This window comes from Centroberyx gerrardi, chromosome 11 (assembly GCF_048128805.1).
Source record: "Centroberyx gerrardi isolate f3 chromosome 11, fCenGer3.hap1.cur.20231027, whole genome shotgun sequence".
Taxonomy (NCBI): domain Eukaryota; kingdom Metazoa; phylum Chordata; class Actinopteri; order Beryciformes; family Berycidae; genus Centroberyx; species Centroberyx gerrardi.
Window position 1 is genome coordinate 9,378,144 of NC_136007.1, and position 121,896 is coordinate 9,500,039.

Here is a 121,896-nt window from a genome sequence, read left to right on the forward strand (position 1 = left end):
TGACACTCTGCTGGACAGACCTATATCACACAAACACATTTGAACACACAACAAGGTCTTCTCGCTATGAGCAAGATGGCAGGAAAACACACTGTGCGTATGCATGTCCACACATTTGCATATGTGTGTGTGTGTGTGTTTTCCTTTTATCTGGAGCACAACTGGGCACAGGCGCTCGTGACGCAGAATGCTATTTGGGTTTCCAGCAGCGATTGCAAATCAAAGAGAACGGGGCACAAAAACTTATCAAGATACAGATGATTCATAGTTGCAGGTGTGTGTGTGTGTGTGTGTGGCTGTATTTACGTCAGTGTGCCTGTAAGGGATGGTCAACAGAGCAGAAGCTAATTGAGCAGTGGTCACAGCTTGCCGTGAGTGCGTGTGTGTGTGTGTGTGTGTGTGACTTTGTGTGCATTTGGGTGTGTTTGTGTGTATCTAACAGCCTCCCAGTCAAATGTGGATCAGCATGCTGAGATCGTACTGAACATGCCACAGAGAAAATTGCCCAGGAACACATGCAAGCACACACACACAGACACACACACACAAGCAAACAAGACTGAGAAAGTTAATACAGTGGCCACCAGAGTGAGGCAAGGCACAGAGAGATGAGGGTAGCAGTGAAAACAGAGAAATAGAAAAAGCTACAGTCTACATACAAATAAAAACAAAATGTGTGGACTGCTGGAGTCAATCAGACTGAACAGAGCAAAGCTGAGATCTGCTCAGCTAATAGTTACAAATCATCAGTGTTGGGAGTAACGCGTTAGTACTCACATTACTTTTTTGTGGTAACGAGTAGTTAACAGTTATTTTTAAATTTATGTAATGAGTTATTAGTTACTTAAATCAAATGTGCATTACTTTTATTTTCCTTTCAAATGATTTAATTTTTAGTTAGTGCAGAGTAGAAAGCAAAACAAAAAATGTAAAGTAATCTTACTACTGTACTTACTAGCCATGTTTTCTTTAGATAACAGTAGATTGTTATAGTGATGATTTCTACACAATAAGAGTGATAACATCACCACAAGACAGATTTTATAGGCATGTTTTTAAGTGGGTAACTTGAAAGTAGTAATGAGTTACTTTTAATAAAGACTAACTTGTGTGAAGTAACTAGTTGCTATTTAGGGCAAGTAACAAAGTAAAGTAACTAGTTAGTTTCAAAACTAGTTAGTTTCAAAAGTAACTTTCCCCAATGCTGCAAATCACAGACTGGTTAGAAAGCAGGAGTGATTTAGCTGCTATGCATGATGTAAATGAGGTGCTGAGAATTTCGCAGTCAAAATGCTTGATGTGAAGGTTGTAAATTGCCCGAGGCAAAGCTACTTTTACAGCACTATAAAGCCCGGCATTTTGGCTTTTGTGAAAGTGCTTCGCTTCTCAGCCAGTCAGACTCAAGCGCTCAGCAGAACCGTTGTTTATTGCAGGCTAATTACAAACAAGGAGATGTATCTGTCATGTAAGGAGAAATAAGGGAATCTAAGAAGGATGTTAAGTGGCAGTGAACATTACACAAGGGTGTGTGTTGCAGAAATCCCCGCTCCCTGCATCTGTCGCGCAGCACCGCTGAAAGCATGCACTGTAAAAAGTGAGACTTCCATGATGGCTACATCTGTACGAGCGCAATCAAGAGCTGCTCAAGTGACAGAGCCAACGCTACGCACAGCAGGTATATCTTTGACACTTTCCCAAGGCAAGGCAAGGCAAACTTTATCACATTTCATACACAAGGCAAATACAATGTGCTTCACATAAAACAGAAAAAATACATAAAATGACATTAAAAATGAAAGAAAGAAAGATATTGAGCAGTCACTCTCACACTGGTGACACCTCTCGTCAGCCAGTATAACTTGAAGGATTCTTCGAAGGAGCCTAGAGTCTTTCCGGTGGTCTTACCCCACCCTGTAGGCAGGCCCCACAGCCCCTATAGGACTTGTAAATGTCCCTTTAGAACAATACACAGATCATCTAAACAATTACAATTATAAACTTCAAGAAATTTATAATTATTAATTATTATAATTATAAACTTCAAGAAATTTATAATTGTAATTGTTTAGATGATCTGTGTATTGTTCTAAAGGGACATTTACAAGTCCTATAGGGGCTGTGGGGCCTGCCTACAGGGTGGGGTAAGACCACCGGAAAGACTCTAGGCTGCAAGACTTCAAGAAATCCTTCAATTCTCAATACAGGTTTGAGGATCCTGTCAGAGCGGATAAACTACTCACCAGAGTTCCTCTAGACTCCTGTTGGGATCCTGTTTGTGAATTGATTAATAATTTTGTATAAAATAGATAAAACATAAGTAAAAGAAATAAAAGAAATAAATAAAGATAACACCTGTTACATCTACATACAGATGATTTAGCAGAAGGCCACAGAGAAAAGGAATGTTTTGAGCCGACTTTTAAAAGAGCTGACAGTGAGGAGCACATCTCAGTGCTTCTGGAAGTTTATTCCAGTAATCGGGAGCATAATTACTAAAAGCAGCTTCACCTGATTTAGTTTTCACCCTGGGAACAACTAACAGACCGGTCCCGGATGACCTCAGAGGTCTGGGTGGCTCGGAGAGAAGACCATTGCAGTAGTGTAACCTGCTGGTAATGAATGCATGTATCAGCTTTTCTAAATCTGGTTTTGACATAAGACCCCGTACTTTGGTTATATTTTTAAGATGATAAAAGGCTGATCTTGTAATGGTATTGATATGTTCATTAAAATTGAGATCAGCATCCATAATAACACCAAGATTCCTAGCTTGGTCTTTACTCAGGGAGTCAAGGTGAGCCCTAATTGTCTGCCTCTTTTCCTTAGTGCCAAAGATAATTACCTCAGTTTTGTCTTTATTTAGCTGAAAGAAAGTTTTGGCACATCCAGTCATTAATTTCCTCAATACACTGAATCAGAGAATCTACAGGACCAAAGTCATGTGAAGAAAGAGATATATAGAGCTGAAATTCAACACCCTTCTCTGTTTTTAACTCCATTCAGCCGTGCCCATGCTTGTGAGTCTGATTCCTTACATAACTTTAATTTGCTGTTCACTCACCTCGCTCGCTAGCTCTGCTCACTTCATTTTCATACCAAAGCGGAATTTGTTCACACTCGCTGACCCGAAATGAAAGCTGACTACCCGGATAAATCGAATTGTTTTGTCAAATTTCATTCTCACTGACTCACCCAACTGAATGAGTAATGACGAATGCGTCAAATGATGTATAAAAAAGAAAAAAAAAACGTCTAATGTGGACGCCTCTGACCCCTATCTCAAACACAACAAACACCGGCTCGTCTATTCTTTTTGATGTGGCAGCCAAGAAAATCGCAGTGCATGCTGTCACGAAGATGACTGAGATGCTTTCTATGCCAAATAAGACACTCTCAAGGATGAAAGTAGCCTCACAGGTAGGAGCGCAACCCCCGTGACAAGAATACACACACGCACACACTTTCTCTCTCATGTAGACACCCTCTCTCTCTGTCTCACACACACACACACACACACACACGCAGACAGAGGAGGGATTTGCCCAAACGAGCCGCATGTGAAAGATGAGTGTTGAGTGTAATCCCTGCAGAGGGTAAATAGACTGGGGAGGTTTTATATAGAAGCCAGGGAGCAGAGCGGAGAGTGCCACCTCCCGCTGTGGCTTTGAAGACCGGGGCTGGAGAGCAGAGAGCCAGATAGGACAGGGAGAACAGGGAGCGAGCGCCGGGTCTTGGCTCGCTCTGTCAGGCTTTTTTATCTGTCTCTGTGTCTGTCTGCCTCCTTTTTCTCTCTGTCTTATTTCCTCTGTCTCTTTGTCTGCACTGTTCTCTGTCTGACTGTCTGTCTTCTTCTCTGGGATGAATATTTAATGATCCCCGCGTGGAAACTGGGTCATTGCAGAAGCAAAAGTCATAGGATACAGCAGGGGGAAAAATAGAGTAGAAACATGAAATTTGAATATAAACAATTGGGGTTATATAAACAGATGGGCGCTGTCGGGCGAAAACCTTGCATTTCCATAATGTCAACTTTCCACAAACTAAGAAAAGCAGCTATGTTTTTAGCTTGATGACAATCCATTTTTGGATCCAGTAGGTTTTGAAAGGGTTTCATAAGCCCAAGTTGTTGTAAAATTGTCTCAAACTTTAGAGGATCATGTAATCATTCAATCAAAGAGAAATAAAATGAAAATCACCTAAATTAGTTACAAGGCTTTCATGTTACAACAGCGATATGGAACAATTCAGTATTTGTTAAAGCTGCACTAGGCAACTTAGGACGTTGGTGGCTTCAAATGGTAGCAAGACATAACTGTTTAAAAGCTGAACTTCAATTCCCAGAAATCATGTCAATCATGTCAAATCAACCCAGCCGGTCTGTGATCGCTTTAAACCAAAGGGATGAGAGAGGCAAAAGATCTAACATTAGTCAGTCCAGTTTTCTCTGGACGGAGCGCTCACTCTCTGCTGTTTGGGAGACAGTTTGTCTTTCGCTCTCAAGTTTTGATTCATCACTTCCTGTGGGCGGAGATGATTTCCTGCCAGTGACCACACCCGACACCGGCATTTAATTTGGGAAAACAGGTTGAAATATACGGTGTGGGGATGGGATGCGGGATGGGATTCCCTATTGCAGCTGCACTTCATGATACGACGGGTGTATTTTTACATAAAAATCTTGCCTAGTGCAACTTTAAGTGGACTGTATTTGAGGGAACTATGAGAGAGCGTATGGATTACTTATACTTACATACAGGGTAGTTATGTTACTGCAGTTGTTGCTGCCTCTCTCCATCTCTGTCTGTCTCTCTGTCAATCTCTCACTCCCATTCTCTCTCATTCTTTCTCTCTCTCATCTCTGTATCTGCAATGCAACACTTTCTCCCTCCCTCCACCTCTTGCAGTCTGTCTCTTCTCCCTTTCCCCCTCATCTCCCTTCATATCTACCGCCTCCTGCCCCCCCTCTCCCCCTCCCCCTCTTTTACCCCCCCCCCCACATCCCTCCCTTCATCTCTCACTTTTCTTTCTTCCCCCCCTCTCTCACTCTGTCAGCAGCGAGATCAAAGCATCAGACACGCGGTATTTAACCCATCATTGGCCCCGCTGATCAGCACCTTCTAAAGTCCTGCTGACGGAGGTCGATACTCGTCCACCGCATACAGACACACACACACATAGATTCACACGTATGGACTGGAATAGAGAAGCGGCCACACACACAAATTGATTAACATACAGCGCATGCACACACAAACACTTAAAGGTGCTACATGTAGCATTTTTAGACATCGATAGGTCATAGCATTTTCAAATGCAATTTTCTCGTATTTTTTTCTCTCATTTTACTGAAGAGGATAAACATGTTGGAGGTGTTTTTATCTGTCGTTTTTCTTTTTGTTTTTCACGTTTACTCATTCCTCCGTTTACCGTTGTGAGAAACTCCAATTGCGTTGGAAGGACAGCGCCCTCTTCCTGGTTTGTGCCAGAAATTCCCTTTTGTGCTGTAAAGCAATCCAGCAGATTCCCTGCGAAATCCAACCGGGTGGCACACAATGTGAAGTGCAGTGTAAGAGCTGCAGTGTGTAAAAAGGTCTCGTTTTACTAACATCTCAAAGTTAATGCAGTGATGATTTATTGATGTTAACACGCTACACGTAGAACCTTTAAATGCATACACACATACGTTCACACACAGAGACACATACACACACAGAACACATGGATGGGCTAATCAGGGACATAAACTACAAAGATAGATCAGCACACTGTACATACATGAATATGCGCCTGCACACATAGACACTTCAACACTATCAAGCAGAGGCTACAGTGAGTGTTTGATCTCCATCTCCCTCTCTCTCTCTCTCTCTCTCACACACACACACACACACACAGACCTCGCACAACGAACTCCTGAGAGACAGAGAGAGAAAAAGAGGACAGGTTATTGGCCTTTAAAACGCAGAAAGTGCTGATGCCTGCCATCGATTGATATCTTTCATCTGTTCGATGGGGTGAATGCATGCATAATCACAATTACAGAAGGCTCTGATCTTTAATCTACAGCCGATTCATTTTTGTCGATGCCTTTCATTTATATTCATTAGCTCTTTGAACCTGAAAAGGTAGATTTCCTTTCAGATTGTTGAGGTCGGATGCTGCTTGCTCTTGCATAACTTCTGAACCGTGAAGTTCCCCCATCTCTCTCTCTCTCTCTCTTTATCTATCTATCTCTCTATCTATCTATCTATCCATCTATCTAGCTATCTATCTATCTCTCTATCTCTGAAAAAGCACCCTGTCCTTTGATGGGAGATTAAATGAGTACTGAACATCTGATCTAAACTTTGTGAAAAAATAGCTGCCTCATCTGTTTTTATGAACTATCCAGGCTCAAAGTGCAAATGCTTATGCTAAAATATTACCACAGTTTCAGCGTGGTTTCATCATAAAATGCGAGTCCTTATAATATCTGAAGAGAGTAGAGGGGAGGCTGTAAATTAGCACAATTATTACTCTTTCATCAGAGTTGCCAAAGTAAGGATCTACTGTTTTTAAAGTGAGAAGAAGAAGGGGAGGATGAGGAAGACAAGAGGATTGCGACATTTTCCAAGGGGAGACAAAAGCAGGATGGGAAGCCTGGAGGCCTAACCACTGATTGGCCTGAGCTTCTGCAGAGTTTGGGTAAACATACTTGAGTGTATTTAAAAATAATAATCTTGACACATTATTTTTTTTTTATCTAGCACTTCTCAAAACAGGCAGAAACGAAAAAAAAGCACATGCCCATGTGGTAGCTACATGGTGGAAATATAACAACATGAGATCAAAAGCAATAAAAATACATATTTGTACAGTAGCTGTCCGTCACACATATGCTAATATATGCATATAACAATATGACTTATAATTGCAGCCCTTGGGAACTACTATGTATAGCATGTGACAGATAAAATTAATCAATCCCTCAATATTCTTAAGTGCCCTATATAATACACACACACCTCCTTAAAGAGACTGTACCGGTCTTCAAAACTTGACCAAGCTCTGCAGACCGACGTACTGGCCTCCTCTCTTCCCTCCACTAGTCTTTCCACTCAATCTGCACCGGCTAACCCTCAGACGTGTCATATTTTTAAGTACTGTGATAAAACATGACAGGATAACAAAACGGCTCCATAAAAAAACGCAATTACTGTAATGGCTATAACAGGACACCCAGTTTATGTGTAGACGGGGGACTATTTTCTCTCCTGACCTCCATAACCCCAACTCAAAGCCATCACGGCTAAAGTGCTACCGGCAGCTAATATTGACAGAGCTGTTTGGCAGTGATGATTGAGCTATTGATGAGACGGTATGGCGGGGGAGAGGTATAAGGTGAGAGAAACTCCCCGTGGCTACGAGCAATGAAAATCTGTGAACGGGCCCACTCGCCCCAATTTGACCTGACCTCTTGAGAAGGCACAGCTTTATTACCTTCGAATGGCCGGCTAAGTGTCTGAGAAGATGGAGGAGATTGATGTTTTACATCAAAATATGCCTTTTTGCCAATAGCAATGTCCACTGTTAAAAAAAAAAAAAAGAAAAAAAAAGAACAAACATAAACCTACATCCCAGGCTTGCTTGAGTAAATTGCCCAGTGAGATAACATAAAGTTTTAGATATCTGATAATGTCTACTTACAGCAGAGGCTCATCCACAATATTCTCCCATATGTCTTCTACCATGCAAAACGCATATATATATTTAAATGCATGAGATGTATGAAAGGCAGTTTGAAGCCTCTAGGCATTTCAACATGTCAACCTGGTGATAGGAAAAAAGCTCATGAAGGAGAAGCAATCAAAATGAAGACCTCTCTCTGTCTCTCTTTCTCTGTCTCACTCATGCTCTAAAACATATTTTTCTAACTTTACTGCAGAGAACCATAAGGAAACAGACATCCTCTTTAGATATAAGGATGGAACGATGTTGAAAAAAAACGTCATGAGCTTGACAGCTGGAAAAATCAACAGCGATGGAGCAGCTTTGGGGAAATCACCTGAGACTTTTCTGAGGATTTTCTGCTTCCATTGAGCAGTGCATCATGTAGAGATAAAATGCAGGGATGAAACAGACTGAAGAAAGTACCGACCATTTCCATCTTTTTAAACTAGGCTCGGAGATGTCTATCTTCTCATCTTTTTCCCCCATTCAAAACCGAGTTCTGCCTCAAACACTCTGGAGTCACAGAGGAAGTGAGGAACACAGAGGAGAGCTTGTTAGAAGCAAACAATTTGCTAGTTACAGGTTTGCGGATTGTCAAATCCTTCCTCGTTAACAGAGGCGAAAACAGACTCAGCACATCACCAATTAGACGGCATCAGCAGGGGGGCGGACACAATGTGTGGTGGCAAGTAGAAATTAATTACAACATCTAGCCAAGCTAAACAATAGCCCATAATTTTAATCATCACGGTGTGTCATCATGGTTCATTCACAAGTCATCCATTGTGAATGACTTGTCAGGATCTGCATTATGCAAATCTTGTTCCTGCGACTTGACAACATCGGTGCTCAGATGCACCCTGTGAGGTCTGATTGCAAATATAATTACTGTTTTTCACATTAATTTGTCAGTAAATTAGGCCTGACTATGTGACGCAAAACATTGGCTGATTTTGATCATTTCACAACATTAACCTTTTGGTTGTTAACAACCACGCACCTCAACACGAAACACTCAAACAGACAGGCAGATGTGCAACAAGTGTGCAACAGATTCAGCAGAGCGCACTATGCTAAGAGCTTAGTGAGTTAGCATTTTTTCTCGAGCCCCAAACTCTTAGCAGGGCTTCTGTCTTTTGACTTTGCACATATTCATTGATTTGATTTTTGTTGCTTATGTACTTATGTACTTGGCCAAGTCTCAAAAGTCTTGAAAAGATTTTTTAATCTCAATGAGACTACTTTTCCTTGACCTTTCTCTGACTTGGTTTCCCACCAATTGAAAGAGCAAGAGAGAGAGTGAGAGATAGAGAGAGAAAGAGAGAGGGAGAGGGGGAGAGAGAGAGAGGGAGAGACAGAGAGATAGAATGAGACAGAGTGACTTAAGTTGGTTCAGGGTAAAAGCACTTGAAGTAGCAAGTCGATAGGGTTGCATAACTCAATTTCCTCCAAGTCCAGGAGCATCATGAAGATAATGGATTTCTTGTCAAGGGAATGGGGCTGGTGGTGTGAGATGCCAGAGGCACACACACACACAAACACACACCTACAGTACATACTGTATAACTACACCATGTAGAGAAAGAAGAAAGAGGAGGAGGACAAAATGTTGGAGAGGAAGAGGGAGAGAAACTCTGATTGAAGGAGAGAGAGAAACTGGGGAAGAGAGAGAGGTGACAGACAGAGATAAAAAGAGGTGGAAGGAGGAATGGATAGTTTTGCTGGAGGACAAAGAGGAACCCTGAGGGAAAGACTGAGGGGGAAAGGAAAAGTTGGAAAGGGAGAGAGATCGCTCTCTCTCTCTCCCTTTCCCCCTCAGAGAGAGAGAAAGAGAGCGAGAGAGAGGTAAATTGATTGAAGGAAGCATAGAAATAGGAAAGAGAAAAATACAGAGAGAGAGATAGAGAAGAAAGGGCAAGTAATTTGGCTGGAGGATTAAGAGACACCCTTAGGGAGAGAGTGAGAGGAGGAAAAGTTGGATAAGGAGTGGGAGAGAAACTGATTTAAGGAAAGATAGGGAGAAAAAGAAAGTGACAGAGAAGGAAAAAAGAGAGCAAAACACAGAAATATATTAAAAAAAAACGAAGGTTAGATACTTTTGCTGGAGGATCCAGAGAGAGAGGCACATCAATTGAAACAAAAGGGGGAAAAGAACGGAAGGAGAGAGCAAAATAGAAAGAGAGGGAAGAAAGGAAGGAAGGAAGGAAGGAAAGAGGGAAATAACTATAGATAGTTTCAGTGGAGGATTTTAAGAAGGACCCCGGGGGCCGTCCCAGAGGAAGAGAGGAGGATCAGAGGGAAGGACTGACAGACAAGTTGGAGGTGATTTAAAGTTTTACATGAATTACCAGAGGTTCAAAGTAACAGAGTTGGTTTCTACATGGATATCTGGAGTCCTCTTAGAAAATCCCTGGGTGAAACCACAACATTTATCATCATCCTGTGTGTGTGTGTGTGTGTGTGTGTGTGTGTGTGTGTGTGTGTGTGTGTGTGTGCGTGTGCGCTTAATCCGTTGGCCATAGGCAGCATCCACCATCTACATGCTCTAGTTAAATAAAGGCCTCCAATTAACATCTATTCCTAAACTGGCTTTATGGAATGGTTTTGATCCTGTGAATTTATTAAGTCATTTTTTATGTAATTTGAGTTCATAACATCAAAGTGGCATTGCATTCTGACAAAAATTACCATGCACTTTTCATTACGGACATCATTTTAGATTACTGACATCAATTGACGTCAGCCATTTCCTTCCTGGCATATACATCATTCTATATATTTCACATTTGCATTTTAGGCATTTAGCTGATGCTCCTGTCCAAAGTGATTTACAGTGAGTGCAACAAACAGCAGCAGCAAACAGTAAGGATTGCAATAGTCAAGGGTTACCTTAATGATCTGATGGCACTTTCATGTTGCTCCCATGTAATTTTACTGCTGGATTTCCAATACTGCGACTTGAGAATCATTAGGGCTGCATGTAAACAAAACTAGGAGCTTTAACATACAGTAAATATTTAAAACTCAGCATGTTGTTATGCATCCAACTTGTGAAAACCATTCATGCCTCACTCAGTGTATGGTGTCTAAATTTCAACCCTAACAATCTCTGAAATAATCCAACTAATACACATATTTTATGTTAAATCACGGACTAATTTTCCTGATAATGCCTTCTATAGTTAAGGCCATAATTAGTATTTGTAGTGTTATTGCTGTAGTTACATAAGGGGTTGAAGGGTTTCATATTACCCACGTTTCAGTCATTGTTTTTCATAATTACATTAAGAACGGCATACTGTGTGAATGTAAAAAAGACAGTCATATAGCAGTAAACGGATGGTATCTTTTCCTAGACCTGACAAAAGTGCCTTTTCAATTAGGGCATCTCTTTCTTAAGTGATTGTAAGATAAGTGCTTAATTTGTGTCCAGCAAACTTCCTTAAAGCTGGAGGAGTTGAAGGTTTACCTCTAGACTCTTAAGGGGTTAATCAGGGCTTAGCCAAACTACTATTACTGTAGTGAGGAATCAATTTTCACTTCTCTCTTAGCCCCTCTCTCTCTCCCTCTCAGTAGGTCTGTACTAGCAGGAACGGTGTTCTCACGGTTGTCAAAACACCCCGGGGTGCACATTAGAGAACAGGAGAAAGTTCTTGCACTCTCTCTCTCGCTCTCTCTCTCTCTCTCTCTCTCTCTCTCTCTCTCTCTCTCTCTCTCTCTCTCACACACTCTCACACACACACACACACACACACACACACACACATATTCACACACACGCACACACACACCCACATTCAGTGGTATCGTTTTCCCAACAGTGATTTTCCCACACATATATGACCTCTTGTTCAACAGAGAAAGTGCATTTTCTCCTCTTCCATTTTTTTTATGCCGCGTTCCCTTGTTGCACAACCATTGCTTCTGCCTACAACCTTGCGCACATATTGAGCTACAAACTACAAAATGCAGTACAGTACATCAGCTGTTGTACCATGTGTGTCATCCATATGGGAATAAGCGAGAGTAAGAGAGACAGAGAGGAGAGAGAGAGAGAGAGGGAGGGGGAGAGGGAGAGGGAGAGAGGAGAGAGAGAGAGAGAGAGAGAGAGAGAGAGAGAGAGAGAGAGAGAGAGAGAGAGAGAGAGAGAGAGAGAGAGAGAGAGAGAGAGAGAGAGAGAGAGAGAGAGAGAGAGAGAGAGAGAGAGAGAGAGAGAGAGAGAGAGAGAGAGTTTCTCAGCTGTTTAGCCATGACAGTTGTGGTGGGATTTGTTAGTTGTTGCTCACTGCTGTACTATGATGATTCCTGTTGCAGTTAGCCTTAGGCATGAATCACTCAGAGGGCCAAACACACACACACACACACACACACACACACACACACACACACACACACACACACATGCACATCCACTTTGCACACACATACATATTTGCACATACTGTATAGGCTACAGACACTCACAACCACACTTATTACATATTACGACTGCAAAAACAAAGACACACCATGCTCTAACTGACAAAAAAACAGACACAACCGCAAACACATCAGCATACACTACCAGTCAAAAGTTTGGACACACCACATTTTTCTTTATTTTTACTATTTTTCACATTTTAGTAGGCTATAATAGTAAAGACATCAAAACTATGGGCAAAGGCTTTGGAAAGAATTTCATACATAGGCATCAACTTAAGATAATGAAAAACATAGTGCATTCAATCAGGTGTGTCCAAACTTTTGATTGGTAGTCTATACACACATGCACAGACCCCTACATTAAAGGGGTAATAGTCTGTGGCATTTTCAAATAAATAAATGTGTTTCGCTACTCTCTATCGCCGATTGATATAACACAGTAATGATTCAACCTGTTCCCAGTCCATTTGCTGTTCTACACACCCAGTGTCAAGTAGGTCTTTCCCAGGAAAAATCCAAAAAACAAAAACAAAAACGAGAAACTCAAGGATTACCACTTTAAACCTTAGCTGTATGAGATATTTACATTTTAAATACTGCCCCGGACTATTTTAAATGAGTTAATAAAACTAACTAATTCTCCTTGACTCTCAGTTCCCCATGTTTAAATATCACAGATTGCCGCAGGAGACGTGGTGTAATACTGTTATCATGGCTATGCGAACAGATGAAAACATTCATCTATTCAAATAGATGAATGGAACGTAACATTTTCTTAGTAATAAATCATTTTACAGGCATGCCACTGCATGACTGAAATTAAATGCTCCAACCTCCGCAAGTGTGTTAACTTGGGACAGTGATAGAACATGTTTGCACCCCAAGGTGACCATCTTACAAAAATAATTTCCGGCCACCTTCTTTCTGATCAGAATCAGAGTATTCACACAGGCCTTGGTATGAATGATAAATAACTACAAGCTATGGCTGTTTTTTTTGTCATAAGAATTTGTTCTCTTTTCGTATCTCTCTGACACACACACACACACAGAAATATGTAAATTTCATGCTCATATGCATTCCGGGGTCAATGCAGGACCAACTGTTTATTTATTAATTTGTTAGATCGGTGTTTCTGTTGTTTGTGGTAGCCCTGGAGCATGTACCAGTTCAGCATATTGACAAGAGATGAACACTGACTGATGTGGTGATCAAATCTGTGATCGCCCCGTAGGAGGTTTGTACAGGGTTTTACACAAACCTCTAAATTTTACAGGACTCTAGCAAAACACTTTTTGTGTTTAAAACCACTTTGCATATCCCTCTGAGACACAAAAATGTACACATTTCACCAGAATGATCGAAGTACAGGAATAGCTGGGAGAGGCGGCCGTGGAACAGCTGGGGTTTTAGTGTTTCTTAAAGGTCCCATATTCTACACTTTCCAGTGTTTTATTTTATGTCCTGAGGTCCATTAAAAGCTGTTTGTGTGGTGTCATGTACTAAAAACACTCTCAATCCATTTTTACACGTTCATTTTCCAGCATCTCTCTGAGCCTTACCAAGAACAGGCTGTTTCTGTTGCTGTGTCTTTAAGGCTCATTAATATTAACGACCCCTCTGTTCTGATTGGCTAACCGTTTCAAGAGTGAAACTTGAGACACCGCGGCCCGGCAGCTACAGGTAGGGAAAACTCTGCGGTAGATAAACAATGGCAACTGCTCAACTTCTTTGAAAAAAACACTTTGTTAGCCTATTATTTCTTACAAAAATGATAATGACCGAACCTTTGTGACGCCACAAAGTTACGGAAGTCCAAACGGCTCGTTTAGAGGCTCGGTTTCCTAATATGGATTGTGTGGATTTAGTTGGCTACCGTGCATTTTGATACTTCCACGATGTTTAGATAGCACATCCAACTCCTTTATAATCAAAGAGGCAAGGGAAATCCTGTTTTACATGATATGGGACCTTTAAGGATCAAACGTGTGACCTTCCGGTTACAGCACAGCCTCTCTTTTCACTACACCACCCTATACTTCAAAGGGGCTACAGGGTTTTGGATGAGTTGGAGGGGCTGGATCGAGTGTTTCAGCAGGCCAGCTAGGAGAGAGTTGCAGTAGTCCAGATGGGTAGATGACCAGGGTTTAAACACGGAGCTGGACTCCGTGTTTAAACCCTGGTGAGGAAGGGCTAATTGGACGAGTAAAAAACCTGCAGGATCGGGTTGTGGCTGCAGCATGGGCATGACAGCCTGCTGCCTGGCGTCACACTGAGATTCTTGGCAGTCTTGTCTGGGCAGAGGTCTTATCAGTAGTGATGGAAAGGTCTTGTAGGGAGCAGGATTTTCCAGGGAAAAAAAGCAGCTCAGTCTTGTCCAGATTGAGCTTGAGGTGGTGGGCAGATTTCCAACTGCAGATATCAGCGAGGCAAGCAGAGATGTGTGCTTCAATCTGGGTTTCAGAAGTCAGGAAGGAAAAGTAGAGTTGAGAGTCATGGTCATAGTGGTAGGACTCGTGGGACGTGATGATAGGACCAAGTGATCTAGTGTAGAGAAAGATGAGGAGGGGGGCCCAGGACTGAGCCCTGTGGGACTCCAGTTGAGAGGATGCAGTGTGAAAGTAAGTGCTATCCAACAGAGGGCGGAGGCAAACCGTGAGCAGATCCGGAGATCACCAGGAGCATCTAGTGGTTAACAGTGTCAAAGACCAGGAGGATGAAGACGAGAAGAGAGAAAAGCAGCAAGAGATATTGCGAGAGTTGGTTGGAGGCAGCACATTCATGAGCTTTGAAGAGAAAGGAAAGGAGATTTACTGGTCTGCCATTTTTGACATTGCATGGGTCGAGGGTTGATTTCTTGAGTGACTCTGGCTGATTTGAAGGCAGTATGCAGACGGGAAGGGAATCAGATCAGCAGCAATGATCTGGAGGAGAGAGGAAATTGTCAAAAGATCAAAGGAATAAGGTAAAGAAACAGAAATGGGGATGTTAATGTCGCCTAGAAGAGTAAGGGTGTCCCATCTTCAGACACCTTTTGGTCTGTTTACAATGCAACTGTAATAATTCTCCTGTCAGGGCTGATCTGATGTCAGGGCTATCTCTCCGAAACACTGCCTACTAATCAAAGATTTGTTTTCATTCAAGAAATGCTGTCCTGCAAGCATTACAGCACAGTGCGCTGTAGCTAATTCGGTATCACAAGACAGTCTGTTTATAGAGTCGTGTCTCTGTCATAAGCTGTGAGGATACATCTCGATCCAAGAAAAATATTTTCTGCCTGCCCAGATCAAAACTGCTACAATCGGTTTACAGTGTTCCCCATTTGTTTGCCCATATCCCTCAATCCCACCATCGCTCACATGCAGGCTCATAGTGGCTTAATGCATTTGAAGGCCAATAAGTGTAATATCTATAAATACAGGCTCAATCTGTCTCTCTGTCTCTCTTCCTCCCTCTCTCTTTTCTCTCTTACCATCTCTATTTCTGTTTCTCTCTCCCTCTCCTCTCTCTCTTCTTTGAATTTCTCTCCCTTCTCTCTCAATCCTTCCTCTCTTTTTCTCTCTCTTTGGTTAATCCCATTTCTATTCCTGCGCTACTCTACTTTCCCTTCTGAGCGATTAAGGTTCAACCACACCCATTCTTTGCTCCCCCTGTGTGCCCCTTAAGAAAATCATATTAGTGACATTACAGGGCTACAGGGGGATGGAGATGGGGATGTGGAGTGGGCTTGGAATGGAGTATGTACATTATATACTGTGTGTGTGTGTGTGTGTGTGTGTGTGTGTGTGTGTGTGTCTCTGTCTGTCTGTCTGTATGTATGTTGTACATCCATATCTGTGTGCAAGTCTAACAAGCTGTATTGGCAAGCTCACATTTCGGGTCCCAGTACAGAGTGGCTGTCAAATATAAATTAAAAGGGAATTTTGTGAATTTGACAGGAAACCTGGACTGCAGGCGGGCATGTGACCGAAAGGTGAATGGTTCAAATCCGTCGTCCGACTGGGGAAATCTGTCAAATCTACTGTCAAAGTATCCTTGGGAAAGCTCATTAACCCCAAACTGTTCCATTGGAGCTACACAATGGTCAGCAGTAATGGTGGCTGTACCGGGCAGCTCCCAGGTGCCATTGTGTATAATTGGTGTCATTGTGTATAATTGATGTCATTGTGTGTGTGTGTGTGTGTGTGTGTGTGTGTGTGTGTATACATAAAGCCTGGATTCATAAAGCTCGAAATGAAGATACATTTAAAAAAATAATGAATCTGAGTCTGGAATGTGATATTCGTTACATGGATCAACAAATGAACAAACACAGAGTAAATTGTGTGTTTGATTTACAGGACGGAGTAGACAAATCCTAATTGAGTGTTTAGAGGAACAGTTCAGTCCAAAAATGAAAATTCTGTCATTATCTACTCACACTCATATCAATCAAAACACAGAGCAAGTTAGCCCCTGTAGTTCCATCTCAGCCTTGTCCCAGAATATTGAAGTTAACGGGGGACATGTTTTTACAGCCCTAAAAAGCATAAAATCACAAAACACTTCGTAATAGTGTTTTGTGGCCAAACAATTGCACTGTTGGTCCAAATGTCCGATATTTACCTCTTTACCTCCTGTATTTTCCTCACTGACAATGATCTGGTTGCATACCCATCAGTAGCAAGCAGAGTCTTCTACCAGGGCATGTAGTGCGTATTGCAATTGTTTGGCTACAAAACACTTGCACCAGCTGTTTGGAGAAATTTGATGGACATTTTATACTTTTTTTGGAGCTGCAAAAAGAGGACAAGGCTGAGATGAAGCTTTGAGTAATGTAAGTTGTATCAATTTGTGTTGCATAAGAGTGTCGACATCAGTATGACCAATATCTGTCTGTGTGCCACAAACTGGAGACATGGATGTATTGAAAACAACTACAGCCGTAATCTATGTGTATGAAACTGTGCTGTGTGTTAAACAAGATCAGCTTCCCCACCCAGCCAAATGTGGACATGGAAGAATTATACGGCCAATAACAGCTTATCATATAGCAGCCATGAAACAAGAAACCATCAATCAAAGCCTGGAGACAGCCTGGTAATTTAAACTGTAGTGTGCTTCAGGCTTGCGTGTGTGTGTGTGTGTGTGCGTGTGCGTGCATGAGTCTGATGAGTGTATGTGAGAGCATGCTCTTCATGTGTGTGTCTCCAATTGTGTGCATCTGCGAGCGTAGGTCTATTGCCACTCAGCCCCACAGCCACTGGCCAGTAATGAGAGCTTTATGTGTTTTCATTACTTTGTGCCAGACAATAGCATCATACTGGGAGCTGCTGGTGTAGATAGGGGCTGTTGGAATACAGTCAAATCAGATTAAGGAGCTGAGATATATGTTACCACAGGCAAGCAGGCAGGCTGACTCGACTAAGAAGCTGGTGCTATGGGAAGGAACAGAAACATACGTTCACATACATGCATCACATACAGTACGAGCACACACCCACACAGCACTCAATGACATGCAAATGGATGTAGAGAATGTATTTTGTGTGTTTGTGCACATGCGTGTGTTAATACAGTACATGCACCCACTAATCCAATCCAAAGATATTAAGAGAATATTTTACTCTTATTGTGAGCTGATGGAGGTCATAATTTCTGGCGAGCTCGAGAGGCAGTAGACAGGGGAAGCTAGTGGGTCAATCTCTCCCTCTCGCCCTCTCTCTCTTTCTCTCTCTGTCTCTCTCTCTCTCTCTCTGGTTGTCTATATGAGTGTGTGTGGACTGGAGGTATCGTTGCAAGCAAAAATTAACACTCAACCTCTCAAATTCAGAACATGTGTCTTTTGGATCCTTAAGTAAGGTGTTACTATTCAGATTATAATTAGTTGGACACACACACACACACAACGTACACACATAAACAAATTCAAAGACACTTACAAGCCTAGCTACCCACACACACACTTACATATACAAACATTAGGAGTCTCTACCATGTAGGCAGGATGAGTCAGAATGCAAGCGCAGTTTGATAGAATGTCTTCGGACATCTGACAGAAAGAGATACGTTGAAAGAAAATTAAGAAAAAGAAGAATGGAGAGCAGGGAAAGAAGGGGTTTTGAAGGGCCGACAGAGAGCAGGAAGGCAAAATGGATATAGGTAGGAAGGGTGATTTGGAGAGGGAATGGAAGCTAAGTGCCCAGAGACAGTGTAATATTTAATGCCGCTGCCTCTGGAGTCACATATATCCCTGATGAGTTTGGATTGAATCCCACCAGAACCTCCTCCCCCACTCTCTCTCTCTCCTTTTTTGCTGCAGTCTCAGTGAAGAGGGAAATATCAAAGCAGTGGACTCCCCACTCTCCTTTGAAAAAGGAATATAAGTAAAAAGCAGGGTCAGAGAAATGGAGTATAGTCAGAGGCACATGGAGAAGTAAATTACAGATGGGAGACTAGATTAGATACTGGAAAAGAGACACTTTGAAGGAAACAGGGGAGCAGCGAGTGGAATTGATGTAGGATTGATGTAGCAATGGCGGGCAGACAGACGAGTTTTGGTGTTGTGAGAAATGAAAAGAATTCAGCTACTTTTAGAGAAGAACTGACAAAGCTTTAATCTTAAAAACCTAAATGTTTTGGCTGCAATAGCCTTCATCAGGGTCAACAATACATATATTCAGTGACATCCAAAATGGCACAGCCCCCATAGACCAATCAGATGCCAGTATTTAAACCCTAACACAGCGGCCATTTTGAACACTTGGGGTGGGAAACTCTACCCAGAAGATTGGCATATACACATATATATATATATATACATCTGTACTGTAGTACAGATATGTAGTGAAGCACACTACAGTTTAAATTACCAGGCTGTCTCCAGGCTTTGATGAAATTGCAAATGTTTGTATGATGTATCTTGGTTCACAACAGGACAGAGCGATCTGGACTTGCTCTTCCAGGTAGAGTTTCCCACCCTAAGTATTCAAAATGTCCGACCTGTGAATAAGGTCAATTATCTGGTGTAGGAGGCACCAAATTGTTCCAAACTCTTAAGGACAAACAATCCCATCTCACAGTCAAGAACATTATAGCATATTAAAACATCTAAAGGAAACGATTTTACAATTAAATTCCTCACTCATTCCAAAACTTGTAATATCCAAAAATCCAAAAGGCCTTGCTTCATTTTCTCAGTAAATTTAAATCGCCTCCTCTTGAGCCGAGACAGACCTTCTCCATACTTACAAAAGAAGAAGCAGACACAGGATGCTTAGCTTCTTTAAAGTGGCGTGCAACAGGATTTTTTGACTTCCTCTCTCTTAATGGAACTGCTCAGTCATTCGGTCTTTTAAAGGAGCCATCACATTGTTTGTTTTATTTGTGTTTGGTTCTTTTTGATTCACGCACCTTGGAGGAGGTTTTGATTTTATTTTTTTTGCCCTTTGGTGTCGTCGTTAAACAAGGAATGAGAAGAATGATAAGAAGTAAAAGTACAATAATGTACGTGCAATTTCAGAAAAAGTATTCTCATATCGTGACATCCTTTATCTCGGTCTCTTTCCGGCTCTCTCTCTCTCTGTCTGTCTCTCCTTCTCAACAATCAGGTCAGTCACGGTGGCTCGCCAGCGCGCATGTGCTCCCGCAAATCCTGCTCTCACACGACTTGCAACCTGACTACGCAGGAAAAGCAGCATGGGACTTGAGGGAGAGAGAGACGGCGAGGAGAAAGGGGGAATAGAGAGAAGAAGGGGGGGGGGGAAATACATAGCGACTTGTCGTCTTCAAGGAGGGAACGAGGCACAGGCACGTTGCATAGGAGGAGAGAGACAGAAGGAGAGAGAGAGAGAGAGAATGAGGAACATAAGTAAACGGAGAAGGGCTTGTTGGCGTCGCTGCATCCTCCAGAGACTGTGTCATCTATTTTTCACTCCCTGACAAGCATGTTCTTTCACAGCGTCATGCGTCAGGCAGGGGGAGACACGAAGTGAATACACAGTGAATCAGCGCCATCTCTCTCTCTCTCTCTCTCTCCCTAAATCTCTCTCTCTCTCTCTCTCTCTGTTTCCCTATCTCGCTCCCTCTTTCTCTCACATACACATTCATCTCCCCATGGGTGCCATGTCACTGACTTCAAGAGAGGAGCATTTGCATTTTTCTTCCCCCTTGTGTCTCCTAACTCACATGCCGGTTCACGTGATTGTGTCACGAGTGTGTGTGTCTGTCTGTGTGAGTGCATCTGTGCATATTTGCCTGTGTGTGTGTCTGTGTGACTGTGAGCGTGTGCCACTCTGTGCGTGTGCGTGTCTATGTATGTGTGAATACGGTACATACAGTACACGTACCTGCTTCTGAGCATTTGTGCGCATGTGCACGTGCCAGTTTTATGCTTTTATCTCCCCCTTGCACAACCACTGGGTGCATGTGTGAGTGTGTTTGTATTTTGACACGTGTTGTATATCGTCTGGAAGGGAAGCTCTTTAGCCAAACATCTTTGCGCTGTTAGACATGGAGCTTACAGCAGGCAGAAGCAGCGTGGGGATCTTGTCAAAAGGGTGGATTCCAGTGGAGAGCCTCAAGGCAGAGGAGAACACACAGAAAATATGAAAATCAGCACAGCGGGGCACATCGCTCCACCATGTCACGTAATTATCTCAGGGGTGGCAGCAGCCTAGAGGTTCCAGGGTTGCCAGTTCAAATCCCTGGGAAAATTGAATGGGAAACCTTCACCCGTCACTCAACGCCTACTGTTGAGGTGCCCTTGGGCAAAGGCATTTAACCCGCAATTACTACAGTGAAGCTGCCCAGTGACCAACAGAGGAAGACTGGGCAGCTCCCAGGTGCGACCGAGTGTAATTCTGTGAATGTGAAGCAGGGCTGCAGGAAAGGAGCAAGCATGTTGACTTTCCCTGGATAAATAAAGGTTAAAATCAATTAAATCTCCCATTCAGAGAGCTACCATGCTTGCATACTACTTAGGGTAATTTGCTTTGCGGGGATTCAGTCATTATGTCCTCGAACTCAGCACATTTACAATCAATAGAGTTAACCTCACCCCCAAAAACATGCCAAAAATTAGCCAAAAATGATCAGAAAAGAGCAGACGCAAAAGGAGTAAATAAGAAGTAAGAAGTAAATAAAATCAACATTGCAGGAAAAAATAACTGAAACTCATCAGAGGAGACCAAAAGCAAGAGTGAAGTAAGCAAAAAAAAAAAAACACCCCTTTGATAAATGGTGACAAAATTAAGTGAAAATCATCATGAAAGAGCAAAAAGCAGGAGGGAAGTAAATAAAATCAACACCCCATAAAAAAATACAGTGACAAAATTAAAAGAGTATCATCATGAAAAAGCAAAAGCAGAAGGACTGAGGTAAACAACCAAGAAGGGCGCCATGGCAACCACAGAGCTAACATGCTCAGAAGTATGGAAGGACTCAATGGGAGCGTTTACATGAACACTAATAAACCGATGATAGTCCGACTAAGGCAATTCCCTGATTATTCAAGTGGTCATGTAAACAGCATAGTGCGATTTCCTTAATCGGATAAAAGCCGTTATCGCATTATGAGAAACCTTAACCCTAACACAGCTAGGTTTTTGCACAATCTTTCGAATTATTCGGCAACAACCGGCAGAAAGTTAGTGAGTTTTATGTCACTGCCTTAAGGAGAGAAATCCATCTATGATTAAATCATGTAAACCAGGGTTGTCCACGTTTTCACATTACTAGAGTGTAAACATGTCAATCCAATTACTGGCATAACCTGATTATTCCCAGTTACCGGATTATTAATGTGCATGTAAACATGCTCAGTATGAAAGACAGCTACAGTCGCAAACATGACAAACAGACGAACTTAAACAATCTGGAAGAGGCAAAGGACCAAAGGATTTATGTAATGTGTGAACACTGAATCTTTTTTACCACGTTTATATGAATACTGCTAATCATATGGAAAAAAGAGAGATCCAAGGCACTCCAAGAATCTGTTAAAAAGCCATTTTTTTTCTATTTGGCTATACCTTATCATATCCAAGGCTACATACCCTGAAGAGGTTTATGGGGCCGAAACGCATTAGGTGCCGTTTTTAACTTACATTTTTGACTAGCCAAATGGAATAAAGGCTTTCTAACAGATTTTTGGAGTGCCTTGGATCTCTCTTTTGTTCTACATGATGACCAGCAGACCCATTTTAATCCAAAGAGCACCCAACCCCAAAATCTTTAACATTGAAGGTAAGAAGCATTCCAGCCTCCTATCTTTTTTCCTATCTGAATACTGGCTTCCTTGTAGTTATTTTTTCCTTACTCATCTTGTTACATCCAGTGTAATTAAGAATTTCTCACATATCCCTGTAAGACACACATACTATATACGTTTGCATTTTACCGGAGGGGGGTCAGAGTGCAGAGTCAGCCAATTGCTGAGCTCCTGCAGCAGGTAGGAGTTCAGTGTCTTTCTTATTGACACAGTGACAAGGATCGAACTTGTGACCTTGCGGTTACGAGTTAGAGAGGAGTTTGAGAAGTTCATTAGTTTGAAACGGTGACCAGGCAGTTAAAAAAAAAAAGAGACAAACTGAGAGAGAGGCAGAGAGAGAAAGCCAGGGAATTTGGCGAAGCATCTTATCTCATCCACCTCTCTCTTTCTCTCTCTCTCCCCCTCTCTCTCTCCTCTGTTTCTGCCCGTGGAGCTGAAGTCTGTTCATTAAACTCATTATCCTGAGGGAGAGGGCAGAGTTAAGTAGAAGAAGGGAGGGAACAGGACAGCAGAAGTGAGCAGGGGGCCAGGAGGGGAGAGGGGTGATGTGGGCGTGGGAGGCAGGATCTGAGAGCAAAGACGGGAGGTTCAAATTTGAAGATGCAGGTGCGGAGCTTAAAGGCCTTCTCCAGTGACCGCTTCACCCCAATTCAAATTTCTAAGCTTCTCTGAAAACAGTCGTCCTCTAAAAGTGATGTATGATTATCTCGGCTAAAAATCTGAGTCAAAAGCCTTTGACTTTTTGTGTTGTTCTTGATCACTTTGAGATGCATGTAAGTTTCTAACCTGTTTTAATATTGTCAAGTAAGCTCAACTAAACTAAATACTTGGGTGGGGGGTGGGAGAGGGGGGTAAAATCCCAAGGAAAGAAGAAAGTTTGTCCTATAGGAGAAAGGAGAGTTGATTTATATTACACCTGCACGGAGCAAAAAAGAAGCTTGTCTCACACTTCCATGATGAGAAAGTGAGATTTGAGCCCCATGAATGCTATAATGGTGGACGACCAATATCATTTTTATAGCAAAGGGGTAGTGAGACACCTGATTTGTTTACATTTTCATTTACATTACATCTTACCCTGAGTGCAATAGTAGAAATTCCAAGATCATTAATATCGTCCCTTGAGACATGCATGTGATAAAGGGCTATACAAATAAAGAAACGTGAACTTCATTACAAGCAACCAATACTAAGGAGTGCAAGGTCAGTGTCAAAGCCACGACAGGTGTAAGAAATATATAAACTCACACTACATCCTCTCAGAAAGCGGATGTACCAGCAAGTAAAATAACATTTCCAAGAGTTGACTTTCTCTCCTTTTTCAGCAAACAAGTCCCTGTCAAACGCATCAAGGCAGCAGAGGCAGATAAAGGATGGAGCTCTCTTCACTCTCCTTCATGCTTCACCCAAGCAGAGTTTCATCAGGTTTACAGGATATGACATTCAAGGTATACGTGTACACCCATCCTTGAGGAAGATCCAGTGGGGGTCGAAGTCAGCTGGTTGGAGAGACCGTCCCGTGACTGGAAGGTCACAGGTTCAATATCCACAACAACCAGTGTGTCAATCAAAAGCCGTATGTCCGGTTAAAGTGTCCTTGAACAAAACACTAAACCTGCTCACTCATTTTTAGTTGCTCTTTAGTGTCAGCTGAATGCCGAAAATAAAGTAGTGTTGCATTTCATCACCTCTCAGACACTTTCTCGAAAAGAGTCACTTTGTTCATTAAAGTGATGTTGAACTTTGGTATCACCTTCTTTATGTTATTAAACCGACAAGCGTAACATCAAAATCGGGTCGGAAGAATTTCAGTGTTACACTTAAATTAATAACATAAAGAAAGCGATTCACTTAAAAAAAATCAGCAGAATGACTAGTTTTTTATATATTGTCAGAATCTGCTTTGTTTGCATTCATTTACGTGCTAGAAGTGTGATTTTCAGACCTGTTTCGCCATATAATGGCAGTGAATGGAGAGAGAGAAAAAACACAATTCTCCAATCGTCTCTACTGGAGCAACAGATAAGAGAGAATCTCAGATTTTATTGTTAGATCTTGTCCAGGAAGCAACACAAGGTACTTCCAAAGTTCAACATCACTTTAAGCACAAGCAGCCTTTTTTGTTTGTATGGGACGATACATTTTAATACCTCTGCGCTACTTCTTAGAGTGTGAGCGTTTCAAGGTTTCATTTTGATTTGGATTCATGCTGTCAATGGTCCCAAGTGGTGAGAACTCAATGGTAAGTCACAGGAAGGTTATAAACAGGCTATGTATCTATAATAACTTTGTCCCTGTTTTCCATCCTTTCTCCCTATCACGCTTCTACCATCTTAACGACTCTGTGCCTTTAAGCATTCATCAAAGCTACAGCCAATAAATCAACCATATCACAACACGTCAGCTCCCGGTGAATGATAATTTGTGATTCTCAACACATGGATGCACGGACACACACGCGCGCACACACACACACACATACAAATGTCCTCCCTAACCTACCTCAAAAGAGAAAACTTCAGCGGTTGCCAAACTTAGTTGTTGGCATTGTGACAAGTAGACAAAAAAGAACAGAAAACAAATGACCTGCTGCAACTATAATATATCCATAGTTATAGCATGTATGATTGAGAAACGTATAGTTATTATGCTACATGTGAGGGTAGCTGAATAGAATAGAATAGAATAGAATAGAATAGCAACTTTATTGTCCCCATAGCGAAATTTGGGTTGCAGTGTAACACATTTGAGGTGTACTTACTTAAGGTAAGTAATATGAACTTTCCTACCTTTTTTTCTCTCTCTACCTTTGTCTTGTTCTCTCTCTCTCTCTCTCTCTCTCTCTCTCTCTCTCTCTCTCTCTCTCTCTCTCTCTCTCTCTCTCTCTCTCTCTCTCTCTCTCTCTCTCTCTCTCTCTCTCTCTCTCTCTCTCTCTCTCTCTCTCTCTCTCTCTCTCATGTATAGTATGGCTCTACAGCACAAAGATGTATATCAGCTTAAAAAGGTGGGTGAGCTCTGTTCTGAATGCTGTCCCGATCATTTTAGCACTTGCACTACTACAAACATACAACACAAATAAGTAAATGTTTACACGCACGTGCACACACACACACACACACACACACACACACATGTACAGACAACTAGCATAAGCTACAGACACTCACAACCGCACTTACAGTACACTGAATGGATAAAACATTAGGGATATTTGCTCTTTAAATGAAGTACACTGATGAGGTGAATCTAGGTAAAAGCCATTATCCCTCACTGATTTCCCTCATTAAATCAATACCAATCACAAAGGAGGAGATGTAGATAAAGAGAAGTAGAGTAAAGTTAGAGAAGGATTTGGATGTGGACTGTGCAAAAGGGGCTGCAACTCAATATCAGGAAGATTTCCTTTATATTTTGTAGATTCAGTATAACGAATGCACACACAAACACGCAGCACACACACACACATACACCAGTAGTACTAATGGACAAACAACAGCCATGCACGGCCACAATCACACGCCATTGTATCACACACACGTGAAAACATGAAATAGCAGCATTTGATTAAACTGTCACACACGCTGCAGCTCCCCCACACTGAGGCAGAAGTCCGGGCCAATCCCGCTCTGTCTGCAGTCTAATGGCCATTAGAAGCAGCAGTAACGGAGGGTTGTAGACTGAGCAATACTGATGTACCGTTAATGGAGATTTCATTGTCACTACTGGGAACGTCGTTGGGGTCTGCTAGCCTCACATAGCAGTGACATCTAACCAATTACAGTGTTTATGAGTCCAATTAATTAAGAGGGAGACCATCTGACTTTGGGTGTGTGTGTGTGGCATTTTTGGATTGCTGGGAGGAAATGGATAGTGCTAGCAGAGGGAAATTATTACTGCTGGGGGGAAAAAAAAATCGTGTTTACCTACCATCTGTGTGTTCTGAAAGAATTATGGATGTTTTACGATGACACTTTGTGTGTAAGGGTGTGTGTGTGTGTGTGTGTGTGTGTGTGTGTGTGTGTGTGTGTGTGTGTGTGTGTGTGTGTGTGTGTGTGTGTGTGTGTGTGCGGTTAGAGAAGGTTAAAGGAAATAATGGAAGGGGTGAGTTGGAGCTCTCTATGGGGGGGGTAGGTGTAAAAAATAAGCAAACAACATGCTAAAATCACACACAATCCACACACAGACAAGAATAATAGATTGTTGGTCACTAAGTTTGCAGGTTAGATCTTTGGGAAATAAATACAGTATTACCCTGATTGGATAATGTTTGCCAACTAGCCACTCAACTGCCTAACAGAGCATGCAATGTGGCTCTCACATTGTCAAATGCTATGTAATTTATGCCAAGAATAAAATTGGTGCCATACTGTATTATTGTTACAGCGCTTTTGTTTTTGTGAAGCTGCCTTTTAATGAGTGTGTCAAGAAAAAAATCCACTAATTTAGTTTAATTTAGTGCCATTCCAAAAAGTTTGAATCCATTTTAAATGAAAGATTGTGTTGTTGTGTTTATTTCTGCAGTGCAAACCACAACATGGAACTATTCTACAAGTCCAGGTCTTAAGATAGCCAGTAAGATTCAGTATATTGGGTTTTGCTTTCACGCCAGCACTCACTTTAGAAGAGCAGATGTCCCATTTGTCAAACAGTAAATGTCTCATCTTGGAATGAAACTCTTCATGATACCAAAGTAGATCAGGCAAGTCTTGAGTCCAAACAAGCTGACCTGTGCCTCATTAAAGAGGGATCTTTAGAGAAATCAGAGCTGGGTGATTAAACTGTAGCACAGTTTTAACAGTGATGGAAGTATTTATTGATTGATGGTTGGCCAGAGAGGTGAGGACATCTCAGAGTGTGGTAGGAATGATGACTCAGCAGGAGGGTAAGGTGACTTTCTTGGCCATATCACAGGGACGTTTGCTTTCTCCAAGCAGCTTGGCACCATGCAGTCCCTGGCAATTTTAACTAATCACCACGCGTTTGGCTCTTGTTTCTCCATAAGCCCAACGTCTGCCAGCATATTTCTGACCTGATTCAACTCCAAGACTGTCTTGTACAAACTTAAAAGGCTCCACATCATTCTCAGTTGGGGGCAGCAGGGCGGCGCATTGAGTCGGGAGGCTTTCCTTCAGCCGGAGAGCCTGCAGGGTTCGAGGTCCTGTGACAGCAAATATCCCTCCTGCTGGTCTGCAGCCGAACCTGTGATCTGACCTGCCTGTGGAGGAGGGCGAGAGAAAAGAGAATTTCTCCACAGGGATCAATGAAGTATCACATTTCTCTCTCAGCTTTCTCCAGTCAGTTCCCAGGTCAGGTCACAAGCTTGAGCAATATGACTGTATGGTTGACTTGGATGGTTAATCGTCTCATCATCTTTCTCCTTTAAAAGGCGTCTTTATAAGATTCGTCTTTGTTTAATATTTTTGCTGTGATGTGTTATAGTAAACCGGAATTGGAACATGAATGAAAAAAATCTCTGAAAGGATTTCATGTCCTGGTTTTGGAGTTCACAGCTGATATTTGTGTGTCCTCCAAACTCAAAGACCTTACTGCTCATTCCCACTGCGAGCAACACAATCAACAACTCACTGGAAGTCCATTCATTTCCTATAGAGCCGATGTGTGGACACTCAACAAGCTTATCGGCCGAGAAAAGTTGGCCACGGCTAAACTTTTCACAGTCATCAGCTGTCAACAGCCAATAAGATTTCTGCGCCTCCTTGTTTCCCTACTGATGTGATTCCATTTCACGAACAATAGTTACGCTTGGCAAATGCAAAATGGATAAGAAGCTGGTTCCAGCCATTCAAAGCTTCCCAGCTCTCTACAAGTTTTATCACAATGTAACGTTATGAAAGGCAACACCAAAGTAGCAAAAAAATCATGATTTTCTTGGTCAAAACGTTGTAGCTGCACAAGAACATAGATGCAATCAGAGCCTCTCGCACCACCCACAATTTGTCAGAATAGAGCGACCCGTCAACCAAGTTGCTCGCAGTGTGAACACAGAGTTGACATGTCTTTGCCCAGTCTGCATATTATAATAAGCTATGATGACTCTCATTGCTCTACTGCTATTGCTCTAAGTATATACTGTATGACTGGGGGGGGCAAAACAACTGACTTGGCTCAGTTCCTCTGTCAAGTCAACTGTTAAACCGAAACATGCTAATGACAAATATGCCTTGTGGATCTAGTGGATGGGGAACATCATGCATATTCATTGATGACCTTGCAGATGATAGAATTGGACACATGAAAGTTTTGCACTTCCCCAACTACAAACAGAACTACAGAGTCCCCAAGGCTCAGGATTCCTGTCAGTTCTCTTCCTTATGTACTCCTGTTGACCGGAGGATTGATTGCAGGTTGGCAGGAGATGTGAAAAGAGGTGTGTCTTCAGACGCTGAAGGGAGTGCTGATTCAGCAGAATGGAAAGGTGACTCATTTCAAATGCTGTGAATGAGTGTTTTATTGGTTTGGTTTCATAGACCATAAAATTAATGGACGCTGTGAATTGCACTCCAGTGTACGGATTTCAATGGGTTTTGCTCAGTGGCACAGCGAGCCAAAAGCAGCCAACTTCATATACGCCATTTTGTTTTTCTATGTCCACATGCAGCCACAGCAAGTGTGTGAATAACCATAGAATTTCTAGAATTTTCTCTAGATGGGTCATTTTTTCCATATGACAAAATGTCAAACAACCACTATCTCTGGATTCCATAAAACTCTTTCCGGAATATGGTTTTAATTCACAGGCCATGTAGTGGGGCATTGAAAATGTTAATTTTTTGTATGTTTTTGTTAATTTATTTTGCTTCAACATTAGTTCCTTAGAGTTCTCCATTAAAATAATAATTAGTAAGCTTAAATTAATTAACTTTAGGCCTGTGGGCAAGTCACAGAAAACTAAACCTAGCGCTTTGGTTATATCTGCATCGATTTTAAGACCAGTACTGTCTGTGTCTTGGAAAGCCGGGCTGTGTCGATCTTCTGGCCGAGACTTCATGCATTGGCTCACCATGGCTGGTTGATTTGACAGTAAGTGGACGCTCAGTGCAAAGCAACTATTGAGCTCATTAGAAATAATGTATTAAGAAAGTTTGTATATGTGGTTTGTTATATTCCACCATTGAAATGTCTTCATAATTCAGTGCTAATCACAGTGGAACCGGGCTCTGGAACCAGTATCTGGTTTCATGTTCATCATGTGTTCTTTGCTCTACTTGATTTGTCCAGCCTCCATTTAACTTCTATTTTTATATATGTTCTTCTCTCATTGGTTTTAAAGCATTTCAGTGCACAGTAGACCCAAGTAGGACTAGCCTTGACACAATGGTAAACAGTGATGCTGCTTGGTGCGTTTGTGTCGGCACATTTGTTTAAGGTGCCCTTTGGAATTGGGGTTAATACTGACCATTGTAGCTTTCTTGAAGGACATGAAAAGGCCCGGGTGTGTTGGCCAGCTTGAGTTGTGTCTGCTGCCTGGCTGGGTCAACTTGGGTCCCAGATGCAGAGCTTATTGATCAAGCCGGAGAAAGAGATTGAGAGCTGCCAGTGACACTGTTTCCCACAGTCAGTGGAGTCAGTGTGTCTTCTGCCTGTCTGTTCCTGCTTCGACAATCCATCTGATGAGTCTACAATTAAAGTGAGTGTGTAGTAAGTAAGGGGAAAGACAGATGTGTGTGTGTGTGTGTGTGTGTGTGTGGGGGGGGGGGGGGGGGGGGGGGGGGGGGGACGGCAGACTTAAAAGAGAGTGAGACTCAAAAAGGAGGACAGAATGTGAAAGAGGAGAGTACATAATATTGGAAGTCAGGGAAGGGAGAGGCAGTGGAGAGAGGAGAGAAAAGAAAAGGAGCCCTTTGTGAGGGAGATAAAGGGGAGGAGTGTTAGGAGGAGAGTGGAGAGAGAAAATGGTGTTATAAGCAGGAGGCAGACTTGGCACCGATACAATACAGAATTGAATAGAGACATAATCTTTATGGAGAATGCGTCATTCCAAAATTAAAGTCTTCACTTACTTTTGTACCACGAGACACCTCAAATTAATATATTTCTGAGGGGGAAAATATGCAGAGACATTCTCAAGACCCCCCACTGGCGCCACTGCAATGCAGAATTTAATACTAACATCACTTTCACGGAGAATGCATCTGTCATTCCAAAATTAAAGACTTTATTTATTTTCATTTTTATATTTCCGGGGAAGTTTTGCTGAGCGTGCATGCTATTTTTTCAGCAGTGCCCTGCTTCACATTCATAGTTCATTCACACCTAGAAACTGTCCAGTACAACCACAGTCTTCTGCTGTTGGCTATAATTTGGGGTGCAAAGTTATTTTATCTTGTATCCAGACTTATCAAGCTTATTTTAGGATTTTTTTTTAGTGAAATCATCTTACTGCACTGGCAGATAATTTTACCGGTTTCAACAAATTTGACTTTTTTTTTTCAGGAGAATGTAACTTGTTTCAGGACATTTACTTGGTGAAAGTGAAGATTTTCACCATTGTTTTATGATGATTTCTTGAAATAAGTCATATGTATCAAGTGAAGTGTATTGAAACTAGTAAGATCATCTGCCAGTTCAGTGAGATAATTTGACTAAAAATATCACAAAATAAGCTCGATAGGTCTGGAAACAAATCACATGGACAGCTTGTCATTTTTAGTTTGTTGGTGAGGGAGGGGAGAGCAGAAATCATTCATCTTCCCTGTCCAAATTGCCGCAGTTGTCCCATGGATTCAAACCAGCAACTTTCCACTCCCTAACTTTAGGCTGAACTGTCTCTCTCTCTCTCTCGCTCTCTGGCACAAGAGTAAGACAGACTTTTCTCTCTTTTCTATGTTCTTTGTCTAGCTGCTCCTCTAAGTCTCAGTCCCTCAGTCAAGTTTTCTCACTCTTCATCTCCACTCTTCATTATGTTCCTCTCGCTCACTCTCCTTTTCCTCTATTCCCACAACTCTTTTATATCCAGCCATACATCTCCTCTCTTTCTTTTTTCCATTTCCTCTCCTCTCTTCCCCGCTCTCTTTTCCTTTCTCTGCTGCTCTCGACTCCCACCATCCTTCTTCCTACACTTCTCATAACTTCTATATTCAAACATCTCCCCTCTGCCTCACTCTGTCGCTTTAGACCCCAGTTCCACGTGTCATTTCAATGTGACTTTTCAACAGCTGATCATAAGAAACTGATATTATAACTCCTCATTGCTGTTCATCCACACTTGGCCTGAAAATGTCTGTTACATGTCTCCTGTGGCTGCATTTATTTAAATCACAGATTCAAATTAATTTCTCTCGCTCTTCCTCCCGATTTCTTTAATTCCCTTAAATTGCTCATATGCTCGTTTTTGGCTGGGTTGTGTCGAGAATATGGAGAATTCACACTGCAAGCCGAACAACTCTCAAACCAGGCCTGGATCAAACCATCAGCCATCTGGATGCTTGCGGAGAGTCGACTTGTGATGATATCATTCTCTCGTATTGCCTGTTATTTTTACTGTTCTTAATTTCTGCCATTCTGTTGCCATCACCTACAGTCTGTTGACATCGGACACAGCCAAATACGTTTAAAAATAAGTACGGTTTTTATTGCCCCATAGCACAAAATGAGTGTAATATATCTGCAGGGGGTTAATAGGGTTGTTGATCAATACCAATGACTCAGCGATAACTTTGTGAATTGCAAGATTACAGGTGCTGAGATTTCTGGCTTTCAAATCCCAGTTTACGGCCCATTCTCTCTGTTTTAGAACAAAAAAACCCTCTGCCTAATGGAATTTCAAAATACTCCCAATTTGTGTAGGAGGAGACAACTTCTGCCGATGCTGCAATTTCTACCAGTCCTATAGAGATCATAGATTACTCGAGACCCTTTTAAGTTGAAATGTCTAACGACAAAACAGGCAGAAATACAAATTAAATGTTTACTTTTTGTTCACCACCAATCTAAAAATGCACTGTTTGGATGGGAAGTGTGTGTATGCCGCTAGGATGTTTATTCCTGTTTTGTTTACTTTCTGTTTTTTTTTTTTGCTTAGCCTCACCTCTCCGTGTTTATCTAAAATCTGATTTCTTTGCATCCACACCTGTCACTCAGCGCGTCCCGTCTAGCTCAAACCACAACATTTGCATGCAAGCGGTAACCCAAGGTACTGTATTCTATTTAATCTTCTCTCCCCATTTCTCTTCATATCCTCATGCATTTCCCCCCTCCATTTCCTTTTCATCTATTTTGCCACACTATATCTCTCCCTCTCTGTTTCCATTCCTTCACTCTCTCTACCTTCCATTCTCATCCATTCTCAGTCTTGCACTTTCTCTGAGCCTGACATCTATCTATTGTAGAGACAGTTGAATATAGGGTGATGGTGTCCACCCATGTGCCATATACCCACTGTACATCAAGTTAACTTTTCCAGCAAATCTACATCTTCTTGCCGACTGCGTGATGCAAGAATAATATCCTGCCGGACTGATATATGTTCATCTTTATTCCCTCCCGTCTTCCTCTCTTCCTTTCCAATCTTCTTCATGTCCCTCTTTCACTTTCTCGCTCTTTAATTTGCTCCCTTCCAGCTTGCTCCTGAGTCAGTGTGAACTCATTTTCATTTGTTCCTCTCTCCTCCAATGTTCTTTTCTGCTCTCTTCCGTCGCTCTCTTCCCCTCCTCCTGAGCTGTAGGTGCCATTGTAGCACCTGGAAAGGTCTGCTTGTCGACACACAGTGACTCATCAACTCCAACAAAGAGGAACAATGCGCACACACACTCTCATTTAGACACGTCCCTCTTTGCACTAGACGTCATTTCAACGTCGCATCTATGCTTTAGCTCTCATATAACCCAGGATATTTTTGGCTATGTATAGACCAGGTTTAGACCAAGCAGTAGGCTACAATACATAAACATTGTAATATATCAAAAATATGCACCAGTGAAGTCCATATGTATGTCCAAAGGTGTTGATGTCTATTATCTATTATCTAACTTTCACTTTTAAATCCTATGTAGCCTAATTTTAGCCTAGAAAAACCATTTAGACACCTTTTAAACAGCTAATCAGTGTAAAGTTGCTTAATATTATACATGCTCATGTGCACACACACACACCCTTCAGGGTCCACACATAAACACGCATTCCAGTGTGCAGATATGAATACACATACTGTAGATTCTTAAGTTTTTCTCTTTGTCTCTTGCACATATAAACATACACACACAGGATCAGACAACTAGGCCAGTGTTTGCGTGAAACTATGGCTTACACACAAACACACAACAGCGCACACTCACTCAGTGGATAAATTACCTACAATTGTGCTGGGGCTCGCAGCAAGAGAAGTCTGTAAATGCAAGCTTGCAGTTGCATCATACTTTACTGTAACAGTATGCCTGCTAAAATGAGTCAACTCTCGCTGTGCACGCCGCGCTGTCGTAATCTCAGACATGAGTCATATATCCTACTTAACACATACCGTACAAATACATTAGCCAGAGGTCCCTCTTTTCACGCGTACTGCATGCAACCAAACACTATTGCAGCATGTTACTCTCCACCCCCTGGGGGGAAATTGTTTGAAAAAATCAAAATTTTGCTGCCTTTTCAACATCAGAAGGCATAAGCAATGATCTGGCAACTGCTCATATGAGAGATGTGAGGTTTGTGCTCTAATCTGCCCATTCAGCTCTGCTTAATTTTTGAAAAATAAAAGGCTCCAGAGGCTTGTGCTGTTCCAGTGCAGAGATGTATGACAGAGGGACTTCTATGATGGCTTTCACCGCACTTTCAAGAACCTGACCTTAATTTTCTATCTCTCTAAGCAACTTGAGCATATCCTTCCATTTAAATACACTATCATTTGCTTTCTAAACCCTTGCAAAATCAATGTAAATCTTTGATGCAAAACAGCACCGTTGTCTTTCCAGCAGGCTGTTCTGCCTTGGGGGACTCGATGTACTCTGGGACCTCGCTACGTGTATTGGTTTGCATTAAACCCCACTGTAAATGGAAGGACACAGCTTAGCAAGCTAATTGTTAAAGCAGTGGCTCCTCTCAGGCCTCTCCCCATAGGAATAGACTTGGCAGCAAGTGACTATACTGCAAAGAGAGGCAGAGGAGGACGTCCAGCCATACACTGTGGACCAGAACAGGAAGGAACACTATTCTAAAACTAATTGGAACATTCTGAAAGTTTATTTCTGCCACTTGTTTTAGAGCATGTGTCTTGGCGGACGTTCAAACAGCAGCTGCAGTGGGTCGGTTCGTGAACAGCAAAAATCTTATGGATCATTTAACTCTGTTGGGCAATGTAATATAGGTTGTAATTGTGCTATCACTTTTGCTGTGAAATCCCTCACACTGTACCAGTGCTGGATGTCCACAGTGGAAACTTTTACGCTGCAACAGCATTCAGCGTATAATATATTCATTAAGGGGGCATCTGCATAGCCACATAGGGAGGAAGTGTACCCATTACTGGCCAGACTCACCATAAAATTACAGATCTAAAGAGTGTCTCAAAAAACTAATCAAGTTGCTACTTTGCCCTTTTCGCACTGTTCAATCTATTACAGCTATGGTGGGGACATAAGCAGAACGCTTTAACACCGCTCAGCTCAGCTAATTCAGCTTGATTCATTTCAGCTGCACCCAGCAGTGAGTGAGATCACTCCAACGCTAGCTTATGCCCCCGAGACGAGGACAAATATTATTGTCTAGCTGCTTCAGTGTTTTTTTCCCATTAAAGTTTGGGAGTAAGACCTTAGTAGAGACAAAAAGAAAGTTTAACGAAAGTGCTGTCCTGGATTCTCTATTCACGGATTCCTTATTTGGAGGATTCAGCACCCCGGTGAAATTATATAAGTTGAGTTGAGGGTGATGTTTTTCAATTGAGGCCAGTTTTGTGAAAACATGCTCCAGGGGGAACTTCCATTCCCACGGATGCTGCTGCTGAGGGTTTTTGTCTTCAACTCTTCTGAGGATGTGTCAGTCCTTCTGTGGGAACTTCAGGGTCCACACTCTCCCACAGACATCCATTATACGCTAACCTTGACACTGGATTACACTCACACACACGGACATACTGTACACACACACACACACACACACACACATACATACATGTGCCCGACACATGTGCCTGCCTCCATGGGTACCTTTGCTCCTGCCTCAGATCCTCACCCACCCTGATTAAAATGACTGCTTGCTTTATTGCTCTCCTCCTTTTCTCTATTCTGTCAGCCATTGATTTCCCTGGCCTGATCTAATCCTGTGTTCACATAGCTGAGCATTAATTAGAGAGAGGGAGATGGAGCAGCAGAGAGAACGAGAGTGAGTCAGTATTACACACACTCAAGGCTTTGCATCAGCAGGTTCAAAGTTGCAGGATCAAGGTGCAACATCTTTACTTTCACAGAGAAACAGAGAGAGATGCACAATCCCCGAGTCAACCTTCTGCTTTTATTTCATTTCTCTTTTCCAGACCTCAAGGTCTCTTGAAATGCTTGTAAACTGAACTGGGTGATCAAACCTATATTCTCTCTTTACCCGCACGCTCTCTCTCTCTCACCTTCCTCTCTCCACATCTATTTTTTTTTTTCCTTCCTGCTCTCTCTGTCGGGGTCCAGGTCGTTTGGATCTGAAACCGCGGTATCTGTCACGCTGGAATGAAGCACTCGCACTGCGCCCGCTGTAAGGAGCACTAGATCTCATTCTGCCTTTATGGAAACTTGATTGAAGAGAGTTGAAAGGCCCTGTCTGCCTGCTCGGAGGAAGAGGAGCAGAATAGCTCCTGCCTGCCACTCACCATTTGGAGAAACTGACACCCCGGTATCTGTGTGTCTCTCTGTGTGGCGTTGCTTCCATCTACTGGGTGGAGGGGGAACTGCGGTGGGGAGGAGGGGGGGCATCTATGCGTGTTTATTACAAATCAGTGAAAAGATTGGTAAAAATGAATTACTAACTTCTGACATTTATTGCTGAACTTTTGCACAAAAGCAACCCGTCTCTCTCCTCTCCCTCTTTCTTTCTTTCTTTCTTTCACTCTCATTTTCTCCCTGCTCAGAGATCTTTTCATACAAAATTATCACATTTCTAATGACGCAGGAGCGATGAGTTTGTTGTCTCTCATGCAAAAGGTTTTTCACATATTTTCCTCTCTCTCTACCTCGCTCCTCTCTCTCTCTCTCTCTCTTTTTGGAGCGTACTTGCATACTTGGTTGTTGGGAAAGTGACAAGAGGACAAGAATGGGATTAAAATGGGATTAACTGGATTTGGAGGTTCTTTTAGAGGATAAAGGAAGTCACCTTCAACGATAATGTATGCTATCCATTGTTAGTGTATGCTCAAGAAACTAACTTGCTAACATAATGGAAATTACTCATAACTACAAACTATAAATTCTCTAAGTACTAGCCAGTGTGTCAACTTGGTAACAGTCTCAAGGCTCCTTTAGTAGCAGCGATGGTAATAATTCATAACTACGAAGGGAAAATGATGACTATCACAGAGTTAGCCCTTGTGCTGCTATCTGACTTGTAAATAAAACGCTTATGACGGGAAATGAATTCGCTCCACATTTGCACTGATTACGATAAGGGTAAATTGTGAAGTGTGGCGTGGCTGCCCGCAGGCCGGAGCACGCTGAGCTTTTTCACATGGGTTTTTCTGGTTGGCAGCAGCTGTCTTCTGCCAATTAGAACCATTGTGTATGTGTGTGTGTGTGTGTGTGTGTGCGCATTCATCTCCCAACAAATACGGCCCCGTCCTCCTCACTCCCCGGGCACACGCTGCCTCAGTCTAGGCAGTCTTCCTGCCATTGCTCGTACACAAACACACACACAAATACATGCACACTGCCACACACACACACACACACACAACAGATCCCCTAGTCTCCCGTACCCATGTCCCTGCCCCCACTGGCCCACGAGTTGCTCTAGGGTAGACAAACACACACTTACTCCCTCTGTCATCAATTCAGACCTAATTGCTGTCTAAATATGGAACGAGCCGTGATGAGGAAGAGAGGGAGGAGAAACAGCAAGAAAGACTGTAAAGTTAATGAAAAGGAGGAGGAAAAGATAAGTGTTGAAGTGGCAGTCAAAACAATATTTCACTTCAATGCACTTCAATTTCACTTGTGGTTAGTGTCGGGAGTAACATTTTAGAGTACTCAGATTATGTTTCTGTGGTAACGAGATATTATCCGAGATACTGTTCACTTGTACAGTAGTCTAAATACTGTCCAAGTGAAGTGTGTACTTTTGCTTTAGTTTCAATTATCAGCGCAGCTGTCAATCATGGTGGTAAGTGCAAGAAACATGGTCTAAGACTGGGAATGGGATTCACCTTGAAAGGAAACTGTGGATGTTGAGGCAGACTATTTTGAATTCACTGGAAAAGAAAGTTCAATTTGACAAATTAAATCTTACCTCCCCACCCGTAATTTTCAAAAATTGTGGGATATGGCTGAAGTGGGTTAACAAGGTTACAAGAGCTTTTGGCAAAACACGCTCTTTGATCAACTTCAAGCAATATTCCACTTAGTTTTAACATGGGGGTTATTCGGCTCTTGACTGCCATGACAGCCAGAATATAAACTACTCATCAAGATCGGATGCAGCTGGAAGAGTTTGTAGCGTTTGGATTTTTACTTTCCATTCATTTGAATGAGGACACGAAAATATCCTGAAAACGTACTTTTAACACGTTCGTGAACAGCTAACTGCAGAGTTTCAACTTCCTATTAGCTGACCTTGTTGGAATGCATTTTCTCTGTTATCAAGGGCTGCTATCGGCTCTTATCCTGCTTCTTGCTCTTCAAAACAAACATGACATGACAACAGGGAGCAGCATCCTCTTTTCAACAGGGTTATGGGAAATTCAGTCTTACTTTTGAGAAAACAAAATGCTGCATGGAGCACCGTTATATCTTAAAATCTTAGTATTTTTTGACTGTAAATCTTGATACAGACTCAAACAAATGAATAACTGCAAAGAAGTGAAAGGGCAGTGTCTGGGTGGATATTTTGCCTCTCTCTTGTCTACTGAGACGAAATATTTTTGATGGCACACAGACTTCATTTTTAACCTCAAGAAAGAAATAATGGATGGATGGATAAAAGCTTGAGTGCTCAGATGTCCCCTTGCCAGACTGCCCTCTTACTCCCACAGCACAGGAGTCTGACAAAACACAGTCACACAAGCAAACGTGCACACACTAGTAAGCACTAATAGGAGTTGTGTGCCAGTCTTGACAGCTGTGTTTGTGAAGAACCTCTGGGCCCAGAGAGAGACCTCAGCCAGGCTGCCTGCCCATCCCTGCTGTTGGTCTGGCAAGGGCCGATGGCACACACACACACACACGTATGCTTACATACATACACACACACACACACAGGCAAACAGACCCACAACACACACACACACGCACAGACAGATATACATTCATAAATGGGAAACAAGACACACAATGTGAGTATTTGAAGATTAGGGATACAATTTTTAGGTGACCTCCCATTCCCACCACCCACACACAGACACACAGATACACATCTAAAATTGCAGACATCCATAAAATTATGCATCTGGAACACAGACTGCACTTTGCTCCTACTCAAAAACACCATCTATCCAGCAAAAAAAGAAAAGAGGAGAATGCTACAAACCACCAGCCATCCCCATCTCACAAGACAGAGAGACCTGAAAATGACAGCAGTCTGCTGGAAGGTCACAGCCTGTGCACTACATATCCATTTGGGCTTTTTGGCACGGCGATCTGCTATGATAATGGCTGCCCAGAGGGGGAACTCTCTGGATGGATGGAGTTGTTTTAATCTTGGAGTGGCAGACCTCTGTGACCTTGTCAGTAGGTGTCCTAGGTCCGGGTGAGTGACGAGACTCCCCACAGGCACGGCACAGGGAGCACGACTCGCGTCTGATGTACTGGAGAGCGGTGGGAAGAGAAAGATGAGACAGAGAACGTAGAGCTCACTTCTCTGGCTGGGATATGAGGGAAATATGGAGTGGCTGAAGAGAGAGACAGGATAAGGTGGGGTATAATACTTCGGTTCAGATGTAAGAGATGTAGAAGCGATGTAGACAAAGCAGCCCGGTCTGACGAAATTTTGTGCAATGAGCACGATGTCTTAAATGCAAAATAACTGTTCTGTGCGCGAGACGTGAGAGAGATACAGCTCCCCATAATGAAAGGATTACACGGAGGAGACAAGAGTAGAAACAGGCAGTAGTTTAACATTGAAATCGTATGGACATTGGGTGGTGGATGGGTGTATACATTTGTCTTCAGCTGGGTTAAATTTCCTACTCATGCAAAGACATTTCCTGCTCTGACTGAAGTTTTAATTTTCAGTGAAAGTTTTTCTAATTTAACCCTAACCAATTTGTTTGTGTTGCCTAAACCTAACCTTAACCTTAACCGAAGTTCTTTTACTTGCCTAAACTTAACTGTTAGCTAACCTTTTCATGTGACGAAAACGTGAAAATGGCATGTCCAATTTGTACTATTGTTATATAATCCTTTAGTGGTGGACGAAAGTACTAGTAATCATAATATTTGTGCTTTTCAAAGTTGTGCTCATTTCACAAAGTTTTGTGAGATGTGTTGTGTTGAGATAAAGAGAAGGGTGGGGGGATACAACAGTGGAGAGAAAGATAGAAATGTAGAGCTCTGAATCACCATATTATACATAGTGTAATAAGTAATTGGCTTATTTGCATAGCCGTCAGAGAAACACATACATGCATTTCAGTCAGTCGGTCATTTGCAACAGTCCTGGAGCAGATCGGGGTTCAGTGTCTGGTTCAAGAAAACAATGTGGTTATCAAACCTGTGAGCTTCCAGTTACAGGACAGTAGGCCAATCTCTAACCACCAGACCACAGTACAGTACAGAATAGTGAGGCAAGGATGAAGCAGAGAAGAGAGAGAATCAAGAAAGGAGGTGTAGAGAAGAAATATTTAGCCCTAACTGTCAGTTTGAGAGTTTTTCCACTTGCTTTTTCTCTTACATATTACATATATTTGCGTAGAAAAGTTATGCAGGTCTAAACAGTGGAATCTTGATAATGTAGCAGCTGAAACTACACTGCTTTTATTTGAACCAATCTAAATTTATGGTATTACGTAGATATATGGGCAATGTACCAGTACACACACACACACACACACATACACACATGCACACACACTCACGCACACTCACTTGAGCCGAGTGTGTTTTTTTAATTGACTTTTGGACTTCACTTTCCCCAAAAAAGTTATTTTATTAGCATTCTGTGTCAGACCATATTGTGCACTTGCTGAAGCCAAGAATTTCTCATCCCCCACAAAGTCGCAGCATAATCATGCAGTGCGTAAGTAATATCTGGTAACCTGGCAACAAATATCCTCAGCATGCAAGGCATGGAGACGAACAATGATGTTCAACCCAATCGCATTATGACAAAAAGGGAAAAAAAAAAAAACTTAATTTTCTTCTGCCCACTCCGGAGCCCACAGATGTTCATACTGACTTCAGTTTTGGACATGACACCTTGTTTAAACCTGTGGAAACTGTAGAAAACCCTCTCCTAGGACTAAACCTTATTATGGCAGTGGAGAAGAAGCCAGCTCTTGTGGTTTGGCCGCACGGCGTTTCATTAGAAAATAAGTATGGGGTAGGAGTGGTGTGTGGATATTATGGGATGGCAGATGGATGGAAGGGTCAATTATCAAGAACCTTGACCGCTGGTTGTGGAATGCAGCAGCACAGTTTGCTCGCAGAATGAGACATCACGTCCGCTCTCGTCGGCCGTAATGTCATTCACACAATTCAATCACTGACCAATCTAGACACTTAATTTTCTGGGGCACTGATGTCCAGATGGATGGGTCAACTGGGCAGAGAAGAGAAGAGAAGAGAAGAGAAGAGAAGAGAAGAGAAGAGAAGAGAAGAGAAGAGAAAAGAAAGTACAGCATGGTGATTTGACCAGACCATTCTCGTGGTCACACTTGATATTACTGTCCCGCTGACACCAATGTATTGGTTGTTATGAGTGTGATACTGCCTGTCCCTTCTTTCCAGTCAAATCCATCATATGACTGGACAAAACCTGTACTTCACCAGAGCAATTTCTCCTTGAATGGCCAAACCCTATCTGTTGTGTGGAGTGTAGGCGAGCTGAATTAGCTGCTCATGAGTGAGCTTCGCTTCTCTTAGCTTTAAATGGCTGTGGTTCCTTGTCTTTGTTGTAAATCCTTCAGTAAAGACCCTGGGCAATTCCCTGAGCATTTGTTCTTCCTCTAAGAGTGTAATAACTCATCTAAAATCACTGGATAAGGTCACATCCAGCAATTCAGCTGTGATTTGAAGACAATCCAGTCTCACAACAGCTCTCCTCTCTGAGATGTACTGTACTGTGTATTTTGTTAAGTTTCATTTGTTCCTATTTTTCATTTCTACAGGAGATTCCTCCTACACACACTAAAAATTTAAGTTTCCTTGAAGCTCTTTTAGGATTTCTTCAGAAGTTGTGATGAAACCAATTGGATGGCCCTCTTGACCTCTTGTATCATAGCAAACAAAACAAAACATTTGATGTGAAAACTAGTTTAGTACAAGGGAAAGCTATAGTGAAAACTAGCTTAGTGCAAGTTACATGCTTGCCAGCTGTGAGCATCTTGGCAAACAAGCCATCTAGACACCGTTGCCAACTTGGCAACATTGTGGTTAGATTTAACAACGTCTCAGACCCCCCAGGCAACTTTAGTTCTTAAAAGCCACTATCAACAACCATGGGGAATAATCTTAATGTGCTGACTCTCAAAGCATTTGGCGACAAATCTGTACGGCTGATGCCGATTTGCGCTACATGCTTGAATAATCCAAAGAGTCTAATGATCACAGCGCTTCCCATACACAATGTGAGCCTCCTCCCTCCACTAAGAGCAGGGACTGTAGCAAATATATTCATATACAAATTATTGTATGACGTCATCTAGCAATTTCTAGCGACTCCTTGAGTAGCCAATAGCTTCACCCTAGAAAAGAGTTGGCATCACTGCATCTAGATTATTACAAGGCCAAGACAGCCATTGATGGCAACTGGCTACAGCTGATGGTAATGAAGCTGAACACATACAAACAAAAAGCACACAAAACAACAGTCTTGAAAAGCCACCTGAAAATATAACAATGAAAAATAAAACCAAACCACCAATAATGGCTCACTACTGCAACTTAACAACTAATGTTGCTGCTAACATAAACGTAGCAATGCCTTCTGCGGCAGTGTTAAATCCTCAACAAAGGATTAAGCCCACTTCAACAAAGATGCCTAACAAACAATATGTAAAATCTAAATCAAACAATCTAATGTAACACAACTTACCATATCAGGAAACCAACTTGAAATGAATCTTCTACTAGCTAGTGAATCACTTCTGCAAGCAATTTGAATTGTAAAGAAATGTGAAATAGAAAAAGCAGTCTTCCAATACACTGAAAACTAGCAGCAGCAGCTTGGCTGAAGGTTACTGTCACTGGTGTTTTAGACACGCAGTTCAAAAATGACTTACTGAAAACCCTACAGTCTCTCAGTGGCGTTAGCACATGTAGATGTTTGCCCTTCTGGCAAGCATCAAAGTAATCTAGGTTTACAGATTCGTTTTCTATGAAACAATCATTTACCTTCAGTTATGACTGCTGATTACTGAAAACTGAAAGCAGTCAATTAATATTATTTGCAGTTCCAAGATTTGGCTTAATGCCTGCTTACTCAATACTCATAATTAACTTAGGCAACTGCCAAAAAAATTCTATTTCACACAACTGTCAATAATACGGTGTCAATTATAATGTTACAATGTCTGTTAATAATGTCTATATGTGGTGTTATCCCTCAGAGAAATATGAAGCATGCACAATTTTCTTTCCAAATGGTTACAGTAATGGTGAAGAAACGGTGATGAGGTCAGAGAAATCAAGTCACATCTACTGGTCAGTGTTAATCTAATCCAGGTGTTTAACTACATCTACTGATCCAATGATGCCTAATACACGTGTTTGCAGAAAAGGAATCAGAGTGGGCAGTCATTTGGATGCTTGCCGCTTTACGTCCATCTGCTCTTTGAAAATGAGTAAGCTTGAGAGGGAGGCTTAGCAAACATTGAAATAGCTCCTTCCAAAAACTTTGACTTCCAAGTAATGGCACAATCCAAGGTATTCCTATATGATTCCTGAACAAGTAACTATAATCACACTGCACACTCCAAAGTATCCCAGTTGCTTTTACTTTATGGAATCCAAGGATTACAGTTGCATTTACTGCCCAACAGTCATTCATTTATTTTCTGTACCTGCTTATTCCTTTACAGGGTCATTGGAGTGTTGCCGCCTATCCCAGCATGCATCGGGCAGACTGGCACCCTGGACAGGTTGCCAGTCCATCGCAGGGCCAACACAGATAAACAGACACTCACATTCATACCTACGGGCGCTTCAGAGTCTCTGATCCAGGAAACCGGAGCACACAGCGGGGGAGCTGCACACAGACAGGGTCGGGACGGGGGATCGGACGCAGGTCCTTCTGGCTGTGAGGCGACAGCGCCGTCCGCTGAGCCACCGTGACGTCCACTAACCAACTCTGAGTGATGGAAATTTCAAGCCCGATTACACGCCTCAACACACACAGTCACACAGATATGACACCCTGTAGCAACCGATAATGTAATAACTGCCAGATAATGTAATAACTTGTCAAAACGTAATAAAATGTCCTTTTAAACAGGTTCAAAATGTAATAAAACCTGTTAAAAATAAATTCCCAGATAATGTAATAACATCGCATCATTACATTAACTGGCAATTATTACTTCATAAGGCTGTCAAGTAAAACTGATTTTTATCGGATGATGGAACAATAATTAATAATAGCCTACATTATCTCGCAATTGATTACATTAACAGCATTCATTACATTTTTGACCCATTTAAAGGGACATTTGTATTACATTTGACAGGTTATTACATTATCTGGCAGTTATCACATTATCAGTAAAGTGCCATTCTTTTTCCATTTCCATAGACACCACAATCATTCATGTGTTCCCAATAGATCATTCACTCCATGCTAACACTTCAGCATACTCTGTGATCAATGGTGAAACTACTGTCGGCGGTGCAGGGTGCGCAGTTGCACTAGGGCCCCCAGCCACTAGGGGGCCCCCCTGACACCTACCATTCTCTCATTCAAAGGGCTATTTTTACACGGGAAGTTTAATAGTCTTTAACTTGTTGACACCGCGATGCAGAGTTTCACCACACAATAGATTAATCAGGGGACACCATGCCGCCTGACTAGCGAAATGAGAATTTGAGAGTTCGAAAAACAGAGGAAAAGTTCATTCTTGAGGTCTCTGATTTCCCCAAACTGTATGGCTGCTTTCTAAGCACTGAGTTCCCAGTGAGAAATTGCTAGTTGCCTACTATCACTTAACATCATTTATGCTAAAGTGTTAATATGGAGCACCAAAGCGAAAGATCTACCGGGGACACACGGATGATTTTGGTGTCAGGCTGACCTCCCACCACTTCCACTGCTGACGTCTTCTGAACACAGACAGTGACAGTGCAAGACGCATAACAAATGTGTTTGAAACTGCAATAATTTAATTTTAAAATACAAATAAATAAATAGAGGTACAGACAATGTAATATTATGCTCATCTGTTAGAACACAGACTGATTGATGCTATCCATCAGTGTACGACTCATACATAAGCATGAGGGACGAGTACGGGAGGACAGCCAATTTTTCCCAACAACAATACGAGGCTTCATGTTTATGCAGAAGTGTGGCATGGTTCCATATCTGTACATCATGTATATCGTGTAGCTAATGAGGAACAGCAGGAATTCCTTACCCTGCGCGCCTTGTTCACTACTCTGCTTCCAAATCCCATTCATTCTGCTCAAGGTTAATTGTTTTCTAGGGCAGACGCAAATGGCTTGGAAGTAGCATGTTCATGCAGCTGTTTGGTGCGCGTTTCTGCGTGTGTGTGTGTGTTTTGTGTGTTTGTGTGTGTGTGTGGGTGTGTGTGTGGGTGTCTGTGTATGTGTGTACCGCTGCCAGACCAAATCAGCATCACAATTAATGTCAAATCGTAAATAAAATAGGCATGTGTATGTTTACCCTTCTCCTGTGAATATATACACAGTGACACACACACATACACACACGCCCACACACATACACACACATGTTCTTGAATAAACAATCAGTCCGAATCAATCAGTCAAACGCAGACATACACATAAACAGAGAAAGAATACACACACACACACACACACACACATTACCATCAGCAGTGATTAGGACAGTGTGAGCTAATGGTGAGAATTTCCAGGTTAGGGATAAAACTTTCAGGTGAAACTCCCTCCACACACATAAATACGACGCCGGTCCTAACCTGACAGCTGCCTGCCCTCTCGCCTCCCACCCAGTTCGCTGGCTCGTTAAATTAATTCCATTTGAAACCACCGAAAGCACAGAAAGGATGTATATATATATATCTATATTCTACTGTCACATGTAAAACTTTCTTAAAATGTGTGGAATTCTGTTAAGAAATAAGAAAAAGTGACTCCTCCTCTTGCACAAATGTTAACAATTTGTGTTCCTTTGTGATCAACTTAAGTCCTTGGTTGACAAAATGTCACTTTTACAGACTGGATTCTTTTCTATATGATTATATTTAATGCTGAATGTTAGGTAATGATTTTTCTTTTCTGATATATAGGAGTATCATTCTGGTAATTAACCCTTTATATGCAAAAATATGGAATCTATCTGCCCTTGTGTTCACATGACATTGCTAAAAGGGTGTTTCCATCCACCCACCCCCTAATCAAGAAGCTCTACCTCCTTTGCGTCACATGATTGCCTAGAGACATGTTAACAAATATTGTAATATGCAGAAATGAAAAATATGTATATTAACGGGGTGCAAGAGGTCCATGGGTGCTACACTGCCTCGGGGAAACAGTATGTGGTAGAGGGGAAATTGTGCTTAATAATGAAAATCATTAAAAGCCAACTGCCTCACATGTGAAAAAGTGTTTATTTCAGCTATAAATTAGATAAAATGCCTGATTTTCCTGGGTGGATTTGTAGCCTTTTGGCATAATGTTTTCATGAGGAAATTAAGAAGTTTCTGGGGCTACGGGGTATTCTAGATTTAATGGTATTATACGTATAGTGATATATATTTCATCAGGGAGCCTGAATCTCCCCGGATGAACGTGATGAAATGTGATGAAAAACCAGAATGTGCTGAACAGAGTGAAAGGTAGAAAATAATAAAACTATAAAACAAACTCTGTATTCCATGTTCGGTTTTCCACTTCCAGATCGCATTTGTTCTGCTGAAGGTTAATTGCCATCCAGGGCAGACACAAATGGTTTCGCAATAGCATGTACATGCAGCTGTATTTGTGTGTGTATGTTTATGTCTGTGTGTGTATGTGTGTGTGTGTGTGTGTGTGTGTGTGTATGGGGGTGGTTAGGAAGGTGTGTGCGGGTGCATGTATGCTGCTGTCAGACCAAATCAGCATCACAATTAATGTCAAATCGTAAATAAAATAGACTTGTGGGTGTATGCCCTCCTTCCATTGACACAAACACACACACACACACACATACACACATACACAAATACACAATCACACACATTTTGCCATCTGCTGGGCTGCCTGCAGCAGTGATTAGGGCAATGTGGCCCAGTGGAGACTGGCTGTGGAGCTCCAGTTTTGGGACCCGATCGACAGGTGACCTCTTCATTATTTAGACTGCTGGTCTCAGCTACTGTGCACCACACACAGACAAATAAACACACATACACACATACACACACACACACACACACAGATACACACACTGCCAGCCCTCTCCTGACAGCTGCCTAGCCTCTTGCTCCCCAGCAGGTCACTGGCTTGTTAACTGAATTCCACAGCCATTTAAAACCACTTAGTACAGGGAGGCTCACCTCTCACCTCTCTCTCTCTCTCTCTCTCTCTCCACCTCTCTCTCCACCTCTCTCTCCCACTTCCCCTACCTCTCTGTCATTATTGTGCTCTGTTTCTGATTCGCTCTCTCTTTCTCTTTTCCCTCTCTCTACGGCTGTTTGTTTTATGAAACTCTTTTTTCCCCGCTTGTTTCTCCCCCATTGACTGGGTTCTGGCCATTTAGCAAAGCCTATTAGCGCCTACTGTCTTTAGAGAGCAATGGCCAGTCGAAGCAGCACAGCCTAATCAGAGTGCAGGGAATTCTTCACAATCTTAAGGGAAGAAAGTTGTTGCCTTTGTTTGTTTTTCCTCCCACGCTATTCAAGAGGCAAAAATACACACAGCTCAACTAAATAGCTCCGTGGAGAGAGCGGTACAGCGGTAAATTGTCGCCTTTCAGGCCATTAAATTCACACAATCATAAATATACAACTGCCACACTCCCAAAACTGGCAATCAATCACATTTAAGCCGTCGGGGCATTACGAGCTGTTGGTCCTGAACCGCCTAAAGATACGCAGGTCATAGAGGGAAGCATTAGCATATGTGTGTGTGGCTATCAAAGTGAAGTTGTATTTTTCCAGAGCTAGCTGTCACATCTGGCACGCAGGCACTTAATTTGATTTTATCATGCCAATCAGTCAGGCAGCCGGTCAGTCAGACATTTAGGACAGATAAATAGCCGCTAAGCCCTTCAGGAATCAGGTCAGCCAAGTACTTAGGCAGCAAGTCAGCAAGACGGGGAACGAGACAGTAAAGCATCACAAAGCCAAAAACAAACAAAAATACTAAACAGTGGAAAAAAATCACTCATGGGAGTCAAACAGGCAGCGATTCAGGGTGCCAATCAACCAGTCAGTCGTTTAGTCAACCGCTCGGTCAGGCAGTCAGTCAGTCAGTCAGTCCTTAAATCAGCCATCCAGACAGCCATCAAGTCAACAGAATGTGCCAATAATCCTGATCCTCTGTGCTCTTTATTGCCTCCACATATTCAGAGCTCTGAAGATTTGACAAATGGAGGAATTAAAACCTAAATATGGCCAAATGCTAAATAATAGTGGAGCTGACAAGCCCGTTTGTCTTGGTTTTAATTACAGGATGCTCAATTACTTTTCATTATTAATGTAATTTGTCCTCTAATTTGGTTAAATGGGCTCTGCACTTGGAGAGGGAAACCTTTTTGTTTAATTGTCTAGAAAACACAGAGACTTTTACATTTTGTGGAGAACTTGGACCAGCTAAACACATGAGGCCAGTAATCATTTGTCTTATATTGGCTTTTATGTCAAGAAGGGTTTTTGGGTTTTTTTCCAATGGCAATAACCACCCATACAGTCTATGGTTAATTATTTAGATATGCAACTTACCACGATTTATCATAACAAACACTAGTTCCCATCATTTCAGCTCAGTCAGCCCAGTCATCAGCGCTCTCTCAACCCTATCCCGAAAATGAATACATATTTAAACAGTTTTATATTACAGAGTTTAACAAAAGCACCCTCAAAAGTGATTAGAAAGACAAACTACACCTCTGCGTAGTAATGGATCCAATCATTTAAAGCCAATTTTAACTCTAACGTTGATTGATTTTTTTTGGAACTGTGTGAACCTCCGATAACCAATCTCCTGCTCTTTTATTCCAGCTCACATCTCAGTGGATTAAACACAGAAGCCATGGGAGTTCTTAAAATCGGCTCCCCTGCCATTCCAGCAACTGTTTTCACCAAAATAGCGCATGTATTTCTCGGAGTTCCTGTTGTAACCCCGAGGAACATCACGAATAATAACTACACAATATTTCCAAGAGCGCAAGGTTTCAGTTTGGGTACGGGACAATCATAAAGTTTCTTGTTAGGACGGTGTTTCTACTTTGGAACTCATTTACACATGTTTTTTTTATGTTTTTAATAAACTTTTACAACACTTTCTTTAACAATATGCAGGGACATTTGAACGTCTTACTGTATGAAATGCCCAGAAAATTTATGGGAAACATTGTTTTATACGGCTGCTTCATGAGAGATTCCCTGTGAATAAAACAGACTAATTGAGAGACAAAACGGCCTGATAAAATTAATGGAGGAAGACAATTGGCAGTTTTCCTCCCTTTGCAGAGCGTGAGATTATTGAAATTGCAGGACGGTTTCTTTTAAGTAAATTACTTCTGCTGGTAAAGCCTGTTCTCTTCTGTATCGACTGACTAGTCTAACTTCTAGACAGACACACACACACACACACACACACACAAACACAACGACTACCACTGCTGTCTTTGCAGCTCCCAGCAAGGAGTCAAAAGTCAAACCCTGACTATTATTTTCTGGATCAGCAAAATAAAATCCGCAGCATCTCCCCTCCACTGAGCCACTATTCAATAATTTAAAGGTGTTTTGTGTGTGTGTGTGTGTGTGTGTGTGTGTGTGTGTGTGTGTGTGTGTGTGTGTGTGTGTTTTGTGTGATATTCCATTGATCACCTACAGAGAAATTCTGTTTTTTTCTTGCCGCTCGTCCCCTGCAGAGGAAGGTCAGATCGCAGGTTCAGATCGCTACAGAACGGCGCCTCCTGCAGCTGGTAGGGATCCAGCATCTTGTTCAAAGGCAGCAACGTCAGCAGGGCGGTTGCCTGATGTAACGGGCAGGGTGAATGAATTCATGAATGAACTCATCAATTACAATTCAACTGAGGAAATGGAAATGGAATTGGAATTTGAAAAAGCCTTCAGGAAACAGAATTTGAATTGAACTGAAGTTGAATTTATTTCAATGAAATTCTGTGAAATTTCATGTTTTTTTGTTTTTCTCTCACCACATATCTGAGATTACACGTAGTGTTATATATTATCAATACTGAATATCATAAAATGTTAAAGGTGCCTTTCAGGTGATATTTGATACGTAACATGATTGAATGCATCTGATTTTGATTTGTTTAACTGTCTTTTATTTGATTCATAATGTTTGATTTATAATGTTCAGCAAGGCAAGACAAATTGAATGGAATTTTCATGGAATTCAATTCTGTTTCCTGTCATTCCAAATCAATTCCAATTCTGTCTCCTTGGAGCTGGGTGACATTCCAATTCTAACTTCAGGAACTGCATTGGAATTTACCATGCATTCTCAATTCAGTTCATGAATGGCCCAAACCCCGGTAACAGGGCTTCAGCCCGGGCCTTCAGGTTAAAGGACAATCACCTTACTCAGAATGGAAGCCTGTTGCCCCATATTTATATCTGTGTGTGTGTGTGTGTGTGTGTGTGTGTGTGTGTGTGTGTGTGTGTCTGTCTGTGTGCAAACTAGCATGTGCATGTTAATGTGCGCATGCATATGTGTACAAAAATGCACAGGCAACAGAACAGCTCTTGGGCTCCATGCAGAATGATCAATATAAAAAGTAGATAGTGGAAAACCGCCTTCTTGGAACCTGACAGGATACTGAGAAAGCTTTGTAGGAGTTTTCCAAAGGGCAGCGAGAGCAGAACTTCCCACTCAGCGCCGTGTGAGATCCACTTCTGCTCTTTGCAATTAAATCTTCTCTCTGTTACCACAGTAGGGATATGATCACTAGAGGAGAGGAAGGTGAAAAAGGGGAGAGAAAGGTTTGAATAATTCCTCTGTGTGCTTGTATCTGTGTGTGTGTGTGTGTGTGTGTGTGTGTGTGTGTGTGTGTGTGTGTGCATGTATATAATCAGCCTTGTGAAGTGGGATCCAAGTGTGTGTGTGTGTGTGTGTGTTTTGTCTGTCAGTAATTTTAAATTAAAGAAGAAATGAGATTTCTGCAGTGTGTGTAATAATTACTCTTTTTTAACTTTGTTCCATAGGCAATTACATCAAGCTCCACATTTATTTCACTTATGGGACTGTGTTGCATTGAATTATCATCGCATGAATATCTTCAAAATTAATCGTAACCGCAAAAATGATGTGTGCCGCCATTAGTGCAGTTCATTAGGAATTCACTGCTGTGCATATCAGTGTTTGCTCTATATTCATGCAGCGGCGGCGTGTCACAACAGCAATGGATGTGGAACCAAAATTAAAATTACCCATCAAACACCACTTCTAAAATCACAGAGGAAACGATGTATACGCCTCTTGAGCTTGTTCTTTTGTTGACGTTATTGATTTGTTTTCGTGTTGATCTTGTTCTTCTGTTGATACTGTTCCACTGTTATTACTGTCAAACTGTTGCTGTTGGGTTTTTTGTGAATGGCTGTTGTAATTGTTTTCTTTTTTTTCGAGTGCACTGCCTGTGAAAAAGAATTTACTTTTGAGGACAATAAACAAACTAAATAAATATCTATGCACTGAGCTAAGGAAAGCCCTTACATGCTAAGAAGATGATGACATTCTGGTCTATCCAGGGAGCAAAATCTGCAAATCAATCATGTGTGCTAGAATAATTATTTGCCTTGAGCGCTGAGGCTAGCTATGATTTGAGAGCCGTGTCACGGTCTGTGGGGATGCTGTCAAACTCCATCTTGATTGGAAATGACATGACAATATCGTAACCAGGAAATGGATCCCCGAGGATCAGCGGGTCACATGACACATGGTATAATCACGCACTCTTGATATAGTGGGTTTGAACTCGGCTAACAACCTTGGTGACGTCGCTGCCTTCCTCTCTGCTGCCTTTCCTTACAGTGTGCTTCCTAATAAAGCAGAAATAATAACGATAATAAGGTAATAATGTGACACTGAGCTGGTATAGGGATACAGTGTCTTGCTCAAGGACACTTCAGCGGGGCGGATACTTGCCGACACGATGATTCGACCAGGTTCACTACACCACCCTGCTGCCCAAACGCCTAATTCTTTTTCAAACAATAATACACATCCAACACTTTCATGAATAAATGTCCATTTTGCTGCTCTCTATCGCTGACTGATATAACACAATAGTGATTCAACTTATACCCACTTCATGAAAGCTTTTACATTTGCTGTTATGGTAACACTTTACAATAAGGGTACATTAATTAATTACCCTAATTATTAATTAATTAATTAATTAACAGTTAACTAATGTGTCTGGTAATCATTTACTATGGTGTTCATGTTAACTAAGGTATTAGTTTATACAACCTTTAATAGTCATCTTTATAAACTATTAAATAATGTATAAATTAATACCTTAGTTAACATGAACACCATTAGTAAATTACACATTAGTTAACTGTTAATTAAGGGTTAGTTAATGCTTATTACGCATTAACTAACCCTTAACTTGGTGTACCCTTATTGTGAAGTGTTACTGTTGTTATAAACAACCAGTGTCTCTTAAGTCTTTCCCAGGAAAAATCCTCTGGCTGCGTTTCTGTGTTTCTGCGTTTCTACATTTCTACGTTTCCAGCAGCAGCAACAATGGTTTGTTTGGAATGAATAGAAGAAGACATTAAGATAATATCAGTAAATAGCACACTTTAGTAATGTAAGCTACTATAAGTGTGCACATGCTAACACTCTTTTAGCTTAGAAAACATTTCTTAAATGAGGCTACTCAAAGGTAGATAAGGATCACATGCTGATAATAAACGACATCAAATGTTACATTTACTTACAGCTGTATGTTTCTCAAGGCTTCAAACTGAAACAAAAATGGGTCGTTTGACCAAGTGTCTGCTCTCTATCTTAGTTACTGCAAGTAATACAAGTAATTGCACCATACAAATCTTGTTGTTTCACACACTGTCCACAAGAGGGGGCTAATTGAACACTAATGAAACAGAACAAGCAGTTTAAATAGCAGAAGAACTGGATAGTTAGCATGAGCAGCGGTAGCTACCATGGATGAACAGACAATGAAAAGAGCGACACCTACAGAAACTCAAACTTCATCAACAGAAAATCCAAGGAAAAAGACGTCACGGTACTGAACACACTGATTGATTGACAGGTGATCTGTGGGAAGTGCAGTGCAGAAACACCACAGCAATGAGCGCTTACCAACAAAGACTGAGACAAAAAAAGAAGGCGTGAATCACATGGATTACCACAACATTATAGACCTTACTCCCATCGGTGTAAACAATGCATTTGCAATGTCTTTTTCTTTCTTTTTTTTATCAAAGGCCACGCATAATGAGAAGACACGTGATCTACATTTAATAAAAGGGACTATCTTGGGAGAGGCGTGATTATATTGCATGGAAAAGCGAGAGGCAATATGTTAATATTGGGCATATTTCTCAAGGGAAATTCCACATATATATTTTGTAAAAACATGCCTATAACACAGTCGGAAAAATACCAGCAATGCTTTAATTGACTGGCCTTTTATATTGACTGGCCTTTTATGATCCACATCCAAGGCTGGAGAAAGTGGTGACAGCATAGGGAATCATCTGCTGGTAAAGCCTTGATTGACATTAAGTATTAAGTCTAGTCAAGTTCAATACAGCCCTTCATCACAAAGCATGTCTCAAAGGACTTTGCAGAGAGCGAGCCTACCTAGATCTAACTGATCAGCAATCAATCACAGAACAAAATGATGCAAACGAAATAGAACGCAAGGGAACAAAACAAAGCACAAAGCACAAAATAGCATGTTGGAGAGGCATAACAAGCCTCCTAGCCTCGCCTAACCGGCACCACCAACCTTAGACCCTCATTGAAGACTGGGATAAGGTATTAAAACTCCTTAAACCCTTCAACCAAAATGTGGTCTTTTATTAACCAGTATTTATCAACCCGGCATGCTTACTAAGAACTCATTCTTATAGTTGCAGGGGGAAGGGAGGGTTACATGGGAGCTGCTGAGTGCTACCACAGTCCTGTCCTGTCTTCCACGGAGCAGCTTTTCCCTTTTCAACAGGTGTTCAAAACCCTGCCCAAGCCACCTCAAGAGTGGTTACTGAGAGTGGGGAAAGCCTTCATTTCCACAGCAGGCGTCGGGATTCAAACTATAGCAACCACTAGTCTCACAAGCCCGACTGTCTACGCTTAAAGCTACAACCACCATACCTTCCAAACTATTGATTTTTCATTTTACAAAATCAAAAATATGGGGCACTCAACCTTTTTCATATCAAGGACCCCTCATTCAGTCCACATTAGGGCCACGGACCCCTATTTGATGAGATTTTGTGTCTCAGACCCAAATCTGAGAATATTTTTATTGTTAAATATGATTTTGTCCAGAATTCCATGATTATCTGTATTGTAGGTAGAGAGATAACAGTGAAACTATGATCAAAACAGTCATTTTTACATCTCTTTTCTTGTAAATTTCTTGTAAATGAAATAATGGTGAAGTTTAACAATTCATCAATTTGCTGGGGACCCCCTGGAACCCCCTCAAGGACCCCTGGTGGTCCTCGGACCCCACGTTGAGAACCACTGGTCTAAGGTAACCGCGACATCCTTGGTTTGAATCCGGCCCAGGACCTTGGTCACATGTCATCCCCCTCTTTCTTCCCCAATGGTTCCTGTCTCTCTACTTTCATCTATCAAATAAAGGCAAAAATGCTCCCCAAAAAAAAACAAATCAAAAATCTACGAGGGTACGCACATAAAAAGAATACACATTGCACCACAGCAAATGAACCAATGCAACAATTTCACCCTATACTTTGCCCTGACTTGCCACCATCTCCACACAATCCCTTCCACTCAGCAGAAACATCCACACACCAACAGTACACATATCCATCCACTTCACTCCACGGCTAAACTCTTCTTCCATGTGATTTGTCTATTCAAATTCTGTTTTTCTTTTTGTTTTTTGTTTTGTGCCAGACTTTCCCGGTTTCTTATTATTTCCCCTTTATTGATGGTACTGGTGGTGGCAGGTAATGATTTCAACAAACAATATTATGATTACATTTTTTTTTTTTCATCTAGCACCCATCCCAGGTGAGTCATTTTTCATATTTCTCTATTTTCAACCACTCTATCAGATAATTGGAAAAATCGCTGTCGTGGCAAACACTCATGAATATAATAACGAATGTCATTCCAACCGCAGACAAACAGTGAAAACGTCAGTCAAATACTGATTCAAATTCAAAGTGTGTAAATGGTATTGACTATACCACTGCAAACAATGCAAAAACATCAGTACCACTATAAAAAACATTTTATTAAGAGTAACGAGTAATACAAGCCCTACTTGAGGTTCTATGCTAATAAAAAAACAACACATTTATTTTGTGCCTGTCCATCATGGCGTAGGACTTCATTAAATGGTGGCAAAGAATTCCTTCAGCACAAATACTCCCCAGTTGCTTTTTAGAATAACATAGCGTCTCTACAGCTGCTTCTTGGGGAGCATAAAAACAGTTTAGACCGTCAACTATCTCTGTTTAAAATACAGATAGGAAGCTGCTGGGTTTTGGCTGGCTGGCAGATATTTGCTCGATCATATAAGCAATGACAACTGTGAGCTCAGGGAGACAGGCGGGAGGGGGGGGGGGAGTGTGCACACTGATGTTGATGATGATGATTATGCCAGCCAGCCACAAACATGGCAAGTATGCCTGTAATTAAGAAATCTAATTTATTTTATCATGCCAAATGTGATATGGGTAATGTGCGATGTAATAACTTGTTTTAAAGCCCCATATCGCAAGTTTCAAAGGACAGCTGAGCTTTCCAGTCATCTTATTATGACGAGCTACATCTTGGATCTGGAAATTACGTCTAAACTCTCGAGATGCAAATTCTCTAATACACTCTAAAAAAAAAAATCCTTACAGAAACCGCAGGAGAAAAAAAAGAGGGAAAAAAAGCCGCTTTTACCGAATCCACAGATTGATTTGATCACAGGAATCCTGCAAAGACGCAGTGGGGCCTGAATTATGTTAGAGAGCTCATGAAAAATTTAGATGTGGCAGATGAAATGGCTCTTAACCTCACGCTGGATTTCCATTTACTGCAGTTGTGGCTCAAATAGCAAATGCACGGCCTGTGCACAAGGTCACGGTGAAACCCACACAGTTCTGCGTCGCTCTCGGTCCCGACAACCTCCACGCTGCCTGTTTTCCCAGGATTTCACGCACAGACTATTGCAAATGTTCACAGCTAACAGGCCGGCTCCAAGTGAATAAATCATCGAACAAGTGTACGCAGGACGGGTGAGTTTTGCACTGACATGAAATGCAGTTTAGCCCGTGTTGCTGAATAATGCATTCTGCCTCATGAAGTTGCAGCTATGTCGCTCTTTGCTACGCTGTGCGCTGGTCATGTTTTCTCCCTGGAGATTTTACTACAATGGCGCCTGTCAGAAATGCCACAATCTTAGTGACTCTGTTTTTGACGCTGTTACAGGTTCTGCTGTTGCCACGAACAAGCGAACTTGTGGCATTTGACCTCCCTTGTCTGTTCCTACAACAGAACAGACTCTATACCTGGCTTGTTACTTCATGGCGAAGCACTTCATAGTTTCCACCCAAAACAAGTTTATTATAAACTCAGCACTTGAATTAAGCCTAAACTTCACATCAACACACATGCTGCATACAACAATCAAACCTGGCAAACAGGGTCCCGTGCAAACGGTACATGTGTTATGCATTAATTCATAAATTAATAAACGAAAGCACCGACTCCCAGCCTGTCCAATCTTATTGTGATTGGACAGAGAGATTGGAGGAAATTGTATCTGCAAATTCTCAAATACACTCTAAAAGATCCTTATAGAGTGTTCTTAAATAACAAAAAAAATATTATATGGACATAGCTATACCTAAACAGAAAGACATTTTTTCTTTGTAGTTCTACAAAACAGAGAGACTGCTTCACTTCAAGCTCAGATGGAAGCAAAGTAGTTGGTCCTTGGAAGATATGACCTGGGAAGCTTATATTTTCCCATTGCATCCTGCCTGGATAAAACCTGGGAAGCTTATTTTCCCTTTCCCCTCACATGGGGTCAGTGTGAGGACAGATCCAGCAGGAGGCCGGGCGCTGTGAGTTCATGCGCAGGGAAGTCACCACAGGTTCACATGCACATCTTTAAACCATGTGGGCCTGATACTATGAAGCAAATGATGAATATATGTAAAAGGGAAAAAAATGGATTTGAAGGTGTAAATCGGATTAAATGCATAAGAGATGTACTGTATTTGAATGCTGGGAAATCATATTACAATGAATAAATTATCTACAACTGGGACATACATTACTGGAGTCTGGGAGGCTACTTAGAGTGGGAAATGGGGTATGCTCTGATTGAAGTGTCCCCGCCTCTGAACAAGCAATCACGAATCTGGTTTGGTGATGTTATTAGGCAATGTCAATCTCCTGATATATGGAGGAAAAGCTGCCCATGTGTGCATTCAGATGAATTCTGCATAAAGCTTTGAGCAGAATACAGCTGAGTGAAATGATACATCTGAAGTAACAAAGGTTTAGCTTACCAGGCTGGTGAAAACCAGAATACGGAGGTGGGGACTCGAGTCACAGTTTTATTTGCTTGAGACTTGACTTAATGCATGAAGAGAAGACTTGACACTTGACTTGAGTTCTGGTGACTTGGGACTTTGACTTTGACTTGTACTTTGACGACTTGAAAAAGTCTAAAGTCTTCACAAAAGATCTTGTGTTTGTGTAAATGAGTTAGATTGAAAGTGATGAGATTTGTTCCACCAGACGACTGAATTTAAATTCTGTTTTCTGAATTTGTATGAAATGATTGAGTTTACTGAAGCTGAAACTGATTATAGAAATCAATCTCATGATACACTTACCAAGTTTTTATCCTTTTAAAACCACATTGCATTGAAAATTCCTAGATATTTAGTTTTCTTTAAGATATTAAATTGATACTGGACTCTTGATTTGTTCTGACTTGACTTGGTGTTCTACATTTAGACTTGAGACTTGACATTAATGACATGGACTTGACTTGGTAATCTACATTTAGACATGGGACTTGACTTGTGCCTCGAGCAAAGTTGACTTGGTCACACCTCTGCCAGATTATATTTGGTAATTTTCAGTCAAACCAAGTCACCTCAAACTCAATCATTCTCACTGCAAACCCTATGTCCAACTCTGACTCATGGACTGCTATTTTTGTTTCATAGGTGGAAAAAACACAGCAATAGTTAAAGCTACAATATGTAACTTTTCAGCTTGAGTCAGCAAAGTGAATCACTAGTTCTGACCTCCTCCCCATCAGTTGGTCAAGTTCGCGCCCCCGCACTCGTCATTTATCTTGACGAGCTGTCTGCCTTGCCTGAGGCTGAGGTAACCGCCATCCGGTAAAGCCACCACAGGCGCCGGAGAAGAGAATCTACAGTTTAAAAAAAGCAGTGCCAATGTGTTTTGGACTTTTTGACGGACTATTCTGTCATACATTTAGCTTCAGTGTACTTTCCATTCTTACTACTTTCTACCCTTCTTATTGTTGTTATAACTTCCCTGCGCTGTGGCCGCTAGCCTCACCTTGAAAGCCACAACCCGGCTCACTGCTGACCGCGCCTACAGCAAATGGTACACGCTCCAAAATGTCCCGAACATCAGTGAAAAGCCAATTTCAAGCAAACAGGTGGATTTTGGCATGTAAACGCAGGGTCACAGGCAGATACAGACTGATAATGTATAATATATCCTATTTATTATTTGTTATTTTAATGTGAAACGTTGCATATTGTAGCTTACTTCAGAAAGAATAGTCACAAAACAAGAATACAACATTGCACCTACAGTATATATTGTGGGTTGAAGGTTAGGTTTTTATGACAACAGGAATCAATAAAGTATTATTGCAGCTTCCAGGGCTTTTGCCTGATCCAACTTTAATGCATACAAACCAAAGGCAGAGATGGTCACAAAACAAGAGGAGATATCAGATAAAAGCCTCTTCAACACACGATAAAATGGAAATGGCTAATGGGGTCTGGTCAGCGGGAGAATAAATTTAGTAGGAATCCATTGCGAGTTCATGGAAAAGAGGGTCGCCGCGTACGACCAAATCAATAGGAGTGCACTTGCCTGCAGCAAACCTATGCATACTGGTATAATTTGCTTTTGTGGAGCATTTGTACAAGGAAAAGGCTCACTGAGGTTACAAGACATATAAGACAAGACACTGTATGTATGACTGCAGGCCTCAAATCCCACTGATGTCAACAGATTGTGATCATACACACGTATGCCATTTGTAACAGATGTACGTTTAACCAACACGCCTCACAGAACCATGAATTCATGCATTTTTTTTTTACATGACTGGCCCCAGGACAGTCAAATCCCTAAACCCCTTCAGTACTGCGCTCTACCCACTGAGCGCCGCTCCTTATGGAGACCCATGTTCCCTTTCCTTTAATTTTCCCAGCTTCCGATGCTTTGAACCAAGTGTTGGTTCATTCATTAATATTTATTTCATTTCACATCACTTTGGTGGTAGAGCCTTTTAAATGTTTAATTTGGTTCAGAGCCATTAAACAGTAATGCTGGAGTCTTTTAATTCCAGTGTACACATTATGACACATCCTGAGCACAGGCTGTATGGAGATGACCTGTATCCTCTACGCACCATGGTGCCCTATTTCCCATTTTATGGTTCTATCATTTTTGTCTCTCCTTCTCCAAGCTCCATCTTTCTCCTAAACTTCTTCTACTTCTTCAAGCTGGGGGTCGGGGGGTGTGGATTTGTTTTTACAAGCACCTGCCTGACCAATTTCAAAAGCCAGAGGTTGAAATGGTTTTCTGGCAAAACTTCACCCACTTCACCCACAAGCTACATGGAATGGACAGGTAACACTGGAAACAACCCTGGTGAAGGACACATGCTGAAACATGTCGGTTTTATTTATCAATCATTGTTCTGAGTTGATGGAATTTCCTCTTTCCCAATTTCAAGAAGCAGCCATGAGTCCCCCAAGCTCAGAATCACACAAACAAAACAATGATCCACACCCAGCCCAAATCTGCAAACTATTAAATGAATTCAACTATTTGAAATGGATGCAGGTGTGACCAATATGGTTTTGCAGAGCTTCATTGTGTTATCTCTCGGCTAGCTGCACAGGTAGTTGGTTTCTCTCCATGTTCAAAACCTCCTTGCAACCCAAACAGTCTGCAACCTGTAGCCTTGTTCAGCCTTGTGAAACACTTCTGAAGGTTGTAACTTGTTGTTGTTGTAACAATGTGGCAAATTTGAGTAGAAGCAGGCCCATCAACTTTCACAGTTTTATTTTTTTTGACACAAAGCTGCCCAATCTGCAGGTCCTACTGGTTCTGGCCTGACTTGTGCATGTCTTGTAGCAGAGTGTGTGTGTGTGTGTGTGTGTGCATGTGTGTGTGTGTGTGTGTGTGTGTGTGTGTGTGTGTGTGTGTGTGTGTGTGTGTGTGTGTGTGTGTGTGTGGCCTTCAGATTATAGGATCTACAACCCAAACCCACTGTATTCCCTGCTTCCACATTGCCAAATATAATCAATCCACAATCCATGTGACACATCTAACACATGTATGATTACATCCCTGTTAGCCCTGCTCTCTCTCTCTCTCTCTCTCTCTCTCTCTCTCTCTCTCTCTCTCTCTCTCTCTCTCTGACACCAACACATACACCCTGAAGCGGTCACTTGAGAGGAGGTTGTCACTCTCACAGCTGACACAAACAGGAGTGAATCACATTAGCATGGATGAATGCTGCTGCAGGACACTGCAGTGGCCGGCAGTGTATCACACTGTAGCGTGTGTGTGTGAGTGTGTGTGTTTACCCACATGTGTGCGTGTGTGCGTCCATGTTAGTAGGCTATTCCTTGTTGAACCCAAGGGTAATATTTCACCCAAGGTTGAAGCTAGCAGTGGCCCTTTCCTCGGTTTCAATGAGGAATGCTAATAATACTGAGGACAGACGTAGAAACTTTTCCCCACAACATGACAGGTGCACAGCGAAAAAAATAACCAACTAAAATTCAAAATGTCAAGTTATTCCATTAATGGAGGTTATACTGACAGCTACGGTATAATGCTGTCTCTTCAGCATGCACAAGGACGTCCACAATCTGTAGGTTTCTAAGTTCCTTTGCACCTTTATTTCTGACAGTGAATCAAATCACTTTTGGGAGACGAGTCGCATTTGCATATCATCATTTGCGCTGACTAGGAATTTGAGAATGACGGAGTGAAAAGTGTCAGTGAAGTAGGCGATTGTAGCCTTTAATTTTGATTTATACACGGTAATTAAGATGTCAGGCTCTCCTCTTAACTCCATATTTGTGTCTGTGTGTCCCGTCAGGCTCAGACTGCCGGGGCGAGAAGTATCTCACAGCTGTTAAAAACCTGTCCTCATTTAAAATGGGATGAAAAACAATTATTTGAGCTGTTGGAGTAAATAAAGTAGAAAGGGGCTCCTGGGTGTAGGTGTGAGTATGAGTCTCTCTGTGTGTGTGTGAGTGTGTGTGCTTGTGTGTGTCCGTCACTTCATTAATGAGCACCTTCCAGGCAGGTTGCTGTGATGAGGACTAGCGCTCTCCTTTCCACAGAGATGAGAAATGATGGTGGCAGCCCAAAGTCTAATTATAAAGTGGGACTAACAAACCAGGCGTTCATATGTCTCTCACAGCTTAATGCCTCTTAGGGAGAAAAGCCTGGATTTTCATGTAATTTATATTCTTGGTATTTCATGCGTTTGGCGTTCTCAGAAAGGTGACGGCTGGTTTCTATTGTGCCTCCTCCTCCTCCTCCTACACTCTCTGCGCTGTGACTTTTTTTTTCCCCAACAAATGATGAAGTCACCAATGGAACGCTCGGTTGTCATGGTTATTGGAATGCAGCAACAAGGCTCCGACTCGCTGTTCCGTCTATTCTGTGAAGATAAGTGTGGGAGGATGCTTCTATATTTATAAATTGCATAGTTTAGTGTTTCACACTTTCTTTTTCCCCCCCTTACCGGATATCAACGTCCAGCTAATGGAAAGCGTGAACTCTTTCAAGTTCCTCAGCATAACATAACATATGCTGTTTGGTGGGAGCGCTTATCGAAAGCACTTTACAGTACAATGAGCGCATGCATTTTTAGTATAGGTGGCCCAGGGAAAACATGAAAGTAAGAAACTATAACCAGTCTTGTAATTAAAAAATTAAAAAATCATCAGACTCTACTACATAGGCTGAAAAAGTTTGAAGTTAATTGAGAAGCCATGGCTCACATTTATAGGACTGTTTTTTTGTTTGTTTGTTCTTTAAATTAACTTTATTGAAGAAAGCATACAAACAATGTCAGAGTATATGCTCAACAGCAAACACATTTTTCAGTTTACAATCAAGGCAGCATTATAATAGCATTATATTTGAACATTTATAGGGCTGTGAATGAGAGTGTGGTCACTTTCTTACATAACAAGAAGGCAACCAGTCATGATGGGGAAACAACTGGAGAGGTTTGCAGTGTAGCATCTAAACTCATCAGCTACAATCCCTTCCCTAACAACTGGATCCGACGCAACAGAGTGTCCACAAAACTGCATGTTCCCCCTTTTCCAAACTTCTTCCATGGTGAAGCAGCTGTCAGAGCATCAAGTGTAGATCCGCTCGGCTCTGAAACTGCACCGACCCAGAGGTTATCAGCCACTTAAACCTCGCTGAAGTTATATCATGAGATACTACGAGGAACAACAAGCACTTTGGTATTTTACTGTGGATGCACTGCCGGCTTCCTACTGGGAGAGTGCAGTAATTTGGATCGGGGGAGATGCACAAATGCACTTTATATACCAAGCAATCTAAGTGGTCAGTACACATTATGACCCTGCTGATGATTCCTCCCTCATCACCACTGAATCCATAATAACAGTAAAGAATGCCCTCTCAGGTATTACTACCATAATGATATGTGCAATGGTGGACAATTAGCTGTGCAATAATCGTTAGGGCTAGTGTACAGAGGGTGGTTTCAGCCAAGCAATCTGATTGGTTCAGGGCATGTTCCAATCATGCTGACAAAGCAAATAAAGCATGGCTCGTGCTTTATTGGTTTACAGTGATTTTAGAGAAGTTTTTATAAAATGGTAGCATGTTCTTTTATTTTTAATCAATGATTTTAAAGCAATATTAGCAATTAAATATTATTCCTCTGCCAAACAATATGGTTAAACTAACCCACAATCATAATAATAGGGCCGACAATAATAATCAGGCCTAAATTTCATTCTTCTGCCAAGGTGCTGTACAGTATACAACAGACAAGAGATTTAAGTCAAAATTTACTTCAAAGTGGTGATTCATATTTAATTTAACAGTTAACAGGTATTTTACAAAGGCTTCAAGTGTGACCCAGCCAATCAGAAGTGAGGACTTGAACTATCTGTTTAATAATTAGAATTTTACTCAGGACTTCTGAATGCGTATGTGAGTGTGTGGATAATGGGTATGTTTGGTTTTAAGTGGTAAATGTCTCCTGTTTTTAACCTGAGTTGAACTGAGGCAAATTCCAATCAACTCGACTAAGAATAAAGTATAGAATCTTGAATCTTAAATTTTCTATTAAACAGCAAGGGAGGAGTTAAAAGCAGAATTTGGAGAGTATCTGGACAAGGTCAATCAAAAGGTAAAGCTAAATGTCGAAGGTCTATTCCCCAATTACAGCATCAAATGCCTAAAGACAGGCAGCAAGCACAAACTAAACTCAATATCTACCGTAAAATGAAAAGGTTTTTGTGTCTTTTTTCATGGTATCAAGACAGTCTTAATATGAGCTTGGACATGAAAGGCAGAACAAGAAACAGAGAGACAGAAACACAGCAACTCAGACAATGAAAGATATTGTTTGAGTTTCCAGAAATTCCTTGGCGGCTGCTCCTCTGCTTCCAAGAAGATTTTATTATATAATATTTTCCTTCCCTTTATACTCGGAGCTCTTTTTCTACAGAGAATGCTGAACGCCTGTTCCTGTGCAGCCACACTGCCACCTATTGATTGAATTAACCACAGCATCACGCTTGCTGCTCTTGTGCCAGTTGTCAACAGATGACCAAGCAGCAATGCCTGAGCAAACTGCTTTCCATCACCTGGTACTATTTCATAAAGCTGCTCCTCTCCTAATGCTCTCAAAAAACATAAACAAACCCCCCCAAAAAAGGAAGAAACTGCTCTAAAAACTGAACTCTGTAGTTTAAGTGGATTTGGTACAATAGTCTCAAAGACTTTCTGGTCTACAGAGCTAAAATTCTGTCTAAATGCACTGTTGTGGTCATTTTTTGTGAGCATTCTGCCCACAAAATGCCTATAGATTCACTGTTTCATAAAGCTGCTCCTTTTCAGCATGTCCTTCCACTCCTTGTTACAGATCTGGTGCTGTAAGTGACAAAGAAAAGCTGAAACTCAACTGTTCAACTCTGTGAGTGAGGGTTCATTAGAGGGAAGAACACAAAAAATTGGAAAGTACCTTCAAAGCCTTGCACAGAGCTTACACTACACCCAATAGAAAGCATCAGATGAAACTACAACCTACTCGTTTTTTTATCATTTCCCCCCGATATGTTTTGGGAATGTTCTGTTATAGCCAATTTTTTGGATCATGACAACACTGTTGTCTGTGACTTGATTTAATCCATGTTTACTGTTTGTTTACTTAATGATTATGATATTTAGAGTTGCCTGTTTGCAAGTTTTACAGCTACAAGAAAACAAATCTTCAAAATTGGATCACTTTAGATGTTTGTATGAAGCAAGTAAGTAAACTTGAAATGTATGACTGCCATCTAACATTTGTATCTAAAAGGTGAATAATATAATTTTATAATAATTAAATTTAATAATAATTTGTTGGGGTTTTTTTTTTCTTGAGAACATTAAAAAAAATCATGATCATAGAAAAGATTGACTGATTGACTAGCCCTCTTTTATACTCATATTTCCATATATTTTACGTCCTGTCATATAGACTGGTGAAATCACACTGTCCACTGTGCTACTTGAGCCATTATTGTGCCACGTCAAACACACTGAGTGTACAAAACAACAGGACCTCCTGCCAGTGTTTTCTACCTTCAGTGTGCTTGTTATATGACTAGAAGGCAGGGGGGAAGGATGGCTGTATTTTTGTATTATTCAAACCCACTTACCGATGATGGTCAGGCAATGGGTTGCTCTTCAAAAGCCTTTCCTTGATCCCACCTCTTCTCTTCTGCCTTTATAGTCTAACCCTTACAGATCTGAAGTCCCTCCCTTTGGAAATTCTCCTCTAAAGCTTTTCAAGGCAGGCAGGGGTGAAATCTGACATCTGAGAGCCAGCCGTGGTGAGGTGCTCGAGGGGAGGATACAAAAAACCGAAACAGAATAGAATGAAATTTTTAAAAAATGAACAGTGAATGGGCATGTAAGTTCAACGAGGGAAATGGTTTCATCTCATCTTCACATCACAGGGACGATGATGATGAAAATGAACAAAACATGACTGTGATTAAGGCATATTGCCACGTCTTAACATCATAATCTGGCCTGTGTCTCCCTCCAGTGGCAGCTGACAGATACGACACCGTTAAACATTTTAATCATGTCAGCTGGCAGGAAGTAAGCCTATCTGCCTCTAATGATTGCCGCAGCATTTTAATGGCCAAGTTCCCGTCACTCCTCCTGTATCTGCACTACAAGAGGTAGACAGATAAATACACAACACAGTCTAGTCAGCTGGCCAGGAAACATCTGCTAATCTGCTTAAATGGGTTTTATCTCCCCAGATGCTTGCAGTTGACCAGGAATGCTACATATTTAAATTATTATTCCACCCTGCTGAGGTACCCACATTATAATTTATTATTATCATACACATACAGAGATTAAAGGGTAACCGGTGAGATCATGATGAAACACATCCTCATCTCACAAGTCAATGCACTTCTATTTTCCTTTACAATCCTTCATTTTTATAATAAAAGTAGCTATTTTGGCATATGTTGCATAGAGGCCAGACCGCCCAGCGCCAGTTAGCTGAGCGGTTTTTGCTTGATGAAGAAACTTTTTTTCGATGCAAATCATGCGGTTTCTTCTCAGTGCACTGACCAAAATGGTACTTATGGTAACTCACTTCTTGCTGTCAAAGCAAACTCTGTGATACCAATATCTTCTTAGAAATCTGGGTTTATGAACATCCCCTAACATCAAAACGTGCAAGTGTACCTCTGTGTGAGTATACTGTAAGCCTGTTGTTGGGTTTGTTTTGACTTTCCCGTGCTTGATGACATACTCATTTTTGAGAAAGTGTGAGAGAGACAGAGAGAGAGAGAGAGAGAGAGAGAGAGAAAGAGAGAGAGAGATAACAAGACAGACAGAAAGGGGGGGGGGGGGTCAGACTTCTATCAGTTAATCATCAGCTGGGACTCCGGTTCAAAAGGAGTTTGTACTAGTGGCCTCAAAAGACCCTTTGTCTAAACATCCATAAAGAAACATTTACAGTTCTTTTTTTTTTTTACTTGCATTCTATTAGCAAAGTGATAAAAGTGGCAAAGTGGATTGCAAAAACTCAAGTTACTCTCTATGTCCATTAGCAAAAATGTACAGTCTGTTGACATCGGAGACAGACAAAAAAGTAAAAGTCAACATAGCTAACATCATGACAGGCAAACCAGAATACAAAAATAAATGTGATTTGGTTTTAATTAATTTGGCTCAGCAACAATCTAAAAATGGTTTGGATGGGATCTATGAACATGGATTTAATGTATTCTAGCTTGATGTTCTTCTTATCTTTTTTCCACTTAGCTCTACTTCTCTGTAGGTGTCTAGGGATATACTGTATATTATATTATCGGTATCTATAGGGATAAATGTTATATCCCTATAAATACCTACAGAGAATACACTATCAACTGTGTATTCTGTACATTGTGTTCATTTCTGAAAATCTGGGCGCCTATTGGTGGATTGCAGGGACAAATGTACCAGTTTATCTAAGCCAGTGCCGGGGCGACAGAGCTTGAGAGGGGCCTCAAAAGAGAAAAAAGAGAAAAGAAAAACATCTCAGTTTGGCCCGACAGGCAGTGATCAAAGTAAGAGACCAAACGTGACTTTAGAAACATAATGTGCCCATCCAAGTGCACAAAGCCTTCCTGACAGGACAAAGTTGGTTCCTGGTTGACATTGATTTACGGTGTGGTGCTGAGCATTCTTTGGCTGCGGGGTTAGAGAGGAGACACAGGGGGTCTGCAGACACATTGTAAATTCTTGTTAAACTGATGAGAGCAGACTCCGTTCGAAACCGTTATTGAGACATGTTCAAAATGTAGACTCTCTTTTTTGTTTCATACTTAGGATCCCAGAAGTCCAAGCCGGTGTCCCTCTGAGCCGCTGTAAGTGTTTTTGATTTCTTGTACAGGCAGTGTTGCTTCTTTCCCTTGTGCATATACTGTATATGATCATATAGGCAAAATGTATGTATATTAATGTCTGCAACACCTTTTAATATTCATGCATAGGATTTCTTATTGGAGTTTCCTGCAATAGTCATAGAAGGAGATTCATGCAAGAGAAAATATGTGTGCAGCATACTGTCTCTTTTGAAAATGGGTGCTGTTTTTTGGTCAAAGGCCACTGCACACCTACCATTCACATGTCCATTCAGCTGTGTAGGCTAAGGTTCACTCTATCTTTGACTGACAACCATTTTCCAGTGACTGAACACATGTGTTTCCATCCAATTCACACATCCTATAGGCCAGTGGTTCTCAACGTGGGGTCCGGGGACCACCAGGGGTCCTTGAGGGGCTTCCAGGGGGTGTTAAACATCACCGTTATTTCATTTACAAGAACTTAATACAATTAGAGAATGTAGAAGAATGACTATTTTGATCATATTTTCACTGTTATCTCTCTACAGATAGTCATGGGATTCTGGACAAAATTATATCTAACAACAAAAATATTCTCAGATTTGGGTCCGAGAGACAAAATCTCATCAAATGGGGGTCCGTGGCTCGAATGTGGACTAAATTAGGGGTCCTTGATATGAAAAAGGTTGAGAATCACTGCTATAGAACATCAGCAAAATCCCATAGAAAAAAGGGTTAGTGAATTTTGTTTTTCTTTTTTTATTCTGATGACCAATTTGAGTGGGAGGCACACATTTCCTTTAAAGCAAAAATAACAACATATGCCATTTGGTTGATGCTTTTATCCGAAGCACCTTACAGTGTCGTGAGTGCGTTCATTTTTAGCGTAGGTGGCCCCGGTGGGAATCAGCAGCGTTGGAGCTATACACCCTAAAAAAAACACCCTGAACTGAATTGATGGTGATGCTCATGTTGCTGCTGTGCACACAAAGGGAGTTATGTACAGCACACAGCTTTACACTCAAAACCCTGAATATCCACAGTTCTGTGCGCAGTCTTATTCCCACCGGAGATTTGAGAGTGATGGAATGTAAACACACACACACACACACACACACACACACACACACACACTGTGCAAACACGCACAAAATGTCCGATCAGCAGAACCTGGTAAGCAAGCACGACATTTCTGCATGAGACAAGATTCAGATTACAGGGAATGGAGACAAACAAGGAGAGCGAGGGAGTGACAGCAAGAGAGAGAGAGTGAGAGATAAAGAGAAGGACAGAGATAAAGCGAGAAAGAGAAAGTGAGATAGCCTATAAGAGAGAAAGAGAAAGAGAGAGAGAAAGCATATATGGGTGGGTTCAAGATGCAAAATATGTGTGATTAACCTTTGTTATTAGATGGGACAAACTCATCCTTCTCATCTCGAGCAGCACAGAACAAACATGATATGTAAGTCAAACACGGCCTGACTTGATACAGTACACACACACACACACACTCTGTTCACACTCTGTTCGGTACACACTGTCACCATGCAGATACGCCGCTCGCTGTGACCGTCCGCTCTTATCAGCATTCCAGTCTTGACCTCGGCTGCGACCGGTCAGCTTTGTTCTTTATCAGTCAGCTGTAGCCCCGCGTGAGGAAACTCAGAGGGGGAAGCAAGCACCCCTGCCTGCGGCTGGACACTTGTTGACTGGTGTTAGTTAGGTAATGTTTGTTGTTTGTTGTAGAGACGCGTCTGAAACAGCCGATTTGAGGTTTCCTGACAGGAACCTATCAAGCACAAAGACGCAGGCAGGAAATTGTGACACAGTAATATGTGTTGCATGCTTTTTGCTTTTGTCTTTGTAATATAATTTATGCGTTGATGTACAGCCTATGATCTGTAGAATAAGTCGCTGCAGGTAGGCCAGAGTTAAAGAAGTCAGTTTAAAGGGGCATTAAGTAATCTATGAGTTTTACGCTTACGGTGGCCTGTAGCCTAATTGTCATAACTACTAAAGTCACATTCTCACAATAGAGATGAGTAAACTAGCTAATCAGAGCAGAGATCCAACAGAAATGTCTAGCAAAGAGTTAATATATCACAATGCAAAATACTGCTTTGTCATTTGCTTTTTAAATGAGTCATAGGGTGTGCTAGGGCGTGGTGTAAATGCTCACCGGCCAAGAATGTCAAGAATGCAGTAGCCTACCTTTTTTGGGACAGTGTCCCCATCAAGCTTCGTAACCATTGACCGATCTTCATTGGGATTGGCCGTGTTGTGCACCAAAGCCTTGTCATGGTTGGCTGTTTGACAGAGGGGAGGGAATTAGTCACACTACAGTTTCTGGTACACTGCTGTTTGTGAAAACGAAAGTGAAACTTGAAATTCTACAATATCTCCAACCTGGCATATGTTTGTAAACAGTAACTTGACGCAGTTGTCGGATGTGTAAAGCTACCCAACACTGAGATAGCAAGTTAACATGAGTTAACTCATGTTAACTTTGTTCCAAAACAGAGTTAACTCATGTTAACTCATGCCATATTGCTCCTGTTCACTGCTGGATTCCACTGAACACACCGCTCTCACTGTAGGTAAGGGCAAATTCTTAATCCATAATCTACGACAGGCCGTGATATATTGAAATGAAATAACAATTACACTGCGTTGTCTGTTGCTGTTTGTTTAGTCAGCACAAACTGCGTTCCACGTTTGTGGTAAATTAGCATAGTTTACATTTGTAACTCCAGTCTTCTGAGACAGAGGGTTTCATCTACCTGCTGTAATTTTTCTGTTGAATGTAGAATTAATAAACTTGGGTTTGATTCTTTAAGACACATACTAAACAGGTGGTGAGCTTGAAACTAGCACTAAGCAAGTTATCACTTGTTTGGCTTGAGAACAAAATGTGTTGCAATGCCACTTCCTCGATTGTAGCATCGGCCTCCATTGCTGAGCAGTTGAAAATGTGAGTAGATGGGGGGCGGAGCTTTGTTCCAAAACAGAGTATGGGCCAGAAAGTGAGTTTGAAAGGCAGAAATCTCAGCAGCAGGTCATATTGATGAGCAACCCTACCAAGCCCACGCAGATACGGTATTGTGGTCATTTTGTGCTATGGGACAGAAAAAATTGTATTTATTGCACCTTTATCTCACTTTTCTGGTAGAAATACAAGCCTTCAGCTAACTTTCTCTTAATTTGTTTGATCAGCAGCACCATCATCGGTCCTGTTGGCAAGCACAGGACCTCGGGGTTCTAATGTAATGTCTGATGTAAGGTGACACTTTATTGAACACCGTAGGGAAATTCTCTGTTTGCTTGCCCCCCTCCACAGGGAGGTCAGGGTCAGCAAAACAACAGCACCCCCACGACTGATAAGGAGTCTTCCTCAAGGACATTTCCTGAAAGAGAGGAAGAAACTCATCTGCCCTAAAAGACTAGGAAGAACCTCATCTTGAGCCTTACTACCAGGAGTGATAGGAGTGATATTAAAGATGGGGATGCACAGGTTAACTCTAACAGATGTACAATAACCTAATTATCCATCCTCTGGTGTGAGGACCGTAAGAACTCCTTAGACTGCATTTCATCAAATCACGCCATCAGTGCTGTGATATTGATGAAATGTAGTTTTTATTAGCACAACAGAAAGTGCAAGAACTTTCAAGTCATGTATGAAGCGTTATTGTCATAGCTTGGATGTTGGATGTCTTTACCTACTTATAAGCATAAAGAATCCAAGGAGAATTCATTTATTGACTGAAAATATCTACAAAAGTATATATTTTAACTTTGATATTTTGTCAACCTGACAGATTTTTTAATATATTATATATACCAAGATTCGATAAAACTGTGAAGTTATGGCTATTTTTGTAATAGACCATGTCCGCTAAATAGTTAATTGATTAGTGGTAGCCATGTTTTTAACCCCGTATGTATCCCATTTATGTATTTTTGTCCATGAATGCCATTTACCAAGTTCGGTACTGAAAGGTGAAAACAAAAGGAATCAGCTGTTTAAGAAAACAGACTCAGTGTTGAGCAGGGATTGCAACATTCCCCTGTGTGGCAATCTGAGCCTTGATGTTATTCTGAAGGTTGTGAAAGTCTGAGGCTTAGTTTCATCCTCAAGTGAAATGGCCTAGAATTTTGGTATGAGATTTTCCTGACAGCTACATTCAGAATAACTTAATGAGAGCACCGGCAGAATAACCTTTCACCTAGATCACCAACACTACAAACACCCATTTACAGGGTCATTTATAACCCTAATGACCGTTAAGAGGTATTTACATACAGTATGTAACAATACATGATAGAAACTTCATACTTACACCACAGGTTCCCCCTATAGAGCAGATGATCTGATTAGATTTTGTAACACCTTGCTGCATAAATGTATATATTTATGAGGAAAAACTGATTTTCTTGAAACTACTAGGCTATAACTCCTTAATGTTTTAAGATATGGAGTTCATATGAATACCGCACATGTGTTATGTGAAGACAAGTATGTTGACATAGAAATATTTGGTAATTAATGCATTAATTAGCGTAATTACCGACCTCATTAGCATAAATTGTTATGTTTAATATATCATGGTGATTATGGTGGAACGTTAGGCAGCTCAAGTGCCTCTTATTCTTTTAAATTCAAGATGAGAGCACATTGAGAGTAGAGGAGGAAGATAAGGTAGATGGGATATGTACATTACATCCTCACACTTAGTAGTGTGTGTCTTGGTGTCACACTTGTAATCCCACAGGCTTCATGGTTTCCTCAGTGCAATCTGGTTTGGTGGCCACCAAAACATCCAAACCTTCTCCACCTGAACTCTTTGGAGTGGAAAGGTTTTCTTTGTTGCATTTTTGTGTTTGGTTCTCTCAGGTTCACACTGTTCATACAGGAACACACACCAATTACAAAACAAGAGTTTTGGTAACCTATAGTCTCATATTAGAGATTTTGGCGGCTCCTGTAACTTTAGTTAAGCATGACGGACTTGTCTGTGCTTTTTGCCGTAATTTACCTTCTGGTGTTCATACCAGTTAAGAACACAAGAAGAAATAGCTGGTTATTAGATGTCAACATCCGTCTCCTTATAGGCTTCTCATAAAACCACACATTTTATGGTCATTTCCTGTAGGTGGCTCGGATTACGTGCTCTCTCCTAACGAACCACAACGCAGTTTGTTTGGAAAAGGACTGAGATCTGCATTTTCAGAGCGTCTGGTGATTTGGTGCCACCCGAGTTTGAATGGCATTGTTCTCACCTGCCAAAACGAACCAAAGTAAAGGCATAAACGCTCCATGAGTTCAAATTTACAGATCCAAACATGCTTGTTGTGAACACATGCTTAGATGCTTTGGGGTGTGACAGCTTGAAAGGGGGCCCAGAATTCATAGCAGGTCCACTGTTGGGAGGTTCATTTGTGAAAGGTTTTAAAGCACATAAGCAACTGCCAACCAAATCCAAAACCAAATGATTAATGAAAAATGTACCTTGTTGACAAAGTCAGCAGGTTACCTTGGTTTTCCACAATCAGTATCCAAGGAATTGTTATATGTTTTTATCATATTCTTTGATTGGGCAAAGGAATCTAAGGTAAAGTCAAAGTCCATCTGTAGAAATGAGGCCCCAGGATCTTGTGAACTACCCTAACAAGAGCAACACAGCCTGTTCTTTACACACTTGGAGGAAAGAAGGGCATCCGAACGCCTTGATCTGTCCTGCCAAGTCAGGTCCTTTCAAGTCTGGTCCTATGAGAATAAAATGAATGAATAAAATGGGAGTTAAAAGGTGTTAATATGCCAGAAGTGCACAAGACAAGGTAAATGAAACTTTAATGATCCCTGTGGGGTTGCAGCGGCAGCAGCAATAAAACACTGCAATGGAAAATAGAATAGTAAAACAGTAAAATAGAATATAAACAGGAATGTACCAAATGAGGGTTTTATAGGCAACTGACGATTTCAAGATGATAGGTCTGTGATCTAGGTGCAAGGGTGAGTGAGTTGCAAATTCAAATTCCTTCCTGTAAATGATTTGTGATGATGAGGCTATAAACAATATCAGAATAACCAAGTTAAAAGGTGCAAATGATGAAAAAATGCTGGGGCAACTTGCTTAATCAACCAAAATAGCACATAATCAAGTATGAGACAGATGGGGAGGTGGGAAATAACCAGCTTGCAGCAGGTCTACAATACTGATGAACATGATTTTGAGACTGATGGCAGTCTAAAAACAGGACAATCCGTGTCTCAGATAGATAAATTCAGATACAGGCTACATCCAAGAGGTCCATTTGTCCTCCAATACCCGAAGAAACACATTTCTGCCATTTTCAGTGTAGACTCGACCATTTTGTATGACGGGTCCCGTATGTTTGACCCACTAACACATTTCTTTCTAATAGGCAAAGTGACGAAAGTGCGGGGCGGAGTCTGGGGCGTTCAAAACACAGTCCAGTCTTCCCTTGCCACTGGCTCAGATTTTTTGCTTCCTGGCTTGTTTTGCGCTTATTTCTGTTACACCTCTCGTTATTTGAAGCATTTCGCGCAATTTTTTTTTAATAATTTATTTTATTTGCTCTTTCTATATAATGCGGCTACTCTCAATGCATATATCGGCAAACACATTTTTTCCCCCTGCATTGTTTCGTTGACAGCATCCTACTAGCGTCCGTTTTGTTGCTTTTGGTGAACATGGACGAATAAAAAAAGCCGTATAAATGCGCCTGTCGTCGAAGAGATATCCTGCTTCTGATATCGAAGAGGTAAGACTCTGCTTCAACAAAGACAGCGGGAGAGAAATGTTTGTGTCTCAGTCTGCAGCAGCAACTGTTCAGGAGCTATGGCTGCAGCAGCTGCAGCCCATTATCCCGCCTAGATGCTGTATAGTATTTCATGCACAGCAGTGTTAGGAAAAAAATCACCCAGCAATGATTGTAACTTTGCAGTTTGCAAGTCTGCTGCTCGACCCTGCGCAGGCTGCAAAGTGTGGAAAATGGCGATGTTGTTTATCAAACTGGACGCGTATTTCCTGCATACTGCACTCTCTTCTCCTTCAATAGAGCGCCAATAGAGCTACGAAGTGTTATCAAATAATATTAATTGGCGCCTTCAATTGAATATGTAGAGTGGGGTTGTTTGACCTGTGTGAATTTGTACAGAAGCCTGTTGTATTCTGGGCTGGCCATGTTGCTGTTTTGTAAGTCATTCAGTGGAACAGACGGATCTCTTGGACTCTTGAACTTTTCTATTTATAAACTCGGTTTTGTTGTTGCACCTGTGATTTCATTTTGCTTTCACAGGTTTGTATGGCAAAGGCCATTGACGGTGTGTGTTCATTGTGCTCGTTATCACCTCGACCCATTGTAATCTCTTATCTTTTGACCTCCCTCCTCTTCCTCCTCCTCCTTCCTCTTTCTCCTCTTCTTCCTCCTCCATCCTCATCCTCCTCCCTCCTCTCTCATCTTTCTCCTCTTCTTCCTCCTCCATCCTCCTCCTCCTCCTCCCTCCAGGTGTGTGTCTCCTGGGTGAAGCCTGGCCTGTGTTGCGGCGGTGATGAAGAACCCAGGAGCAGCGGAGAGCCGTCGGCTGGTCGGCCTGCTGGAGGAGGCTCTGGTCCGGGAGGCTCGCCTCTGGAAGGTCCCCGTCTTCAAGACCGGATGCATCCAGGTGAGACGAGTGCCGCTGAATGCTCTGAGTGTGTATTCAGGTGTAAAACGGTAATCTGGATAAAGGTTAAAGGTGCTAATACCTCTATAATGTTCCTGGATTTTGTTCTTCAGATACACCGACCAAATCCTTGCATTTTACTGCCGACAGACCACTTTCTGTCCTGTGATCACTTCCGTAACGTCACCTCCTTGTTTACACTGAGCTTGAAGAAGCAGCGGATGAACTATATTATTTCGATCTGATGCCATTTTTCGTATTTTGACAGTATTTTTAGTTACAGTAACATGCTACAGAAAGTTGGAATAAGGAGATATATTTGGCCACGAGAGTTTTAAAATGCTGTCATTACCTTCAAATGAGGAGAAGTTACCAGATTCCGGCATCCTAAAAGTTTAAAGTCAATAAAACTTTAAACTCACGTGGCAAGAAACACTAAAACGGACCAGATATGGATTTTCATTGGGTGCGTGCTTAACTTAATGACGCCAAACGTAACGTGTCAAATGTGCGATTCCTGGGTTTCTGTGAGACTTATTCAGACTGACACAATTCCAGGTAATTGCTGTGCCATACCCTGGACTGATATTCCAGGATTTTGCCCCATGGACCTGTTCAGGCCAAAGGCAAATCCTGTAAAAACCCAGGATTTCAGTTTGGTCCGAAAGGGCTGTAAGAGTAGCATTTTAACTAAGAAGAACTCTGACCTCTACCTGCAGTGATTTTAACCAATTATTCACCAGTGTTTTGTCTCGTTTGTCCCTTCAGGGCGCTGATATCTCTCCGTCCCAGTACCAAGATGTGATCCTGTGGCTCGGCGAGATGAGCAGGCTCTTCCAGTTCTGTCCGGAGACGTTTGCACTGGGAGTCTGTGTCCTCAACCGGCTGCTGTCTGCTGTCAAGGTAGGCAGCTACAACATGTGACATTGGGGGGAAAGTGCATTTGTGCCCTGTTGTCCAAAGCTCCACATGTACCTCAAAATTGTTCTTTTCAGTTTTTGGCATCACTCAAATTTAAGAATGCACCGCTGCATACTGATACTGGATATTAGGCCGATACCAGGCTAAAATAAGATGTCAGTATTGGAGAATTTCCCCATTACTGAAGTCCTGCACAAAGAGCCACATGTCAGAAACCATAAGTGCAGTGACTCCTTTCTGCCATTTTCACTCATAGAAGTATGTTGGATCTTTGTAATGGCAACAAATGGATTACATCTCATTCATTTTTTTTGTCCATTGACCCCAAGCTAAGTCTGTATTCAGTAAAAGCAAAAAAAAATGCTGCACAATGAATGGTGTATAATCTTCTCTTAGTTCCATGATTAATATTTATGGAATTTGACAACAATTTATACAATACTTCACAATTCATAATGTGCACTCTGACACTGAATCACAGCCAACAATGCACAGCGTACAGCTTATTTGTCTCTATCTCCATCTCCTATTCCATGTGACATGAACATGGACGGGCATAAGGGAAACTATTGAGCTGCATCACTATTTGCTGCAGGAAGAAACAAGTAGCCTAACACTTGAACTCCAAGTAGCGAATACCCAAAATTGAATGATTGGCTGGCATTTGGTTTGTCCAAGCGTTGGACAGGAATTGCTAAAAGATAGAGAAGCAAATCTGTCCACAGAGTGTGAACTTGAAATTGATTTAATCATCGTAAAAGGGTCATTGTCATTTCGAAATATTTTGGATGCAAACCAGATGATGTCAAACAAGCATAGATGCTGTATGAACTTTGCCTTAGAGCTGTTGCTGCGTCTCAAAGTGATATTCAAGTGTATTCAATCACCTCAAGAATCATCACAGATTTAAGATGAGTGCATGAAAACCAGGATTGTTAGTTTGCCTAATTTTGTTCCCAAATTCACTGACTAATAATCACGTGTTTAATAATCGTGCCCCAATTCTGAATCTGTAAAGGCAGTGAAAAAGCACTTCTGCTCTTACTCTGAATCCACACAGCACATCCATAGATCTCTTTGGTTCTCAAGATGACACTAAATGAAGTCTGCTCTCTTTCAGGCCCAACCAAAATACCTGAAATGCATCGCTTTTACCTCACTGATCCTGGCTGCCAAAATCAATGAGGAGGATGAGGTAGGATTTCGCCTCTCTTTTAAGGCTAAACACAGACAAAGCTTCACAGTCAAGTAATGTCAGATAACAAAGATAAATGTATGAAATGTATAAAAACAAAAATGACAACTCGGATGCTATTTCAAAACAATACGTTTATTTGCTTCCCTTTATTGGTGTCTGTTTAAACAGGTGATAGGCTCTGTTAAGGACCTGGTTGCGCAGAGCGGATGCAACTTTTCAACAGCAGAGATTCTTCGCATGGAGAGGATCATTCTAGACAAGCTGCACTGGGACTTGTACACCGCAACACCGGTCGACTTCATTCACATAGTAAGTCAGGATTCAGCAGATAGACGGGCAAACACGTTTCTTTTTGAACTGGGCCTGAGTTGTCAGAGCATCTCGTAGTAAGCCGGCTGGCCTTTGGTCAGTGCAGACCCGGGTCAAACAGTATTTGTTTACTTTTTGGTTTGTTTTGGTCTGTGTCAGTGCCAAATGGGTAGAGTTTACTCCAGTTAATACCAGGTAGTTTAGACAATCAAAGGAACATGTTTGAATGTCAGTTTGGCACACCTTTCTCTGATTGACAACTTGGCTGATGCTATGAACCTGCAACTAGGCTCAAACAAATAATAATTATTGTTAGTGATCACTATTTGACCCCGGTCCGTCCCTAGAGTAGGAAACGACGAGATGCTTTGTGAATACGGGCCCTGATCTTGCCTAAAAACACAGCAGTACAAAAGCACAAGTTAAAACATCATGCCTGCATCTTGTTTGCATCAAGATGGCTTTTACAAACCCTCACTCCCTGCCCACAATAAAGAATTGGTCCTAGTAGAGATTGTGCATTCGTAGATTCGACTCATTGTGCCCCTTACAAACCCCATTCAGTCCTGGGCCTGGAGTGTGTCCCGCTCTAAACGCCACACACACACTCTTCAAGTTTAATAATCACTGTAGCCAAGAGTCAAAATAAAACCCGTGTCAGTGATTGATCACAAGCAGGGTCACCCTGCTTTAAATAACTGCTCACCCACCTAAAAGAATTTCAGTAGGGGTTTCAATGGCGAGTTTTAGTGTCACATGATGGTCTAAATCCTGTTTCAGAGGCTTTTCCACCCTGACAAGAATAAAACTCTGGGGGAAACACTGAAAACTTGTAATTTTTTGGCATGAAAATTTACAGATATTCAGTATCGGCTATCAGTGAATTCAGTCTAAAAGCATCATATTGGACTTACTAAATCCATATCGGTTGGACCCTAACCATAAGCCAAGCTAAATAACAGAATCATGAGTGTGTTTGTGTGTGTGGACAAACATATGTGAAGCAACAAAGACACATTTCAGTACAAGGTCTGAACAGAACCGTATGAGATTCTCCTAACCACATAAGACTGCATTTGCAAGCTGTCACCAACAAAAAAAAAAAAAAACAAGCGCGTTGCATGTCAGGCCAAGGCACTTCTGACTAACTTTGCCCCACTGCTGCCATCAGGGGAGGCTTCAAACATCATGTAGGCTGTTTCAAACCTCAAGAAACTCAACAGAAAGCGTAGATGAATTGGGTCACTGGCGCATTAACACCATGCTGTGTTGTCAAGTCGGTTTCTATTGTCGAAGCACGTTACTCATTGTTTAAAAATCCCATGCTGTGTAATAGATTCAGTTTATGGCACAAAAGTTTTTGACAGTGTGGATCTGTACACATTAGTGTAATTGGAAAACCCTCACAAATTATTGCCCAAGTCATTAACCACCAAACACTGACTGCACCACCAAACACATATAACATCATTTAGGTCCCTTCATGCTATTCGGCCTATAGGGCTGTATTCATAACGCTTTCCCAAGTGCGAGTGGAGATCTAGAGTAAGGCTGGACAGTGTTTCGCATTAGTATTGCAATATGAAAGAGAGCGCTGTAAATATTGCAAAAGCATCAATTTGTGCAGCTTTTGAAGGCCTTCACACTGTATGACGAGATGGGGCATCGCTGGGAGGTCCAGTGGGAGATTATATGTCCCATTTATTCTTGTAGGGCTATAGAAAGTGTTTTAAAGGACATCAAAAGGTAACTTAAAAGTAGACTTTCAAATGTTTATATAATAGCTCATATTGCAAATGCAGTGTCTGTCAAACTAACTTAAGTCTGACATTTTGTTCATATTGTGCAGACTAAAATCTAGGGTTACCAGTTCAGTTACATAATCATTTAAATGCAACTTTGACTGAGGAGGCAAAGCAGTCCAACAGTTAAATGCTTTATGAATACAGCCCATAGTTTTCTGGACAGACATTAAGCCTGCACTTTTTTATTGATCCCCCACTTTCAGCAAAGGTTCCCTATTGAAACCCCTCCACATATTGAGGGTCATCATCGTTCCTTCTGCAAATTTCACGTACAAGAGATTTGGTTTTTTTTTTTAAAGATTTGGCCTATTATCTGTCCAGGAAATAAACCCAGTGGGCTTGTGAAATCTTAACATGCATTCTGTGAGTCAATAATCTCATCAATGTCTACGTTCATTCCAGACCAAAAGACAACCTACATTCCCTCAACAAATAACAGCAGAAGATTGTGTGTGATTTTGAGATTGGTGGATGTCTCTTGCAGAGAACTGATACATTTTCTTAAAGCCACAAACCATAATCAGTTAAAAAAACAGCGGGTTGGCACGGCAACAGCAACGTTTGACATTGAGGTTCATGTTGCTGAGCTTCTGACTGATTCAGTATCTCCTGAAACACTAAAAATGGCACTTTCATCTACTACTGTATTATGGTTTGTGGGTCTGATAGATAAAATGTGTCAAAGGTTTCCAGTGTGTGGCTTTATTGTTGTGAATCCATTAAGACCTATTCCTTGTTGTCCTAACTGTTCACTCTAGGTATTTCAAAATCCCAGACTTTGAAAATAAAGAAACATAATACATAAAAAAATTCTAATAAAATAAAGATAATTTTTCTCTTAATACTTCTCAAATAAATACTTTTCAACTATACTGTATCTCACAATTACATTCCCCCTGAAGAAATTACTTTGCGTTAACTTTCCTAAATAGTCTTATTCTCCATTGTCTATAAAACAGCAATCAATAAAATCTAGCAATATTTTGTCACAGACTCTCCACCATGACACAGCGATATGAATAAATAAGTGGATTTACAGAGATGCCTTGTCATCCTTTTCCACTCGATATGCTTCAACAACTACATGAAATCTTTTTTGGAAAGGCAGAGTCAGCCATGTGATGTAAAAACCTTCTCAAAAGTAGAGCGGCATTCACCGTTCGAATCTAAATGCACTCTGTCCTTTGTTTTGCTACGTTTCCCTGACCCGAACCCAAGTAAAGGAAAAATGTATTTAGAGAGGAGGAGGAGGGGATTTTAGAAAATTTTGGCGAGGAGGAAGAAAGTCGAGGTAAAGGAGGATGGTTTCAGGGATGAGTTTTGGGTTTTACACCACATGGATGAATCTACCTTCCAGTAAATTCCACTCCACTTTGTTCAAAAACCATGGCTTATTTCTGCTACAGAGTGAGAGACAAAACTAAAGCGAATGGGCTCAACACAATTTTGAGTGAATGAAATAAGAAATGGAACAAGAACATTTCAGTCTCAACAAAACAAACATTTAAAAGAATATTTTGATAGCAAATTAGTCCTTTTTTTTCACAGCCACTTGTCACATTGTGGGAAATGACTTGTTAGCGTTGTTAGCATTCTTCATCAAAATCACTAGCTACAACTAGCTTGAGCTAGTCGTGCCCCTTGGTTTCAATGCAGGAAGCTAACAATGCTAACAAGCTGTTTTCAGGGACGCTGAAGGACAGATGTAGATTTTTTTCCCCCCCGTGTGGCGACAGTCTGAAGAAAAACGACCAACTAAAATTCAAAATGTCAAGGTATCGTTTTGACATTTAGCCCCCCCTCCCCCCTCAGGTTAGGTTTGATAGTTACTGCCTACAAATGGGGACACAGAAAACCACTGCACATACGGTACGAAAGAGGTTACCATGATGCCTTGGGCAAGGTTAGAGTAAAGAGGGGGGGGGGGGCTTCACGAGTAAAACCTCATACTGATATTCTCTACCTATTGCTCAAAATGTCCACCTGCACTGAGCTGCAGGCTTAGACCAATTTAACACATCTGCACAGATGAACACTTGAGAAGAGAAGAGAATGACAGAATGCAAAGTGAGAGTAAAAATGTTATGTCATGGGGGAAAATGACTGAAGAGAATTGAGGTCCTGGATAGATAAGAAGGAAGGTTGGATCAAAGGGATTAATGATATATTGAACTTTTTGTCAGATGTGCATGATTGGATTTTAGATACATTGGTATAATTCATGTCGATGTGAATTATGAAGTAGCAGAGGGGTCAGTGGCGGATGATGATGATGATGAATGGATAAATGAGACATCATGACAAAAATGATGCTAACGTTTTGGTCTCTGTTCTCTGTATTTTTGTGTTCGTCTCTCCCTCCTGCTCCCAGTTCCACGCCCTGCTCATCTCCGGCCACCCCCACCTCATTCCGTCCATCGGCCTCGGCTCCGGTGTCGGCTGGGGCTCGGACCCCGCTTCCCTCCCCGGCGGCCCGGGCCATCAGAAGAGGCCCCCGGGCTTCCAGGTGGCGCTGTGGACCAGGCAGGTGCAGCACTGTATGGCGTGCCACCAGCTGTGGCAGTTCAAGGGCTCCACGTTGGCCTTGGCCATCATCACCTTGGAGCTGGAGGCGCTCACTCCCGACTGGTTCTCCGTCTTCACCGACCTGCTGAAGAAAGCACAGGTGAGAGAAACGCACGGCCCGCTCATCATGCTTTTCCTCCACAAAGAATGTAGTCAGGGAAATGTATACATTTGTGATACTGTGGTGCTTTTACTTAATAAAAGTGTTCACCTAATGGCATAAGTTGGCACCTTAAGGTGAGGCTCCCTTTTGTCCAATGCTATCAGAAAAATTTTGGTGAAAGCTTTGTTTTTACTGGTCCAGTGTTGTCAGAATTTAACTTAGTCACACGGCGGCCATTTTGAACAGTCAAGGTGGGAAAGTGTACCCAGAAGATTGGCATAGGCCTATATATAAACACATAAGTGAGGACTTCAGATAGACATAACAGTTACCAAATTAGCTAGCATTGTCGGGAACAACAACCACAACGACTGCTTAAATTTAGCAGGGAAGTTGGTGAGCTAGCTCACTAGTAGGTAAGCTACAAGCTAGCTATAGGCTAGGCTCTGGTAGCTAGCAATAATGGACAAATATAATAAAATGTTGAACCTATATTCCTCTAGATTCTTGAGATCCATTTGCTTCTGTTTTTCAATGGGGAATCTGTAAACTGATAAATGTTTACAGATTCAGAGTGTTCAAATTGGCTGCTGTGTGAATAAGATCAATATGATCGCATTGGGAAACTAAGGGAGTGGAAGGGTATTTTTCAGATCTATAAAATAAAAGTTATCAATTTTGTATGGAAGTATGGAGACTTATCCTGTCAGGAGAGGATGCAGTGTTATTTCCACCTTGGCCTATATATCCGTGGTTGTGTTTTTTTATTGTTCATCGTTTGCCTATCAGCATACCATCAGATTATATTTGTCAAGATCTAATATTTACTCAGTCGCTGTTTGGCCCGGTTGATGCTTGCGTAAACGAAGGCTTGGAGAATAAGCTCCAATAAAACCTTTTTGCTCTGGCATTTTCAGTGGAAGAGTGGTGTGGATGTGTGGAAGAAAGAGTGGACAAATATAGGAAATTGAAAAACATTTGCCTTCATCCATCATTCATGCCACTATGCTGAAACTGTAAACCCACACAAACAACAGGCCACATTTGTCAGAGGCTGTTTTTAACCACAGGTTCACCGCCTTTCAAAGAAACCCTTCATCTGAAAAGTAAACTGAGGCTGCAGCCAGTTCTATCTTGGAGCGTTTGGTATCGAACAAATACACCCATTTTGATGTTTTCCTTGTTCCCGCTCGTCTCCTCTCCCCCCTCCCCTCCCCTCTCTCAGGTTGAGAGCAGCGAGTTCATCCACTGCAAGGAGATGGTGGACGAGTACCTGAACAGCCTGGAGTTCTCCCTACCGGCCAACGCCGTCTACATCTTCGACAGCGCCCAGATCCAGGAGGAGGAGCGAGTCTGGAGCCCCACACACCGCCTCAGGCAGGCCAGGAGGCGGGCGGGCAAAGGCAGCGCGGGGGAGGGCGACTCGGATGAGTACTACGACGGTTTTAGGCGTTTGTACAATGAGGAGATGGCACCCGAGGCGGGGGAACGTGGCGGCGAGGGCCCGAAAAAGCAGAAAGACGTGTCCCCCTGCCCGCCGCTCCACCCCGCTGTGAACTAGCAGTACGACGTTTTCCGTTTCCCCTGAAGTGCACACTTGTCTTGTGAGTGCCCCCATTTTTTAGATTTAAGGTGTTATGGAGTCCACTGTTTTTGGGCATATTTGGAGAAGGGGCAGTTAGAGCCAATAGTATTTATTCATGTTACATTTGTTCCCCCATAGACTCCATCCTCCAATCCAAATTTTCCTCATGCATCAGGGTGCCTAATGTTTAGGAATCCATGTGTGAACACTTCCAATGATAAAAAAACGGGGAAAATGTTTTTCTCTGCAGCTTGTTTGTGTTAAATAAGACTCTTCTGCGTACTTGTCCATGCCCAAATGTGAATCTGGAGGTGCGGGGATCAATTTAAGAATCAACCTCTTATTCTGATGCGATCATTTTGTACTAGCGTGTGTGCACAGGTTGACAGCGGGGGTGAAATGGTGAGGGATTTTGGGTAAGATTAAGCCTGACTGAAGCAAGCTTGTTTTGATTGTAGCCAATGTGTCTCTGCGGAGCAGAATATTGGTTCGTTTAAGTCGTCTACCTATTAATAATGCCATGTTTTCCTCACCTTGTAACCTACCTTTCCTTTCTATCCGGCGTAGATGTTTTTGTTAGCGAGATGAAGGTCACGGATAAGACTTGGGCAGTTGGGATGCGTGTTGTTTTGAGTGTGTGGCCGAGACCAAGAATGCCTGTTTTTTTTTTTTTTTTGTGGAGAGTCGATCCTCGTTTCGTTTGTTGGCTGTGAGGTGTCTTGGTGCTCGGGTTCCTCCCAGAGCCGTTCAGCACTTTGATATTAAAGACAAGCTTTTTTTTTTTATGCATATAATTTTTAATTATATTTTTCCAGACTTGTTTTTTTTATTATTTTAATATCGTACTTACTTTTACTAAACACTTTTGCGCTGTTAAATGTTTATTCCTAAATTTATTTACAACAGCTACTTTCACAAAAAACAAAAAAATGCTTTAATTTCCTATGACTAAATGCTGCAAATGTTTTTATTTCATTAACGCTTCAGCCTATGTTGATTACTTTATGCAACGGTTGTAACATATCAGAAACGAGAAGTGGAAGCGTGCGTATTCCTCTGTTCTTATCACTCTTACACAAGTGCAACTTTAACGATGCGTTCAAGTACATCACTTCTGAGCGTACTGACACGATGTGCAGTATACATGAATAGACTGATCTGTGAAGTCATTTTGAGATCATGAGATTACCTGAAAAAGGCCCTGGTTTATGGTTATATAGTATATGAAGTAATTCTCCCAACAGTGTGTTTAGATATGTTTAGCACACTTTACTGAAAGAACTGAACTGAACTGAAGCAGGAACCCAAACGACCAAATGCTCAAATACAAACCTTTAACTGATGTTGGCAGATTTACATGTACTGGCAACACAGGCAGAATCCCTCTGGACACGATAAACATTTTGAGTTTATAGACGCTGAACAGACTCTGATCTTTATTCATCGACCGTAGGCCATCGAAATTTAGCCTCGTGTTCAGAGGGATTCACAGACAGAAAGTGTTGGGAGCATTTGAATCAGCAGTCTCTACTTCAGCCGTGTCGTCTTTAATGTGAATCTGTTACCGAATGTCTGTTTTTTTTTCCTTGTCAACTCTAAATCCTGTCGCTATTCAGCCATTCAAACTGGATGTTACACCCACGACCAACGTAGAGGAGTTTTTTATTTCCACTGATTATTTCAGATAATGAGGCAGCTATATCTTATTGTTTTGTTGACCACAAATAAAGCTATGACTTCAAATGTTGAAAGTTTTCTGGTTTGGTTTGTCAATTTCAAGAGGTAGCAGCAGGTTGGGGAAGTTAATCAGAAACTGAGTGTGAAGCGAGGTGCTGCTCAAACAGCATGCACACTCAGCAAGTATTCCCCAGGTAAACAAAGGTCAAAAATGAGAGACTCGTGAAAACAGCCTAATTAAATCTGTGCTGTTTGCTTCATCGTGTTTGTTTTTGCTCCATTGGCACTCTGCTGACATGATTTGGGCTTCACCATAAGCTAAGCATACCAATAATGACAGGTTGCATTCAGGATATGGTGCAACAAATGCACACAGCATACAATGACTTAATGTTGGCAGGAAATGTTAATGATTACCAGACCTGGGTTGTTTGATTTTTTTTCTAGTCTGATGGGTGGAGTTTGTCCTGTTGGACTGTAAAATGACAGCAAGAAAGTTTAAACTTAATGGCTGGGTATTTGAAAGTGAACACAGTGAACTTTTCTGTGATCAACAACTTACTAAACACCATCTGAATTGATCTGATGCAGTAAACTCTACCCATCTAGTATTCAAAGCCGGTTAAAACAAATGCTAAAAATTGGAACAAAGAAGAAAAAAGTGCTACAAAAATGGTGCAAAGTGTCAAAAAAAAAAATTCAAAAGAAAGTGCTCTTCTGTTTGGAGTATGTAACTGAATGAAACAAAAGTCCAAGGCACTCTTCTTTGAAAAACTTCAAAAATACTTTATTTTGTGGGCTCATCAATTAGCCTTGGGCTGGTCACAATAAAAGGCCACTCTAAAATGTGTGTTTTTATCACACAACACAATGCCACAGATGTCGCAAGTTTTGAGGGAGTGTGCAGTTGGCATGCTGACTGCAGGAATGTCCACCAGAGCTCATGCTGCAGCATGATAATGCACGGCCCCATGTTGCAAGGATCTGTACACAGTTCCTGGAAGCTGAAAACATCCCAGTTCTTGCACTGCCTGCATACTCACCAGACATGTCACCCATTGAGCATGTTTGGGACGCTCTGGATCGGCGTGTACGACAGCGTGTTCCGATTCCTGCCGATATCCAGCAACTTCGCACAGCCATTGAAGAGGAGTGGACCAGCACTCCACAGGCCACAATCAACAACCTGATCAACTCTATGCGAAGGAGACGTGTCGCACTGCATGAGGCAAATGGTGGTCACACCAGATACTGACTTGTTTTCAAAAAATGCATATCTGTAGCCCTAGTCATGTGAGATCCATAGTTCAGTGCCTAATAAATGTCTTTTTTCAAGACAAAACTGCACATTTTAGAGTGGCCTTTTATCGTGACCAGCCCAAGGCACACCTGTGGAATAGTCATGCTGTTTAATCAGCATCTTGATATGCCACAACTGTCAGGTAGATGGATTATCTTGGCAAAGGAGAAGTGCTCACTAACACGGATTTAAACAAATTTGTGAACAAAATTTGAGAAATAAGCCTTTTGTGTGCATAGAAAAAGTCTTAGATCTTTTATTTCAACTCATGAATAATGGGAGCAAAAGCGTTGCATTTATATTTTTGTTCAGTATATATACAATCTGATTTATGTATGTACAGGACAGATATCAGTCTCAAATCAGCCTGCTGATTAATTTTTATCACTCAGCTCTGTTAGTAGGTCATGTCGGGGTAAGATGGAGGATGGAGGGAAGTCGCAGCTCTGAACAGATTGTACTGTTGGATGAGATCCAGTGTCTGCTGCAGGTGGTGGACAGAATAATAATAGTCTTGGCAGGGCTTTCACAGCAAATAGAGAACCATTACTAGGGGAGGATCTCAATACTGTGCTGTGACTTCCTCTGTGTGTGTCTTCCATGAATTGCACACCTCTCTGTGTGGTTGAATAAGGACGGGAGAAGAAAAGGGAATGGAAATACAATAAACTGATAATCTTACAAGGGCGACTCAGTTTAGAGTGACTTTACCCTGGATTGTTATTTTTTAATCACACTAACCACTGTTTAACTGCATAGTTTCCAAGCTTAAAACCATAGATAGAAAGAAAGATAGATAGATGGATAGATCCAAAATCAGATATCCATTATTTAATAAAATGACACCTAAGGATAGTCGGCAATTTAAGTCCTTGGCTGAAAAAATAGAAGTTTTACAGACTCCAAATATCATGATCCTTTACATTTTAGAGATATTGAATGATAAACTAAAGGTTTTGTTGTTTTTTGACACAAATTAGATATACTGTATACTTATTTGGAAATGAACACTTCATATATATACGTCCAGTTTTACATGCAGCATATGGGTTAAAAAAAAAACACTGGTGTCATTTGTACATTACAAATGACACCAGTGTTTACTAATGTTGAAATGAGACAGGATGAGACTACATTTATGCCATTTGGCTGGTTTAAGAAAACCTGAATTATGCATTCTCCATTGCAAACTATTTATTTGACTTGTGTGTTCATAATAGTGCAAGGAAAGCCTGGGTCAAAGTCTAAGAGGAGATGAGGGGAGGAAACTGGTCTTCAGTGTTGAGATGCAGCCTTGGTGGTTTCTGTCTGTGGCTGATACTTAAATAGAGCAACGGCAACCAGCTGCTGTCTGTGTCAGTAACACACACACACACACACACTTCCGCTCCACCTTCCACGAACAAGCACACAGTTCACCAACTCATCACGCTTTCACACACTTCCCTTTCTCCTTGCACAGACACGCATACAGTAAACAAATTCCCCATATTAATCTTTTTCACACACACACTTCCTCTCCACCTTCGACAAACATACACACTGTAAACCTGCTGTCTGTCACACACACACACACACACACACACACACACATACACACAGCTGACGTCAGCAGCATGATGAATTGCAGACTGAGTAAATATCGCTCATCTCTTCAGACAGGGAAACTTTAGACAGGAGGAAAATATTGCGTCCCGAGCTGACAGCTGTTAGGGCCGACAGCCTCTGCAGATTGTCATCTCTTTGTGCCTGTGTGTGAAGTGTGTGTGTGAAGTGTGTGTGTGTGAATGAGTGGGCGGTGAGAGTCTTCATCTACCTGTTTTCCACTTTCATCTACCTCCAATCTACCTGCCATTTAAATATCGTCAAACAAATCACGGCATGGAGACACATCAAAGGCGGAGAGGGGGGGGGAGTTTTGCATTTATTTCCATCGACAGTAAATACAGCTGCTCTCTTCTCAAACTCTGGGTGTAAACACATCTACAGCGAGCTGAGGCTTTTAGTTTACCTGAATCTTCTACAATATGTATAAACGGGCTTGTGTGTGTGTGTGTGTGTAAACTGTCACAACACTCATATACTATCAAAGCGATCATTCGTAGTTTACGCTAAAGTTATCGTTACATCACTCATGGACAACGTACAGCATCGTATGTGCTTCTTACATTAATATCATATTCAAAAACTAGTACATTTTGCATATTGGCATTATAATAAAGCCAGGTAAGCTCTAAAAAATATTCACATACAAGTTTTCTGAATTAATATGAAACAGCACCAGAATATTGCTTTTTTTTTTTTTTTTAAGACTTAGGACTAGGTTTTAGCTCATCAGTACCTATGTATATGCAAAAATATATACAGTATACAGGTACTTGTTTTATTCTATTCTATTAATGCCTTATTTGGGCTCATTCAAAACAGACCCTGGTTTATGGCTGGTAATTTATTCTACTGTGAAATGCTGATTTATCTAAATGGTCTGACTACAAAACTACTGCTAACACACACCACACCTGGACAACAGTAAACAGTTCAAACTTTAGGGAAGGCTTGATTTCATTGAGGTCTTGAATCACCTCTGAAGTTATTTAAATGCCAGCCTTGTAAATCAAGCGCACCTTGAATTTTTAAACAGATATTGAACCGTTTCAGACGTTGCCTGGGTGCGTTACACTGCAATACTAAAAGGTCATGAATGGTGAATTGTCCGTCGCTGGGTGTGAACCTCTGTCTCTAGTGTGAATAAGTTGAATGGTGAACACAGAACAGAAAATCTTTAAGTCACAACTATAGAAAAAAAAGAACACAAAATGCATATATAAAAAGTGTCCCAAATCATAGAATGAGTGATCCTGAATAAATGAGATGGCCACTGTTGGCAAGTGAGCACTTTTTCCTCTTTTCTTTCTCACCATCTTTCACTCTCTCTCTTTTTTTTTTTTTTTTCCCCATGTGGCTTCATCCTCATCCTCATCCTCAGTGTCTTTGGTCCATGTGCACAATGTCAAGATGGAATGTCAACAAAAAGAATAAACAGGCGTTGTCGTTGCTATGGTGATGGAAGACAAATCCATGGTCGTGTGTGGGGGGGGTATACAGCGCCCATATATTAACTGAAAAGCAATGACAAACAATAAGAAAATAAACAGAATGAATAAACAACTGTGTGGAATGAATAAAAATGAAAAATCATAGTGCTATGAACAACTAATAAATGAGACAATATACATGCAAATTCTAATAAAGGAATTATGGCAATGGACATTTGGAAAAGTCAATAAAGCAATTTGGTAGCCTGAAGCAGAGAGGTGCTGCAGTAGAAATACTTAGGAAAGCGTGTGCCAAAGAGTAGAAAGTGACAAAAGAGTAGAAATGACAGTGTAAACCGTGACGAATACACACAGTACATTAGGAATCATGATGAAGTTTATCTGTCAGAGGGAGGAAGCTCAAGTTCTTCCTTATCAAAGATCACTCCTGAAAATATCCTCTATTACTGCAAACACCGTAAACACCATCAATACATCTGCTCAGCTGTAGTAGCATTTCAGTTTTGGGTGAGTATGTTAAACACACAAACACTGAACTCTAGGGATCTGTGGAGTCTCGCTCACAAAACCACAAAATGGATGATCAGTTTCTCAGAGCGGCTCTGCCTGACGGAGCGCATGAGCGACCACAAGATGGAGCCAGTCGGCCTCAAATAAAACCTCATCTGTGTTTCCAAGCCTCCGAGAGCTCGACTGGGTAGCGACCCACAGGAGACTCAATTCAAATCGTGAACTGAAACCGGCAATTCTTATAATGATGAGACGATAGAGGCTTCAATCTCCAACGTTTTGACACGAGAACATTTACCAGTAAGACTTCTAGTTTCCGAATTGAATCCAACAACAATCCTGGCAGGAACAGCATGAGCAGAGATTTGAACCCATGCTGTCCTAAGTACATGGTGTGCACGTCAGCGTACCCCTATACAAAATCAGCATTCCCTGCATGAGCTTGTATTCTGCATCACCTACTCATCAGCTAAGCTTTATATCGCCTCTGCTTCTGAGTTCACCGCCTCCTTCCTGAGTATCCTGAATAATCAGAGCGAGGCAAAGGAAAGAGTGAAAGAGCAGGAAATGCTAACCTTGGGTAGGAGAAAAAAAAAAGGGGGAGGGGGAGGGGGAGGGGGGAGTTTCCTAAACACACGCTAAGCCTTTACAATCAATCACATGCATGTTTATTGGAGATAGCCATAACAAGAGCACAATCCGATTAAGAGCTCATGAATGTGAGATTCAACTTGAGGACTTAGCAGCATCCAGAAAACCTCCAACCCTAAGATCTTGGAGCGGAGGAAGAGAGCAAAAAAGAGGAGGGGATGGAGAGAAACAAGAGAAGAAGATACACAACACAAATGACTAGGATTTGAGGTACAGAATGAAAGAGAAAAGGATAAGTTAAGGAAAGGAGCAGGGTAGGAAATTAACAAAAGGTAAGTTTTGGTAAGTTTCTACCAGTCTCACAGGGAAAGTAGAGTACGGTAAATGATAGATAGAAAGGAAAGGAGGGATTTGCTCACTTTTTCTTGTCCTTGTCTTTCTTGAGGGGCTGGGATAGGGAGAGGGTCTCGGCCGCCACCTTCCTCCTGTTGAAGGCGTTCATCTCCTCCTCCAGGTCTCTCCTCTTCTCCTCCACCTTCCTCTTCTCCTCCTGGTGCATCCTCTTCAGCTGCTCGAACTTGTCGTGCAGCTGAGAGGGAGGAGGAGGAGGCGAGGTGGTGACAGACAGAGACAGACGGAGAAGACAGAGAGAGAGAGAGACAGAGATCGGCACAGAGACGAGAAGATGAGATACCCAAAAAGAACAGGAACAATCTGTCTAAATTCCGGTCATTTCAAAAGCCAAGCAGAGTTGAGCGGTGGCAGCATGTGGGCGAGTTTGTGACCGTTCAAATCAAATTAAAATTTGGGCAGGGAACGTCACATGCTCTCCACATATTTGGGAGTTAAAGTCACAATGAAATGAAATATGATTTTTTCACCTTGTTAACCAATTCTCCACATCAAAATGAACATATATTGAACAATAAATGCCAAAAAAGTATTTTTATAAAATCTCATTACTTTTACTTCCTGGAAAACAGTGTGTTTTTGGTGGTTACTTCACGGTGTACCAGTAGGAGTAGATAAAAATTTGAACCATAAAACCAGATTTTTGAACAATCCTCCCACTGACCCTCCCATCATGTAAAACCTGCAATTTAGCAACTTGAGTGGCAACATGGTACAGTGATGCTCACCCCCAAACACCCTGTTTCCTAATTTCCACGGTTGAGTCCCAGTGGCTGCAATTAATTAATTTGGAAGAATCCGGTATTTGTGACAGCTCAAAATATGCGCAAAGCATTTCACAGTGGATTGCTCCACCAACTACGCAGTACAGCATGCAAATTTCCCATGTTTGTTATGGTCTAGCCCACCCACTTCTGAACAGTCCCTACCTGCGTTACGTCCCGCCCAAATATCCAGTTTCTACCGGAAATACGTTGAATTACACAAGCAAAACACCTTTGAAATGCTTACTTTTGAACAATGCCTTGTTCAGAAGTACTTCAGTGGTCGACTGGCTGCTCAGTTGCCGATGGAAGACTGGACCGTTTGTTTTTTTAACCATTCTTATATTAATATTTATAGTTATACTTTATAAATACTCCTGTTCTTGTGTCCCTTTATAATGTCAGTTCTCCCCGTTATCGGCTTTCTTTTTCATGACCCTGACCTGTTTTTAACCATGTTTGCAAAGCACTTCGGGTCGTACGAAATGTGCTATGTAAATAAAACTTGATTTGATCTGAATGTGTTTACTGTATGTATGTAGTCATTCCTGATGTGGTAAACCCCACCCATCTGGTTGTCCAAGATGGTTGTAACAAACACTTGGAATTATTTGGAAATCCTGTGGTAAAAAGAGAGATCCAAGGCACTCCAACAATCTGTCAGAAAGTCTTTATTCTATTTGGCTAGTCTTAACTGTGAGGAAAAACTGCACCCGATGCATTTTTAACTCACAATTATGACCAGCCGAATAGAATAAAGGCTTTTTAGTAATAGATTTCTGAAGTGCCTTGGATCTCTTTTTTCCACATGATTAACAGAAGAGCACCCAACCCCTCAATATTTAACATAAGAAGCACTACAACATCCTATCTATTTGAAAACACTGTTTGACCTCAGTCTGTGATTTCTCCTCCTCCACTCGCCGACACTGACCTCTCTCTCCTTCTCTTTCAGCTCTGCTTCCGTCTCCTTCACTTTGTTGACGAACATCTGCCTCATCTCCTCCTCTTTACGCTGCAGATCCCCCAGGAACTCTTTCCTCTTGGCCTCGTACGTCTCCTGAAGACTGGAGGGAGAGAAAAGAAAGGAGAGACAGAGGAGACAGAGGAGAAAGGGGAGGAAAAACAGGGATAGATTAGCTATTGTCTCGAAACAATGGAGAGTCTCCCTGCCTTTGACACTTGAGTATCTCTGTGGTTTGGGGTTTGGAGTTTTGTGTGTGCATGTGTGTGTTTTCTCACTGCACACGCACACATTGTTATATTCTGTCAGTATCCACTCCCTCCCTCTCTACCTGAACGGCTGGCTGTCGGGGTCTGTGTCTTTGAAGCCCATCTCCTCCAGCTTGCAGCGTCTGTAGAGCTCGTAGTGGCGGGCGTGGGTCTGCTCCCTCAGATCCTCCATGTTCACCCTGATCAGCATCTCTCGGAGTTTGACAAAGTCGCAGTGGCTCTCATTCTCGACTACAGGGAGCACAGACACACAGGCACGCTAGAATTAGAGCAGCATTGGGAAGAGATATGAAAAAAAGTCACAGTAGATCTTGTTTAAAAAAAAAAAAACGAAATCAATACACTGCGAAAAATCTCCATCTTAACAAGTCATTTAGTCTATTATTGAGTCCTAAAATTTAAATTTTCTTAAAATAAGTGAAACAATCAATCGGTCAATGGGGTTAGATAATTTCACTTGTTTCCAATGCAAATCAACTTGTTTCAAGAATTTTGTAGAATCGAGTGTCATTTTCTTGATAGTAGTGCAGTGATATTGATACTAATTTCTAGAAAATTCCTGAAAGAAGTGAAACTGCATTGGAAGCAGGTGAGATTATCTCACCTCATTGGCAGAATTTTTCTCTTGGCTTAACAAAAATAAGATTTGAAGGCTGAATATGAGACTAAATGGTGTTTTTTGCAGTGTACAACCATCTCTGTCACACCAGACTTTGTCTCATCACTGATAACTGCTCACATCCCAGTTGAGGTCTTATTTCAGGTAAGCTACACCTTGCAAGCAGCCTTTGATTAACCCCGACAAAGTCTGCTTTGCTGTCGAAACATTGGTTTTGTCTTAATAAACTGCATCAGAGCTATGAATGTACAGCCACGTTATTTCGTTTTAAGTCCTAAGTCTCTCTGTGCCTCTCTTTCATTCTCGGCCTTGCTGTCTCTTTCGCTGCTTCTAGCTCATTTTAACACTCCATCTGTCTCCCTGTTATCCTCCCTTTCTCTCCATCTTTCCCCCTCAAAGCAGGAAATCATACCACGTCCCCAAAGGAATGTGAAGTACTGAGCACAAAATGCATTTGGATAAATCACATCTGGCATCCTTTGTAATTAAATTAGATCAAATTTATTACATTTTGGCAACAGACAGGCGTTGATAAATTATAAAAATTCTGCACTTTGGTGTTCATTTTTCACCCGGGCGACTCTCACAACCTCGCTTTGGTTTTATGTCCGAGTGATTCTCACAGTTAAACGGGTTCATCATGGGGAAAGGGCAGGAAGCGTTTCCTGCCTCGCAGACTGACAGCAGAGGGGAGAATGTGCCCCGAGTGTCATTTCCATGCTGTTGAAGCCTTTGCTCGCAGGTCGCCTCATTTACTCCATTTCAAAGATACGGACTGCTCTCCAATTTAAAAAGTTGTCTTCTCTATTTTGTGAACTGGAATGAGGCCACTTGGGGAGCGAGTGGGCAGTGGTGGCTGGGTATGGACTGAATTATGATATATTTGTACTGTAATGCACTGTCTGATCTTTGAGAAAATAAAATAGTAGTCCTGATAAAGTGCTCATACTGCAAGACAGCATAGCAGTTAATAATCTGGCAACACATTCGTTACTCTTCTTCACCGAGAACCTTTCTTACTCTGCATCACTCTTGTCAAGAAAACTAATCACTCCTTACTCCTCGTTTGAAAAATAAAGTTGTTCCTTCCCGTCCTTATTTTCTCCCCGTGTGCAGATCTGATAATGACTCCATAGTCTGAGTGGAAACTTCGAAAAAAAACGGTCCTTTCCTCAATACGCTCCGTCACCTCAAATCTTTTAATGAGGGCACATCAGAGAGCCAAACTTCTGCAAAGTACCAAAAACCCGGAGAGCACTAGAGCAGCTGTGGTCCAATGCATAACTTGATACATCGCTACTAATGTTGGAAAAACCCAGAGAAGAATCACTTGTCAAAATGGACCGGTGATGTCAGAGGAAAAACACTTCTCCTCCTCTCAGAGATCCGATGAAATCAACCTGTTAGTAAAACTAAAAATGCTGTAAAGAGCCACTTTCTGTTATGTCAGATCTGAATGTGTGTGTGGTGGCCGAAGAGACACGTGCAGAGCGAAGGCACGTGGCCTTCATGGGCTGGAACATATGCCGAGGACCCCGAGGTAACAGCAGTGGACCATGGGATATATGTTCTGTCTAAATACCACCACCAGCAGTGAGCTCTGAGGATGTAAAGATGACGATAATGATGTAAAAAAAAAAAACAAAGTCTAATTAGGATGGCATTTAGCTTTTCAGATTGGAGACGGGCAAACACAACCTGTGGTGCATGACAGCAGATCACAATATAGCATCACAAAATACAGCATAACACAAAGTTACATCCTAGCCTAATGGAGGAAAGTGTTACTTCTCTTGGGATAGTGTCCTTTTGGGTTGTGTTGAGGGACAAACTGACTCCCACCTCGTTTAAAGTGTCCGGGACCAGAAAGAAATAATGCTGAGAAATAGGCTAGTAGTGTGGATCCAGCCTCATGAATGACTCATTCTCCTTTTTACTCGTATTCGCTGGTTAACCACATCATTAGTGAGAGAACATGAGTAAAAAGAGAAATGAGCTATTCACAGGACTGGATCCAGGCTACAGAAATGCTCTGTCCATTTGGCATCTAGTAGTGTGTCTGCACTGCCCCCCCGCTGAGCGATGACTGAGGGCCAATCCACTGACTGACTGCAGTGCTGAGCCCCCAGGATAGCCAAGCACACACACACACACACACACACACACACACACACAACCACACACACACAGACACACACAAGCATTAAAAAAGAAACTTACAAATAAATGCGAACAGACAGATAGGGTTGCAAATGAAAATAGATATTCAAAGTAATCAAGTATGAGTGAAAATGGGCATGTACAAGATGAAAATACAAACATACAGTAGGCTATATTAAAGGAAAACACCATGTTATTGGGAGATTGGCCTGCTAAACAACAAAATCATCCATGCATGTGTCCCTGGTAGATCGTTTGCTCCATGCTAACACTTTAGCATACACTGTGTCGGGTGATCGCAGGCGACTAGCATCATCTCAAAAGCAGCTAAACGCTAAATAGTGAGTAATGTTATATGACGGCTATGTCTGCCAGTTTGGTGTAGGAGATTAATACAATTTGCACTAAATGACACAAAAATTGCATACTGTTTTTAACTACCAACGACTACTTTCCCCGTTTACATAGAAAGTGAATGTGGTGAGCATTGGGAGACTGTACAGCTAAAAAAATATCACCGTGCTACAGATGATACATCCCCTGAAATAGTTCCAGAAATAAACCTGGCAACATCAGCTATATTGAATGAATTGTGTTTTATTTATTAAAAAAATATATATCAATCTACAGGCCACATAATAAAAACCATTAACAATTTGTTTTATTACTTTAAGGTCAGTCTTCTTACTTGGGATAATGCTAGTCGCATACTATCACTCAACATTGTGTCTGCTAAAGAGTTAGCATGAAGCACCAGAGTTACGGTTAAGCTGAGCCAATCTCCCAAAAAATTCATGTATTCCTTTCAGTACAAAAGAAAATAAGACCCGCTTGAGAATTAAATGTGAACAAAAACAAAGTGATGTTCATGTTCACATACAAACACACATGTCCACACAGTTATACATATGCACACACACACACACACACACACACACAAACACCAGTAGCTTGGAGTGGAGTAATACCAAGGGTCTGCTATTTGTCAAAGATGTCTGGAGTTCAGAGATAAAGTATCAAGATCCTAAGGGGAGATAACACACACACACACACACACACACACACACACAGCCCTTCAAATACACTTTTTGTCTGCAGACAGTCCTCCCTCTGTCTTCCTCCAAGTCAGTGGAAATTTCCCATGGCTCTTTAAGGGGTTACCATAACCCGTCCATATGACATCTGGCATCTACAAACTGTTTCCAATAACACAGACCCGGCTATCAATAGGCTGAGTGTAGTATAACATGGAGACTTTTTTCTCTTCTGCTCTTTTCTTCAGACAATATGACAAAGTGTCTTGTATGAATGGTGGGTCACCAGTTTGCTAGTAAGCCAGACTAAAAAGAAAACATTTTTTCTCCTATTTAGAGATGCCATCAGTCAAGCTGTTGTGAGGGACTGTGAACAAGGTGAATAATTAGATTATCAGGTCTAAAACAACAACAAAACAACTTTCCTTGAAACAATATGGAAATGCAGCGCCTGGGAACCAGATTTCTTTTTGGGACAAGCAGAATTTGATGAACACCAGTCCCATGTTGGACCATGGGTTGTTTACATCCAAAATGGCAATATATTTTTAGAAATAAAACTTATTTATAAAGATGCTAATGTAAACACAGTATTATCATCCACCAGGGTCTGGTTTCCTATTGTCCCATTGACTTGGAATATGACAAGTCTTCCAAAGAAAGCATTTCTCCACAAACTCAACTTCTGAACAGATAATACTTTCCTCTTATTTTTGACATTTTACAGTTATCATATTGCTACACATCAGTATTTTACTACCTGCTGATCACTGTTGAAGAACGGCAAAATTGGGAATACAACTTTTCTGTTGGACACAGACAAACTAGATGAGCTTATAGCCAAGATGATTTTCTGGAGACTGTGCTGATCTGTCTGTCACTGGACTGTAGATGCATATTGACCGATGGAGTCTAAAGGAATCCGTCCCCTAGGAGACACAGCAGGGTTTATAAATAACTATAGAGTGTCCTCTGAGAGTTGGGGAATGAGAGTGGTCAGTGGATAATGGAGAGAGGAAGGGGAGGGAGGGAAGACAGGGAGGACAGAAGAGCAGGACAGCGGGGAGAAAAGGAAGAGAGGGGAGGGAGATGGGTGAAAGGAGGAAGGGGGGGATGGATGGAGAGAGAGAGAGAGACCTTGCCTGATAGTGTTACTCCCATCTGAGTTGTAATATTCTCACAGCACTACTCTGCGTGACATTATTAAATTACACTGTTTAGCCTGGTTGACAAGCACAGAGGATATGTTATGGGAAACAAGCTGATACAACAGGGTGTCCCTGTGGGCAGTCACACACACGCACACACACAGTATAGGCACATATACACACAAGAACACACACACAAACATACAAACACCCCTGCACCCTGCCAGAAACACCCACAATGCAATATCCCCGAAGAATCCCCATTCATACAGCCTTCTTCATCAGTCTGTGCCAAACTCATAAAACAGCATAATAAACAAGATGTCACACACAAGTTGACCATAAATTGACCCCCAGGTACTCACTGTTCCCTTTGAAACACACACACACACACACACACACACACACACATATGCATGCACATGAACACACACATGCACCCATGCACACACACTATCAGCTCAAGCAAGCAAGCAACAAAGCAACACACACAGCTCTTACAATGCAACATTGACTTACACACCTTGCCAATCTGCGCAGGAGCATGCACACTTCTTTTTCTCTCCCTCTCTCACTTTTTCTCTTCCTCCTCTCTCTCTCCTTTTTCCTTGTCCTCTCTCTTTTTCATGTCCTCTCTCACTCTCTTTCTTGTTTTCTCTCTCTCACTTTTTCTTATTTTATCTCTCTCTTTTTCTTGTCCTCTCACTCTCACACACTTTTTTGTGTGTGTCTCTCTCTCTCTCACTTTTTCCTCTCTCTCTCTCTCCCAAACACACAAAAACGCACACACACATCCTCTGAACAACTGCTTGTGGAGGGTACTCACCTTGCACAACACCCCAGGGATACTGCCTGGCCCTCACTGTTTTGTTCCCCACTTTGACCTCCTCCACGCTTCCCACCACAGCAAATGGCAGATGGGCCTGTACAGGGTCAGAGGTCAAAGTGTCAAACAGGTCAAGAGGTTACAGGTGTAACCAGAGCCATTACCGTGGGGCTGATTCCTGGATTCCTCCGTCTTCTGGGTTACACTTCCTGAAAGAGTTCCTGGCTCCTTCCTGGTTACCACATGGCAGCATTCTTTATAGCATAGCAACCATTTCACAAGTTAAGTGTTAAGTTTAACTAGCTTAACACATGTTGTTAGTGGAGAATTAATCAAACAGAAGGGATGAAAGAAAACTGAATGTTTAGTTTCAAATAAAACTAGTTTCACAGCGGGGGTTTTCTTTCTTATCTTTCACCAGCAGACCACACCAGAGTGAAGCTAAACCATGCTGACATATTAGCTGCACCAGAGCGGTGTGTTTAACTTTAACATGTGGCTCAGTTGGGCTGAGAGGCCTGTTTTGCTGACGTGATTAAACACACGCTTCCTTATTGCTCTCAGAGTTACTACGCCTCGCTGGGCCTGAGAGTGAAGCGTCATGAGGAAAACACGCCCGACACGCAACCTCAAAAATTAGGTGGCGAGTTGGAACCAGCTGGCTGGTTGCAGCACAAGGAACAGGCTGGTGAGCGTAGGCGCTGATGTAACCAACCAAGAATAGAAGGGGCTACTGTACAAGGACTGAGCCAGGCCGAACCTAGTGCAGTCTCATCCATTAGACAATTTACTTTGTGTGTATTTGTATGTGTGTGTGTGTGTGTGTGAGAGAGAGAGAGAGTGCGTGTGTGCACAGTGTGTGATTCTGTATCATTCCCATTATAAAAGCTGAATAATGAAGTTCATTTCTATGGCCACATTGAATACATTTTCAGTATTTCAGTATCTGGTTTATTTTGACGGTGGAAAATATGTACTAATGGAGATATTTATAAGGCAAGCTAGAGGAAAATATGTGCTGCCATCACGCTCATAAATTCCTTTAGTATGGAGAGAATGAGAGAATGGGGAACCAGTGCAATCAAACAGACCTTGAATTCAAATTATATTTATACGTGTGAATATACAGTATATGCATGCACACACACTGGGTCAGACAGTATTTTAGCATTGTATAGAGTATCAGATGTGTGGGATTATTTCAAGACTGTCTAGATAAGCGTGTCTAGATAAGGACAATACCTTTAAAGTTAGTTTTCAACACATGTATTAATACAGCAGTGGATGTGGTGTCAACATGTTCCTATTACCAGATGTTTAACACATGTGGTGCTGCAGAATAACATGTTATCCCTCAATAGACACACAGATGTCTTCAAAACAACATTCTTTTTAAATGTGTGAATGTTGAGACTAGTCTGAAGTCTGTAAAAAGCTTTGTCATTTTGTCCATGTGTGTATAAAAGGGACAACACAATTTCTCAACATGTGTGTTGCTATTAACACATCGTTAAAAATGACAAAACCTTTTCAGCGAGTGCATGGGTGTTTTGACTTACGTTCATGGAGGCGTTGATCTCAGTGACGGCTTCATCGTCTGTCGGAAACTGATAGATCTGGACGCCGTTACTCACAAGCTCGCTCATAATCTTAATTTTGAATTTGTGGAGCTCGCTCTTTGAGATTGTGTCTGCTTTGGCAATGATAGGGATTATGTTGACCTAAGGAAGGAGAGAGAGAGAAGAGAGGGTTGGACTCTTAGAAATACAGCTACTGTCCAGTGTGTAGAGCATGATACTACCAACCCATACCAAAAATGTATGCATGTACATTGGATAAAAGCATCCACCAAATGACATTTGTTATGTAATGGTTCATCTGGTGCATCTCCATGCCTCCTGAAGATCACTGCTGACTGGATTTAAATTAAATGCTGAGCTTGATATGATTAGAGAAGATGCATATGGAGCCAACCAACTGCTGTCAATGAATTACAGATTAGAGTAATCAACTTCCCTTTGGCACTGCGTCATGAACAAATACCATGAATGAAGTCAAATTTAACATATTGAACCAAATTAAATACATACACAAAACTAATCAGATGACTAAATATGGCTGAGGTGGCACACGAGGCCATATGCTGCAAATATGGTGAATCGGCTCAGTCAGAACCCCGACGGATACATTAAAACAAACAACGATTATGAAAACAAACTAGGCTCCATCTCCAATCAGCAGCAGATGTGGAGAAATAAACACACTGTTTGTCTGCATTCCTCTGTATGACTGTACTACGCAAATCACTAACTCAGAGGACGGGGAGGATTCCCATAGATTCAGTCATCAATTCCATAATGTGCCTTGAGGAAGAGATGAGCTTGTTAGGGGTCCAATTATAAGCTCATCATACTTTATTGGATCATTATTTTGCAGCGGGGCGGCCAATATCACGTTTTAACCCTTATTTAACCAGGCAAGCTGACTAATAGCACATTCTTATTTACACCTGGGAGCTGGTAGTTGTGGAGGGAGGGGGGAGCGTTACTCATTCACTTCCCACACCCGGATTTTCCCAGCCAGTCTGGGATTGTGAACCAGCGATCTTCCAGTCTACCTCACTGCAGTGTATTGGGGCCAAATAGGAAGGAGGACTGGCTTAAGATATGACTGTTAATGCCTGGGAGCAGACTTGAGTCAAAGAGTATTCCCAAATAATTTTGTGTTTGTTCTGACCTACTAGGAGCACCAGAGGGGAGGGTTGAACCGCATCAGGACAATTCAGACAGTGTCAAATAAGTAGTCAATCACCTAAAAATGTACTAAAATAGTCAGAAATTTCTGGCACTCAGTGAATTTTCCTGTGCAACAAACCCTCACTCATCTGGTTCATCAAAAAGGCAAAAACTTATTTGAAAATAAAATAATTATTTGAAAATACTATTTGACCCAAGCCTATCTGGGAGTAAATTACGAGTCACACTCCAAAATGATAAATCCATGTACACCTACTCCTACTTATTGATTGATAGCACAAAGTTCAAACAAATTAAAGGTTAGTAGGTAATATAAATCATTGGTTGAAGCGGTTTAACAGACTGGATCCTGTATATCTTAAAAAATGATTAACTTCCAGCAGTCATTTCCTTGTTCCATTCAAGAAGAATTTACTCATTTATAACAAAAGACACCTCCTTTAGACTCTTATCTCTCTTCCTGCCTACAACCAGCTTGAGCCACAAACCACACTAAGTACTGCAATGCTCTTTCACTTCTCTCACTCTGCTGGGCCTTTCAACTATCTCAAACCTCCCTATCTTTTGCAGGGAGGAGTGGTCCATACCCCATTTGCAAGAAAAACACCATTGTCTAGCCTTGACTGCAAAAATCTACAGACTGAGGGAAATGCTGTTGGGTTTCTGGTCTACTTCCCTGTTTTTCAGTGTTTTTCCCTGTTTTTCCTGTGACAGGACTATCTGGCAGATAGGTCAAGGCTCCGTTCATTCATCTTTGGCTTCCAGATAAAAGTAAAATCCACACACTGTTATGCTCCCCTTGGTGTGAGTTTAGTCCCGCACCATAAAATTCTGACTGTAGACCCCAGTTTACTACCACTTATTACCACTTTGATAAAGAGACAGCCACCCTTGAAATGTCACTATTAGTGTTGAAATGTGTTTACGGGAACAGCAGCATAACTGTGTGTGGACTTTATATCATTCATTCATACATGATTTGTATTATGATTATATGACTATATATTTGTATTATGATTTGTGACTTGGTCAGGCACCTGCCTAGGTTTGTGGATGAGGAAGCACCTGTTTTGCTCGCAAGAATACAAACTGTAGTCGTGTAGAGTGCAGTGTGGAAATCATGGAGACGAAACTACTAAGAGCGTAAGGGCAATCATCATTCGGCAAATAGCTGCTGCATATATCGCCCGGCAGACAGACATCCTATCTAGAAGCAGAGCACTGAATAAACAAGGCTGTCAAGCCTGTAAAACAAAACAGTGTCACATCCACACTGTGGTCATTCAACATTGGCCTGCTTTCAGACCAAACACTGGTCATATTTCACATGGTGGATAGATCGTTGGGACAGCGCCGCTGAGGTTAGGGTACAGTTTGATTTTCACCATGGCCACCCACTCAGACTAAAACTGAGTGCATTATTACATGATGCTTTCACAATGCTGTAAATCGTTTTGGATGAAAGCGCCTGCCAACATAGCTGTCATTTTACACCTTTCAAGCCTGCAGAGAAAAACAGAATCACGTCAACTCTATTTATGCAATTTCTATCTACACTCTCCTGCACTGTGGAGCTAATGGACGCCTATGAGAGTCACTAAAATGTCCTTGACAGAGTCATACTAGGGGTCCGAGCGAGCAAGCGAGAGTGAGAGAGCTGGTTTGGTTCATACGGAGGGATGGAGCGATTTAGCTGAGGGTAAGCTGCTATGCTTTAGCTCATACTAGGGGATAGAGAGAGTTAGCTCAGGTAAGCTGCTATACTGTGGGAAAGAGACACGTAGCTCAGGTAAACTGCTTTGCTGTGGTTCATACTTGGGGATAAAGATACTTAGCTCAGGTAAGCTACCATGTTTTGGTTCAAAGCAGGCCACAGAGAGAGTTGGCTGTGTATGCTGCCATGGTTTGGATGGCATCAGGAGACAGTTGACAAAGGTAGAGTGCCAAGATTTGATCGCACTGCTGTCAGGTAAAAACCTCATTACACCAATTTCTGAGTTTTTCCAATTACAACTTGAAGTGAAATTTTGCCTCGACATTTATGTGTTGACTGAGTTTAAAGATCCTTAGGGCCCCAAAAAACAGTTAAAAACCCACTGTGTAACTTAATTTACATGGGTGTCAATGAGAAAATAAATATTCCTTAAAAATATACTTTGTGGAGATACGTGATTTTTGCCCCAAAGCAGCGACAGTTGGCTGAGGTACCCTGCCACTGCTTTGGATGGTATCAGGAGACTTTTGGCAGAGACAGGCAGCCATGCGCTGATAGTTGGCTGAGGTAAGCCAGCAGGTTTTAGTCACAAACTGACCATCTGCTTTGTTCTAGATGTGTCATCATTGCATCACCAGACACACACAGGGCTGAAGCTGTCACTCTGTCACTCCTGCAGCAGTTCTATGGGTAGCTACATGTTTGTGCTGAAAAGCAATTATTTGGTGGAGGAAGTAAACAAAATAATAGAGGTCAGGTGCTGTAAATCAATTTAAGGACTATTGTAAAAAAAAAAATCGAAAAAGTGAATTTTATGGTGTGTGACTGGATGTAGCGAGCTAGCTACTTTCATGTTTCACAAGCACACATGAAGGCATACAACATGTATATGCACACGCTGTAACAAGACTGAATGAAGTTTCCGGTGTTTTGACTGTAATCTACATGCAGCTTTCTCACATTATGTGCTTGTAGATGTGAAGGCCAGAGGGGATGAAATGTGGACGGTTTGTTTGCCACTGACACATTTCACACCTTTGCTATATTTAACAGTCAATAAAATACTGAGCTCGTGGTGACATTTTCTCACGCGGCCACACATGCACATACTCAACCGAGGCCATACAAACTTTCACTTTTTAATTTTAACTGCCTCTGTCTCTCTTGCTTCCTCTCCTTTAAGCTTTGTGCACACATATGCTTTAAAATGTTTGGAGGACCATTTCAATTCCTGAAATTCCTCACTTCCCAGGGTTGCAACAATGATCTAGGGCCTGATTCAAAAACCACTGAAGGGTTTTAGCTCTGGTGTGTACAGTGAGTGGTTTTTCAAAAATGTTCAATCCAAACATGTCTCTAAAGAGAAAAAATTAACCCAGCAGGTTTAGTTTATTCAGCTTTACCATCAATACATAGCAATTCTCTGTTTATGTATGCCTCTTCAATATTACTATAGCTGCAATGTCAGTGGCAACAATGTCAATATTACAATTATGAGCATTCTGTGATGTAGATCACCAAATCGATAAATTAAAAAAATATCCAAAACCAAACCCTTAAAGTAATAATACACAAACTTTTCATATAAGTGGCCATTTTGCTATCACCAATTGATGTAACACACACACAGAGTCTGGTAGGTCTTTCCTGGGAAAAATCCTTTGGTGCACAGGAAGTGATGTGTTTTACGTTTCCGTCAGCAGCAACAGCAGTTTGTTTGGAATAAACACAAGAACTGGGTAGTTAGCATGAGCAGCAATAGCCACCATGGCTGAACAGACAAAGAAAAGAGCGACACCTACAGAAACTCAAACTTCATCAACAGAAAAGCCAAGTAAAAAGGTACGGTTTGACTGACAGGTGACCTCTGGGAAGTGCAGTGCAAAAACCCCACAGCAATGACCACTTAGCACCAAAGATGTCACCAAAATCAAAACATAAATAATTAACTCGCTTGCCCTCTCTGATTGTTTCCTTTCCCCACTAACTCTCACACTCTCTCTTCCCCTCCCCCTCTTTCACGCTCCAAGTGTTGTTGTGATGAGATTCTTCCCACCAGTCGTCTAATTGAGGCCAAGCCAATGGGCTGCACTCATTGCATGCATGGCAAAATATGGATCCACTGACCAATATGCAGTGTAGTACTACTCGCCCCGCAACAATGAATGAACCACAAATCAATCTGGTTCTGAATGTGAATATCCGCTGATGTACACAGGACTGTAAATGTGTAAATCTGTAAACTGCAAACATCTGTGAATCTGTCAATGCTCGACACAGTGAGAATTCTTTCTAGCCAAGAGGAACTCTGTATTGGCATGATGAAGGCGTTGTATCTTTAATCTTCAATATATTTTATTTATTGCATTGCTCTCTAAATACTAATCTTTGTTGTTGCAATTTCCCCACAGGGATCAATTAAGTTCATTTTATCTTATGTGTGTTTCTTAAATTATGGACAAGGGCCCAGAAAATGTCATCCGCCTGAATCTCAAATTTGGTACTTGTTTATAAAAGTGGAAGAATCCTTAATGTATAGGCTATAATCGAAAGTTTCCCCATGCAAATATATACAGCATGTGACTTTTCACTATGTAACTGTTTATCCAGGGCCAGTCTCCCAAAACTTTTGAGTTTTGAAGTCTGAGCCTTAATCCTTTTCCAGGAAAAAGGCCAATAAAATTTATGGCAAAGAATGCCATGTGAACTTTTCTTGAAATCCTATACAATGAAATGGAACCTGGCAGGTTCCAACATTTTTCTAGTAGCTTTATTCTCTTGGGACACTGAGACCGAGTCCACACCCTGGCAAGAGGATCAGGGATCTCCACGTCTCAGCGAAACGTACACCGGTCACAGTGAAAGAGAGGTAGAGTTTCAGCAACATTAATAGTCATTCGCAGACAATGGGAAAGGACGGGGAGTGTGCGCTTTCTGCCGAAGGGCAAGATCACAGTGTGTGTGTGTGTGTGTGTGTGTCAAGTGTGTGTACCTTGCTGTCCAGTTTTTTCATGGTGACCAGGTCGAGGGATTTGAGCGAGTGTCCTGTAGGCGCAATGAAGTAGAGGCAGATGTGGATCCTGGTGTCGTGGTAGTTAAACAGCGAGCGCTTGATCTTCAGCTCCTCCTGAAGATAGTTTTCGAATTGAGTGTCGATGTAGTCGACGATGGGCTTGTAGCTGCGAAGAGAACCGAAGAGAAACAGAGTAATCGTAAAGATTTATGTCTGCGGGTAAAGGCATAAATATTTGTCTTCTTATTCATGCGACGGTAATGAAGATAAAAGGAAATATGGACTTCTCACTGGGGAAATAAACTGAGACAGAGTTGTTTTAAGTAACTGTTCGAATTGATTCTGTGCCAAGATCTGAACTGAGAACTGTACCGCTTAATGCAGCATGAAATTTGTGCTCAACTATTGGAGGTCTGGTTCAAACAGAAACCAATGGCTGGCAAACATCCTGTCCTCTAGCACAGTACTGTGATGGCCTTTGTAGCCTACAGTGTCACCAACAAATGTAAATTAGGAATGTATGAAAACATCAAAGTTTCATAATAGTTCCTCTTTAACTCACTGCATGCATAGCTACCCAAGTTAGCAGAAAACGTTCTACAGACACTTTCTCAGCCCGTTTTTCAGATACTTTCTCAGCCCATATTTTTTATGTGAGCAGGATACCCAGAGGGGTCAAGAGATTCCTCAGCACTGTGTGTGTGACCTGCATTCCTAGAGCAGACAGATTCTGACATGAACATTTTATGCCTTTAAGAAACTCCAACAGTGTTTCTTACGAGGATAACTATGACTTGGAATCCAAAATGGGTCACAGGGTTTCTCGTGGGTCTTCACAAGACGAGAGTTCCACCAAGCAAGGCCGGAGCTAGAAGTGGGCAGAGGTGGGCATTGCCCACCCAAATTTTAGCTCTGCCCACCCAGTGGTTGGTTGTGTTCTGTGCATTTTGAATCCAGCAATCACATTTAGTTAGTTTACATAACACCCCTGTAGTGTCTTGCCTGTGCTGTAGAGGCATCAACTATTTCAAATTGGACAGGATAAAAATCAGAGACAGCACCAGTCTGCTGTCACTTTTACAGTGCCGTTGTCACAGCCTGTTACACCTGACCTGATAGATTAGCTAGTAGCAAAAAAAAAAATATATCACCATCATTTGCAAAGTGCTTGCCGTTTAATTTCATGCTGAACACTGTCTGAGGGTCCAGTGGGGTCCAAGGAAAACTGCTTAGACTGTAGTACAGCACACTGTGATATGAATAAAAAGTTGCCCACCGCAAATCTCTGACCACCCCCCAATCAGAGCAGTCTAGAACTGGGCCTGCCACCAAGCAAGGTTGGAGTGGTTTATTCAAAATCTGGAGCATTTACTCCTTCCGTTCAGTTTGTTTGAGCAAGTGAGAACAATGCCATTCAAACTCGGGTGGCACCAAATAACCGCACCGAAACCTTTTCCAAGTAAAATGCGGTGTGGTTCGTTAGGAGTGAGAATGTAATCCGAGCCTCCTACAGGAAACGACCCCAAAATGTGTGATTTTATGGGTATAAGGAGACGGGTGTTGACATCTGATAGCCAGTTATTTCTTCTTGTGTTCTTAACTGCTATGAACACCAGAGAAGGTAAATTACGGCAAAGAGTGCAGACAAGTCCATCATCCTTAGCTAAAGCTACAGGGACTGGAATCAGATTTGTTTTGACTCCCCCCTGCCGCCAAAATCTCTAACATCACAGGATGACAGGTAACCAAAACTCTGTCCAATGAAAGAGCTACTTGTGAGTCCATGAGACATTTGCTTACACGGCCAAGTTTGCGTGTAATTGGACATTGTTAATCAAAATGACACAAAAATGCAACAAAGTAAACTTTTCCACTCTGGAGCAAAGAAAACAAACTGTACATGTGATCGCACCCTTAATGAGCTTGGTTCCCAAGATGAGACTTTAAGAGACTTTCTTAGAAAGTTTAATAAAAACCCTTGCTGAAAGCTAAAGCAGGCATATCCAATTCATCACCGAATATTATTTAGTAGCTGGGTAAAAAAAACAGAATGATTTAAACCTGTCTGATATGATTTCCTTTGGTGAATTTTCTTCTATCATGAAGGGTCAAGAAAGTAACTTTATTGGACTGTTTAAATCTGCACTGTTTAAATTATGTACTTGATTGATTCTATTAATCTTGACTATTTATTTGTGCTATGTGACTATGCTTACCTAAGTGTTTTGTCTTTGTTCTTGAAAGCAACTTTTATGTAGTTTGTCCTCCATGTTGCCCTCTTGCCCAGGTCTCCCTTACAAAAGAGATTTTTAGTCTTAATGAGACTCACCTGGTTAAATAAAGGTTAAATAAATAAAAATAAAGTCCTTAGACTTGTACTTCTGTTAACTATCACCATATATCAAACATCTCTGCTAACTATCTTCATCAACAGTCCTAAATAAATTGGCATTCTACAGTTTCATCCGTACAGCTCATAGTGGGACAGAAGTGAAACAATCTATTTTGCCGCCTCTGAGTCAACACTGTGTTTACAGTTATCTGCCCTTTCCCTTAACATCCATCTGCAATCGTCTCTGTGGAATGTCTCCTCTGACCTTTCGGAGCCTGTTCAGGCTGCATCTCCAGTCAGCAGCAGGGTCGTCCTTCAACATGATGAGTTATACGGCGCGGTTTGCCCCGCTCCTACAGAGGAGCAGCTATCAGAGGGCGTGTGAGAGCCGCTCGCTAGCCAGGTCACAACAAGAACACTCTGTCCCGCAGCTGAATGTTCAAAAAAATATTAAAGCATTTCCTCTTTATTATTGCCCCACCTCATCCCCTTTCCATCCCACTGAGAGAGGAAAAAAAGTGTAGAAGTCTGGACTGATATTAGTTTGTGTCTGTTTCTCTCGTCTGTATCCCTAGGCAACATGGACCTAATTTAAGCGAAACTATGGCCATGTCGTCTTGTAAATACAAAGTAGGGTTTGGATAAGAACTGACAATAACATCTGTCATTACACCAGACATGAGTCAAGTGGCAAATACATTTTAGTGTTTGTTTCACCCACCTGCTAGGAGTACCAGATGAGTGTGATTTGCCACATGAAACAATATAATGAGTGCCGGAAAGTTTAGACTATTTGAAAGTAAAGTATAACTTATCAGACAGTATCAGAACTGACCTGATGCAGCAAAACTCACCCATTCAGTGTTTCAAATGGGTTAAAACAAACAGAATCACTGCCAAATATTATTTAACCAAGATCTTTTTTAGTCCATGTCTTGTTCCATTTCTTGGTTGAAACTATGCTAATCCTGTCAATATCTACACATATATTATCCATTATTATTTCACCATCCTCACCTATCCTCTTTGTTGATCTGGTCGCCGAAGCCCACAGTGTCTACAATGGTCAGTTTGAGATGGACGTTGCTCTCCTGCAGGTCGTAGGTTCGCGGCCGCAGGTAGACGCCGTTCTGGTAGTGGCTGGCCTCTTCATTCTCGAACATGGTGTTGAAGAGTGTGTTCATTAACGTCGACTTGCCGATACCCGTCTCCCCTGTGAATAGTTGGAGATGGAGAGAGAGAGACAGAGAGAGAGAGAGAGAGAGAGAGAGAGAGAGAGAGAGCGGGAGAGGGAGAGTTAACTAGCTCAAAGTCACAGGGGGGTAATTCATCAGCTCTCAGACAAGGTTTTTTATTGCAGCAACACAACTAGGAGGCGTGTGCATTTTCTTTCATGTCAGGAAAAACAAGACAACATTGCTGTTTTGTTGCAGTTAAGCATGTTGTTTTCAGGAATGGAAATCGTCAAGAGATTGAGAGAAAAGTACCGTACAGAAATGTTCAGCAGTTACAGCATGATTTTTCCATGAGTTGCTACAAGCTGTATGATTACTGGAGAAAAGACTGACACTCACACACACACGTTGTGGTTTGGTACTCACCTACGCAGAGGATGTTGAAGCAGAAACCCTGTGTAACCGATTTACTGACCAGCTGATCAGGCAGGCTGTCAAATCCAACATGGCCGCCCAAAGTCAGGTTACGCTTCTCTTCATTCTGAGGGAAACAAAACAAGATATAAGCCTGGTTTCATGTGAGGAAAATACACTGGGAAGACAGCAGGCAGAAATAGAAAGAGAGATGTATGGCACAGAAGCTGAAGCCTTCACATTCCTATGCAAATGAACTTCAAAGCCCCTCCGTACATTCTGCAGATGTAAAACCCATCAGCATTATAAACATTATAAGTTCAGTAATCAGGGCTTGCAGCAAGGATGAGCTAATCCCTCACAAATGCGAGGACTGAAGACATTTTCATGCAGGGAAAGGACGCTTTTTAACATTAGCAACCAGGGAAAGGAACTGGTTCAGAGAATGAAGACAAAATATGGAAAATAAGAATATTTATGGAGGAGAATAAAAATTATGTATAACTTTCCAGGACATAACAACCAGTTTATAATGTTACATACATACAGTTAAACTATACATGGCAAAAACATTTCAAAGCACCAACACAAGTCAGTGTCTCCTATATTCAGCATCGCTGGGTCATCACAGCTGTAGCAATTCAAGCAATGCTTGAGAAATTGTTGAAAGAAAAAACACAACATATTTTAACTTAATTTCCCCAAAATACACAAATTAGTATAGGGAAACTAGTATAGTATAGGAAAAAAGGGATAGAATTGGCACTTTTATCATAACAATGTCTACCAATATGAACACTTTTAATGCTACAACATGCACTACCAAAACGATCCCATTGCTAAAAAGATTTATAGCAGACTCTATGCATAGCCACACTGCAAAGACTGCAAAGGTGAGTGAGGTTACTTATTAGCACTTTCCCATGAACAACTTCCATGGGAATATCCTACTTCAAATGAGTATGTTTTAGAAAGAGAGCATCCTGAAACGTAAGTACACAAAGATTACCTTTTTCACCCGACTAAAGACGGACAGACAGACAAATTATTGGGTTGTAAAAGTTTTCACCTTTGATCTCCCTTATCTATCTCCCCATCTCAATTGCGGGAAAGACAGTCAATGAGAGAGAGAGCTAAGAGAGAGAGAGGGGAACAGACAGCACCTTGAGATGAATGGGGCCACCCTAGCATGTCTGGCTCAGCCAAGAAGGACTGCATATTTGGAGGCTGATGTCACTGGACGCAGGCAGCCTGGGAGCAGAGCTCAGCTGAATGGAACCCAGCTATACTGAGCTCAGAGGTGGAGGCAGGCACGGCATACACACTAGATTGGCTATAAACGCAACTGAGCTGCACAATAAAAGATGAGATTGGGGATGACAGATCAGTGTGTGTGTGTGTGTGTGTGTGAGAGAGAGAATGAGAGAGTGAGCAAGAGAGAAAGAGAGAACTGAGCTGAACGGTGAGAAGCAGGGATTTAATGTCAAGCAACACTGCTGGAGTGATCTGACTTGAGCTGAGCTAGGCAATACTGGGCTGAACAGTAGTAGAAAGTGAGATTATTACATCAACACCCGTGTTCATGGGGGGAAAAAAATCAATACAAGCTGTAAATATGCTTTGAATGTTTCAAAGTGTAATATTATTAGCAAAACATCCAGCAAAGCTGAAGAAATTTATTTCCAGTGTATTTGATTCTTGCCATTTTGATGTGCCAAGTCAGGTGGCTTCACAGGCTCAGTCAAAAACTCAAAATCCTTAGGGCGCCCTGGTAGCTTAGTGTACCATGTAAACGCAACGTCCTGGGTTCGAACCGGCCCAGGACCTTTGACGCATGTCATCCCCCTCTCCCTCGCAGTCTTTCCTGACTCTCTCTACTTTTAACTGTCTAATAAAGGCAAAATGTCAAAAAATAAATAAAATGTAACTGCTGCCGTCAGAACAGAACAATGTGCTCACAGATGTGGAGGGAGCAAAGGTGTATTAATCACGCACACAACCTCATCATGGGTGAGGTTGTGTGCATGGCAAATGAGATTCATAAAGATAGTAAAATGAAGGATAATGCTCCAGTTCAACAGTGACTGAAGGGGTTTCAGTCTGTTGGGGCGTTCAGTAACTAACTATAAAGCTTGCTGAGCAACATAACGCTGCTGCCCTGTGGTATTCAGTTTGCTGGATGACGCTTGAGGAGAAACTCAATGTGACACACTGCTGGAGGGGGAGGGCGTGGCCTTGGGGAAGCAAACCGGTGCAGTGACTCTCTGATTCCTCCTTGCCGTTTAAAAAGGAGAAGTCATCTTATTAGCCTTTTATTTATCCAGGGAAGGTTTGCTGAGCATGCATGCTCTATTTCCAAATCAACGCCCTGTTTCATATTCATAGGGTTTCTCACCTGGCAGCTGCCCAGCGAAACCTTGGCCAACGAGCAGCTTTACTAGAACAGTCGGGGGTAAAGTGCCTTGCTCAAGGGCACCTTGACAGCAGTTTTTGTGAGAAGGGAGAGAATTTTTCCATTCTCTTCCCCCCCCCCATCTGGGAATTGAAACTTCTGGTCACAACCTTCTGGTCACAAGCCTGCTTCCCTAAGCTTTAGGCCACCGCTGCGTCAATTCAAAAGATGCCTGCGGCTTTATGGGAATCATGGCCAAAGTCAAAGGGCAGACTTGTGTCGTAGTCAGTTTTAAAGGAGTCGTAGGAGTTGTTCGACCTCTTAAACCCTGTCTCTGTGGAAACAGCTCCAAACAAACACACCGGTGACATTCTCAGATTCAGAAAAGGCAGAGATCCTAAGTCATAAGATATTTTTGGGTTGACATCCTTTTAACTGAACAGAAAAGAGCTTGGCTAAACTGGAAATGTGCTGAACAGACCTGAGAAATTAAAGCAGGCTTGAGATGACGTGGGCTATACCATGCTGAGCACAGAAAGGTAAAATTAATGTGAAGAGTGTATGTGTGTGTGTGTACTGTGTGATGCTGGAGTAGGCAGACTGTGAGTTGAGGGCCACAAAAGGGCATGCAGACCAAACCTGCCTGACTGTGTTATCTTTAAGGATCAGACAGAACTGCAGACGTGGACACAAACTCCCCAAGCCCAGATTCAACTGGCTGACTGTGTGTGTGTGCGTGTGCGTGTGTGTGCGTGTGTGTGTGTGCGAGTGAGTGAGAGAGAGAGTGTGAGAGCAGAGAGCTGGAGAGTATCACTATTGTTGTGTGAAAACCTTGTATCTTCAGTTATGTTGAATTTCATGTTTTCACGTCAAACATTACATGGTTCTCTCTGGGTTGAGACATTTTTGGCTCATGAAGGCTTTTTCAAAACCCATTGGATAACGTCAAAAATGCATGGTCATCAAGCTAAAAATATGACCGTTTTTCTTAGTTACTAAAAAGTTGACATTTTGGAAGATCAAAGGTCATCCAGCACGTGACGGCTAATACAGAGCGAATAATGAGGCAGGCTAGAGCTGTGAGGGAAAACTGCTAGGCGATCTGTCCATCCGTCCATCCATCCATGCTAGTTTAGAGAAGAGCAGAGCAACAGCATAAAGAATGAGAGGAATGAAAGGTTTCTGGCTAATCGTCCCGCAGTGAGGAAACAGCACAGTTCCCAAGCCGCCATATCACCGGCCCAACAGGAAATGGCTCCACGGAGGGGCCTCTGGTGGCTCCAAGTGAACTGAGGCACAAAAATATAGTCACAATGTCGTGTGTTTGAAGCTGGCTCATGTGATCCCCTTTTTCTATCAGCAATGCTAACAAATGAAGCAGATAAGCCTTAGAAATGTTTACAGAATGTAAATGGCTGGAGAAACATGCCTACTACTGTCATTACCAGTTCTATAGTCAAGCGTATAAAGGTGTACAGAGCATATATTGTGAGATCTTACTACAATACAACTCAACAGCACAGAGGGAAGCATCTAGCATCGCAAAAAATAAGGAAATACCCTGGCAGAACTCTAGTAAGCTCACCAGACACTTTGCCATCAACTGTGACTGGTAAAAAAAAGTCCCAACACATTTCCAAAAAGGTGAAATATATGACGTGAACTCAGCCTGACATAAATCGAAGGCACAACCAAGATGTTTTAAGCACCCGTCACTCCGCCGCCCACCACCCCTCCACAGACAGAGAGACATTTTTGGTTTACCGCCAGCATTGCAGCCCCGATATGACCTGATATTCTCCTATCCATCATTCTCCTCTCTTCTTTTTCTTCTTCTTCTCTCCTCCAGATTCCCCCCGCCCCTTTCTATCCCCTCTTCACCTTCCCTCTCGCCCTCCTCTCCTCCTCCATCCCCATCTGAATAGCTTTTGTCTGCCTCAGTGAGCTGACAGTGTCTCCACCAGACAAGACAGCAGCAACCTGACAGGCTGAGACACACCGCTGCAGCTGATGCTCATGTGGGGGGAAAATACACAGAGGCCCTTTGAAAAGGCTTCAAATATTTACAAAAACTTGAGGTGCACTTTGTTTAGAACAGGTTTGCCTTAAATGTTGCGTTTTTCACATTCAATTTTAAAAAGGCCAGACCAAGCTCTGGGTGGTATACCATATTTTACAGTATTTCAGTATGGATCCACACAAAGGGATGTCTTTTTACAAAACCCTTGTCACTTCATTGGGCCTTTTCAATTGTACATTGATGCAGGATAAAGAAGAATATAAAGAATTTACCATAGAAATTGGATGAAAATGATCTATTTTGAATGAAAGCCAAACCTTGACAATTTCATAATAAAAGCACATCAAAAAGATGTTACACTACTGTGTAATTTGTATCTGGAAACTCAAATATAGTTAGTCATTGCTCTGGCTGAAAAGAAAGAATATCAACTGGTCTGTTAGTAACATATTTGCAAATTTGATAGCATGATAATATGTTGGATTCTTTGTAGCATGCTAGCATGCTTGGTTTGTAGCATGCTATATATTGTTTGGTTGTAGTATGATTGCTCTGGCTGAAAAGAATCATCATCAGCTGGGGTCCAAAATATGAAAATCTATCTTATGACTAACAGCTTGGTGTAAATGTAATGCTAATACAATTCAGTTTCTGAACTGCTGAGCGGGCTGTTTCAAGCCAGCAAATTCAGTCATCCCATTAGTCTGTGGTAGCTGCTCAACAGCGTGTTTAGAAATTATTGAGTAATGTTGGGAACCAGGGATAAGCCTAAGCGTAGGTACAGGGTGGTGTAGGTGACTTGAGCTGTATTTGGTGTGGAGGCGGTTGGCTCCGGTACGGCAGAAATCACCGTCGAGCCTTCTGGAGGTGTCATGGGCCTAATTCATCAAAACATCTGTGATGGGAGGAGACCACTTGATAACTCCAGCGACATACCCGTCCTCACACACTCAACCGTGTAACACTTAGATTAGGTGGATGTTGTTGCCAGTCTGATTTATTGATCTGTAGATTTATGACAGAACAGCCTGATGTCCTGTACAGTCGTCTGAATCTGAACTGAATCTGCTTCTGTGGGATTTTTACATCTCATCTCATCCTGTATACTGGTAAATGTTATATCATCAAACAAGAAAAAATACTGGAATGTGATATTTTGGCCTGCTGCTACTTGCGCTGATGGTGATATTGTAGTGGTTCAACACTCGGTGGTAAAAAAAAAAATGCAGATGGCTGAGATTTGGCCATGCGTGTGCCATCAGTCATCCGTGGGAAGAGAGATAAAAACGAGTCTGTCTGTTTATTATCTTACGAATGTACTCAGTCTTCTCTCTCACACACAAACACCATGTAAAAACACACACACATACACATGCACAAACGTCATATGGCCACATTACTGCTCAGCCTCGTCACTCATCTATGCCCAACAGGAAAGACAAAAAAAAAGGGAATGAAAGACAGGAGAGGAGACAGGAACCATTTTACGAGACAGATGTACGGCATAGCCATCTTTACACGCCTATCAAAAATACACCATTTCCTATTATCGCTGAACTGAGAAAGACAGAGAGTCAGATCCTACAAAATATATTTTGTACATTATATCATGACAACTATGTTTTAGTGCATGATTTGAAGCCATTTTATAGTCCTAATTGTTTGTTATGTTATCAGCCGAAGGCCCCAAATCTTTGTGTGTTTTCTTTATGGATTATGTTACATTATGATTGGAAGTGAAACGAGTCTGGATCTGGATAATGGATTGGAGAGATAAAAGTCTGGATCTGTATTTATTAGCTTACCCATGTACTCAATGTTCTCTCTCACATTAACACATGTAAAACCTCACACACATGCACACACACACGCAACAGATAATTCAGTCTGTGCTAGTCAGCTCATGTTTTGGGCTACAAAAAAATGCATAGCCGTTTTAATGCACCTATATAGAACATCAGGTCATTGAAGAGAGGCCTAGATCGCGCCGTTGTACAAGTTAGTGAATTATATGGGTGTAGACTGCATCAAATGTAACATAACCTAACTTAAAGGGATCAGAAACACTAAAACATGTTAATAATACTAGGCATTATTGAGATATTAAGTGCTTATGTTGAACTGCCGATGTTTTAGACGCTACATCGACAATTCTCTCAAGTTAAAAATCAAAAGTACATCAGAAAGAACATCACTGGATGTTTCGTGGTGTCTTACTTTAGTTCGACTCTACCTAATCTGATTGATTTGACAGCCGCTCCGCCCACCCCCCTCCCCCCTCCACGCCCTTTTCATTGCATTTTTCAAACAAGTGGGGTAACAGAGAAGGACTGAAACTGGGGGCACCGTCACCCTTTAATCACAGACTCCATACCAAGAAAAATATGTGGATCCCCTTATGCAACAGTTTAATTAAGGAATAAAAAGTAAAGTACTTAGGCTATGTGTGTTAACGCATGGTATAAAACCTCTGAAGCAATGACACTATGGATACTGACTGAGATCTGGGATTTACCCCTCGAAATAAAGTGGAATTTATTACTTTGCCTGCCGTTATTATAAGCTACCTTGTGACAAAGACTACCACTCTAATTTGCAGCGGGCAATTATAGAAATTGTGTGGCCTTTTTTTAATGCAGTAGACACTGCTGACATGGCGACTTATTACTGCACACATGGAGATAAGACGGATGAGTCAGAGAAAATAATTGGAGAGAATTCCTGCATTTTGCACAGAGATAGCCTACTTGTGTTTTGAAAGGATAATAATAGCCGAATGCATACAAGTGAATACCTGTGAGAAATGGAGGGTTTCCTAAGATTCTCTGGCTTTCTCATCGACTTTGCCAGACATCTCAACCGATCGAATTTGCAGTTACAAGAGAGAAAGAGGCCAAACTGTTTCAGGAACTGAATGGCAGATAAATCACTGGTCCATTTCTTGCAAGAGGGATGTTATATTTTAGGCATTTAGCTGAACAGTCCATCCAGAGTGTTCAGCTAAAAGCCCAGGTCCAGTCAGTATCGCACAATGGGTGAGCAATCAGGGGTTTAGTGTCTTGCTGAAGGACACTTTGGCTACGTTCACATGCTCAATTCTGAGTTGTTGCTCATATTTGATGTTTTTGGATGATTGTGCGTATCTATTTTAAAATGTTACCTATATCCAATACCAATATGAACTGACAGCGATATTGAAAAGATGTGTGCGAAGAGTAACGATAACAAAACATGTTACATTCACTTCTCCCACTTGTTTTGAACACATTTCGGTCACAGTATGGGCCTTCAAGTTTTGACTGAATTGAGGCGTCTCCCCAAATACCAATCAAGTTGTCTATTTCGCTTTCTTTCCTTTCCATTGTTGTGTCTTGTTGTCCTCCATGCTAACGCTGGCTCAGCCAAGCTGCTGTGGTGCCAAAATTATGACAACTGTCTCAGATGAATGATGTAAAATGTACATATTGTCATGGCAACGCTGAAAATTTCAGACTAGAGCGTTCAAATGCATGTCGCATGAAAGTCGCATACATCAGGATCTGATTTGGTACCACATTTCCATTTGGTCCAGATCAGAATTGAAAAAAAAAATTACTTTTTGCTGCTCATACTGATGAGAAAACATCAGATCTGTGTTACAAATGAGGGGAAAAATCATGATTGTGACACTTTCAGCTGCACTGTGAATTTAGCTCTTAACAGCACATGACTGTTGATGGACTCACTGGCTGTTGCGAGGATCAAATTTGTGGCCTAACAGTAATGGGACAGTCTCTAACCACTAGGCCATCCAGCCCCACAACTGTTCAGTGGGAACTGATGTATCCTCTTACAATGTACCAACAAGAAAAGGCCGAAATATTGCATTAAGACAAAGCTGCCAGGGCTATATTTATGTTGAACTTTTCAAACACAAAGAACTGTGATGAATCACCACATCGACACAAACAGAATAGCCTCAATATCTTATTTCAGCCTTCATCAGATTGCACCAACATACAGGTTTTAGCAGTGTAACATACATCATTTTGAAACCTTTTTTTTTTCAGTACTATTTGAGGACCCATTTTTAATCTTAGTGCAGCCCACTTTTGGGTCCCAAGCCAGTCTTTGAAAAGCCCTGACCTATTCTATAGATGGATATTGACTCATCACCATAGCGACTGTAGCTCGGCCCTCATCGTTCTTCTACAGTATTGGATTTGACAAGCTCGCCTCGCGGCAGTTTTCGCCTGTATGTTTCTGTATACAGATAACAAGACTGATGGCACCACAGTGGGAGTACTAGACCTGCAATCTGACCTGAACAACGTACAACTGAACAACATGGAAAGGCACTGGCTGACATTTGAAGGAAAGTGTCTCAGCTCTATAGCCAGACAGTAAAAATCAGTTTGAAATACAACAAATGAGCAATGAATTAACTTATCAATTCTACTTCTGTAGCAAGAGCAAATATGTGCATAGTCTGTTCACCAAGAAGTAATTCTCACATTCTGCATGCACAAAAAAAGCTGTTTTCACGTGCAAACGACTTAAGCCCCATAAGCCCTCATTTAGCATTTCTTAAGGCTAATTTCATTTCATGCATGCAGTGCCTCATGGGAAAGACAATGTTCTTCGGGGTCAGTAAGCATTTTATGTGCTATATATATATATATGACACAGGCCATTTGCTTATATAACCACTGAGATAAACAGCGCTTCCCTCTCTCCGGGATACACACTACGATGCAATCAATGAGTGAAAACAATGAAAGTTGTTGGGCAGTTGCCTATATTGATCTCTCACTCTGGCCTAAAAACTCATCCCCAAGCTAGGCCAACTAAAGTCACAATTGAATCAGATTGATGTGGGCTAACAACCAAACCAACCACACATCCCTATCGATAACTACACATAATTAACAGAGTGCCCTTAAAGCGAAACTGCCAGGCGAACAAATCAGTTTGTTCAATATGGTCTCACTTAGTTCTGAAAGTTAGGCAGGAAGTCGGGCAGTCGGGGCAGGCATCGACTATCCCGCTGCTAATACTGTCCTTCCCCTAGCCTGTTTCACTGCATTCTCAGCATTCTTCCCACCAATCAATTCCCTAATTTTGTATTCCAAAAGAGACATTTCAGAAATCGCCAGTTTGCAATATCCTCTGCGATCTGCCCCCTCGCTTGGATACCATCCTAATTTAACAAATGTCCAGTGTGTAATATCTCCTCCTGCACCAGTGCACCCTCTTTTTTGGATCCTTTCCTTTCCCCCCAAATACATGTGTTGTACCAGTAAGTGGTAGGAGTGGCCAGGATTGTGCTCTTAATCTCTTTATCCCTGCAACTCAGCGCTGCTTACTGTCCAATTCAACAACTCAAGGATCTCCTCAAGGATCTGCCTAAAAGTTAATCACCCAACCTCATCTTTAAATCCCGTGTGCATTTGCATCAGCACTATAATACTGTTTTTCCATACTGACTGTACACACAGACTGTGTTAAATTACGGTCTGTAAATTATTTACATTCAAATCTGACATAAAAGATGGACTACATTATGTTATTATTATATTATTTTCTTTGGCCCCATATTGCATCACCATCCCCACAGGGTTTCATATGATTGATGGCAGGGCTTTCCACTATGAAAATAATATTGCATGCATTCCACTCTCAGGTCCAATGGTATGGCCTTTTATTGTGATCTGCACAGGCAAGAACAGAAATTATAGGCTACCAACAATAAAGCCAAGTCTTGACTAGCAACTGGATGGTCAAGTTCATTTATTCTACAGAAGTGACAGTTTTAGCTGGAAGTATTGCACTATGAGTCAAGAAACAGAAGTAGAGGCTTAATTTGGCACCTCTGAACAGGAAGTCACAACGAAACCACATGTCATCACAGTTTTGGACTGAAGCTCATTGTAGTTAATGTTCCCCACAGCATTGTTACCTGCTAATTTATCACAATATTGCAGTTTAACACACCTGAATTGCACCCTATACGAAAAGTAATATCCTTGTGGAGACTTAAAGAGTGTATGTGGCGCTTTATGACATTTTTTATCTCCTACTATATTCCTATACTGTTCCTATAGCTGCCATATGATATAATACCATTCTAATATGTACAGCAGGGTTACTATGGTTCTTTTTAATGAAGGTAGCGTCAACTGTAAACAGTTTTACGTGCCATACGCTGCACCCATATGCACCCAACAACGCATCCACTGCACATGGGTAAAACAGCATTCATGCAAAATAGGCAACAATACACGGCGTCAAAATAATCAATCAACGATATCACAAGTGTAAATACGACGACGCGTTGTCTTAAAAACGAGTCTAATCACCATCACAGAAATCACTTCCACCATTCTCGGCTCAGCCCATATTACAGGCTACCAAAGCGGAGGAGGCTTATACACCACACGCAGCTTCCCACACTTTTTACCAACCACTACCGAGTCTTCAACGGTCGCAGTTGCAATTTCTCGACCCTCCCAAAAACAGCGTCGTGTTTTACTTACTGAGAATATGTCAACGTCCGTGGCAGCCATGGTGCGGAATGTATGGTGTTTGTGCGTTGAGCTGAGCAGAGGCGAAAGGGAGCAGCCCTCGTCTCACTCTCTCCGTAGCCTACTACTGAGCCGAGCTGACAGAGATAGGAAGAGAGAGGCACAGACGGAGAGGAGCAGGGCAGGCAGGCCAGAAAGTGTCCAGGCGAAAAGCAAGAGGCGCCACTCCTGCCTATTTCCGTCTTCGCTTGAATCCGGTAGAGAGTTTCGACCGTTGCTTCGTTTCTTCTTTGGCTGGGAGTCAGTGAGAGTGGAGAGGCTAATATTTAAGATCGTAGTAAGCTAACGATAGCGTTGTGAGCATGGTTGTGAGATCTAGACACGTCTTTACATTTGATTTATATA

The 121,896-nt window shown here is 41.7% G+C and overlaps 2 protein-coding genes across 4 annotated transcripts; one reads left to right on the forward strand and one right to left on the reverse strand.

Annotated features, from left to right (window-relative positions):
* The first annotated feature begins 70,186 nt into the window (after positions 1-70,186).
* On the forward strand, positions 70,187-85,577 carry ccni2 (cyclin I family, member 2). Of its 3 annotated transcripts, none has more exons than XM_078286388.1 (7): positions 70,187-70,260; positions 75,201-75,357; positions 76,126-76,260; positions 77,399-77,473; positions 77,645-77,785; positions 81,962-82,255; positions 83,484-85,577. In XM_078286388.1, exons 2-7 carry the CDS (start codon positions 75,244-75,246, stop codon positions 83,817-83,819), a joined length of 1,095 nt encoding a protein of 364 aa, XP_078142514.1. In that variant the 5' UTR covers positions 70,187-70,260; positions 75,201-75,243; the 3' UTR covers positions 83,820-85,577. The 3 variants fall into 3 exon arrangements, with proteins under 3 accessions (XP_078142514.1, XP_078142513.1, XP_078142512.1); XM_078286387.1 differs by having other exon boundaries at positions 70,195-70,264; XM_078286386.1 differs by lacking the exon at positions 70,187-70,260 and adding an exon at positions 74,176-74,453.
* A 3,148-nt stretch (positions 85,578-88,725) lies between these two features.
* Positions 88,726-121,646, reverse strand: septin8a (septin 8a). The gene is made up of 10 exons (XM_071910681.2): positions 121,504-121,646; positions 110,589-110,703; positions 110,005-110,200; positions 106,635-106,821; positions 100,732-100,893; positions 99,173-99,269; positions 93,448-93,616; positions 93,087-93,219; positions 91,397-91,566; positions 88,726-89,939 (listed from the first exon to the last, which is right to left on the reverse strand). The coding sequence occupies exons 1-10, from the start codon at positions 121,531-121,533 to the stop codon at positions 89,936-89,938; spliced, it is 1,263 nt and encodes a 420-aa protein (XP_071766782.1). The 5' UTR covers positions 121,534-121,646; the 3' UTR covers positions 88,726-89,935.
* Between the last annotated feature and the right edge of the window lie 250 nt (positions 121,647-121,896).

Coding starts and splice junctions, on each gene's coding strand:
- ccni2 (XM_078286388.1), top strand. CDS start 75,244: ATGAAGAACCCAGGAGCAGCGGAGAGCCGTCGGCTGGTCGGCCTGCTG. Junction 76,261..77,398: donor GGCTGCTGTCTGCTGTCAAG/GTAGGCAGCTAC, acceptor GCTCTCTTTCAG/GCCCAACCAAAATACCTGAA. Junction 77,474..77,644: donor AAATCAATGAGGAGGATGAG/GTAGGATTTCGC, acceptor CTGTTTAAACAG/GTGATAGGCTCTGTTAAGGA.
- septin8a (XM_071910681.2), bottom strand. CDS start 121,533: ATGGCTGCCACGGACGTTGACATATTCTCA. Junction 100,894..106,634: donor TGAAAAAACTGGACAGCAAG/GTACACACACTT, acceptor CTCCTTCCTTAG/GTCAACATAATCCCTATCAT. Junction 99,270..100,731: donor AGATCAACGCCTCCATGAAC/GTAAGTCAAAAC, acceptor GACCCTGTACAG/GCCCATCTGCCATTTGCTGT.